Consider the following 113,796-nt stretch of genomic DNA (forward strand, 5'->3'; position numbering starts at 1 on the left):
TGTGGAGCATCCCGTGTACTCAGGCTGCTGGCACAGAAATGTTCCCTTTACACACACCAGTAAGATGACTCCACGCACAGAAAAGACTTGGGCAGTGGCTGAAATCTCCTGTTATCATCCTCCTCAGTCTGCTGCCTCATGCCTCTGGACCCTAGCTGCTTTGCTTTTTGTCTCAGTGCATCAGAGAGCAGCGTGTTCTTCCTGTTTTGCAGGGAGAGCAGTGCTCTCGGGCCATGGAGCTGCCGTTCCCTGTGCCAACATAAATGGTAAAGGGAACAGGAGCACCCAGCTGGAGCTCCATTGGGCAATGGACAAAGATAAGAGGTGTGTTGGTTCATGCAATCTGATGCTCTGTCAGAAAAAGAGCTTTCCACATCCACTGGAAAAGAATGGAATATATCACAAAGATGAAATGTGCTAATCACATCAAGACATTTACTGAAAGAACTAAATCTGATTTGAGTAATTCATGCTGGATTGAGAGCCTGTGGAGAATCATTGAAGTTTAGCTTGAGTGATAGCGCAAATGGAACAATACTCAGCACTAAAGTTTGGCAAACCTGAACCCTCCAGACACCAGTTTTCAACGTGTCTTCTCTCCATGTCCAATATCCTCACATGGTGTTATCACCAGTTACCCAACCTTTGCCAACCTCACCATCAGCTGCACAACAAATGGTTGACTTGAAGGAATTCATTTGGTTTCCAGAGAATGAGCTGTATCAGCATGAACCAGAAAAAAAGATGTTTTCAATGGGTTTGAAACAATACAATCTGCCCACCGGCAGATTTAAAGTAAATATGTAGAACAATTACATCAGGAACTAAGGACAACTCGAATAGCTGTGCTGTTATAAGGTTACTCCCTGTGCAGATGTTAGGTATGTTTGACTAGTTTCTGCAACCCATCCAAAATGAATCTATACATTTATGTGGTTTTTGGATTTGGGATTTGTTAAGAATGTACCTAGTATACTGAGTGTGTAATTCATGTGGAGGATACAGATAAAAAAAAATGTCACCAGAATTATAAAAGCATATTATTTATGCACAGACTCAACTTCTAAACTTAATAGGAACACCTTAAGATTAGCATCTTGTATCGAACCCATAGCTTTCCAATCTTAGCAAGCACTGGATATTACTGCAGGGACAATTACCCATATGTTAATATGGGTAATTGTCCCTGCAGGATACTGTACTGGATTGCATTAGCGTTTGTGATAATGTGTCCTTTTTCTGTAAATGTTCCCATCCTTATGTCTGTCCCCTGGGCTTTGTCCACAGTGCATTCTTGTATGCATTCATAGCTTTAGCTTCTTTGTCAGCACAAAAGGTAGAATGTAGACCTTTATGAGTGTCAGGCAGGTCAAGGGCAGCTCATGCTATGACTTGATATTTAACTTTCTATTCACTCGTCTTTACTGCTGTACTGTTTGAAAACTAATAAAATACCAGCAGAGCTTGAACTTCCTTGAAGAAACAAATAAAATACACACGAGCCCAGAGGACTGCTACAGTTTCTACACAGCTGACAGCAAACTTGGCATTACCAAACATTTTCTTTTTGGCCCGATCACCTTTCATTTCAGGCGACTGATGAGATAAAGCAGGCCTAACAGAAACACTATTTCACTATTTTGTTATGGAACAATAGAAAGCAAGGTGGTGTTCATTCACAGGCACTTTACGAACAGCTTATGAGAATTTTCAGACTCTGCATGCTCACTCGCTATCTTTTGTGCTACATGATGGGCCCCTGTTACTCAATTACTAAGGGGTCCAAAATGAAAATGCCAATGAACAAAAGCACCATGCTTCCAAGTTAATAATCCAGCATAAAACAACCTCAGGGAGTCGGTGATGGGTCCTGGGCGGATTGAAATGCAGGTGGTAATATGAATTCTTTGGCAATAGCAAACGTTCACCCAGTGGATCACTGAATAAGAGCGGGAGAGCTCTCAGAGCTGCAGTAAAACAAATTAAGAAATTGATATTTCTCTGAGGGAAAGGCATTCTGGATATACTCAGACCATGGCAGCTTAGAAAATGAGCACTGGGTGGCATATAAAAGCAATCACTGGAAAGAAAAGGGTTGAAAATTAAACGTCCCACCTTTTACCATAAATGCCAGCACTCCCTTATTAACAAGCTCTGATATGCTCCCCGGTGAGGGGTTACAATATAACACGTTAGTTTTTATTCTGTACAGTGAATCAGTTTGAGTCAGTTTCTCAACCAGATGCCGTGATCAGATTATCTCTGTTTGAAATACACACACACACACTCCATTGGCATCTTTGCGCAATAGAGGGTCTAATTAGCTGAACTGTACATGATGTTTTGCGTCTGCTCAGTCTCATCAGACAGCCTTGCTAATACAAGCTCAGTGTTCCTGCCAGCTCCAAGAAACACAGATAAGAGTCCAGCAACAACAAACACCTTCCTCAGTCAATCACAGGGCAAACAATAGCCAGAGAGGACGCAGAGAGCGGCCTGTCATCGGCCAGTGGCCACCAGCAGCAACAAAGCTTGTTGTTGTCTAGATTCCTAAACTGTAAAGGAATGTCTGGCTTCATTGCCAACCATGTACCCTGTCAATGGACTTGGTTTTCCCTGTTTTCTGTACCACAGGTATTTTCCTGGTCTTGTCCTTTTTCGCCTCCTTTTGCCCTTTCAATGATGCTAAACCCTAACACTGTAGAACACCATTTCTTATGGTATCCAAATAGAATTAAGAACTTGCTGTAGTTCTGTAATGTAATTAAACCTGCAAGAACCGATTTTTGGTAAATTGCAAGAAACGCTGACAAATTATCACGTTTTTCAGTTGTCCACCTAGTGAATGTAGGTAAGTCCAATATGAACTCTCTTTTAGCTCCATTTTTGGTCTCCACCAGCTCCTTGGGGAAATATGTGGCTCTTAAGCAGCTATATGCTCCCCTATGTTCACAAGCTAGTTGTTAATTTTGATGTTAACTTTGCCGTTTAGACCTTTCTGCACTGGAAATGGCTGCCTGTGGCTGTAAATGTCACTATGAGAGCAGTGAGAGTGAACCAAAACATTAACATTGCGAGCAACAAAACAAAACCAATGATGGTAAAAAGCTTCGTAGAGCTGATGGAAGCAGCAAAGATGGGCAATAACTCTCTGCGAGTTTGTAGCTACGAGTGATCCCTTTCACATACAAGTAGTTATGTGGTGCACTGTAAACAGAAAAATATTTATTATAGCCTCTATACAGTAGCTCACTGGAGGTAGAAGAAGCTCAAGAGATTCAGCTTGAGTCAATTTACCTGACATTACTGAACTTCCTGCCAACTCATTTCACTGTAGATTTACATCGTCTTCCCTTGAAATGTCCCTGTTTTGACATTGTGAAATAAAGGGTATGATTTAAATCAAATCCTCTGGTCATGAGAAAACCATTCACTCCGAGCCTTTTTGATCATGTTATTTATAACTCATTGTCTGGGTATTGATTTAAGGAAATAAGTCCTGGAACAGAGAGGAGAGAGGTAGGCAATATAAAGGATGATTCAAGGCCTTGGTGATTGAAGTAACAGAGATGTTGCAGAATACAGTATGTAAAGAGAAAAAAAATTAGAAAACTGAAAATGAAACACTCAAACTTTCCATGTTGTTCATCAGTTCTGCGTTCAGTGTACGTTCCTGAATGTGACTTTGTGAGAACATACCCACAGGGCTTTTCCAAAGGAATGTTTTCAGTGTGTGCATTGTTAGGAACCCTATAAAATAAAACTGATATAGCTGTAAAAGTTTAAGTAGTCAATAAAATCAGATACCATTCTCAGTGAAAAGGCACAGAAGGTGGTTTCCAGATCTGGACAAGATGTTTGCAACTGCAATTTCTCACTGATCAGCCCTAGTTAACCTTCAGTTTGCTTGGGTTTGTAGAAATAAATGCCAAGAAATAATCTTTCAATGCAAACTTTGTCATGTTCATTGTCTTTTTTTTGTTAGCTGCTCTGGGAGCTTTCAAGATACTTTTTGCTGTGATGAAGTTTGTAGCAGGATACCCTTCAAATCTCATTACACGCATCATAGATTGTAAAATCATGATGGCTGAATTGGCTCAAAATAACGATGACTGTAGGATTCTCCTTCCTTCCAGAAGCTTTTTGGATGCCCCTCAGCTCCTGATAAATGACAGGCATCTTAAAAACAGGATTATCCCCAAACATTTTTTGGAGGCTAAACCAAGTGTAATGGAAGAAAAAGACAAACTCCCCAAGCGATGAACATTTCACAAAGCTAACAAAGCATAACGCTTCTTAAAAAAAGACTTTTGTCCCATTGTCAGTTGGATCCAAGAAAGTGGAATTTCTCCCCTGTTGTTCTCAGAGCAAGCCCTTTGCACTCACTGAATGATCTCATGATGAGATCTCAGAGGAGCATCTAATATCCCACCTACTTCAGCCCCTGAAACCCAATAAATCAATCAGTTGTGCTTTACAAGCCTGTGTGTGTTAGCCATTTAGGAACTCGAGAATCCCTGCTGCGGATCACAGCTAAAAACCATCCTGACTGACAGAACAATGAGGGAGACAGGACTTAGAGTAACAAGGTGCATGCATGGATGTGTGTGAATGCATGCTTGTTTGTGCCTCTGCGTAGATGTGATTTTTGTGTGTGTTTGTAGCAGCTCCGTCCCATGAAACCCCTCTGCATGTGAGTCAGCCTCTCATCCCGGCTTTCTCCAGGGAGGCCTGGGCTCTTGGCAGAGGAATGCATGGGAGTGGGCTCCCTCAATAAAGGCAACTCTCTTTCAGGGCCCGGGAACGGCCCTGGGCTTTACTTTCATGGTTTCCCTCCTCTGTCTGTCTGAACCCAAGTGGGCTGCTGCTTTTGCTACTGCTGCTGCTTCCTTTCAAGCGTAATGGTTTTACCTTGAGGCTGAAAGAGAAAGACACAGAGGAAGGGAGGAGTCCAGACCTAAAATTATGACTCACCTACTGCATATCCATGTTAAGCTCTGGGTGTCATGGCATCTTTTTAGGGCTCAATGTGGTTTGGTCTGCCTTTCGGCTGATAATCATGCATTTAACCAGATATTTGAGAACAGCCTGGATCAGACATTATCTTAAATGCATAGAATGACATTTTGAGAAATATGCTTATTTGCTTTATTGCTGAGTTAGCTGAAAAAACCTGGGCCCGCTCTCACGTCTGTGAGCTAAATATGAAGCTCCAGCCAGCAGCGTGTTAGCTTAGCTGTTAATGAGTGAGCTTTAGAAGCGCTGTGAGGTGGATTTTGTTACTTACAGACAGTTTCCAGTTTTTATGGTAAGCTAAGCCACAGGGATGCTGGCTTTAGCTTCATATTCAACCCAATAAGCGAATCAAATTTCCCAAAATGTCCAGCAATTCCTTTTAAAGGTGAGGAAAGACAATTGTTTTACACCTATTGTCAGACTGTTCAGTCTGAAGGAACTGTCTGCATAATAAATCAGAAAGATGCCCACATTAGTAACTTAAAGCCCTCTCTACCTCAGCGATGCACTGAATGCATAAATTAAAACTTGCATAAATTTACAGGTGCACTCATTGCTCTGCACACAGTAGTGTCGTTGAGGCCTAGCAGATGTGTGGCTGTGGACAACTAAGCTCTTTGACAGCTATATGGGGAGAGGAGAATGTGGAAAGGGACATCTGAAGAAGGAAAACCTGAGAAAAGGTGGGGAAGGAAAATCAAGACAGAAAAAAAATGAAGGTGAAAAGGGCAACAGATAAAGCACAGGAGCACTACTGCAGACAGAGACAGACTAAGCAAATGGACGCAGTAGTAAGACAAACTGGGTGAGTAGAGGGAGGAAGAGAGGAACAAAGACAAGGAAAGAGGAAGAAGAGGATGGGAGGGAAAGACACAGAGAAGGGAAGACTGGACCCTGGCTTGCAGATCAAAGCAGGCAGTGAGCAGCAGCTCCAGGCCGGTCCTCCCAGCACCTGCTGCTGCCCCACCGCCAAGTCAAACACATTATTCCAACAGACGCACTGCTTAATGGCTTCTGTGGAGAGACCTTTACCGGGCCCATGACTGCCTCTGCAGATGCTCAGAGCGAGCAGGCTGCACTGACACACACACACACACACACAGAAACACACAAAGGCTGCCTCAAATTCGTCCATACTCACTGCTTACACAGGGTGACACATCCAGGAGAGCACACGCACGCAGGCCCCACTTTCCTATGTTTGATCCATCAGATCATTTTATTGCACATCTGCTTGAGAACGGACATATCCAGACACCTGTCAGAATCATGAACTCACTTGAAATACCCACGTACTGATGAAGCATGCGCACAATAAAAGATTTTTTACAATAAAACACAAACGCCTGGTTCGAGCATTGTGCCCCAGTCTGCCCACTCGAGTGCAGCACTCTGTTAAAGGGACCTGGGTTATGTTTGGAACCAATTCAATATTGAGCAGAGAACAAATCATCCTAAGAAAAACAGTAAACATCTGTTTTGTGACTTGGCCACCTCTCACTGGCAATGTCAGCCTGACCTCAACAAGGCTGGGCCCCTTTTACATTTTCCATGAGAGCAAGCGGGAGTACCAGTAAGTGGGTGACAGCATCTGTAATTTCTTTTTTCTTCAAAAAGCAGAGAAAAATAAAAACAAACCTTGACGCAATGAAGGCAGGTACTGGGGCACTCTTAACGTGTCTTGCAGTATGTCCAAAAAGAATAAAACCACGGACAGTCTTTATATACGGCCTTAGCTCAGGCAAAGTGAAGCCTCATTGGTTATTGGTGACGTTTATGGCTCGCCTCATATGAAATAGTGTCTGCTGAAACATCACTTTAGAGGCTGACTTTCCTCGTAGCTTCGAGCCTTCATGGCAGCCACTTGATTTGTAGGTTGTCAATGATATTTGGAAGGGGCGCACATGTAAGAGCAACCTCGCGTGTTCTTTTCTTGGACACAAGCAGCATGTCATCCTCCATTGATCTTTATAGGGAAATTCTGTGTCCTAATTCAGAGGCTGGGCCCGGCTACAAAGCGGCAGCCGTGGAGCTGGTAGCATTTCATTTCATGACTTGCTCAAGGACACTTAAGCAGAGTGGATGCTTTCCAATGTGGGGGCTTCAAGGAAGTCTCTGTTATTATTTATAACACGATATTAATTTCTGTGGCATATACCATTTGATAATGCTACGGGGGTAGATTAATACTCCACTAAACCTCTTTAAAAACTGGATTTAAGCAACATTTCACACATCCATCCATACATAATTCCCTTTAATGAAGATCAGAAATATCAAAACTGTAACATGATGAGTTTCCAAGGCCACTAAATTAGAACAACTCATTTGCAAAGACGGTTATATTTCGCTGAGCTAAAAACTTTCCCACTGAGGCACCAACGGTCGTATATGTTATGTAATATAAACATGGTATATATGGTCAGGATATCATGTGTTTTCTCCTCTGTTCTCCTTATTCTCTACCTCCTTCTCACTCTCTCTGCCCTACCTCAGCCCCCCTCACGATCTGGCCAGTTTATCCTGATGGCTTTCCCAGCAGGAAGTGGGGCTTTTACAGTGAAGGCTCTGGACCAAGACGCGTCTGTGCAAGGCAAAGTCCAAGTCGAAGTGGGTCCTGTCACCACCTGTGATGTCTCACCCCAGGCGACATGTTTGAATGTTCAACAAGTTGCAGTGCTGTGCAACTTCTTTTATTTTTGAGACACTTGCTGACATGGATCAAGAAAATAAATGGAAAGTGATAAAGCTTTACACTGATCAGCATACACGCTATTAGCAGTGTGTGCACAGGAAAGGCTAATGTCAGCACGCTAACATGGTTAAAGTGTCAATGTCAACATGATGATGTATGTTTAACATGTTATTATCCAGATTTTGACCTGATGATGGCACTGTATGAAAAGTTCAGGATCAACAAAATCATTATCACTTATTTTGTATTGAACTGTATTGAACTGTGCTTTGTTTGACACGTATTCCTCCATCTTATCCACCGAACAGCAGGTCCTGTGATCATGTATTGCTGCTGTTGTCAGGAAAATGTGTCTTGTATAAAAAATTTTATCGTTTGCCAATACTTGCATCATTTAAAACTTTATGTCGCAATTTAGGTAAGGTGTCAATTCAATTTCATGATGGCTGATGCCAAAGGTTATTTTCGCAGGAGCATGTTTTATCTCAAACAGCGGCAATTTCCATCCGCACCTGTCAATATCCAACCTGTTTACAGCTTCTGTGTGGACTTTCCAGCACTGGGAAAACAGCAAGACCCTGTAAGTACACAGGCCTTGTGGAAAATGGTAGTAATTCCAATACTGTAGATACCTCAGGAGACTTGGCACGGCTTTAGTCATCCGCCTGGAACCAGCAGAGAGCAGTAGAACATAAAAACACTTGGGATACAGAGGGAGTAGTCATGGTAATCCACAACCACCATAACAATTTCTCATATCCCTCCTCCCTCGTTTACCCAATTTCTCTCTCTAACCACCCCTTTCTTTATTTTTCTATATATATTTACAATTACCATTTCGTCTTTCTTTCTTTCTGTTTCTTTACTTCTTTCTTCCCTCTTTCTCTTTCTTTCCCCTTTTCTCCCCTCTCACACTCCCTCATTTCCTCTCTCCCTCTTTTAGCCACCCAGATGAAAAGACAAGGCGCTTTCCGACTTCCATCCCTTGACGTTTGTTTCTGGAGTTGGTCCAATCATGTGGGAGGGCCCTTTCCCCGCTGTCTTTTCCCAGCACAGGTGCCTGCTGCAGTGGCTCGATGAGCTGTCTGCAAATGACATTGGTTCCCCTCCGTTGGTCACATCCTGTGTCCCGGATATGATACTGCCATGAGTCTCTGGGTTCCTAATGGAAACACGTCTCGCTTTGGATTGCATGATGGGAAGTGCTAAAAGCATTTCTACAGAAAGACTGCGTGTCCAACAAGGTGATTCCCATATGTTTACATGACAGAATTAGATTTAGTCAGAAATAGCCTTTGAAATACTCCAGAAAGTCCTCTTAAAGGATTTCTCAGCGTGCTCCTTGGCAGTGTTGAGAAGCAGACCCCAATTTGAAACAGATACTGTTTGTGAGAGCCAGTCTACAGCTGTTACAGAACCTGGTTGGTATTATTGCTGCTATTTAGTTAAATTTGACGATGATCACATTACCTTATGAAGATTTTTATGTTTACTTGTGACAGTAGTGTGAGAGTGATCTGTCAGAGCAGGATTTAAAACACAAGTGTGACATTTTGGGAAATAGGCTTATTCGTCTTCTTGCTGACAGTTAGCGAAGAAGAAAGAAAAAAGAGTAGAAATGTTAACTGATTTCTTCAGGAAGTGACTGCTTCAGACCAGGAAAATAGTCCAGCACACAACCTTTTTACACTTCACTTTTTGAATGGATAAAACAAACAATGCCATGTTAATTAATACAATTAAGAAGTGCAAGTAGGTGGATTTTTTTAACTTTTGGACAGAGCCTGGCTCACTGTTTCTCCTGCAGTTTTGTATGCTAAGCTAAGCTAAAGGCAGCTGGCTGTAGCCTTATATTTAACCAACAGGTATGACAGTGGTATCAATCTCTCTCCTAACTTTTGAAGAAAAAAAAATATGAATAGGTAGTTGTCCCAAAATGTCAAACTTTTGCTATGATTATTACTAAACATGTGGGGAAGGTATCCAGTAAAAAGTCACATTGCTTGCTTTAAACAGCAAGCCCAAGACAATCTAGACAATCAAAGAAATGCCTGGTCTTTGTATATCTTCCAGCTTGCCAGCCTTAAAGATTTACTTGTACAGATTAAATCATAGAGACACGTCATGAAGAAAGTCTTACCACCCTGCTTTGAGTTATTGCTGACTTTCTGAACTTAGTGGCCGAGAACAATATCTAACTATAGCACGGGCTGTTTTTAAATCCACACACACTCCTCCTCTCTGCTATTTGCTGTCTCTCATTTCTCACTTTCACCCTGTTTGCCACCTGCCGACTCTTGCACTCTCAGCCACTAACTTTAGGCAATTAAGAAAATAAACAGAATGTTCTCAGGTCCCCGGGGTCCATTAATCTTTCTTTTTCCTATTACAGCATGCTGTAGCTGACCTGGCAAGGTGCCTGGCCATCAACAATGGGTAACCAGTAGACACCCACAACTATGCAGCCTCCACTTCACCAGGCAAAATGTAAAATGTGTCAGCAGCAATTTGGTCATATTTACCACAGCTATATGACATGTTGAGATTAAATAGTGATGTGTGGTTATTGGCTTGCCATGGTAACAATAGAGCCCCTTTGGGAGAGTTGGGCCTGTGTGTAGATGTTATTTATAGTGCGCAAAAGTCAAGGAAAATAATCTCATATATCATTTTTCACCTCCAATTAACTATGAAGGCATTTCTGTTTCACTGAGTGAGCAACGGCAGGAATGTGAGAGCATAGCGAGGACTATGGGGCACGAGTGGATGTCGAGGCCATTTTTTGAAATAATAGCTCAAATAAACTTTAGTGGGTGGGAGTTCCTGGACTGCCGACACCTTCATGTCAGCACGATGGGTTAAATCAGAGCAGGAATATGATCACAGCAGCCATAACAGTTAAGACAAAAAAAACCTTTGATGTCAAATGGAAAGAGTTCATGAAGGCAGTGCTCTGTGTGCTCTTTCACTTAGTGGCACATACACGTGTTAAACCTCTTTAAAGGAATAGAAATTTTAGGAAGTCCGCCTAATGGTGCTGTGAGAATATCAATCTGTCAGGCTAAAATTCACAGCAATGGTCTGACATTTTCTGAAATATTCTTTGAGAATTAAATGACATGATTGATACCACCATCGTGTTTGTCTGTTAAAAATAAGACTGCAGCCAGAAACCCATTAGCTTTCCTTAGCAGAACAGAGGGAAACTGAACATCTTAAATTGTACAAAATTGTACGAAAACTGAAGTGTACCAATGGAAATTTGCTGTTTTGCTGCACTGTCTTTTTCTTGGAATAGTTCTGACTCCTTTAAAATGGCAAATTGTCATTTCTAAACATGGTTTTTTGTACAGATTGAACAAACAAGATAAAACTGTTGATTAATAAGCTTTAGACATGCTTTATACGGATTTTGCTACCTTTTGACAGGTTAGCTGTTTTCCCCTCATGTCCCCAAGTTAAGTGAGAGTAACCAGTTGCTGGCTAGCTTTGTATTTAGGATACACATTATGTGACATAAGACATAAATATGAGGCAGCCGTTTATCTTATCTTAGTGTAAAGACTTGAAATGTGGAAGCAGCTCAGACTCGGTCTGTGAAGTCTATCCACCAGCACCCTCTAAAGCTACGTAATTAACAGCTGAGCTTGGTAAGAAAGGATTTTTGCCATTAATAGCCACTGTTATTGGGGAAGTCGGAAAGGATTAAGATGGTGCTGGATGCTCCCAGGAGATTCTTGAAAGTAATGGACATATTTGGAAAAGATAAAGATGTTACACTGAGGGAAGGATTTGCACCAACTCTGGCTGGCTTTTACAGAATGGACAGTGTTATGAATGGGATCACTTTCAGTGGACACTTTAATTTTCACTGTGAAGCTGCTACAGTCTAACAGGTGGCGGTAAGACACATCATATGGGTGCAATAATAAACCTCTGCCATAACACTCAACAGAAGAAGATCTATAGAGGGAGGCAATGCACATTTACTGTGTCTAGTCTGCTGCAGATTCACCATAAGAGCAACATTTAAGTTGACTTGCTGCTGGCTGTATTCAGCTTATACACATGAGAGTGCTATACATCTTATTATCTAACTTTTAGAAAGAAAATGAGAATGCAAACTATTCATTAACCCTTTGGCTATCATGAGTAAATGGGTCTTTCTCATGCCCACACACATCAAAATGCTGTATTTCTGAGGTGGACCTATATAGCATACCTGCTATGATGGGGCCACAAAAATCAGTTTGGCACCCATTGCACAATTCAAATAGCGTTCAGGCATCTGCAAAGTGCTGACCCTTTAGCTTTGTCTGTTGTTTTTTTTCCGAGTTCGTTCTCTGCCAGCGAGGTCACGGCCAAAGGGTGAAGACATTTCAAGTTCTTCAAAGAGAAAACACATGTGAGTTTTTACGCCCGAAGGTTAAAGATCGCGTCTTGTAAGGCTTGAGGTCAATGTAGCATCATCCATCTCTGTGAGGGAGTCTCTACAAGTATATTGCTTCTCCATTGAATGTCTGTACTCCCTGTGGACAGATTGTGCGTGTGCGTGCCTGCATGTGTGTTTAACAGTGGAATTTCAATGGTTGTCTAGGGAACAGAAGGACAGTCTCCTGACAGAAGTTGCCTCCAAAGTACTGACACACAGACAGGACTTCATAAACACCTTAGTCTGGAACATATATATCTAACTTCAGACGCTGACTGTGTATGGTAGGATCATTTTCACCCGCTTTAAGCATATAGACACTCAAAAAGGCCTGGTTTTATGAAAGAGCTGCAACAATCTGGAATAGTGTTATATACAGTAGTGCCGCTCTGGGCGCCACCTCTGTCTGTTTCCATGCTGTAACCTCTTCCTCTCCTCTTCCCACTCTTCCTGTTGTCCAGATGAAAGGAAAAAGGGGGATGATTAAAGAGAAATACTGTGCATATGAAGGCTGTCTCCATTTGGTTTCATGAAATCACAACTCTATTAAAAGTGAAGAGGAGAGGGGAGGAGACGACTCGCCAAAGAGCTGTCAATCCATGAGGCCAGCAGGTACTTGCTACTCTGGGAACAGACACACAAACACACTCCGTCGTGGGAATTGATGCATGATTTATGTACACTGTCTCCATTACGCTAGACTACAGCCCCCACGAGAGAGGCACTATTTATCCAATGTAATAAATTGGATTAATTATATTTGCCTAAAATGTTCTCACTCCCAGGCATCGTTTCCATTATTGAGGGGGCAAGTCTGACTCATATCTGACCATCGGTGTAGAAATCCAACATCTGTCATCTAAAACATTATTTTTACAGTTTGAGCAACATGCTAACTTTGCATTCTCTTAATCCTCAGTCTATTTTCATAATATATCATCTTTTCATGGGTGTCTTAATAGATTTATACCATTAGATATTCTAAGAAGGGCCAATTTGTTCTAGAAAGAAAGCCTTTAGGTGTGAAGGAAACTTCGACTGCCTGCCAAAGTGGCGCGGTCAACCAGAACTTACCAGACCATTTATATTCAACCAGTTTGGCTTTTCCTCACTCTAACAGAGGTGACCGAACTCTCCTGAATGTCTCTTAAGTTATATCCCAGTGACATTTTTGTCACTGAGCTTCCTGGTATGACTTCATTGGATTTCCTAAAGGTTTAAAATCATATTTCACGTTTGAAATTGTGCAAACCTTGTATTCATCATCTTAAATATGGTGCTAAATCCCCCTGTCTATAAAGGGTTACATTCACCTGTAATTTAAAAGGGGATGTAAGGATGTGGCATAGCTATAATTTTGTTTTAACTGCAAAATGGAAATAAATTAGATTCTACTGACATTACAACAAATTAAAAGTTAGGTATTCTACTGCTTTTTGGATGTTGGTACAGTCTGTCTTTCTATGTAGTCCATAGCAATCTGACTAAATGTCTATATTCCGTGGTTGGCATTAATAAAGCAGATTTACCTAACGTTTAAATAATTGGAAACTATCAGCTACTTCTGTAGACCTATGTCATCCCAATCTCCAGCATGCAGCAGCCAAGGATGCTGATTTACTGATGCTGAAGGCTTTAGTGATGAACATTATAGTATTGGTATGTTTTCTGCAGTGAAATCTTTGACCACTTAACTTTCCCAGAGGAGTGTGACACTGACTGGGCCACAGATAATCAACACAACACCAAAATCAACATCATTGTCAATGAAGACCCTTGAATAAATATTTTAGTAGTTTTCTATCATGCAGCTGTAAAAACTACGGGTCCATTGCACACACTATACACCATCCTCTTAAAGTAAGACAAGTTTTTATGTATGATGCGCCCTCCGGTAAAATCGATCTAACCAAACAGGCTTCCATACTTCGGAATGTCACTTGCTTGAACCTGTCAGGCTGGATAGAGTCGCAAAGCGCTCGCGGGCTGCCACAGATCTACAGAACATCCTGTTAGCGCGCACAGCTGCGCCAACAGGAATCCCCATATGCATGTGTCCCATCCACAGCTCACATTCCCTGCTGAAGCTGCTGAAGGGGCGTGCACGTTCAGAGTCTTTTCACACCATCAGGGAGACTATTCAGCCACCGAGAGAGTGATTCACCATGGCCTCAGCACTGAATTGCACACCTTTCATGTTGTGTTTTATTTATTTTTCGTTACTGTTTGCTGTTGTGTTTTGCGACGCCGATGCAGAAGAAGATGAGCATGCCAAGCATTCGTACACGGTGGAGATGTTCAATGAGGCGGTGCCCACTGCACCCCACTTTGTAATGTTTTACGCCCCATGGTAAGTGGACTGTTTTCACAGACGACGCTGAATAAATTGATTGGCACTAACATCTGTGTGTCTTATCACCTCTGTGTACACCAAAAGTAGACAAAACATGGCTGTTAGAGAGGAATTTGAGCTAACCGGCAAGTTAGCAAACAAGCTAGCTAGCATGCAAGCTAGTTGGCTACCTAGCCCCCTCCTTTTGGTGAACCGGTGTGGTTAGCTTAGCGGCTAACTAGCATAGCCAAACAGTTAGCTGAGTGCAGTTTAGTGGAACACTTTTCACAAGGGCCTCGGTGCTTACAATGCTAGTAGTTCGATAGCGGTCGAAATTCATTTGAAAACTTTGAAGTGGACGTTGAACGGGTACTTCGAACAATTAAACACAGCGTTAAACGCTATTTCAGAGCTGGTGCAGATATACTAAAGCACAGTTCAAAGTTGTACTTTAGTTTGTGGGGCTGCGCTTACGTGGCACGCACTGATTGACTGGTGTTATGTCAGCGGTTACAAAATTGGGGTCCGCGGACCTCCGGAGGTCTTTGAGAAGGTTACAAGAATTTGCAACATCAGAAGTAATTTAATTCGAAGTAATTAACTTCTGAGTTTCATGCATGCTTTTCTGTCCCCAACATTTGGCCTTAATATCCTATTACTGCAGTAAAGCAGCATTACCAGTTGGTTTCAACTCAAATTTCAGACTGTCATTCAGACTTCACTTTGCTTTTCCATTGGCATGGATTCACATTATTCGCAGGGCTGATCATTTTCATTGTCAGTCAATCTGTCGATTATTTCCTTGATTAATCGATTAGTTGTTTGGTCTGTAAAATGCTGAAAATGTCTTGTTTTGTCCACAACCCAAATATCTTCAGTTTACTGTTAAAGAGGAATTAAGAAACCATAAAATATCCACATATAAAAAGCTGTAATCAGAGTATTTTTTCTTTAAAAATTACTTAAAAACCAATGAAGTGATTAACAAAATAGTTCCCAATTAATTCATCGTTGATGACAAGTCGATAAATTGTTGCAGCTCTAATTTTTTGCCTGTCTTCTGTTGAGGACAGCATGCACAACAGTGAGGTGAAGCTTCACATGGCTGTCTGTACCAGAAATAACCAAGAGCCTTTTCATTATTCTTGTTGATCATTCAGAGGAGAGTGGAGATATCAAATGCTTCAGTAGTAGAATCAAGAATTGCTTATGTTGTGCATTGATAGTATTTGTACCACTGTTGTCTCCAGGTGCGGCCATTGTCAGAGGTTACAGCCTACATGGAATCAGCTGGCAGACAAATACAACAGCATGGACGAGCCCCCAGTGTATGTGGTGAAAGTAGATTGCGTCAAGGACACCAAGTTCTGCTCCAGTGTCCATGGGGTTAGGGGCTACCCCACGTAAGTTGCTGTCACACTAATCCTTCAATTCAGTTCATTTTATGTAGATGGTATGCATGAGATCAGCAGAGATATTTCAGATTTTCAACAAAAAAATCATCAACTGAAACAAATTGGTTGAAAAAATATTGCACTGGCTGCATGCAGGATAAAAACAATTCTTACAACAGAGAAGTAAACATTCTCTTTCATTACTGATTGACAGAGAAGTGACACATTGACCTGTATTTAGTTGAATATTCTGCCCTTATCTTAATGACATCCCCCCAGATGTTGCTGACTGCATACGGTACCTGCAAACACAGCAGTCACTGGATAACCATTGACAGAAGATTTATAGCAATGACATAGTAAATTACGGGGTCCTGGTGCTTGTAATGATGATTGAATTGGCTAGTTAGAAAACTGTGTGCTCATGCGTGGGTCATTGGGTTTTAGTGCATGGTCTTGTGTAAGCTTGAATCATCCATCTGTCATGCAACAACTCACTCAATTAAAAAAAAAAAAATGTGTTCCTGTACATCTAGGTTGAAGTTGTTTAAGCCAGAACAGGAGGCAATTAAGTACCAGGGGCCCAGAGATCTTCAGTCTCTGGAGACCTGGATGCTGAAGACGCTCCAGGAGGAGCCTTCAGTGAGTTGCGCTCACTCAGTCAACACCTCACATTTATAAACTGGTGACCCTTACAGTGCAACAACAGTGGTGTTCATTGGTGCCTGTTCTTGTGTGTCCTAAAGGAACCAGAGGCTGAACTGGAGCCTCCTAAAGCTCCAGAGCCCAAACAGGGCATGTATGAGCTCACTGCCCTCAACTTTAAGGCCCACATAGCTAAAGGTAAAGAGCGACCAGAACATTTCTAATGCTTCATCAAAGTGTTGTTGTACCACATCGGCAAATGAATGGTTAACTTCATCTTGTGTATTTATGCAGCTGCATCCTGCCCGCAGCAGATAAATTGTCTGTTTTACTTTCAGTTGTACTTTCAGTTTTCGACCACACTCTGTTTCTAGATCCCTCATTAGAGAATGGAAACACCTCATTGCCTTGATTGACACGACTGACATTTCAGCACGAGTGGTGGAGCTATAATCCACAACGTCAGTCAACCAACACAACACTTGTCTCCCCTCACCTCACGTTTCTGGATTTTTCGACAACGACTGCAAAAATAAACAGCGCTCACGATAATTGTCTCGCTGAAGTTGTGGCTCTTATGCCGCGCTGAAGTTGAAATGTTTTGGTTTTGAAGAAAAATAAACGATTTCTTGTTTGGAGACCAAAAAAAAGGCAGGATATGACATACTAGGCATTTTTAAAACGGTGTTTATAGGTCCCACCTTCACATCCTGGCAACAGAGCCGCAATAAACGTTGTGTAATTGGTTGCGTGTAACCTCTGTGTGAGAGGTGTATATTTTCATTTACGGCAGGCTGTGTTGAGTTTGTAGCGCAGTCAACTTTTTACGTTGCCATCAAATCATAAATCTGAACACATAAACTTGCTCAGCCTCCATTTAGCACAGAAAGTCCACATAGAAATTGGTATTTACTTACTATATGTATTATCTTCCTTTTTCTTTTTCATGTGTGTGTCATGTTCTTGGTTGTTGTCTGCATCTTCCTTTTCTAATTTGCCTTTTCTCCTTTTGCTTCAGGTGCCCATTTTGTGAAGTTCTTCGCTCCATGGTGCGGTCACTGCAAAGCCATGGCCCCGACCTGGGAGCAGCTGGCCACCACCTTTGAGCACTCTGATGACGTCAAGATAGGAAAGGTGGGTCCCTCAGATTGCCTACAGGTTCACAGTTCACCGTACAAATTCTCATAAATAATTAATCACGTATTAAAATCATAAAGTGCCACATACTGTGACATGGGTGAAAACACGGCAACATCAAAGGCGTACTGCAGTGCTCCATCTGCTCTCCTCATTGCAAGTCACTTTACATGACCAGTGTGCAGGTCAAAAATATTGTAAAAAAGCAGCCCTGCCGTGGCTGTTCTCATCTGCGCAGCTGCACTGGATGCACTGCATGATGGACAGGAGTCACGCAACAGAGTTTCCATTTTATGGTAATTGCCAGTTATTACAGGGAAAGTCCAACATATTTAAATCTCTCTGGTCATAATGTCCAGTGAAAGTAATTGTCGAGTTAGATGTGAACGTGTTCTGGCGCCACATGCAGTTTCCTCTGCTGCTTCTCATCTTCTTTCTCGCTCCTCTCCTGATATTTTCCCATCCGACCTGGTGAATCAAAGGTTGGCGTCAACCAAACCAAAGTTGGAGGTGATTGTTGAAACAGTGACAGACAAACCAAAAAGGTTTCAGTGAGTTTTATTCTTGTTTTGGTGAATGAAGTGTGTTTTACGATGATAAAATTACTGTTTCTGTAAATGGAGTCTGGTGGCTTTGGTGAGAGCCGTATAGCAGCTGTTTCTGGTTCAACAAAAAGGATCTTACGCTTTAACAAAGAGTCCATCTCTGTAGGGATCCTTTCCATGATGTTGTCAGACACTTATTATAACAATCTGAGCCTGTCGGTGGTAAACACAAACACTTTTAGTGAACGAACACTGACAAAGTCAGCGCCGGGTCAGTGTTTGCTACGGCATTTCACTGTAGTTTAATAACGCATGTCCATGTATTTCTGACCCAGGTGGACTGCACACAGCACTATGAGGTGTGCTCTGAGAACGGCGTTCGAGGATATCCCACTCTGCTCTTCTTCTACAACGGACAGAAGGTACAGAAAAAGTTCTGGACTGCTTCAGCCTGCCTGCATCTGACCTGCTGCCACTGTGGCTGTCACGTTGTATTCAATGCATTCATTTGTGTGTATCTTTTTGTAGACAGACCAGTACAAAGGAAAAAGAGACCTGGACTCTTTCAAAGACTTTGTGGACAACCAGCTGAAGGCTGCCGCCGCTGAGGAGAAAGAAGAAGAGCCAATCGAGGAACAAAAGGCAAACGAGATCCCCACTGAGGAGCCCGCCAAAGAGGAGGTAAAGGTGGGTGTGAACAAGAAGAAGACAGCATTCAGAAACGGTCTCAACATTTGAACAGTTGCTCCAGTGTGTAGAAATGATTCTGCCATGACTTGAAAGACTTAATGGTGCAGTAAAACCGCTGATGGTTCACTAGGGTGGACCAAACATATGGCAGCCATCTTTACCTGCATATAAGTAAAGCTCTCTGAGCTTAGCACCCACTCAACGATATGCCTCTCAACCAGCAATTATGGTTAGGCTGGCCATTTCCTGCTTTTACATGTCACATTTTTGTGTCACAACTAAATGTCTTTTAATGAGACAATGTGGTCATGAATGTGGACCAGATAGTTGGCATGACGTCCAGACTCTCAGCTGCTCAGTATTTCGGTTGGTCAGATAAAAATTATCACAATTCAGCACAGTTAAATATCAGTTTGTTTCCTGTCTGCAGTCCAACGTGTTGACACTGACCGAGAGCAACTTCGACGAGACTGTGGCCAAAGGCTTCACCTTCATCAAGTTCTACGCTCCATGGTAAGATTGGCGTTTTTGGAACATCTTGCATATCAAGTAACCTCTGCTTGAATGTAACTTTATGTATGACGTCACTGCATTAGTTGAGTCTTTTGTAAAAGTACAAGCAATATAATATATAAAACCACTAATTCATAAGGTGACTCAAATCACTTTTGTCCAGTTCTTTAAGCACCTGCACAAGACACTCACAAACACTTGTTTTCAATTGTATAAATGGATGCTAACATTAGTTCTCAGTCACTGTGAGTGATGTCATTCCTGTTCTCTGCTGTAGGTGTGGCCACTGCAAGAACCTCGCTCCAACATGGGAGGATCTCTCCAAGAAGGAGTTTGCCGGCCTCACTGACGTCAAGATAGCCAAAGTGGACTGCACTGTGGAGCGCACGCTCTGCAACAAGTACTCTGTGAGTATCTGGTTATCATCCACAAGTTACACCATCGACACTGAACATGGAGCTCTGCGTCTCTCTGTCTCACATACACTTTATGGTTTTAAGATTAAGTGTGTTGTACAGGATGTAATGAAACAAAGATGGTGGTTTTTATCACTGAACCATAAAACAATATGACTGCCATGTAATCAAATTAGATGCTCCAGACTGTAATCCTGAAGGAGATTTAACACATGGGTGAAGGACTGTAGAGACACACACACACACACACACACACACACACACACACACACACACAGCTTGCTGAGTCAGAGTTCAAGATCCACAGTTCAGTCGTCTTTCTGAACAGTGATGAATCACTATGATGTGCGTTCTGTTTGTATATTTAAGATACCTCCTCATTTGAGTCTTCACATCTCAAAATCTAGCTGGTTTTCTCTCTGTCACTGGAATTTTGGTTTGAACAAAGTTACTTCTGCAAAGAGGGTAATGATCCTGTCTGTAAACCCCTGATGTTTTTGTCGTTCTCTTGTCATTCAGGTCCGAGGCTACCCCACCTTGATCATCTTCAGGGCGGGGGTGCAGGGTGATGAGCATCATGGCGGGCGGGACCTGGAGAGCCTGCACAGCTTCGTGATGAGGCAGGCGAGAGACGAGCTGTAGAACCAGTCAAGCGTGCGCTCAACTCTCCACCACTCTGCTCGCCCACACTGCATACCTGGCCAGTAGGACCCCACTCTCTCTCCTACAGTAGCCAAACCTCTCTCTATCTATCTCTCTCTCTCTCCACTCGGGTTCTCTTCAGAAAGGAGTCGGCCAACGACAGACCGACGTAGTCCGTTCTCTCTCTCTCTCTCTCTCTCTCTCTCCAGTGTTCAAGGACAGAATGATTCAGTCGAGTGTTTTGGATGTGAATGTATTTCTCATTGCTGTCACCCAAACTTAAATCCTACCTTAAACTATCATTGGCTGGGTGTAAAATGAAGTAATATGTTTGACAGCCACTTTGCAAGCACTGCTCAGTCAATCAGAAACAGAATTCCTTGCACAAATTCAAGCTGACGTTTATTAAAAGGGTAGCACTGAAGGTTTCTGCCTGTTGGAAAAATAGTTTCTATTCACTTGTTTCTGATGAACTTCTGTAACCATTTTTTTTAAGTGCTAAATTTTATACATGGGATCTGTTGTTAAATCATAAGCCATTAATATTGCGGTACTGTCATTCAGAAGTTTGCCCAAAATGCCCAAATGTGAAGTGGAGTGTTAAGTTGAGGGTACTTTCTATCCATGCCATTGACGGCCTATCTGACTTAACTCTCAGGGAAACGCCCACGCAGGCTAGAAGAAGTTGTGATGGAGGCATCGCTGTGAGCACAGGGGTCTGATAATGGCACATGGGATGTGGTTATTTCCTGTTAATAATGATGTACATATGAACATTTTCTGACTCCTTCGCTCTCGGTCAGCCGTCCCTCTCCACTCCTCCTGGCTTTCAGGGTCTGGACCATGTTGCATCACCATCACTGAACATATTCAGAGTCACTACTGCTTCAGTTTCATTGTTTCCTGTTTGTTCAGAACCACCCATCAGATGCAGCACATTCGCTACGGCTGAGTGTGAAAGTTTTCTATAAAAGTCTCTTTATCCTCAAACATAGTACGAACAGTGTGAATGTAGCGTTTGTGCTATATCTCTCAGGCCTGGATCAGGCTCAGAGGATGTGGGAACCTTAAAGTGGAGGAGGAGAGGACACGGAGGCAGTGTTGAGGGTGAAACATTAGTTTCGGATCTCATTAATGAGAAGTTGAGCTCTGCTCTCTGGAGCTGTTCTCCTGGTCGTCTTTTGGAGGAAAGATTAGGTTTTATCAAAGCTTTTCTACGCTTCCCTGTGTGGTTGGACATGTTAGTCATAATACTTGTGAGGTTGGAACTGAGTTGAGTATTCACTGCAGCTCAGGGTCATGTGGGCTCGCTTGCATCTTATCACCTCTCTCACTATGATTGTGATCTGTTCTTACTTCAGTGATGGAAGCAGCTACATCCAAGGTCTGTGTCACTTTCCTGGTCCCAAATGCTGTGAAGTGAACATCTTTAGGCACCAAAAACAATGGACCGAATAGATGTAGTTGTTTCATGGGTAGAGAAAGAGGAAGTCTCATTCACTTTTTTCATTTCCAACTTTGATGATAACCACTGGTGAGATGTCTTTTTTTAGTCTGCTGTATACTGTATCACAAAAACCATCAAACTCACAAATCCACCAGTCAAAGGCCAAGAAAATGTCATCCGTCACAGACCCGGTTCTCACGGCATTTGCAGTTTTGTCAGAAAAAGTTGGTCTTTTCTGTTACTTCACTCACCTGCAAATGCTCTTTGAGCCAGGATGTGTGAAAAGTTTGTGCTGCATGATGCAGGGCACCGTTTGTCAACCCAGGTACACAAGCAGTCACAGACACAGCAGTTTTTTTCTCAGTAAAAGTTTTTATGGATAGCACATGGTCTAAGGAACTCCAGTGACAGAAGTATTTTTTTCCTTGTGAGTCACGGGCTGTGACTACCCGTGGATTTTGTACAAAAAAAGAGTGAATAATGGCAAGTTGTAACATGAGATTTCATAATAAAATTTTTTTCAAAAATAAGTTTGTATTTGCATTTTGTTTTTTGCATCTGTCTCTGTTAATAAGGTATGTGATTTCATTTTTTAATAAAAGGTGCAATAAATAAGCGGAGAATGTACAAGTATTTACAAAAAAAACAGTCGAAACATGATCACAAATGTAAACAGCAGCTTACCAGAGGTATATTTTGTAATTTATGATTGGTTAGGCACGTAAGGTATTTTGATTCTTGTTGGTATTAGTTTTTCATTAAAATATATCTTCTCTAACAAAAAAAAAAAAATACTCCACGTCATTCAAAGCTCACAGTAACATGTTCAATCGGTAAGACGTTTGCCACTGGACACATATCTGAACGCAAATTTCACCCTCAGGGTTGAAAAAGCAAAGGGCTAATTTCAGAGCGCTGGCACAGAAACCGTTCTGCCGGCTGTTTTTGACTCATTAAATGTTTTTCCACAATCTCTTGATGGGTTGTCAGGGTGGAAGCGTTTGTTAACTTTGTGAGTGCAGCAACATGGAAACAGCCATTTGCGGTATGTCGGAGGGATAAGGCTGTATTCTTCGGTTCTTTGGAGAAAAACATCAGTTTAGCCACAACATGCATCATGTTGAACCAGCCTGGTGAATCGCAGCTCAGCGTGAGCCTGGCAAATATTGACATGGAGGGGATATTTGGAGCAGCGTGCTACTAAAATAGCCTGCGGTCACTTTGGTTCAGTCCATATTATATTTTAGGAGGGCAAATATGGCTTGAGAAGAAAATACATTAGGAAAGAGGAAGGAAATATGAATCTACTGACTCCAATGTATCATTTAGTAGTAGACTGAGTTAACATTTGCACTGAAAAGGAAACTAGGTTTGTATTTTCCCATCTCACTCAGACCATTTATACACATTTCCTGTCATTTGACCAGGTGTCATCACTGACTCCCGCTGGTTTTCCGGGCTGAGTCAGCTCCCCGGGGTCGCGCACGGTTGGGAAGTTGCTCATCGGTAAATGTTCGAGCCTCTTCTGAGAACTGACCCGCCGCGTGTTTCTGTCGCAGAGGAGACGGGAGGGAAAGCAGCGCTCGGACTGGTCCCGCGACAGTTCAGTTTTGCCCTCGGCCTCTCAGTGAGGGAGAGGGTGCAGTAGCCTCTTAGGCGTTCATACACACACATAATATACAAACAAACACACACACACAGTCATTCACTCGGTTGCAGACCCATGAAGTGACGACTCCACAGCTAATAGAGAAGACAACTCTGTGGCTCAACACTGGAGGAGGGTGAAGTTGCCTGTAGACGACACCCATATGGCGCCATTTCTGCAATGGTCCCCTTTGAGTTTGATGAAGACGAATGTTCTTGTTAGACGGTTGTTTTGAATGGTCATGATCTTTCAGGGTGCACTTTCCTTGCAGGCTGAGGATCTGGGCAGGAAGCTGGTGTCTAATTGGCGTCACTGGCACACTTTCAGCCCTTTGCCAACCTTTCAATGGAGCATCATCAGCCCGCGACGACGGCGTCAGTGGCAGCCGCAGGCCCGCACCACCATGTTCTTGTACTTCTTCAGTATGACGTTGGAGTTGTCGTCGAAGTAGAGCACGGAGATGGCGTGGAGCTTGGTGGGGGCGCAGCACGGCTTCGGTACGTTTTCGGGGTTCATCAGGTGCACCTGGAATAATTAGGCATAATCTAAATCAACAGATTGATAAAAACCATCCAAGGAAAACCTACAATCAAGTCTCTGAACTGTCCTGAAGTCATTTCAAATCCCTCAGAGGAACTGTATGAGCACTATCATCAAAACCTGGCAGGGAGGAGTGACTTCAACTTAAAATACTTTCTCCTCCACCGTGTTAAGAATATACTGAGCATGGCGAGCTCCCGCAGCTTGGTCTTACCAGTGTCTGTACAATGGCGTGGTTGGTGGCGTTCATGTGGGCATTAAGGGGGAAGGAACACTCTCCGTCACAGTAGTTGGCCGCGTAGCCTTCAGGAGCAATGATCCAGTCCTTAGAGAAACACATGGCAGTAAACGTGAGCAGCACAGTCAGAGCAGAGAGGGAGACAGTCAATGCAGCATCTCAATATATCCATAACTAGTCGATCAGAAAGGTAAGACTGGATGTCTTTGTTCTGAAGCAGCAGAGAGGTCGTATCTGGTTTCAGCCCACTTGACTCCTGTTGGTAAACTCACCGTTAACCTCGTCTCCGAGGACAAATCCCTGCTCAAGCACTCCTGCCTGCAGAATCGCTCAGGGAAGCAATACTTCTCTCCTCCTTCCTTCCTTCCTCTCTCGTTGGACTGTTTCGCTCTGACAAATTCTCAGCATGTTTTACCTCTTTCGGACTTGTTTTGGTGTTTTTATCTAGTGTTGCCTTCCTGTCTGTGTTAATCGTCTCACTGTCTCTCTTCTCACTTCTCTGTCTGTCCCTCTCCTTATGTCCTGCTCCCTTTCCCCTGTGTGTTTGTGCGTGGGTGTGTATTACTCGCATTGTGGGGACTCGCCTTCTTTATGGGGACAAAATGCAAGTCCCCTTAATGCAAATCAGGGTGAAGACTTGACTTAAGGTTCGGGTAAGGGTTAGGCAAGTAGTGGTTATGGTTATTATTCAGGTAAGTCTCCAAGAAATGAATGCAAGTCTATGTAATGTCCCCAAAAGCGATGGAAACACAACACTGTGTGTGAGAGAGACGGAGAGAGTGCTGGCAGTCTCCCTCTAGATGTCAGTGCTGTGTTAACAGCTCACAGCTTGTTTGGAAGGGATGTATGTAGCTTTGCTCTTTTATATCTTCAACAGTCTGTCTCCTTATAAACACACGCATGCACGCACGCACGCATGCACTCATAGAGTCACTGTGAGGATTCAGTACTTCCTTACCCGTTCACCACATGTGTATCAGGACTTGTTTTGCATTGCGTAAGAAAATGGTCACTACCTGCCAGCCCAGCTCTCTGAAGCTGACGTAGAGCTCGTGTCTTCTGCATGCCGTCTTCTGATCGCTGCTGTTGTAATCTGAAACAGACAAACAAGACGGTCATGGTAGCACACAGTCAGCAAAAACCCTTCCCTGGGTAAATGATTTTGTTAAAATGTCCCAATTAAACCCCCTGAAAGTGACGCATTGCACTCAGAATCTGCGAGCAGAAGAATAACACAATCGGCCTCGTGTCACGCACTGGGTGGAGACGTGAGGGTGTAGACCAGAGCGCTGTACGTGCTTCACATTCATCTGCTGTCTAATGCATCTGAACACACGCCTGCTTGGATCCTTCAGTGTTCAAATACTGTTTGGCGTGAATGCTTAAGTGTTTTACGGACTCTCCTGCCCTCCAGGTTGCACTTAATTATCTCTGCTCCACTCTGCAGAAGGGGGGTGGCCGGCCGGCTGCAGACAGTCCCAGGTACAGGTTTGGTTTTCACAGTCGAGGAGGTCATTGCTGGCATCGGTCACCACGCTGAAGTCGAGACGGTGACACTGACTTTCCACTGACGCATGGACGGCTCCCGCGCTCTCACTTTCTCTGTCTTGCTTCGCTGACTTTATTGTTGAGACAATAAGTGGTTGCACTTGCTGGAGTCCTGTGTTGTTGTCCCTTAACTGCCACCTGAAGACAGGAGCCAAATAAGACTGGCTTCTTGGTGGCCCCACGATGCTTTGGGCAATACTTCAGCCTGAAGCCTTAAAGTGATTTAATTGTAGTTTGTTGTTGGCCTGCACAGTCTCACATTGCAAAGTTAATTATAAAACTGCTAAACTGTTTTGGCAGAAGACCTTCTTCTTCTTCTTCTTTTTTTTTTTTTAATCACTTGTCATTAAGGCTACGATGCTGGTTTCTGAGTCCGCGCTCAGCCAACGAGAGTTTGTGCTTAAGATATCTAGGCTGCAATAACTTTACACATAGAGCGACAAAAATAACATTTACAGCTTTGAGTCTATGTGCAACTGGCTCTCGCATCCAAAACTGTCATTTTTCAGGTTTGCTCACTGCGTCGTCGGCCTGTTTGGTGTTGCCACTTATCCTGTCAAGCCATGCAAACATGGTTGTTTGTGTCTCACAAGCAATGACCACAGAGGATCTGTCTGCTTACAGACATGGTCAGCACATGACTGCAGTCTGCAACATGTACAAGACATAATTACCATATGATGTATGGACAAGCATATAATAAATGTACACATTTATGTCCATGCATGCATATCACATCATCTGATTTTTTTATGTGCGTGCGTGTGTGTGTGTGTGTGTGCGTCAGAGAAAAAGAGAGCCAGTGAGTCAGACTGCAGACGGGGATTTGTCACTCAGTCACAGCCACCACCCAGCCACTCACCTCAGTCCCTCGCCAACAGCAGCCATGGTTAGTCAGCTGGAGTTGGAGGGACACACACACACACACACACACACACACGCACACACAGTATATACAAACAATTATGTAAGGGTCATTCATGTCCTTGCATCTCTACGTCAATCATTCATTACCATTCATTACATTACACAAACAAATACACACACACAGACACACACACACAAATGAGCTGATGTTTATCTGTTTAACAGCCAAATCCACTTAGCCACTCATTAAAAGGGAGAGTTGTAATTTAAATTCTCCAGCGCCGGTTGCATTAAGATTTCATCATCAAATCAAATTTCATTTTGAACAGACGCGCTGACCGCACTGCCCAGACCCGTGTGTTTTAGCTGGACTCCTCTCAAGTGTAAGAGAGAGAGACAGACAGCGGGAGGGAGGGAGGGAGGGAGAGTGAGCGAGCGAGCTGGATTTGTCACTTGGACTCATCTCAGCTTGAAGTAAATGAGGAGAGAAAATAGACAGAGAGGACTCAGACAGAGGGAGCAAAGAGTCAGGGCTGAGTGGAGCAAGGTGCTAACGCCGGTCCAGTTTGGGCTGCAGTTAGCTTTGCTAAAAATGTGCAGGTGCTGCACAATAATAAGGCGTTTTGTGTAAGAGCGTCCACCAGACAGCATGTAAAATAATACAAGTCTACAGGTTATACAGACTCAGAAGGATTACTAATAACTCGCTATAATGCCAAATATCACATTATCTAATTACAGAAAGGTTAATGGAAGTTACAGCCAGAGTTTCTTTTTCTTGCAGCAGAACATGAATATCATCATCTGAATGGACGGCTTAATTCTGCCAGAGACGGGAAATGAAAGGTGAGGCTGGTCACGGCAGTCGATTGCGCAGTGAGGTCAAAAGGTCATCCGTAACCATCCAATATGGTCAGGTGTTTCCCCCGTTTAGGGTTGCTTCCTTTCCAATAGGAAGGCCGGCTCACTGGGTGTCTGCTCATGTGGAAATACACTGTTTATATGCGTGTGTGTGTGTTTGCTGATGTGTACATTTTACGGATGCACGTGGACTCTGTGCATTGAGGCACGCGTCTTTAGCTCCATGTACATCTGTCCAAATGCGTGCGTGTGCTGCAGATGATACCGGGTCACATGTGCTCGTCCTGCCTCCCTGTGGACGGGCTGACCTGCCGTAGCAGAGAGCATGCGGATTTAACAGATTTACTGTATGGAGACCTTCACAAATGAGAAAACAGGCTGGTTCTAGATCAGCTGCTGCAGGATTCTGCTGATTTTTTCCTATAATTTTTACAGTAAATCCACATTGTGAGGCACATTCGCGGTTTGTGCAGTGTTTATATACAGGAAACATCCAAGGCCGGAGGAAAAGTGCCATTGAAAGAAGTAAGCTGATTGGCTGAGTGACTTGGCTGACCTGATATGAACTTGAGGTGATGTTTATAGAAAGAGGAACTGACACATTACAGTACTAAAGGATGGCAAGGCTTTCACACAGTTAATATGTGGACATTTATGAGTCTGTATTGGAATATATAATAACTTTGTTGCCAGTCAACATGTCTCATAAGTAACTAAAGTACACACTGGCCCAATCTGCACACACCCATATTACATACACACCCTCACAGAGACCCCCCTCCTCCTTCATTCAGGTCTAGTTTATGGCGCGTGACACTCAGCTTTGGGTCAAATCACAGCTCAGGGTGGAGGGTGAGTGAAGCTGCCTGCACACTAGTCAGGCTTGTGCACCAGCAGCCATTAATATACTTCACCGTGAGGCATCAGTGGTTGCAGGTGGGGTGGCAAAATCTGAACCTCATTTGATTCATTTCTTTAGACTGCACACAGCTTCTTGTTTGATTTGCATGTCGAGACAGAAAAACAGCAAAGCTCTAGTGCCTCTAAATTAACAGCGGATTCTGGATTCTTCTTCTTAAATGCAGCACATTTTCCAAGTGCAGCAACAGATGGTGTGAATGGGGCAGTGAATGGGGGGACTTGAACACATTTGGACAACATATGCATGTTGTCATGTGATCAGATGATGTAACTCCTGCAGTTGTCAAAATATTCTTAAACTCATTATATTGAGTGAAATGTGGATACCGACACACAGTATCTTGCTGTGCTGTACACTGTGCAGCACAACGTATAGTATTTAGCAACATATTCCCTTTTCCTCTTTCTCTCACTGTTACACACACACACACACACACGCCCATCTACACACAACTCATTTTCCTTGCACCTCTCGGCCTTCAAAGCCACCAGCATTTACAGTCTGTGGCGCTCTTTAAGAGGAATAAAGCTGATATTTACTGTGGGCTTTCATTGAGTGTAAAAGCACAGATTTGTGGTGCCCATAAACCACATCTCCCCTTCCTGCCTGTAAAAATTTAATGCCACACAGCTACCGCTGAGCTCCGGCTCCCATGAGGCTTCCATTCATTTCTTTTTCCTTCCCTCGACAGTGAGCAGAGGTGGGAAGGAGAACGTGAAAACAAATGACACCGCATATTATGACTAATTTGTGTACTACTACTGACTACTACACTATTTAAAAGTCAGTGCTTACTACATTTCAGTGTTTGTTTTTCTTTAGATTATTATTTTGGCATTTCTGCTGCATTTTCAACTACTGGAGAGAGACAGGAAGGGTGGGGGGGGGTTGTACATTCTACATTGTTAGATGGTAACATTAGTTTTATATTGGAGAAGTAGGTTTGCACAAAAATAAATAATTAACATAATTCAGATGGTTTTATGACACTCATTCATTGAAGAAATATCCAATCCAATATCAAGTTATGACTAGCAGGCTGTTAGCTTAGCTTAGCATAAAGACAGGAAAGAAAAGCACGAAGCATATTTCCTAAAATGTCAAACAATGCCTTGAAGCGTCAGCAGCACCTAAAGTCACACAGCTGTCAGGACCAAATTTTTGATCATTTAAGATTTGTCTTATTGACGTGCTAATGTGAATGGAGTCAGTGGCACTGAGTTACATTCCCGTATTACAGTGTTTAACTGTGTTTAACCTGGAAACGTTTCTCCATGAGTAGACAAGCACCCATTTGACCATGTGACACTGAAACTGACTTCACGCTGAAGTGAGTGAGGTGGGCAGCGGCTGCCGGTTCCCCACCCCGTCTATTCAATAGCAGGGGAAGCACTGCTGGACCTCACTGACCTTAATACTGTACAGTATGAGTCCTGGGCTCATATTAACCCTTCACTACACTACCTGCCATTCATTAAGCCCCCGAAACACTTTCACAAGCACCTGTCAGGAGGAAAAGGCTGTAAATTCTATTTATCACATGCTGTTCCAAAAATACAAGAATTAAATGGTGCCAATTCAGACTTTATAGCCTGGGTGCTTGGTGTATGAAGTATTTGTGCATGTGTGTATGAGTGTGTGAGTGACATTAGAAACACTACAATTCAAGGGAAGAAGAAGAAGACTGCAGATTTTACAGTAGGAATTACACAAACTCCCATAGAGGTGGTGATGACAGAAAGCGTGGGTTATACAGGCCTGATGTTTAAAATTAAACCTGCGTCTTTAACTCAGCGGCCATGAGGACATGAAAGAAGGACGTTACTGTCGTCCCTGACGTTTCTCCTCTCTTTTCCCTCCCACCAACCACTACTACCAAAGTTTATCTTTCTTCCTGTCTTTCATCACAGGGGTTATTAAACCCTGCGAGGGAGCTCCGCCACGTCTAATTACTCCAACGGTAAACAAAAGGAGGTCGGGTGGGGAGGGAGCGAGGAGAATGAGGAGGTGGAGGGAGGAGAGGAGAGACAGATGAAAAAACACAGTTGGCCAAGTGCCGTGTTATTATAATTCTTTAAGCGATACTGTTAGCGTGGTCAGTCTTTTAGCCGTGCAGCTAATGACTGGCTAGGTCTAATTACAGGCCGCCTGTGCTGTGCAGGGACGTGATATTCCTTCCCCGGATGGTTGTTAACTTCCCCCCACAGCCAAAGCCCAACCCGACTCCCATTACCTCCCCGGCCCTCTTCGCCCACAAAACCCCAAATTACCTTTAAAGGTGTTGTATTGTTCTTTTGGCAAGGTATACACAGCAGCATTTTCCACTGTGCTCACATCAGGCACACCCAGAGGGGGTGGACGCATCACACTAACAAAAATATTCATGCGTCCAACTCATAAGTCAGAATTTATGAAAAAATGTAAACGAAAAAGACTGATTTGCCCAAGACACTAGTCTGCGCGGTCAGTCTGCTTTTGTGAGTGCAATGTTGGAAAACAAAGATGATTTATTACACATATAATCTCACCATTATCTCCAATCTAATGCTGCAGAAATTTATTTGGCTGAATTTGTCCTCTTTTGTCATCTGGAAGACATTTAATATCACATGTCGTTTTAAATCCAGCTCGCTAAAATTGTGAAAATGAGAAAATAACAAGGCCCAAGGCCTCGCAGGGAATACAGTGGGGAAAATAAAGTTTCAGAGTTAAAAGGTTGTTTTATATCCTGAGCAGACTGAGAGAGGTGTTTTAGTGCTTTATGACAAAGCAAAGCACTAGAGCCCAATTTATGAAATGTGAAAGAAAAGTGACAAAAATAGCTCTTAACTAAGCGTTGTACTTCAAATCAGGACAAAATGGTGTCAAACTGATAAAAAAGGGTGCAGTCAAATCAGTGCAGTGCTTAATCACACAGGTCAGGAGTGGGCAATTCGGGCAGAGGAAGGAAGCTATTTTTAGAAAACACACAGAGCAAAGTAACTCATGCTGAAAAAAGTTTTTTAAAAAGCCTCTGTGTGGAAGCTCGCGCGCACTAGAGCAATTAAAAACAAACACATTGCTGCTTTCCAGCCTTAGATCTCATGTTTGTTCTGAAAAAAAAAAAAAAAATTCAGGGTGAATTATCGGTGAAATACTCCTTTTAGCTGGAGCCGCGGTGGCCTGAGCTGATGTACTGTAGCTCTGCGCCAGATAGAAACCGGGGGACAACGTCCACATTTTGTTTCTCCCCATGAGCGCTCCACAAGACGGATGCTCTCCCCATCCATCCTGTCCTCCTCCCTGTCTCCGGAGTGAGTGATGCGGTATTGAAACCATATGCCCTCCTGAATTCCTCACGGATCCTCCCATCCCGTCCAATCCCAGCAGTCCTCCGCTGGCCGCGGACACTCGGCTGTCGCGAGGGGGGCCTCCCCGCTTCCTGTGTAGGATCTAAATATTTACACTCCCTGTCGTCCCGAGTGGCGAGGCGGAGAGGTCTTGATGTTTTGGGTTATGTAAAGTCCAGTCCTCCAGGACACATATTTAACAGATTGTCCTTGTTAGAGCAGATTTCTGAGCAGATTCACCTCAGAGAAAGTTCTCTCACTCTCCTGATAAAGACTGGGACACAAAAGCAGACAACCTGCCATGTTCACAAATACAGTCTATTAGCATTTAACTATCCAACTTTAAGGTCTGCACCTTCTGATTCGCTGGTGTACCCCAGAGTCACAGCGTCTTCAAGACATCTTTACTTGAAGTCTTAAGACATCTTGGGACATCTCAAGCCAAAGACAGCTGGGCAGAAGAGAGTACAGGTCTGAGCCAAAACTGAACATGTGGTACATTCTCACTCTCCTGTAGCAAAACAAATGATGAGTCTTTGTTCTCTGTTATGTCAGCCTTTCATCTATTGCAATTACTGAGAAAAAGCCCTGCAGGAATTCAACTGACAACCTCTTGTGCTAACAGCAGCACACTGTAACCTACTGAGAAAGTGAGACAGATGCACTGAGCAAACAGGAAATACGGCCGACCAAGCTCAGCGAGGGCTTTTCAGAGTAGTAGTGAGAACAAACCCAACTTGTCCCACAAATACTTCTGTATACCATGCAGATGGTAGAGCCATTAAATGGGGCGGCAGCAGAAGCAGAGCGGAGGTAAATCGCTTGCCAGGTAGCCAGCCAAGGCGGGTCATTTGCAGCTGTGTGTCTAAGTGCACTAAGCTGTGTCCTGGCACCCGAGAACCTGATGTGAGCTGACTCTGGCCCAGATTTGCTGGGTTTTTGGGGTGCAGACCTGAGCCGTTTTGCGGCTGAGAATCAGCTCCAGTTAGCGGCGCTCACGCTCGCTTTGGGCCCATCTCAGCCCCTGGAATCAGCACAAGTATACTTGGGCTGATTTTTGCAAGTCATTTATCACAAGTCTGACATGAGTCCAGCACGCAGGTGTGCTGAGCTCAGGCCACTGTTGGGCCAAACAATTTTGGCTACCTGAAGCTCACCAGATAGGCAGCCCTTTGAGATATCTAAATACAGAGAAACCATGTGCGTTGTAGAGTATGCTACAGCACGTAAACACTACTATACTCAGGTTTACATATCTTGATCTTAACCAGGTATTAGGCTGATATCTCTGACATGAACTCATGATCCAGTGGACTATAAAAGTTAAGTATTTTCTGGCTGATTTAAGTGATTTAAGTTTAGAAATGTTGGAATACATTAACTCTAAACATACAGAAGTGGTTTGCTTGCGGAGGCGTTTTATTTGCTGCATACAGGGCTCTCCTTTGAATCAAAGCTTTGAGCCATGCGGGCTTAATATCACCGTGATGCTTCATCTGTCAAATTAGCCAAGGATCAGACTGATATTAACACTCACTGAGCGCTAGCTTTACGCACCGCACTACTCACACAATGAAGCCTCAGAGGAGCAGCTCAGCTTTAAATGCTATAAAGTCTGGCCAGAATTACACGGCAGGTGAAAGTTGGGCGGATTAGGGTTTGATTTAATTTGAAAAGCTTGCGGAGCTCATAACATCAGGCTTATACCTGCTCATTACATCATCTGTTGAGTAAGAGGAGAAGCGGCGAGGACCTGATGAGGAGGTTGAGGATGAGGTCACCTGTCAAGACGGATTGGCCGTCTGTGTGCTAAATCACTGAATATTCACAAGGCCACTATTTTGTGTCTCCCATCGTGAAGTACTGTCTAAAATCTCTGGTACAAATTATTACATAATTTACAGCGTACTATTAATATTAATATTCTCTTTGTTCGATACACATATTCCAGTCTCCTCTATACTCTCTCCTTAACACCACTCACTTATCTCATTCTCTAGGCTTCGCTTTTTAGTTCAAATCCGTAGCCAAACCCACCATTCAGCTCTCCAGCTCGACCTGTCTGGAGAGGTGCCACAGAAATCCCCTTCATAAATAAAACATCTTATACATTGCTCTGAAAAACACTGTATTTCCTGCTCAAGATCCACTTCACTGCCTTAAATCCATACAGAGAAACTGCAGTAAAAACAGATTTTGGACACCATCCCTGAGCGAGGATTTTCATCTGAAGGGCTGATTAGAGAGAGATCCGGATGAAGTCAGCTCCAATTTCTCAAGTGTCTCAAAGAGGAACACTTCAAACGCACGCTACCCATCCACTGATCTCCACAGGTTAGACGTCAGTTACAGATGTATTGAGGTCGGGTTGAGGTCAGTTTTGTGTCTGATTGTGTTCATGGTTGTACGGCTTGATGAGGTCATTTGAGGTGCAGTGTTTGTGTAGCTGACATCAGACTGACCTGCAGGGCTCAAGCCTTTGGATCCATCCTGCGGTTGCGTGGATCGGTTGCGGTTCTGCTGGCGTCGTTTTCCGCCAGTGGAGCGGGCGGTGCGGATGTGCACTTCGCTGACTTTGAAGAAGGCCACCATGAAAGGCTGCCTCTCCAGCGCGCCGTCCCGTCCTACGAGCCCCGCCTCCTTGGAGCTGATACTCTGCCCTGTTTCAGAAGACACAGACACATTTACCATAAAGGTCGAGCTGGTTTGCACAATTCATGCTTATGTTGTACAGCAGAGGAAATCACTGACTTATCCTACTGAAAGGTAAACTAAAAACAGGTAAAACTCCAGATTTATGTTTTGAAACTGTGTGAATTTTGTGCTTTAAAACAAACAAAAAAAAAACCCATGTATGTGATGTAATCTCTTACCGCTGCTGGTCTCCACGCTGACCTGCAGGCCCAGGTTGTGCATCGGGCTCATCACCCACAGGTTGCTGGTGGCAGTGATGTCAAACTCCAGCCAGCCCTCCTCAGCCGCCCACAGCCTGCGAGACTCCAGCAGGAACAGGTCTGCCTCTCTGGGAGAACATTGGAGATGATGCAAAAGGAAAACAGTTTTGATACTTGATTGGTGGAGCTACTAATTGCCTGCAAAACATTGTGAAATTTTAAAAGAGACTAAAGAAACAGAATCCAAGGGGAACACTAGAGCCATTGGTTTGTATGAGGGTAACATGCCTGAAGAGTCTCAGTCATCCAGGTCATGCTTATCCAATTAGAGTTGAATCAAGGGCAATTGGACTTGGTTGTGGAAACTTGAAAATGTTTCGCCTCTCATCTGAGGGGCTTCTTCAGTTCTAACTAAGTGGTGGGGATTCCCAGGTATTCAACCTCTGTGGGGTCGTTACCACTGTCACTGAAAGCTCTCGGGTCGTTTGTGCTCCTGGCTCCTTCCCGAAGAAGAATGCTTTTAAGTTACTACAACCAAGTCCGGCTGCCTTTGATTCAACCCTCCTTGGACATGAGGGTAACAGAATCATAACAGACTGACAGAAAGATGGATAGCTGCACTTAACAGAAAATGCTGGGATACACTGTATTGTACTCCACTGTAGCTTTGACCATACAGTCTACCTCTCTGAGGGACAGGAAAAAAGGAAGGAATTAAATCTTTGGTATCAGGCTACAGGCATGTTAATATCATTTACAATGTTCTGTGTGACTGAAATCAGGCTGCAAAATGGAAGGATGTGTCAAACGGGGGAAGAAAAAGGCCGACGTACGACAACTAATGAAGGAAGAGAGAGAGCAGAGGAGTTGTAAGACAAAGACAGTGTGAGTGATAAGAGGGCCTGTCCTCCCACCGTCCCATTACAGTAGTAATAACACAGCATCGGGTCTGTCGGACCCTCCTCCGGAGCAGACATCAAAGACTCACAATCATCCAGGTGTTCAGAGAATGCCCCTGCAGTCATGCATCAGCAGCCCCTCTTTATTGGTCATTAATGAGAGTGTTTCTGACAGCTTCCGCATAAGCCTCTATGCCTCGTTTTCCCTCACACACACAGGCACACACACCACCCCACTGCTGAGTTCACACGTTTGTCGCAGCATGGGCCAGTGTGCCGGTGTTTCCGCCTCGTCGTCACAGCCGCTGTCCAGCTGACGAAGGACGGCAGGGGGTCCGTCAGAAAGCCGCCTGCAGGGCGAAGGCTAGCAAGAGCCTACTGTAAAACGTCTTATTGACTCTCTGCTTAAATGAACTGGAATAATAAGGTCAAAGGTGGAAGCTGTGTTTTTTTGCTACAATAAATCTCCTTTATAAGTCTTGTCAGAGAGCGTTGTTAAAAGCGTAATGCAAGGTGGGAGAGTGTCGCTCACAGCTGGCCTGGTTATTTCATGTGCTTTCATCTTGTTAACTGCTGAAAAGGCATATTTGTAAAATTGTAAAAGAAATATTTAAGACACCTGCAGGCAAAGGATGCAGAGGCTCTCACTACAGGAAGTAGATCTAAAGGCTAGTATATCTCACAGCATTTCAAGAACCCTTATGAAGCCAATATTACTGTTATCAATAACACATATAAGGAAAAACAACAATGAAATCATCTGGTTTGGTACAGTATAATAGCTGGTAAATGTTGCTGAATGGGTTCTGATCAGTAAAAACTGCCCTCTCAGCAACCTGCCCTTCCTCAATACGACGTCAGGCCTGCCACATTCCGGCATTGTAATCTCTCACATTCCTTGCCCGCTGTTAGCGAAATCACCCCAATCAAATGAAAAGTACAAAGGGTGTCAGGCTAATTAAGCACCCCATCATTACAGCTTAGAGTCAAAATAGGAGTCGGGTTTTTACGGGAAGGAGGGACACGAGAAAGTTAATAGGCTCCCCGCTGATTGGCCGATTACAGAGGTACAGTTTTGCAAAAGGCAGAAAATGGGCAAAAACAACAACAAAGACTTAACGGAATTTTCTCATATAAACCGTCAAACTTCAGACGTCACTGCCAGCACTGAGGAGAGTGAAGGTGAGGGCGTAAGATCAAAGAAGTTCCAAATTTACTGCCGTAGAGACGGTCCTGATTTTGCCAGCGGATGCACGTTGCACCTTGAATTCACCCCCACAAAGCACAAACGCAGCAGATTCTCTCCACCTGAGAGCACGCCATCCAGGCTGTAATTTTCTTCAAGGTAAAAAACCTGTCCTACAATAACACAGAAATTGGAGATATTTGGGCCCTTTAATCTCCAAATATCTCCCAAAATAAAAGGCTTTACCACCAGGCTGGAGAGCACAAACCACCCATTGTAGGGATGAAGGAATGCAGCAAATAAGTAGCTCTTGATGCCCTTACAAACCATTTGACAGACAGAAAAATATACTTTGCCAACATCTACAGCTGATGGTCTTATACTTTCCAATCCGTGGACCTCAGAGCTGATCCAGCTTTAGCCTGGGACTGCAGTCTGAGAACATTTGATGTTACAGACCTCACCTGAAGGCGTTCTGCTTCTTCAAAATCAATGCAAAACATCATATTAATGACTGTTACTTTAATGTGCATTCATAGGGAAGCAAAATATACTGGGCGATGTTAGAGGTTGGCTTAAAAATGTTAGAGCTGGTTCTCACTGGGCGGGCTAGATAAAACACAAATATCATTCAGAAATCTGACTGGATGTTTATCTGCCCCTGCAGACGTAATGTAAATGTTTGGCATGTATTAGCTGCGCACATTTGGGGGATGGGAGGATTTTGAAGCTGTGCTATATCTGAAAGACGTGGTTTTGCTTGATTTTACAATCTAAACATTTCAGGGCCCAGAGGCTGTGTAACACACAGGGAGAAAGACTGAGAGAAACACACAAGCAGAGGCAAGTTTTTTAGAATCTTTACCTTTTTATATCAACTGAGTTTGCGTGCTGCTTTCAGGAACACCCTATCTCTTGTTGAATTGCTGATTCCCAGTGCAGCCTCAGTGCAACCTCCTCTGCAAACTTACCAGATCCACCCAAGGGTGGATTAATGCACAGACATGCTGCATGTGTAAGCGCTGTACAAATCCTCACAACTTTATTTCATCTTCTACTCAATATGCCAAAGCTTTGTCAGATACCAAACAAGCCAGGGTGAATTACGGGGAAATCTGTATAAAACAAACATGAAAAACTGATGCATTCGGCCAGGACGGGCTTGCTGTTGCTGTGGTTTGTGATTCATAAACGTATTTAGTTGGCTCTCCGAACACGTTGTTGGAAAATGAGGTCGTGTCCAGGCATGTTCATCACTTTTTAGCGTCCCCTGGAAACAGTTTTGGTTGTCGTACTTGCAGTTTTCTGCATGTGGATGTTTTCTCACTTTTCAGCATTTTTCAAAGTGCTGTGCATGTGCTTAACTGAGCTTGTTTGTGTGGTTTCTTAAGCTGCAGTGTGTTGAGATCTCACACTTATTTGCCCCTTTATCAGGCTAAACATTAAGCTGGTAGTATTTTTTATGCTATTTGGTGTGAAATTAATTTGAAATGTAGCACAATCTATGCTATTTGAAAGTATATAGAAGTACATATAATGCTGTAATTGCTGATTTTGTATATGTGTTACTGGAAGACATCTTTGGTGTCACATGTATCATCTTGAGGGTGAGTGAAATGCTGAAATGATAAAATAGTTACAACTTGTGTAGAATATTTCCATTTGATGAGAGGATTCATCCATAAATATTGTCTTAAAAAACCTTGAGAGGAAATGAGGGTTTTATCCGAGGCTGTTGAGTGAGACCCACCCTGCACTTCTCAGTCGCTGCAGGGATTCAAACTTGTTATCTTCCAGCTTATCAGTATGTGTGTGTGTGTGTTACCTGTCAGGGTGCTCCTTGACCACCTGGTAGACTTTGAGTAGGAAGGTGTCGTTGCGGAAGGCGCGGCTCACACACTCCTTGTAGAGGCGAAACTCCGCTGCGGTGACGGCCTCACCCTCTGGGATCTGTGAGAGGTTGAACTTAAACTCCTTGTGGTGACGCCGCTGCGGAGAGAGCTCTCTGTCGTACTCCACTGCGGGATGGAAACACACACGTGGGATCAGAGTGTTAGGAGACAGGGAACAATGAATGAAAAATGAACTCTTTGTATAAAGTCAATACTGATATGCATGTTTTCTAGTCCTGGTCATTGAAAGTTTGTACTCCAGCAGATCAGTGAAGTATCACCTACATTATTTTCTTAAGGCAAGCATTGTCATTTTTGACCTTTCAGTGTCTTTTCTGCGGCTTGTCTCACGTTCATGATGCCTACTCTACAAATAGGTTCAAATTGCATATTCACAAACCGGGTTTCAGTGTAAATATACAGTAGTGAACGATGAGCGGATATCCTGTTCACAGACACTGTGCAGAGGTCGACCATAGAAGCTTTTAAAACCATCACATGTGATTTATACTTAAGGTCTAATAGGTTTCGTGGCCTCCAGTTTCCCTAAATAAACCCCTGTTATCTTCAGTCCGAAGCAAAAGCCCATGATTTTTTTAAGCGGCAGCAAAGTTAGAGAGCTTCTGCAACCACTTCTGACGGCGTGAAATGACAAAAACCAACAAATGCGCTCCCTCCTATGCTTTTAAGTGCAATATGCGCCATAATGATAATGTGCTCTCTGGGGATTCAGTTCCTGTCTCAGCTGGAGGTTTTTCTCCCACAGCACAGAGCCTGCAGAGTTTGTCCACGGTCACACAGAGTGAGAAGAGGAAAATGAATAAAGAGGGGCACGTCGTGTGCAATTAGAAGGTCGCGTACAGAAATATCCATGCAGACATAAGCACTAAATGCTAAGCCTCAAATATGTGCTACATTCTGCAAAACACACAAAAAATGAGTGGCATAATTGCTTGAGAAACACACTCTTACTATTCTTCAGCTATCATACTCTTACTGATTTAAATACTTGTCGCATGCTGCACATATACAGGCACTATATAATCATCTCCACTCCATTTTCCATGAAGCGCAGTGAGGTTCAACACGATGTGGTGGTGCCACCACGGCTGCAAGTGCAGACTCACTGGGAACCAGAGCTGGATGGTTACTTTCACCTGCAGTGGAACCAAACATAGAGTAGATGTCCATCAACATCATGCATTTGCCTCCTTCTGTCCTCCAACACTACAATACACAGGGTTTAGTCTGACATTTTGGGAAATACACTTAAGAAACTAGAGCCAGCAGTCGCTTATCTTAACTAAAAGTGAGGATTAATATGAGGACACTTCTCACTTGATAAATGACAGTGGGCTGTCCAGATCATGGAGTCTTCCTCCTTCCAACATTAATCCAATACATGGCTTCAAAGCAGTGTGTGTACGGCAGTTTCAAACATATTTAAGACATTAATGCATATTTGAGGTAGTCATAAAAGTAAAGACCCCCTTTTTTATGGCAGTATTTTACTTCACTCAAACAAATACTTCAGTTGGATACTTTTATAGCCCAAAGCTTAGGTAAGAAGAATTTAATTTTGTACATGAGCCAAGCTTGTTAAAACTTTGGTAATTTTATGATGTGGAGACCCACCCAAAGTGGACCAATGACACATTTTGTTCCCCGAGTCACCGCCGAAGAGAAAATTGTGTTGATGTGAGAACACTGGAACCAATCAGACTCTCCCAAAAGTGCCAGCCCCACCTTGTACCCACACCCAGGAAGGTCAAAGCTCCCCTCATCCCCAGACATTCCCAACTTACATAAATGCTGAATTTGAGTAACAAACTGAGCAGAAAAGGCAGGCAGGGAAGGCCGTCTTTCTAGCTTCAATGCATTTCTGAGGAAAAAGTCCAACCCTGAAGCACGCTGCTGTGACTTGGTCAAAACAAATTACAATAATTGAAGCCTTTCGGTTCAAGCCTGAGCCAGATCTGCCTCTCCTCAGTTCCAACACGTTCCATCGCAGCAAAGGAAACCACCTATACAGAACGAGATGTTATTCACATCAGCGTCGCTGTGACTTCTATCACATGTGACAGTGACCATTTCATCATCGCACTCCTTAAGCTGCCTACACACAACACACACACAGATGTCGCAGCAACTGTGTGTGATAACAGGTCTGGTCTTGTGTTGTAGGGTAGATAGATCAGCCGGGCTTGTGTGTCTGTGTGTGGAGGACTTAAGCAGAGGTCATGGTACTCTAAATGACTTTACAACACTCCCTTCAAGAGCCCTGGGCTTAAAGACCAACAGCTTGAAATTGTATATTCCCTATTTCAGAATCAACTGACTTTCTGGCAAGAAACCTCTTTGATAAACTGTCTGTAGGTGGTGAGAAGGTCAGGAAGAGTTTCATATGTATCAAATATTTATTACATCTGCGGCAATGCGCTGCATGTTAACTGTGTAAAGCATCAGGCACCTGACGGTACAGAATGGCTCGACTCCAACGTGTTTGCGAGCTGAGCGTCACACCAAACAAAGGTAAATCTTCAGCAGATTTCTCTTTGTGTGGGTTGTTTTGGAAGGGGTGTTTTTCAAACTGTATTGGACATTGACACACTATGAGCAGAATGGGAGGACTGGGAAAACCGCCTGTTTCTCTGACTTTGGGAGGGTTCACGCAGGATTCCAAGATGGTTGTCCTTTTGCTAACCTGCTACATATTTGCAGCTGGTCATCAGCAAATGACAGTAGACACAAACAGACAGTGTATATCTTCTTTTCAATTGATTACTTTGCTAAATTACAAATAAAGGTCAGTTTGCTTGTTATCAGGCGTTCTACTCAGCCTGTGAAAACAGTTGGATGATATCTCCTGTAGCTCTGGATGAGCTTTGTTAGTCTGAGAAAATGATATCATAGTGGTGGTGATATCATTGGGGTTATCTCAGCGTGGGCTTGAAGATTTCAAGCTTTTAATGAGAAAACCAGCGTTACAGACTGGAGGTGTAGGCTTTGAAAGATTTACCAAGCAGGGAGGGTCTAATGAAAAGATGCTATTGGCTGCATTATGGGAAAAGTTATGGAAGAAGAAATACTAAATTGCTGGAACGTCCCTTTAACATCTGATTTTACTCGCAAAGTTAGAGCTAGCAATAGTTGCTTTGCATTGAGCGTGTGTTTGTTGACATTTTTATTGTTCTTTTTGCCAAATGGGAGATAAAGTAGTTGCAGTACAGTACGACAGTAGCTGTGGAAAATTCCCCATTTTTCTGATTTGGAATTTCCACTAGTAAATGATTGATGATGATGATTAGGCTGTTTTGTATGATGTGATCTGAATGCAGCATTAGTAATGACTTCTTAACAGCCACTCTTAAGCTTTGTGTAGCCAGTTTAGGAGTCATCCAGTACAGCCGCGGTCTTCAAGGAAGCAACGGTGTTAACATCCTGCTCCAAGAATGCAACTGCCAACTTCTTATACTTTGTATTTCCTGAAAAATGCTACAAGATCTTCGACAATCACCCAAGGGAAGTGAAAGGGATTCTGGCCAAGGAGAAAATCGTTTTCAGCAACGTGAAAAATGCTTCCACTGATTTCATTAGGCTTTAATGAAATTTGCAGGACACGTTTCTTGTAACATTTATTTTCCTGACATCCGAAGAGAAATCTCAAGGCACTCCTGAGCTCACTCAACAACTCACCAGCCTGTTCATGTTCAAATCAATTCGCAGAGAGGGGAGTCGTTCTGAACGGCGTCCAGGCGACGGCAAACAATTAAAACGATGAAATACGAAGACAGCCACAGATCACATTATCGTGTAAGCTTTATCACCGTAGTCCTCTGCGTTAGTGACCTTGGAGCCACGGCATTAGCAGCTGAGTAGCATTCCAGCTGCTTCTCCACCTTCTCGGCTTGAAATTCAATTGAAACCCACCGAGGTTTCGCATCTCGAATCAAAGGGAAGTCTTCACACGGCGCGTACAGGGAGCGTAACCTCTTTGCTAATCTACCATGACGTGAGCTTTGAGACAGGAACACACAGAAGGGAAAAGGGATTTAGATTTGGATGATTCAGAGAGGAATACATTTAGAGTGATTCTAAAGATGGGAAATTATATATTACATTAGCGATATGGTGCAAACAGTGCTCGATGGTAACCGCAGGAGGAGAGTGTTTATGTGTCGCATGTGTGTCATTACAAATCTGTAGGTGTATTTTATGGTTTTATTTTATGACCAGTCCACCATCGCCGGTCACCAGTTCATGAGAAAATATGAACAAACATAAAAAAAAGTTCGTTTAAATCAGCTATTTTCTCTTTCAATTTCACTGAAGACACACACACACACACACACACAGAGGAGGCCAAGGTTAACCACAAAACCTGGCAATAACGGGAAATTTGTGTGATGATTCACCAAAACGCTGTGGGTGATTTCATCAGCTACGAGAAACAGAAAGACACCAGAGACAGAAAGAGAAAGAAAAGGGTGACGGTGAGTAAGGAGAGAAGAGAATAGAGTAAGGTAGAGAAGACAGAGAGCAGGAATTAATGTTTTGAGAAAGACAGACGGTAGACAAAGACAGAGAGTAAGAGGAAAAGCAGTGAAAGAGAAGAAATGATAAAGAAATGATCAAAGAGAGGTAAATGGGAGTTTATATGAATGATGTATCAAATTGGATAACCTGCATGGAAACAGCAATACAGCAAAAGATTTTAAAAAAAAGCAGAATTTGTATGTCATTAGATAAATTTATGTCCTAATGTCCTCAACACAGGTGAAAGAATAACTGTGGGAGAGGTGGATCAGATGACAAGACCAGATGAAGTAAGACAAAGTCAGTCGTCACAGAGATGATGGAGAGACCAAAGGGACAGAAACAGAGGGAGTGAGGGAAAGAGACCGAGTCTGGGATGCAATGAGAGGAGGGGAGACGGAGACGGTCAGTGACAGAAAGAGAGTGAGACGGACGATTTGCAGATTCACTTGGACGCTTTGATAGAAGCTGTTCTCTCGTTTCCACCTGCGCAACATCTGGCGCTGCTGTCCTCTCCCTGCTGCTGTAGGTACTATGGCAACCCACACACACGCACACACATACACACACGCACACACATACACACACGCACACACCTTGACCCTGCAAATCTTTTGCTATCACGTGTATACATATGGTCCTTATATTCACAGCTTGCACATGATGAGTGGTTATCCGTATAAATGTCATAAATCACGGTTTGAAACTGCTTCATATCCTTGTTTTGTGCCAGTGACTTAAAATTCAGCACTCAATATTTTAAAATGTAGAACATTATGAGTTCAATGTCATTATGTGACAGAAATGAGTTGAAAAGCGGCTGTGAGTCCATGTTAGAACATGTAATATTTTCTCATTTGATAAGAGAATACCTCATCAAATTCTATGTATCCTGATCTAATTTGACCGTAACGGTCAATCAATAGTCTGATGATGCTTTAGTGCTGGACTGAGGACATTATTTGACAAAGAAAAACCCCAAATCCTCTACAAACCGGCTTTGGAAGCAGTGAAAACCCACAGACAGGAGCTGCAGTGTGACAGGTTGGCTTTTTATAAACTGCATGCCCCTTTAAGAAGCGAAGGAAGGAAAAAGGGAAAAGGTGCTGAAAGAAAGACAAGCGAGTGAAACTTCGAGCCAGAAGGCTGTCTGTGCCGGGGGAGGCGGGCGGATGAACGCACAAACAGGCGAACAACATAGTCGAAGAGACAAAAATGAATGTGACGGTGATTGATAACCACAACCTCTGGAGTAAAAATAAAGAAGAGCAACTGCCAGCAAGATGTTAAAACATGCTGAAAGTTTGCGAGGATGCGATCAGCAACTTGATACGATGGAAAAGTACCTGAAAAAAAGAGAGCAGACGGTGGATTGAAATCTATAAGTAGAAGACGGAAGATAAATTTAAAAGATTAATCTGGAAATAAACTTGTTTCGAGGAGAAGAAGCAGTGTTCTTCGATGCAAAGCAGAAAAAGCAGGAGTGTGCAGGAAAGGCCCTGGGGTGGTTGACAGGCTGAGTTGTCTGTGGTCAGTGGTCAGCGCTTTTGCTCACACTCCTAACGCCGTCCAGCCAATCCCTCGGAGGGACAGCTGGCGAACAGCCGCCTGCATCAAATCCCTCCTGCTTTCTCTCACACGTCCCACAACCACAGAGCAAAACAACCAACAACCGCCGTCCCTCACCAAAATACTTTTTCGCCCTTCATCAACACTCAGCTGGTAAAATTAACTAAAGGGAACATTATGGATGGTTTTCTCAAAGGTACTTATGTTGTCAGATATTTTAAAGAGGGGATTATGGAAAGGTTTTAGCCTCAAAGCTGGATGAGCAATTAACTTTTCCATTGTGTGCTTGAGGCTTGTGCAAGGAACCACTGCAATAGGTCTGTGACACAGATTTGGCCACAATATTTACAAATTGAGATTCCTAATGACGAATCGAGCGCATCTTCTGAATCTATCTTAACGCTAAATAATTCTTCAAGAGTTAATGTTGTAGACGTTCCTGTAGCATCCAGTGCTGCAGTGTGGATGACAGAGAACAGAGCACCTGTGACCCAGATAATGGAGACTTAAGGGAACTCTTATAAGATCTGTCAGTGAAATTGTATGACTAAGTGCCAGTCTGATGACAGAAAGAGATTTGGTTCATACTGCCAATTTAGACAGGGTTTTTTGTTTTTTTTTTCATCCTCCTACAGTTTATGACATGCAGAATACACAATGCAAAGCCCTCCACCTCAGACAGGAGTAGCAGATTTGTGACACTAGAAGTTCGAGCAAGATTATGTCACTTTTTCTGAACAGGGGTCACTGCAGTGACTTTTACAGGACATTGGTACATCAAGTTTCCCTTCATTACTGATTAGTTTTCTGTGACATGCGAAACATAGTGCAACTTTAGCACAAGTAGATATCAGCTTCATTGATTTTTTTGCAACTAAAGACTGGGAAAGTCGTGGAATGCTCCAAAAACACCTGTTTGGAACATTCCACAGGTAAACAGGTTCATTGGCGACAGGTGATAGTATCATGATTGGGTATGAAAGGAGCATCCTGGAAGGGCTCAGTCGTTCACAAGCAAGGATGGAGAGAGGTTTACCACTTTGTGAACATATGGTTGGATAAAAGTTTTTGTGCTACTGTCCTCATTGCAACATAAAGCTGCTCGGATGGATCCATAAAGGTGCACAGATCTATTATGTACCAGGTTATGTAGCAGGCTACTTTCTGAATTCGGCAGCATTGAATGACATTCAGAGAACAACAACAGCACTGGAGAAACCCAGAATTACCTTCAATGCCAACATTTTTAAAGTTCTCGCTTTCTACAATATCTGCACATTACACTGTGGTTAAGGTCAGGGAAAGATTGAGGTTGTGCCTAATAAAACTCGAACCTTTTAATTGCAGGTTTGTGACCGGAGGTGAACTCCAATATCCTGCAGGAAAGTCAGACACGCTACAAGCCCTCCACAACCTTATGTTTCAAGAAGACTTCGTGCGTTGCATTGAATGTAAATTTCAAGTTGCAGAATCATCTAATAAGGATGGAACTCCTGGGACTGACTTTTCTCACAGCTCTATCCCAAAACGCATCACACAACCCAGGGTTTACTCTGCCTCTTCCTCTTCATCCCAACAGGAAAGAGTGGATGTTGACTCTTAGCTTGTGAGACAGGTACAGTTTAAGTATGATTTAACAGACATCTTCATGCTCTGCTTTACTGTCCTTGCAGCAGGCGATGTTTGGTTTTAGGCTTTCCACTCAGTGTCTCTTGGAAGAAATAGGATGATTGCAGGCAGAACCACTGAGCTTGCTGAACCAACATGGGAACAAGAAGCCAGTGTAGCCTTAAAACAAGTGTCGCTTTTCTCTGCAGCCCAGCAAAGATTCCAGTATCTTCTCAATAACCAGGCTTTGTGGGAGTTTTATGCGCGGACCATGCCAAAACTGGATCCCGAAGACCCTCATAAAAATCCCTGCTTTCTAATTAAATCTGTAATTTACTATTTCCTCTGACCCATGCTACATCACACTAAAGGAGAGGCTATGAGGGAGAGACACAAATGAAAGTGAATGAGGGAGAGGAACGAATAAAAAGACATTTTCACAAAACACCCTTCAATTAAATTTTCGCACACCAAGAACCTGTCAACACTGTTAAAGACTTTGCGGATGGTTAGACCAATGAAAGAATGCTCTGGATGTCCAAGGCATGAGAAGAATCCATCTGTGTTTATGTAATTACAGCCCATAATCTGCCTGGTTTTTCTCTCAGACTTGATGGTTTCTGAGGATAGGTCAGATACGTCCATGTCTTCCATCAATCGTTAATTCCTCCAAAGTCCCATCTAATTAAAAGGTTTGGCCTGTCACATTGACTTTCACGGGAAACTTTTCGCAGTTGATACGATCGCAACTCTTTGGCCTCGTTGCCGCTGCTTCGTTCAAAAAGAAAAACATCTCATTAAGTGGAAATCTCTATGCTGTAAACACTAGTCTTTGTGAAGAGGCTCAAGCCAGATTTTATGCTTCAAACTCTTTAACCTCTGGCATCGATGCAGCGCGGAAAGATAAAACACGGGGATCGCTGTTGATTTTTAGCAGAGCAGATGAACACTGCTGGTGTGAACTGTCTAAGGTGTGTCACCATGCTTGGCTGCCACCAGGAGCTGCTTCCACCGTCTGCTGGGTGTTTTGGCTCATTGTAATCAGGCAGCTGGCAGGGCAGCTCCTGAGGTCGAGGTACAAACGAAGGGGCTGGGGGTCTGCTGGGAGTCATCATTAACTTTGAGCAAGGATATGTGTGTGTGTGTGTCTTTGGAGACTCATCCTGTGCTCTGATCTTCTCCCCTGACCCAGCATCAAAGCCGACACACTGAGCGCCACAGGACCAGCCACGGGCCACTGGCAAGAGCGAGAGTTTATGTCGGATGCATGTCGGCACACACACACACACATTTCATAAAAGGGCTTACACACATGCACGCAGGGTAATTACACACACGAGCACCGAAACACGCACAGGCACAGATGTAAGTGTTGAAGCAAAGAGCTAACACACACACACACACACACACACACACATGTTTTGCGTTCTCACACAAGTGAGAAAAAAAGAGCTTATGCTAACATTCCCACACACACTTTGTGATGCGCACACAGTCCCAGAGGTCAGCAGTGTGAGGCAGGAGCATCAATCCATAGCGAGGATATGAGGCAGTAAGACCGGCCCTTTTGACTGTCAAGCCCCATTAGCAAACACAGAGCAGCAGCCGACAGCTTTTACTCTCAGTGTCCAGCAGAAATCAGTGCAGTGATTTTAACACTTTACTAATGACTGTAACGTGTTCCTGACAGACACACGAGAAGAGCCAAGGACTGTGTCGAAATGCTCGGCAGGCCAGGCACTTGTAAAGTCAGTCATAATTCAAGTAATAATGTGCAAGTCAAATCAAAATCGAATCCCCTCTGCCACAGAACAGTGATTCAACCCACAGCTGGTTCATGAAACCCTCATCATAATGATCAGATCTGGCCTCTTCGGCCCTTTTCATGGAAGACATTTTGATGTGCACACTTTTAAATAATAACATTAGAATAAAATGAATGATGGCTGAATTCTGCCTGGGTTTCAGGGTCCTTGCTTTGTGCATCCTGGCTCACAGTCACACTGTCATGGCTTCCGAGGACCAGGCCATCACTAATGTTTGCTTTTCCTGCTATGACAAGTGAAAACGTCTGCTGTGAAAAAGTATGTAGTAAATAAAGATGGACGACAGCTGTGCTGTGCTCAATCTTTTGCTGTTTGTACTAGTCTTGGCTCACACACTATCTTTTACAAAGAAAGGCACAGATGACAAAGTATGGGATTAGCTACAGGAGCCTTGATTTCATTTAACTGTTTTAGCTGGTTGGATGTGACATTTTTGTGACCTACTAAAACACGGCAATAAATCAAAATGAGTACTAAGATTTGGAGCCTTTTATTAGCTTTATAAAGCTTTAATGTGATGTCTATTTTTAGCCAAACCAATAGACATTTGCACCCAGTTAAACACCTTTAAATTCAATTGCTCAGCTAATGTATTTCCTTTCACTTTACACTCCTGCAAAGCATTAATACCACTGTCAAAGCAGCATTTTATATTATATGGAGCACTTCCTGAGAGCTTGACAATTTTCTCCTCTTTCACACACACACAGACAAACACACATTCATCAATGGCCTGGATATCCAGCCTGCTCTTCTTCCATTACCTCCCACAGGTTACAGTACATAATGACCTCACTGGACAGGCATCCCCAAGAACAAAGGCCCCATTTGAACCATATAATCACATTTTTCTACAGCCATCATCCTCCATATAATCCTTGAAAAACCATTTGGGTTTGTCTACCCATCCAAAACCATGACACACAATGTCAGGCGTACTGTTCCAGGACACACACAAACTCACACATGAGGAAGAGTATTTGATTCTTGTTCCCACCGTCCCGAGCTCTATCACCACTGTGCTGCATTCCGCACAAGATGATAAAATGAAGTCTGGACAGACATCTATCTTTTGACATTTTGAGATTTTTAGCTAGTGTCCAACATGTGTGGGTTTGTGTGTGTGTGTGTGCGTCTAACCCAGGGGGTAGGCGGTCGGATAATTTGCTGTAATTGCCCCTCCGCTAACAGATAGATATCCGAAGTATGGCTGCTGGACTGGGCAGTATCAGTGTTTTCAATCAATAGACTGACAGCTGAGTGGTAGCAGTCATCAGCTCTCTGCTGAGTCTCCAGTTGGCCTCCAGGTAGTTGGATGTGTCATACCTGTGTGTCAATAGGAGATTTTATTCCATCTCTTCAAGCGCTATTACTTAGGATTAAGATGTGGATCCACTGCAGGGGGCATTTAAGCAAGCTGGAGGTTTTCTGTTTCTGTTATGGCCCGTTTCCAACACAGCAGTGTACTGTACCACGAGAAAACATCAAGTACCATAAGGTTAGGTAAGGTAAGGTGTAGAGTAACTGACTAGTGTTACGTAGCGTAGCATAACGTGGTGTAATATCGTAGCATAACGTAGCTTAACGTGTTCCCACTGTGTGAAGACTGGCTTTTCCCAGTGCAGCTGCCGTCTGCACAGGTTGGCAAGAAGCTGATGTGACTAAGTTTTGGCTCTGCTCAGTCTAAATCACAGGCAGTAAGTTAGGTATGTCATCAACAAAGTCTACTACAACAAACACAAAGAATGAACAAAACCATCGAAATGTGCAAACAACAGCATTCAGGCCCTGTCAAGCATCTCAGGGAGAAGAAAATGCGTAAAACATGAAAAGGTGTATCAAAGCATTTAGCAGAATCAGGGAAACGCCGCATAACAAATCAGTACAAGGAAAATACTTCAAAAGTGAAATAAGATTATACAGACATCAAGGTCCATAACAAGCACTGCAGAGAAAACCCACAGAGAAAAGTGATCTGATGCAATGTTTTGGCTACAGTCGTCTTGTATTTACGAAGTGTCCCGGTTTATGAAAAACAATGGAAACGCAAAAAGCACCAAATGCTGAAAAATCACAAACTTTTAAAGTTTAGGCTTTGGAACGTCTCTGCTCATGAACTGCTACATTTTTCCAACTGGAGGCTTTGTTTTTGTAAGAAATGCTATTCGGGCTTAGTGGTTTAAATAAAGATTGAAATTAAGATAAGGTTTGAGTTGAGGTTCAGTGCTTGAGTTATGAGTCAGGGACGCAGTTCACAAAAGCGATTTTGCAAGCATTGCTGCCACATCATCACGGCAGCGTCATGTTTCACAAAAGACTGTTTCCTGCAAGTTGCAAGTCCTGCAGGGCTCTTGCATATTAATGCTTGAGCTGCATATATGGCATTAGTTTCATGTTTTAATTAGGTGAGACCCAAGTTTGGAGGTAAGGATGAGGGACCTCACTGGATTAACAAGACAGATGTGTGGGTGTCGGGGATGAGCCTTGTGAGTGCAAATAGACATTCAACCTTTACACCCATGTCTACAATCAATCTCTCTGCATCATTTGTGTCTGTTCGAACACTTCCAGCTCGAAATGGCCACAGAAAAAAAGCTCATTGACATTAATAGCCAGTTGCAATTTCCCCTAAAGCCCCTGTAAAAACAAGCGCTTGTTTCATTGGACATCACCTCGAGCCAGTGGGCTGTCAACAAAAGACGGTGCAACATCTTTTTCACATTTACAAGGAAATTCCACAAAATCAGGAAACAAATGACTTGGAAAAGGAGTGCAGAAAATATTTCTTTGCACTTTATGGGGATGTGAATAAAAATGTAATCCTACAGCAGCTGTCACAACAGCCGCTGGTCAGACCGACGGCGGCCCACACCTCAGATCAGAGGTCCTCACACAAGACTCGAGTCTCGGGGATGGAGGATCCAGGTGACTTCTCAAATCCTCGAGCACGACACAAGATGGCACGAATCAAAGTTCAGTAAGTAAATTACAGTGAGAGGAGTTCATGTAATTTGTTACTTCTTTCACAATCCTTCCGCCATTTTGGTCACAACATGACTTTAACTTTGGAAAATCAAACACCTGAATGGACTCGTGCTGCTTGTTGGGGTAAAAGTGCAAGATTCCTGCTGCTGGTTTGGTGCGTGAGTCCATCTTGTTCCTTCTCCAACATCTTGTTCTCTTTGGAGGCCGATTTGGCAGAAACACTTCTGGCTGTTTCGTTTAGACACCAGCAAGAAAATAAACGCAACCGAGCGCTGCAGTCGTAAATAAAAGCCGTGACACAAACACTTCACTTTCTAACGTATGTGACTAACAACAATAACAACAAGCCTAAACCAGGATCATTAATCTGGCACACTAAAAGATGCGTTGTTTAGAGTTGGTCAGAGCGTCAGGGTTTGCTGGCCCTCGGCTGCCACGGGATACGGGGGAAAAACACTTGCGTGGCCGGCAGAGGAGGGTTCATCACGAAACAGAAGCTGATGCAAATCTATCAGCGACGTTTGACAATAAAAGGGGTTTTTGACTGTTGCTTGGTCACAACATGAAATCCCCAAATGCAGGATGACAGGCGGGCCTGTGATGGTTTTCGAAGAAGCCATTAAAGTCAGTATTTATTGGGGAAGTCGGTGACCACAGCATACAGGGGTCTGATCATTTCAAAAAGGAAACTTCCTGCGTGACTCTCTTGGTGTTCGGCTCCATTTCTTCTGCGATTTATACGACGGAGGACGGCGACTTGCTGCTTTCCTCTCGGGTCGTGACCGCAGAGCCTCTCAGGAACGGCTCCCTCGGCAGCTTTTAGGGATTCGCCACCGTTCAGAGCTAAGTGAATATTCCGTAAACAGAGATGTACTCCCATGGTTTTTGAGCAAAACAAAACATTTCTGTGGGTTCAGGCCTCATTTTATTTATGCTGTGTCAATACTGGGATGATGGTTGTTGAGAATTGGCTTTGCCTGTCAGGCATTGTGGGAAACCATCTGAAGGCTGATCACACAGGCATGTGTCTGTGTGTGTGGTAGCATTAGTAGTTACTCTATGTCGGCTGCTTATTCATTATGTTCAGGTTGCTTTATGGGTAGTTGTTTGCCTGTGTGTGTGTGCCTGTGTTCGATGGCACGTATTTGTGTGTCTCCTCTGTCTGTGTGCTTCTACTGCACAGGCAGTAAAGAGGCCTGCTATAGTGATCTGGGGTTAATGTCTGCTTTTGGGCAGCAGGTGTGCATGTGTGCATGTGTGCATGTGTGCAAGTGTGCGCGTATGCGTGTGTGTCTGAGCTGAGGCCGGTCTGGTCCCAGATTTAGAGGAGGAAGCCGGTGTCAGGGCCAGGAGATGGATCTCTCCTGAGGGATCCGATAAATAAGGAAAAAATATCTTTGAAAAAGGGAAACGCAGCTGTTTCCAAAGGAGAAGTCAAAATATTGGTGGCGTTGCATTCCAGAGCCACAAGGTAGAAGGCCGGCTCACTCTGTGATGCTGTTTGGTACTCCATTTTCCCTCCCTCTCACTACAAACACTTTCTCTTCGCTCTCCTCCTCTCCACACATCTTTTCTCCCCCCTCCACCACTATATCTCCCTATCCTCACCTCTCTGTCTGCCTTTATTTCCCCTCCCCTCACTCCGTCATGAAGACAGTCGAGCCTCGGTGCGATTCCCTTTGGAAAGTCCATGGTGACCACAAGGCATTTCAGCGGCTTAGAGGCAGAGCATATGATCCACTGATAAATCAGTCTGGGCCAGCTTCAATCTCCCCCCTGGGCTGACTTACATGTAAGACCTACTGCTTGTTTTACACGCAGGCACAGCTCCAAAAACAGCGACAGTAACCCGATACCTGTATATTCAAAAAGCAGGTGGGCTTTGAGGCAAATCAGGAGAAAAATAATCAGTGTTTCTAATAATACATCTGTCACAGTGTCAACACTTTATCGGTGAGATGAAAGTGTGGAGAACTTTGGCTTTCTCTCTGCTATTTGATTTTTTGCTGAAAGCCAGAAATGCTCATCCAGACTGCCTTTCAGAATTACGTGTTACCCCAGATTGGGGGCCCCAGCTGTTTTTTAAACACTTTTCTCTAAATGTACAATGCAGTGCGCTCAACATGAGGTCAGCCCAGCATATTTTTAAAGCCTACTGTAAAAAAATTCTTAAAAAATAGATGGGAAAAGTTGCAGCAATGGTAAAAACCACATTCATTAAAGTGCGTTAATCTACTTGATTATGTTTTGCTACTTGATTGTAATTTTTTGTTTGTATTTTGGGGCATAATTATAGATTTGATCCTGTTTACATCTTGTGTTAATACACTCATCTGTCATAAACAAACAGTGAACAGTGACTGATGTTAGCGGATAATCCTGGTTCCTTTCAATTTGACTCGGATCCAGATGATCAGTAAACAGGCTGGCAGCTTAGCCAGATGTTCTAAATCACACAATTTGGAGGTGAAGCAGAAATTGGGCACATCCAAAATATCGTTGATGATCCTTCAGTGCACATGCAACTACAGTAAGCATGGTGGAACAAAATGAAACCACAAAGAAGGTTTGGTTAACATGACGGTTACTTCCAAAGTTATGAAGTTCTGATCACCTGTCACGTCTTTTTAGCGATGTTCCCTGATCTCAGAAATCAACTCAGTGAGTGCAGACTTATTATTCCAGACTGAAATTCTGGCCAAAACTCTAAAAATAAGATCCAACTTGTAATAAACTGGCATTAACATGAACCAAGAATCTGAACTTTTAAACACTCAGTCTGATAAGGTATCCGGGAGACTGGCTGCTCGGAGGTGTGGAAAGTGTCCGTGCAGGAGGAAGGACTGGGCAGAGTTTCCCCTGCACATCCTTAGTGATAAGATCCTTTTATCCAGAAGGCCTCACGGCACTGGGAGTGGATACATTTTTCTTATGGGTGGCCTCATTGGGAGTCAAACCCTTAACCTCTGGACATGTTAGTGTGCCGCTGCACCCGCTGAGATAAAAATAAGACCATCTTTCTTCTTGTTTCTTCCTCACCTCTTGTCTGCCTTTCTTTTCTATATTTGCAGTTTCTCTCAAAGCTCTGTTTTCAAGTGAAAAAAAATTGAGCAAGTAAAAAAAAAAAAAAAGGTGATAAAAGTGATGAAACTCCACGTGTTTGCTTAACCATAGCATCTTATGATTTTAACATTACACGCTCATTATCCGCTGATGAAACCACGGCATATACATGTCTTGCCTCACTTCCTCCTCTGTTCTCTTATTCTCATCTCTCTCTCTCTTCCTCCCTCCATCCCTCCCGTCTCCGACTGTTTTCCTGTCAGTATCATGTTTGGAAAGTCAGCCCGCGGGTCAGCGTAGGGCTCGTAAATTTGTCAGCGGCAGCGCGGTTGAAAGGGAGGCTACTTGCTCTGGAGGGTAAGGAGCATCTGCACTCGCATGGGGCCTTTTTCTCACTGTGGACCCACGGTTGTTGTTTCAGGCACGTCCTCTTTAGAGAGACGACCAGCCTGGGAAAATGCGAGGGGCCGCGGGGTGCAGCTTTCTCTGTGGCACTAATGTTTGATGAGGACTTCTTGTATAACAAAGTCTTGTTGTCTAACAAGTACAGGCACAGTAAATATGCTCCAATTATGAGCGCAGACACATACAAGCCAGGTCACACGTCTGTGTACTTGTGAGGACTTCATGTGAGTGAGTGACGACATTCATTCTCTAACCCTTGACCCTGACCTTTGAGGAAAACTCCACCTGAATACACTCATCACTGTCAAATAAATATCCGTTGCCGATCTACCTTAAGTTTCAGGGTCCATTGTCTTTTTATTGTGGTGTATTTTGTAATTTGTAAGACTAACTGGCCAAAGACACTTCAGTTCCAGCACAGGTGCAATAGATTTAGATATTTGCTGACAGCTAAAATAGTCTGGAAAAAAACACTGGACCAGAGTGCAGTGCAGCCACAAGACACCTCGCATTTGACACCCACAGAAAATACTTTTGCTCTCTTTTTCTAACCAACATCCAAACATCTGACTCAGTGCAACAGATTCACATCTGTGCAAAAGGCTGTCGCGAGACATTTGGAAAATGGAGGAGATAACCACATAGACGAAAACAAGCTGGTTCTCGGGAAATGTGTTCATCAACAAAACTCATTTACAAGAGTTCAACCCAAGGTAACTCCTGGAAGGAATGGATCACCGCTGACAGGTGACATGCAACAGCATCCACAGGTTACATTTTCCCCTGCACATATCTATTACGTGTCTAAACTTAAAGCCATGTCCTAATGCAAAAGACAGCAAAAGATCAAACCATGCCATGCCAGCAACTCTGTGAGGCAGCAGTGCTTTGAATGAAATGCTAAAGTCAACATGCTAACATGCTACTGTGAAACACCCAAAGCGCTGAGCAAATATTAATCCTTACCTGATCCTGGCACTAGATGAAATAATGAAAGTTGATTAATTCTGAGGAAAGGATCCTTCAAACAGTAGACATTTCACTAAAAGCTGAACATGTCTACTTCACGGTGGCGCAAAGAGTCAGCAGTCAAAATCGACAGGATTCAACCTCTGGGAACCACAAATGTCTCAGTAAAATGTCTTGGCAATCCATCCAATAGTTGGATTGCCTAGAGATTCTTCAGTCTGGTGGACAGATCAACCGGCGTGCTCTAAAAGGGCTAAAAAAAAAGATTTCCATCACGTTCTTACTTGTTCTTGCACCATAAAATATCTTCACGTCGCACTCATATAAACACAAAGACATTTGTGTCCACATAAATGTGTGTATGCAGCTCCTAGAGCAAACACGCACTCACACCCTCCTTCCTCTGCTCCTTCAAGGTCAGCAAAGGCTTTAAATCACCTTTCATATGTCCCAGAGTTTCTCAGCCCTCCAGCATCCTCTGGGTGTGCCTTTTTTCTTTCCTTTCTTCCCCTCCTTTCTCTCTCTTCCTCTGCTCTTTTTAGTTACTAGTAATAAATCCCTGCAGGTTTCCCGGTGGCTTCACAGAAGAATGTGACAGCAGGAATGTTTACCGTGACATTTACGCCATTCCTGTCGGCCGCGGTCATCTCCATTACCAGAACGAGCCTCTCCGGCAGAGCAAACGAAGGGCTCATTATGATAATGGATGGAGTTTACTGGGCACACAAGGACACGCCGATTCGGAGTTCAGCGGTTCACAGGTTCACAACCTTTTTGAACACCGGGTGGACCAGAAATTCCAAGACAAGACACGTAAGTTTGTTTACTGAAAAAGCTCGAGTCCTGTGCTGTAATGTAGGATCAAACGCATTACGATACAGATTTATACATCAATGATCGAGTCCTTTGAAGAGGGACAATGTGCCCAAGCTGATAGAACTCCTAAAACTGCTAAGATAACAGTAGTGAAGCAAGTACCTAGAAATCGGAGAAACAAAAGGTCAGAAAAGGAAGCGATAAGTGTTCCTGTTTAAAGCATTGAAGCACGTGGTGGTTCCCAAACAGTTTTCAGCCAGGGCCCAAGGAAACAAGGTCTTTTTACTTACTATAACAACTGGCAAGTATGAGCCATCATGTCACTAATTTAAATTCTCAGCTATGCGTCATTCATATTTGCTTTAAAAACAGTAGATGAATGTCAGCTTCGAGCAGATGTGTGTGGCGATTTCCATCTGTTTCGCATCAAAATAACAGCTGCACGCTGATGCAGTTTGCACTATTGCCACCTACGGCATCCACACGCTCCTCTGTCCTGGAGCATTGTCTGTTTCACTCTTACACGCCAAACTTCATCGCATCCACCGAAACACAAAACACAGGCAGCAGGTGTTTGGAACTTGCAACAGAATGGATTTTTGTGGTTTTGGTTGCATTTGTAGGCAGAAACGGAGGGGAAATACAGGAATCAAAACAAAGACGCACATTTGTTTGCATCTTTGCTTATTTCACATATACAAACGTCATATATACAAACCGAGCTTTCCACAAGCGCACACACACTAATTCCAGGTTAATGATCTCCTCTGCATGGCCTCCTCATAGACAGTTAAACACGAGACAAAGGCTGACAGTTTTATAGCACTTTTAGCAGGAAAGAGGGATGCAGCAGTAAAAAAACACACACACATACGCACACACTCGTTCTTTGTTTTCAGCACATACCCACACCCTCAGACTGATAGAAGGGGTTACAACAATAACTTAACATGCGAGATATAACTGCTCACAAGTTCACACAAGGAGAGAACAGAGAAAAGTCATAATATATATGAATATTTTTGGATTTTTTACATTTTGTGCCAGATTCAATATCTTAAAATGTTGCTTTTTCGTGCCAGAATTCTTTTCTTTTGCGGCTGAAAAAGCCTTTAAAACTGCATTTGGACCACCAGACTCTCCAGTGAAACCCCTGCTACAATCAATATGTTTAATACATGGCCAATAGCTTAATATATCATGTGCTGTCTGTTTATATGAGTTCCTGAAGGAGGCCATCATGTGAACCTGTTTCTGATTAGGTGCTTGTTGCACAGCATGTGGTCAGGGCCCCCTCTGAGGTCTGATTTGAGAAATCAAATATGAAATACAGTGATAATTTGAAACGTGGCAAAGACACAAAGAAAGATAAATGTAGAGATGGACAGATATGGAGCAAACAACAGATGAGTGAGAGGACAGTGATGCATGGCAGAACAAACAGTGCAAATTCCTCCATGCCTGCACCCAGAGGTGATAAATGGGAGCAGCAGGCCCTAATCAGATGCTCCGCCAGGGTTATCGGCTTTGTTCGATAGATCGTTACCAGCCGCGAGTGTGCCTCACTTCACCCCCTTATCTCGTCACACTCCTCCATCCCACGGCACTATCACTCTGAACTGGAATGTCCGATGAAGACATGAGACTGGACGGGAGATGAAATGAAGACGGAGAGAGAAAATAAGGCAAGAGGCGTAATCTCTTCACTTCGCCCCGATCTCTGCTGCCATCTCGTCAAGTCAGAGAGTTATGGCGTGAGGGGGAGAGATATCATCAGGGTGGGTGGGCGTGGGGGGAGAGGGGTGTTAAGAGCAGGGTGTGTGTGACAGGGATGACTTCAAGTGTAAATGGAATGCTCTCTTATAAATGGTTATCTGCTGAACTTAGGGTCGACCAGCTCTGTGTGTGTGTGCACACCTCCATCTATGTATCCACCCACAGTAAGAGGTTATCTGCATCAGTTCCTCCACCGACTGAAGACAATACTGTCAGGAGACACGCACGCACTCATGCACACTGTACGGTCTGTGGTGAAAACTTAGATGGACAATAGAGCTGTCCTGCAACACCTCGTCTTTTACGACAGACATGAAGCTGGACTGGAAAAGACATAATCTGGTTAACCGGAGATGTTTCCCCCATCAACCCTGTTTGTTTCTTGAGGCAGCTGCGTGTTTTGCCAAAGAGCTTGACAACCAATACAATCCAAACATGAGAAAAGGGAAGCATTTTAAAACACTGTAACTCAATAAGCAGAATTATTTGTATATCTTGGGCCATTCTTGAACATCACTGCAAGTTCAAGCGAGCTTGTAGCGGCAGTGAAATATCTGATACTGTAAACAAATGAAAACAAACACAGAGGTTTGCAGTTTGTTAATGTAACTTTTCTCACCATTGCAGGAAGGTTTCAACTGCCAAGTTTATATCTCAGAAAATATCCTTTATTCCGCTGCAGCATATCTTGAATTCCTTGCTTAACTTCTGGCTAATACTGTTTACGGTACGCTCAAAGTTGAGGTGAAGTGACGGGTGGTCTTGTGTTCTGTTCTGGTCTCTGCGGCTTTGCAGGAAGTGTTTCAAGACGGTTTAGTGAAAAATTTCCAAAGCTCCCTTCTGCATCAAACAATTGACTCTTTGATCGAAGCCAACTAATGATTTGATCATGCTGGGGCTTTGGGACACGTTTCACTGCAAGGGAAGTGGCTTACCTGAGCTTAGGCACTGAGAAATGCAGCCAGGCATCATAAGACAAGGAAAACAGCCGTTTAATAAGGGCAGTTCATTTCAGAATAAGCCCAGGGCTGTCTGGACCCGGCTAATCTCCTGAAAACCCACTTCTTAAGGCTTCTGGCTTGTTTGCCTTTAAAGTGTGGGAGGTAGGCTGGTAGAAAGCTTGGCTGTTGACTTAGGTAAGAGAGGTAGTGACAGCTCAGCTACAGCCAAGCAACGAGATGTGCAGAGACGGAGAGGAGAAAGGAGAAGAGAAGGAGGGCAGTCATGACAGACAAGTGCACAAAAGCATTAAATCATGTTAGAATAGTGGTGTGATTCAACTTTCCAGGAACTGGGAAGGCCTTAAAAGCGGCCACAAAAACTTAAGACTGCATCTACATGAAGCCACCACGCATCTTGAGCTGACTGCTGTCCAATATCAGCCAACAACTGAAGTGACCCTGAAACTACACTGAAATTAGCTGCTGTTCTCCCTGTCACATAAAGCATCTCTCATCTCTGATCAGTCCAACAACTGAATGACCCACATGGCTGACAGAACAGTGTGAGAGGCCGAACCTCAATCCAGCCAAGTTAAACAGTTTGGGTGCAATAAAAGGTGCAATAAAACCATCACCTGGACTGGAGTCGCACCAACCCTAATTTTAGCATGTAGCCACGGAAAACCAGGACACATGCAAACAGATTTGTGATCTGGTGAGAGATACATACAGCACGTGTAGCTCAGTGGGAACAAACGTTTGGAAAAAGACATCTGGATTTTACCTGATAATGAAACACTTGGAATAGAAAACTGCTCACCAACTAAAAGGAAGGCAGAGTCAAGCTCACCTGTCAATCACTGTGTTTAAAACTGCAGGAAAAGAAAAACAAGATTGACTCTAAAGTCTTGGATGGATTTTCCTGGATTATTATGGGACCTTCCCTCTGGTGAGACCCAACAGACAAACAGTGAAGGATGGGAGAGCAAACAAGCATTGGGAGCTTTGGGCTGTGCTCTGAGCCAAGCCAAGCTTAGTGAGGCCTCCACACCTGTCCGTCTGGCTGGCACGGGAGAGCAACGGTGAGGCAAGCTCATCACAGCTAAATGCAGATGACACAGGAACAACATTTGGAGTTCATGTTCCGTGACCCATGAAACCAAAGCCATTTCTGTGCATCCCTGACTCACAATATCCACGAGGTAGCGGCTCGACCACGAAAACCAAACCTGATCGGAATAGCAAATTTTCCCCCGCTGGCTATTATAGCCCTCACGTGGTGGCTGCGGATATTTGTTCAACAATATGTCACTCGTCATTAAATGAGAATTGACCTCTTGTATTTGTTTTCCACTGGGATGCACCTTACCAAGAGCGGTCAGTGTCTTCCCACTCACTCCACAATATATTACCTTGTGAGGGATTTATAGAGGAGCTGTGACCAGAGACCAGCATCTGAAAAGGGTAGGTCATCCTTTTTCCACTAAACGCATCGCAACTGTACTTTAAAACCTCACATAGGGTCTTCTCAGGGGAACATATACTACGGCTAAGTACATAGATGTGTCTGCTAATGTAAGATTATCTGTTACCTCTTACAAATAAAAAGGTAAAATCATTTGAATTCATGTTCAAAAGTCAGTCTGCACGTTTAAGCCACAAAGAAAAAACATCTGTTATCTTTATGTGCTTGTGCACGAGACAAACAAGACGGGAACCCGCTCGTAAACAAGTGCATGGCTCTACTAGAGGTCTAACACCCCTTTAACTATGAATGTTACCATTAGGAGGACCCTGCTGGGCATTAGGACAGGTTAGGAGCTGCAGCGTGTCACACAGCATGAGTCATTCCGCACACAGTGTCACTTCACTAGACCTCAGTGGAAAGCAGGACGTCCGCAAGGCAAACAGTGATGAACGTGCTATTCTAGGAATGAAGATGAAAAGGGAGCTGGAAAATATGCTTCTGGTCCACCAGTTTGAAGTTTTCCACCACTTGGTTGGCTTTTTTTTTTTTTTTTTTTTTTTTTTAATGGGTCATTCTGAACAAGTGATGAAAGCTAAGGAGAATGGATGACTGAACAAGAGGTGTACATGAATCACGCGGGGGGAGAGGCATATGGTTTGCACTTGAGACTGGATGTAACACAGGGGCTCTTAAATCTACCCGAGCCCCAAGAGAGTGCCCTCAGAAAATGAGCTCTCTATCTGCTACTGCCGCAGCTGGCTGTGAAAGACATCAGCTCAGGACAACGCTTAAATCTCTGTCATCTTCTTATTTGGTCGCTTTAAAGTCCGAGGTTCTTACATCCACACACGGAGAAGATCTGCTGAGGCAAAAAGGTGAATCCAGTTTTAAATCAGTGTTCTTTGCCTTGATTTGGTTTCACACACACGGATTACGTGGTGAAGGTGCCTTTTAATGAGCGAGTCTGCTTTGGCCTCTGTCTGTTAATCCTGCTCTATATTTTTCAAATCGTTCCTGACAGATTGTTTGGCTTCCCCTCTTTTCTTCCTTTCATTTATCTTGATTCTAATTTGTAGTTTTACTTTGGCCACACGTGATATCCAGATTTTTAGGCCGGTTTTGAAACAAGAAGGACCACCCAGAAGAGCTTCAGCCCACTTTCTACTATAGTTTTCTAAGTCACTCCATACAAACCGCTCCAATCGAGCAAAGAGACACATTAAAAACCAATCGGATGGCGATGACACACGGTAGTCGTGCAAGGCCTTATTTGCAAAGCAGATGGAAAGCCTTGGCCTGTCCAACATTAATTACAATCACATTCAGGGAGGAAGCTGTCCCTCCTCCAGGGCGGTTAGGACTCTGTGTACGGCTGGAGGAGATGGCAACCTAATCCCCCGGTCACCGCAGAAATCTGAGGGAATCGTCAAAAGATGCACAGGACGCGATTAATCAAAGTGGAGAGCCAGATGTGCAACAACACAGGAGTATAAACCCAAACTTACACAGCACAGGGATACCAAAACCACAGACACACAAACACCACGCCGCCACCATCACACTCCCACACAGAAGCCAAGTGAGGGGCTTCGATATATGATACCAAAACGACGGCCTCCTCCTGTCTGAAGATCTGGTTTTCATCACTGCATGTTGCAACACCCAGACTCACAGGACCAATAAGTAGAGAAACATTTGCTTTTTCCAACTCCGACCTTAATTCTCCTCTTCATGTGTGGCACTGGGTGACTGCTAAATGCTTTACAAAAGGTGAGGGCTGAAATATTTGAAGGACTTCCTGTTTCATGAGAAGCTAAAAAACACGAGACTGCATTCTTCAGCAGTGATACATTCCCACTGCTCTCCCGGCTGGATCACGACAATGCCCTTCGCTCCCAAGGAGGATGACAATCAGCCTGGATTTAAGCCTCCTCGTCCACCAGCGTCTGACTGTGGCAGCGCCTGTTTATCTTCAGCCGCTCTGTTTAGAGTCTCCCAGTAAACACTGGAGCTGCTAATGGAAGGAAGGCCTTTTCGCTTTTATGTTCCAAACTCGTTATGATTAAAGTGTCCCTCTTTATCGCCACCGGAGCTAATTAAAGGCAAATCCGCTTGGGTAACACAAACAATGCGACGCAATTTACGCACAGAAACCGCAAATCGCTGCTCTGGAGGTCAACGGCAGGAATAGCCCTTTATATACAAATACCAGCGGTAGTGGTTGATGGTTTGTAAGTCTATTTTTCCCGCGAAGACATAAATCATGCAGGAGATTGCACTGCAGGACTGACCACAGAATTTCGGTCCTACAAATGAGCGGAGGAGGGCCAATCTACCCGGAGAGGGGACGCGTAACAATAAATTACGCCGAAACAATACATACCTCATCAGCTTTCCTAAACCAGAGGAGGCGAGGGACTATCGGGCCTCTGTGTGGTTCACACAGTGCAATAGTTCATGATCCCTTAGTGACTACCTCTACTACTACTTCGTGCGTAATTGTGCTGGTGTCCTGTGCACTGTGGAAATAAAAATGTGGGTCAACCATAAGCTCCAGGTTTCCAATGTGAAAAACAATAAAAAAGCATTTTAAGATGAGCCCAATTCCTGCTTCATCTATAAACATCATGCGGATCCCCACACATTTGCATGTTCTTCCCAGCTTAAACCTTGCTTGTGCCAAACACCTGTTTCACCCTTAATTCAATCTCGCAATGAGAGATTTGACTCGTCGAGCCAACAAAACCATTTCACAAGAGCGCAATTACGCACAAAACAATCACCGATCAAATTAACCAATTTCAAATCTTACCTAGATTAACGAAGCTCATCACCATGTCTGCGTCATTTAGAAAGGCAGTTTCTTGGTATGTGGCCAGAGGCGGACTCTGGGTCGTCCGCATGGTCTGATAGCGGTCCAGCATGCCCTCCACTTGGCTTTTCTCCTCGCTCGATATGGTGTTGTATAAGTCCAACATGAAAAGAGGAGCGGAGTTGTACTTTCCGTGCGACAGATGCGGTCTCGGTCTGTGCGGCAGCCCGAGGATGGTCAGAATCTCCTTCTGCATCTCCCTCTTCTCGTGCGTCCGCAGCCGCCGGTGGATGAAACCCGGGTGCACTTCGTTGTTTCCATCCAGTGAATAATTACTCCCCGCGACCAGGAACATGCAATAATAAGCGCTCCACCACAATCCGACTAAGGCAAGCCAGCAGCTGGTCATGGTGTTGTCCCGCTGTGCTCTCCGGAGTCCCAAGTGTGTCTGGCTTGGAGCTTTAGTCGCCTATCCCAATGTAAAATGTGCGTAATGGTAACCAAAGTCCGTCCGAGCGCGCTGTTATCTGTCGCAGCCGCAGATCAAAAGCGAGGAAAGGCTCGTGTATCAAGCCATATGAAATACTTCCTAAACAGAAATGCGCAAAATAGTGTCGGCCCTGCTTTCATTTCTGATTCCCGTAGCGCGCTGTGCTGCTTCAGGATAAAGTGCACCATGTGAAACTTTATTCTGAGCGCTCCGGTAAATCGGTCAAAAGACGCCGTTTGATACGAAGTCCACCAATATAAGAGCAACAAGTCCCCTGAAAGAAGCCATTTTACCTAAGCGGATGTGTTTGCTCTCCAAAATATAAGATTTTCCAACGATGCGCACTGACAAAAGCCGCCCTTCAACGGTAGAAGTGGGCTCAGTGACGGTCACCTACTTCTTACAGGCTGTGTGTGTGAGTCTAACAGGAATCCGCAGGTTGCAGTCCATAATATGCGTGCGCGTGTGTGTACGTGTGTGAGAGAGAGTCTGTGTGTGTATGCGTGTTCTGAAACCGCCCACTCCGTGCGCACTTCGCCAGAGGTGGAGCTCTTCAGGCTACAAGGACAACTCTAACATCATATTTCCATATTTTGTTCGCTGCAGAGTAACAGCCTGTCCATTCTCATAAAAACGCAAAGATAGTCTACTTTACATTTATGTTCCTCATAATGTTCCTGTGGCGTTTTTACAGCCTCTGTGATACAATGACTTCATCATAATCCTACTTTTTGATATTTTTGTTGAACTTTTGTATGTCACTGCTCGTGCTGGGGTGTAGCCTCAGACCGGCCAGTTTTGTGCAGCAGTTTCAGTTGCAACAGCTTCTGTTTTAGACGGTTTGGATAGCTGCGCTTTCCATGTAGCGTCTTCCATCCACTTACGCCTCGAAGCCGAAAAAGTGCGCACTTTCATGAAATGGTCAGATCTGTTCGAATGAAGCACGCGCTCCATCTTGACCCATACAGACTCAAGGTGCGTGTCCACTCCGCTTGAGCGGAATGAATGTTGCCCAGTTGAGGCACGACCCCTGACGATGGAGTGAGAAACAGCAGCATTGACGCGCAACACCCGCGGAGAAGCGATCTGCTCTCCTTCAAACACCGGGGAAACAAACGCACTTCAGTGCTCCAATCAACTGAAGAAACATTTAAACTTGAAACCGTCTTCATGATGGGGCTGCACCGGCCACTCACCACCCTCCCTGTCCAGTGGAAACCACGCACCTCTAAATGTGGTGATTTTGAATATTTTGAATGATTATTATTATTTTGTTTTTTATATATATAAACTTGGAGATTTAAGTGTTAAATGAAGATGCTGCATTGCTGTAGATTAAACTACCCAAAAGTACACAAAGTAGTTAAAATGCGCGCAACTTTAACCATCTACAGCAGTGAAATACTACGTACACATGAACGCAGCTGTAATATTAATATTAATATTAATATTAATACAAAAACATCAGATATTATAGCAAAACGCTGACAGGGAACATTTTATTGCAGAATTAAAACTTTAAATTTTCATATTTAAAGTAAATTTTGCTGATAAAACTTCAACCCCTTTACTTAATGCAGGGCTTTTGCTTTTAATCAAGTATTTTCACAGCATGGTATTAGTACTTCTACTAAGGATCTGAATACTTCTTTCACCACTGATGCCATGCTGTCGCAGAGCGCAGCTGATTATGTCCCAGAAGCCTCTGACACCAGAAAAGGAATTCTCAAAAAATCTTCATTTCCTTCTCTCCCTCCCATGATTCCTTTCACTCTAACCTGTGTTATGTCTCCGTGGTCCCTTCAGTCTGTGATGGTCCTGGTGATAAGGCCCAAAGGTGTCCATATCTCTGCGTCTCTGCTACTGCTGCTGCTGCCAGAGCCTATCTTATCTGCATGTGAAGAGTGAGAACCAGCATCAAAGCAACACATACCACCACCAACACACACACACTTTAACGCAGGGTAGCTTTAATACTAAATACAACATCTCACTCTAATACAGATAAAATGAAATGTCATATTCGTAAGTCCTTTTCCAGCATGTTAAAGAACCATGCTGGTCCCTCTTGCATGTTATTGCCCGTTCACTAAAACTTAATTTCATATTACTAGCACATCACACCAGAGGAGATTTCTAGATTTTAAAACTGTTTTTCCTGTCATCCAAGCAGAAATCCAGTCGGTACAGTATGAAAAGGACATGCAAAGACTTCAAACTGAATAAAATTACATGTGTATCTGTGTGCCTGTGTGTGTGTGTGTGTGTGTGTGCGTGTGTTGGAGAGGAAACCGACTGATCAAGCTCTAAAATAACAGAACCAGGGCTGAAGACACCATACTGGGCTGACAGGGAACCAATGCTCTCCAGGATGTCATTTATCAGCTTTTTTCTTTTTCATTTTCCTTGGACTCAAAAGTCCCATTTGCTTAAATCCCTGATTTATAATACAGATTCAGTGGCTAAGCTTAGTTTGAGCAACAAAAAATGAAAAAGAAAAAACCTCCTTTCACTGGCAATGATCCAGCGAATGGTGAGTTTTCTCAAGATGCTTTATTTGCTCTAAACACAGAAACAGGGGAACAGTCCTTTTGAGTTTAAAACTATGAAAGGAAATGGGTGATTTCACACAAGTCAGCTGGTGGAATTCACGTTTTAAACACTTCACGGGCCATTAACCTCGGGCATGTGTCATATTAAACAAACAAGTCAGCACAAAAACTTTCACAACTTCTTCCTCGTTGGTGCTTTCCAGTCCTGTCACAGCGACCCGGTGATTAACAAGCTGCTCGCTGTGGGCTGACAATGATTTAAAAAAGCACTTAAATACTTCTATATGTTCTCAACATTTTGCTTGAGATTAAGCAAGAGTGCGTATGTGTGTGTGTGTGTGTGTGTGTGTGTGTGTGTGTCCCCGCAGGGAGAGCAGGTGATGTGTGTGTGTGTGTGTGTATGCTGGGTGAATTGGAAGCAGAGGGAGGAGGAGGAAACATTAAACAGAGGTTCTGTGTCCTGTCATCACACTGTCTAGACAGGACACCTCCTAGACCTAATGAGGTCGTTGTCTGTATCTATCTCCTCGACTCACATGTGCAAACACACACGCGTCACCATACATCTTGGTTTTAGTTCATCTTCAGTCTTTCTGGGAGACATTTTTATTAAAGAGCATTAAAAGGTCACCGAAGAGAACTCAACGCACATACAGAGAACCCTGTATGTGTGTTGTGCTCTCAAGTATGACACACACACGTCGCTCCAACACGCAAAATTAAGGGGAAGTGTGCTCCAAAACCATAGGAATGCTTACACCTGGCACAGATCTGACAAAAAGTGCTGAATCCTCTGCAATAATTACAGTATATTGCTAAGGGTACTGGGTCACACTCACACACATACCCGAACACAGGTCTTATCCCAGTCATCAAGTGTTTTTCAAGTCAGAGGAACAATGGCGAGCTGCTGCAGGTTTTCGTGCTTTTGATGCCTTTTTAGGCTTTTGTGTCGGATTAGTTTTGTGGTCGCAGCCTTCCTACGGCTTTGCGTCGCCCAGCGCATAAGTATAGCTCAGCGGTTCTCCTCAGTGATTAAAAAATAAAGGTGCAAGATCACTGATTTACACAAGACATATATTTATGATTCACAAACAAGAAAATCTGACTAATGGCTGAGGTTCAAATGAAAAACAAAACAGCACTTTGGTTTGGTTTAATCAGCTTGGGTTGAACCTAGTTTTGGAGAAGATGACTAGAGCTTTGTGTGCGTGTGTGTGCGTGTGTGTTTTGCATCATGAAAATGAAAGTTAAAGCCCCAGTCTATACTTTGAGCAGCATTCCCTCCCAACCATCAGAGTCCAAACGGCCTTCATTTGAAAACAGCTGTGTACACGCCGCTACATGAAATGTGGAGCTCGGGGACTGAGCGTCGGGAGGGAAACGGCTCAGGGCAGCAACGGCAAATTGTGACTCTAAAATATACATTAGGCTAACTTTACTTTTGTCTTAATCTTCCTGGTATTTTCTCCAAAATTTGGATGTGAAAAAAAGTGTGTTGCTCGCAGTTGTAACCCCCACCAAACCTAAACAATGATAACTAAACCTAAAGTTACAACAGGGTGGATAAAGTGAACATTCTCAACCTTGTATAAATTTAGTGCAGAATAAAGGCTTTGCAGCTGCCCTACTTTACAAAAGTCAACTTAGTTCTTGTATTTTATGCAACTACAAGTCATTATTATCTACTTCTGAAATGTGGGAAGTGATGCGAATGAATATAAAACAGATGCAACATATTCTAAAACAGCAGAAAAACTGCCGAGGTTCGTTCAGCACTGTTGAAGCGTCTGAAATCGGCCGTACGTTTGAAAATGTAACTGTTGTCCTCCGACATGGATGTAGCGAGATGCGACAGATCACCTGAAAATCACATTTCATGAGGCCTCTGCAAACTAAATCCTAGGAGAATTTTCCTCCTCTTCCCGTTCCAGCTGTGAACCTGGTTGCCCCGGGAACAGCTTCTGATTGGATGACAGGAAGTCCGTGGTCCGTCTCATACTGCATGGCCTGGACACAGGAAGACCGGTTAGAAGCGTTAATGACTTTTTTTTTGTATATATGTAGATGTGCTACGTCAGGTGTACCTGTGTGAAGGAGGGAGCGTCGTAGCAGCTGTATATGGCTGAGGATCGGTCGGCCCGCAGACACTGCTGAGGGAAGGCGCTGATCTGCTCCGCTAACTGCAGAGCTTCCTGCAAAGCTGTGGCAGCACCATGGAGTCAGTGCAACACAGTGACACAGACGAACACAAACAGAACACAGAGCAGGACGAACAGCAAATTCTAAACAAAGGAAATGTGTACAGGTTAATGCGTTAATGACAGGAAACAAGAAATATGACAGTGAGAAAAGTAAACTTTATATTCAGAATGAAGACATGACCTTTCATCAACATGTTTTTAGGTATTATGACTGATGATAAACTCTATTGGAGAAAACAGGTTGGATTTGTCTGCAGTAAAGTCACTAAATGTCTTGTCATTCTGAGAAAAATAAGTTTTGTACATAATGAAGGTTTCTTCACATATTACAGTTTAATTCAGTTTAATTCATCTATATTTAACATACTGTTATAAGTACTTTTCCAATGTATCTGTATAAGTGAGATATGAGAACAGAGATTTACCTTCAGGTTTTTAGATATTGTCATGCTAATAATTTAAAGTCACATTTAGCTAACTCGACATCCCACGGTCTGTTTTCTATCAAACGTCACAGCAGCTCTGTTGTGGAATGAAAATGTAGATTTAATGGATTCTGCGCTGTCACTGTCTATACACAAAAAGAGACTTTAAAATGGCCTGCTGTCAAATATGTTTGATTTGGAACGATGATGATCACTATGAAACCGTTCATCATGTAAATACAGCAATCGCTCGTTGTCCTTGAATCCTATACTTATTTTCCACGTGGGGTTCTGATATTTAATATGGATTGGTTTGTATCTTACCTTTTGTACGTCTTTTGGGTGTGGTTTCGACCACTCCCTCACTCATAATTTTACATTTCCTTCATGCGTTTTGTGTTTATGTACGTGAAACAAATAAATAAAACCCTTTCTCTTATTACAAAGCCCTTCCACGCTGCCTTTCCCTGCTGCTGTGTCTCCATGAGCTGTACCCATGCCACTCTGCCTCCTCGCCCACATGAAAGCGCTGGACCACATCCAGATCAGTCCTATGGAAAGAACTACGCCTCATGATGCCAAACTTTGATGCCCCGTGTGCGTGTACGTGTTGGTGCGTTGCTACTTCTTCGCTTTCCTCTGATGTTAAACCCTCGCTAAGTGATCATCCCTCAGAGAGGCCAATTAGGCCGAGGCTTGACTGTGGGAAGAGGAACTTCCTAAAAGAATTAAGCTAATCTTCTTCTAACGTCTAAAGGAGAGAGGGGAGGGAGTCTGAGATTTGCACATGGAACGGCTTTTTTGGGATTTAAGGATACGGAGTGTTCATGCATTAATATAATACAGGAAATGCCATATTGAAATGCGTGCATAGCTTAATCCTCAGACTGCTGCTTGAATGAGTGAGGAGAGGACGGTGCTAATGTTGAGTTATGGCTCCAGCGTGGTGTTGGAGCCAAATAAAGAAAACAGATCGACTGGAACAAATTTAGATTATATACGATTTTTGTCTGATCTTACCTACAAGACAGTCTCTTAAAAACGACATTTCCTGAATGAAACTGGGTCACCGGCCTGTTTCTCTGTGGTGTCTACAGGACTGGTCTTCACAGTGAATAACGATTTTTACTTCCCCCCAACAGACACAGCGCTCACAGCCTCCCCCACACCTGCTCTTTATATCTCTACCATGTGCTATCAAATGTCCTATCATGCTAACTACAACACGCTGTAAACCCACCATTAATCACATACTTATTTATTAATCACACCATCATTTCCTGAATTCCTTTTGTCAATACCAACGTTTTAGAAAAATCTGGCTACTATTTATGTCACAGCACTGATAAAGACCGACAATACCTTGGCCATCAGGAACAACTCTGTTAGCTACTCCGTAGGCAAGGGCCTCCTGAGCTCCGATTGGCCGTCCAGTCAGAATCAGGTCAAGGGCTCGTGACAGACCAATGAGGTGAGGGAGCCGCACTGTGCCTCCGTCAATGAGGGGAACTCCTGAAAGAAGAGATGTTCAGTATAAGATGTGTGTCTGCTTGTATGACTGTGATACGGGTACCAAGATGAGTAGTCAAGTTTTCAAAATGGTCCACGCCACATCAGACCAACACATTTATACTCACTAATCACAAGAACCCAAAACAATTAAATTAGTTGATTGATCTATTATTTGACTGGTCAGTCAGTATTAGTCTTTTATCAAGAAAAAATGCCAAATGATCTCTTGTTTGAATTTCTCAAATGTGATCATTGCCTATATTTTTCTGTTTTACCTTATTGGACATGTAATACCTTTGGCTTTTGGACAAAACAAGTCCTTTAAAGATGTCAGCTTGGGCAGTCTTCTTAATTTTGTCACGTTGTCTCACTGACAAATCGAATAAACTGACAGACTGAAAATAATTATCAGCTGCAGCCCTATCTTACACACTTACACGCAGTCTGTGTTACAGACTGGTTGAAAATATCTACACCTTCCTACTGCACTGCTGATCTATCACATTTGGAGATTCCTGAGCCAGCAAAAAAAAAAAAGGTGAAAGGAAATGTAAGTCAGTGTGCCAGTGTATTGGCTTCGGCTCATCTGTGTGAAAGCAGGCCCAGAAACACTTAGAAACACATACTCTTCTGCTGGCATTAATCTAGGTTACAGCTGTCAGGGGAACAAAGTTTTTAAACAATTTTACTCCTTAACTGTAACTCTGTTTTCTTTCCGCCAGTGCGTGAAAGCTCAAACTCCTCCTTACTCTCAGTCTCACCGGACACATTTGCATTATTTCTGAGCCTTCCAGAGAGAACGAGGGATGGGAGGGAGGAGAGAAACTAGAGGAGAGAGAGAGAGCCTACTGCAAGGTACAGTAAGCTTCTGGCATCTGTCCTAATTTCTAAAGAGCACCAGCTGGAACTGGCATACTTTCTACCGTTCAGCGCTCCCAAGTTCCACGCCACAATCCCAACTCCCTAATTCCTCCAAGTCCCTGATTCTATTTGACCGCCCCTTATTGGGAGCACATGTGTCGGACATGTTTTCATAACCCCAAATCATCATGCTAGCTCTCGTTTTTTTTTCCTCCCTCCTCTGCCATTCTTTTTGGGGAGTCGCGGAAATACTGTGATTCTATTCATACTCTGCAAGTTACTCTCTTTCCCCATGTCAGTCAAATGAATGAAGGTGGAATACACGGAATACCGGCATTAATACATGTGCCACCAATCCAGGGGCCTGGTTTGGGTTCAGTCACCACATGTGGCGCTGTGATTAGGTGGGGGGAGGAGGATGTTACAAATACTAGATTTGACTCAAATTTTCAGTCATCTCTCATTACAGGAACATACTCCGCCGAAATGTGAATTACAGTGCTCGGCTGAGCACCCCGAGCCGATGAAATGCAACATACGTGATGCCTGAATTCCTTTCTCGGGAGCTCAACGATAAGAATAGCACAGATTCTTGCAGTGCAGGTGTGTGTGAGGTTCAAGGTCTTTTCAATATTGACTGAGACAACAACCGAGAGTGTCTGAGCTAAGGATTTGCTCCGTGGAGATTTGTCCTACGCCACATGTAACTTCACACACTTACATGCATAAGCGCATTCCTATACAAGTACGTCTGTACAGCAGGTTCACACACACGGAAACACACACGCACCAGCCTATAGTGCAGTGGCTCCCAAACTGTATGTCTGATATATACCCACAGCCGTATAAGATGAACTCAAACACCCATCATGTTCCAAACATGTTCATTTAAATTGAGACTTATCTGTCTGACAGTATTCATAACCAAGTGTTACAGCTGACTCAATATTTGATAATAAGTTTTCACCAAATCCTAATATATGTACCCCTGTTTAGGAATCATAGTGCTCAGTGGCAGAAGGTTGAATGGTGCAAAGACCTTCCCTTGGTTGTGTACATCAACCTTTTTAATTATAGCAAAGGACAGAAAGATGAATAAAAATGAATGACAGAGAGATACGAGAGGCTGGCTAGAAAACAGGAAGAGGCGCGCAGAGGTGGAATGAGGCAGAGGAAGACAGAGCCTCACTCTAAGAAGGACAGATAAAGAGCCAGGTTGACCTCCAGTCTGTCTGTCTTTGGTGCTGCTGTTGGCACCATTGCTATCAGCAACCGGAAGGATCTCCCTCCTTATCCACAGCACTCGTCTCCAGCACCTCCAACCCTCACCCATCTCTCTCTGTCTGATAGTCCCGTCTCTGATGTGTCCTGTTTGCAGGAATTTACACAGATCTGTGCTTTGTCCCACATGAATGGGAGCCTGGAGGTTGGGAGAACCTCCTTGAAGTAGCTTTAACTCAAAAGGCATGTTTGGCTTTAAAGGAGACGGCTGAGGTGGAGAGCGGTGGCTTCTGATCCCTTATTCCAAGTTTCATAGAGGAAAATGTTTGGCAGTGATCCTGATACGAGATAATCAGTCAGCGTCCGCAGCACTGAAGTGTGGATTTGTCATCGCTGGCATTCCATAATGAGCCAAACATTTGCAAAGGAGCCCTCTGCCTTCTTGTTCAAAGCAGATAAGCCCATTGTCAAGACTGCAGCTTGTTATTAACAAGGTTGAACATGAGTCAGCAAAGCCTATTGTTTAATAACTAGATAGGTGGTTCTCTTCCTGCATCACGGCTTATCTGACTGGCGTGTCGGAGGAGTATGGAGGAAAAAAAGAAATCTATTTTATCTCCTTGCTGCAGAGTTCGGTGTGATGTGTTGGCCTGTGGTATCAGCACAGTTCAGCTTTTCCCGAATCCTATTTGAGTCATCGCAAAAAGCTGCATTTCAAAACGTATCTTTGGTGTTTTGATTTTTAGGACTCTCAATCAGCACTCATTGCTAAAAAAAAAAAAAAAACGAGCATTTAAAAGTATTTCATTATATTTTTCAGCATTTTACCTTGAGTAATGTTTGAAAGAAATTCTGTCACATACTGAGCTCTTGCCTCCTGTAACTTGTATTGATCAACTTTGTATTGATCAGAAAAGTGGAGCTGGGTTCAAGCCCACCTGTCACCCTGCTGAAATGTCAGATGAAGCCATTTAATCCCTACCAGCTACACGACCGCTGATCTATAGCTGACCCCTGAACTCCTTGTGGACAGAAAAGCCATCATTTTTGTCCCTGATAGAGGGACCGAGTCTGACAAGAGGAGACCACACTCCATGGGACATCACATCCACCGTCTACAGCTGCTAATAACCTGTGAACAGAGTGTGAAGCACCACACACTGCAGTGTTCTGGTTTGCTGCTGGTGCTGCTGGCATCCTCGCCACATCAAAGTAAGACCCAGCACAATGGCCTCCCATGAGGGTAATGCGATTAAGTTTGATGTGGATTAACAATTTCCGGACAACGGTAGCCTAAATGGACAGAGGGAAAAGAGCAAGCCTTCAATTGGAGGCTCAGTCTGAAATACTCGCTGGGAATGGAGGAAAATAGCTCCCATTGGGCTGGGTCAAAGATGGGTGCCACGCAGGGAACTTGATTTCAAGTATTTCGGGCACAGAGTTAATACCAGGGCTGCGTCTTCTTTAGTTGCTGGGGCACCATTATGAGAGACCACCAAGGCTGCAAACAGGGCCTTCAACAATGAAAACAGCAGAGGAAGCGCAAGATCACATGAAAGTATGAACGTGATTAGATCCTATTACAAAGCCCATCTGCGCCAAAGTCACTGAATGCTTCACATTATAAAGACAGGGCCATTGTCTTTAATCTGAAGCTGTTTGTAACTGTGCAAAGTGATGCCCACTGTTTTCCATCAATTCATCCACTTAAATCGATTTCTGTCTCTGCACACGACTGCTGCGTCCATTCACTCTTTATGGAAAAGAAACCTGAAGTTTCGAAAGCAGTGCCGGTTTTGAGGCGAGATGATGTAATCACTGGACTATGTCACTCAGTTTCAAGCTCGCCGAACGGGTGTTTGAATTGGCCGATGTTATGTCAGCTTTGGACCGAGGTTTGACTTCGATTCAACATGTGGCTTCTTCTTCTCTGGCACTCTTTGTCGGTCCCTCGTCCAGGTATGAGAGAGGACTTAAAACTGGGAAGAAGAGAAAGGGACAGACAGACCTGGCTGACTGGTGTGTGTGTGTGTGTGTCTGAGGGGTCTCCACTCAGCGCTCTCCATTTTCAACAGGAAAATCAGGAGCACTGTCCTAACAACCTCCATGCCTGCCTGATTGAGCCTCACCATTTAAAGAAAACTCCTTGAATGAAGCACTACTGAACTATTTTAAGTTTCCTTTTCCGGTGCCAACTTTTTTTTTTTTTTTTTTTTGCTTTGTGATGTTCCTCTGGTTTAAGAAACCAAAATAACATCAGGGAATTAAGTAAGCATGGTGGTTTTTCATTCAGGTCTCTCAACATTCAATGAGCAGTAGACACTAATACCAGACCCCTGTGACGCAACCATCTCCTCCTTCTCATTTCCTCCTCGGCGGGGCAGAGGGGCCCCAGACAGGAAGCCACAGGTTCGGCAGCCAATCACGTGCCAGAAAGCTGTCAGATCCTTATGGTTGCCATTGGCCCACATCAGAGTGGTGCAGCAAGCCTCTGAGGGTTTTTCGACTCCAAAGCCACCAGGGATTCCCTCCGGCTGCTGCTGCCATCTGCGCCCGACCCCAAAACGGTTACAGAATTCAACCATTAAAAGGAAATAATCGGTAAGAAACACAGAATCTTTAAATAAACTGTGCGTCCCACAGAGCTGCGCTGCGTTTGATGTCAATGGGCAGGGAAGTTTGGTTCTCAATTGTTTAATGCTGGTAATATAACTTAAGTTTAAACGCATACTGCTGTGTCTTTATCCGCAGTCACGTCTGTTTTTTCGAAACTTAACTCTCATGTGGAATGCAACCCCATTAAATGTTGTTAATGTCCCCTCGCCCACACCAGGATTTCAACTACACTAACTACAGGCCTAAAAGGGTGAAGATGTTGGTTGTGCAGCATTCAACTACGCCGAGTACGGGTACAAAAATGCTGAAAACCAGCAGTCAAAGTAATAATCGCTCTGCTAAATGCACAACTGAATGAAAAACCGCAGTGGTTTCAATTAAGCTGGGGGAAACAGGCAAATGTGTTGACAAACAAGCCTTGAAGATATGTGGCAATCAAGAGGCAGAGAATTAAGTGCTGGGAGGAAATGTGCAACTTAATGTGTCAAAACCGCAGTAATGCTCATTTCTGCCTCCCAAACATAGTTGTGAGCTGATGGAAGAGGTTTGAGTGCAGGCGTTACATTAATATCATCCTCCAGATGGAGAGCTCTGAATCTGTTGAAAGCAGTTTGTGTTCCAGACATGCACTGATAATCCATTATTAAAATTATAACCCTGGCATTACTTTCTCCTGTGTCTCCCCTAATCTGAACCTCTGTCTTCAGCTGTTTTCCTACGTTTCCTCTTTGCAATGCCTGTGCTTGAATTTGAATGCTAACAGTGGATAACACTGAACTGACACTAAACTGTGGTGTTTTTTAAATAATAGTCATTAATTACGTTTAGCTATCAGATAAATGATTATCTGCAATAATGATGTTAAAATGGCTCTTTAAGTGAAAAGTAACAGTGTAGAGAGACTGGAGTGTGGCTTGGCACTGCAGACTCGCCACCAGACAGTCTGGGAGGACGGACAGTCGGACAGACACAAAGACAAGGGCACTGCCAGGATGCTCTCCTGTTAAATTACAGGCCTGAGATGATAAGCCCTGCATGTTTACACTCTAAATCTAGTACTGCCAGTAAATTATAGTACAACAGTTGTATTTATAAACATCATGGTCGTATTTTAAACCCTCCAGCAGCATGGCTAAAGCAATGACAGCTATATGAGGGATGCTGCAACGGTCCAACACGAGCCACTTTTACATAGTAAAGCCAACCGTGACTTGCTGGGATCAGGATTAGCTTAAAGTGTTTACAGCAGAAGATCCAAAGTACTACTTGTTCTTTTAAAACTATAGCTGAGTCAGCGGGCAAACTGTGCCAGTGAGCTACAAGACGCCAAAAAAGGAAAATGTTGTTTATGAGGAAACTGTGTGACATAAATAATATGTAAGCCCTGTTTGGCCCCGCAGTGGAAACCTGGCAGTCGGTTGCTTCCTCTCCTACTTATCAACACTGCCCAGCAGACTCTGGCTGTGATGCCAAAAGGTCACCGTCAGTGGTGTTATCGCACCATGACTCCACCGTCGCACACAAACAAGAGGAGGCTGGGGTGATAACAGAGGACAGAGTAACAGAGTTGAAAAATAGAAAACGGCGTTGACTTCCTGGCATTAGGAGACAAATGATGCATGCTTGGATGCAAAGAAAAACAAGGATACTTTCATGGACAGACAGAAGGACAGTAAAAGAGGGAAGAGAGATGGTCTGCTGCATATAAGACCCCTGGCTCTTCAAACATCAGGAACATCAAAAAGCAGCAGTCACAGTATCTGGAGCTATACTTATAGAGGATGAGTCAAATGGAAGCGACGACATGAGCACTAGCTGAGATTATACTGGGTAGCAGGGAGGGGTGATCGCTGTAGGGGGGCTGCCGATCAGCCTATTATGTCAAAACCCCAACAGTTTGAAAAACGTCCAAAAAGACCCTCCCAATGTCTCTGACTGGCTAGCGGTCGCTGCTTGGTTACAGCTAGGCTGAGAAAAAAAATGTCAGGGTCAGAGCAGAGGAGGGTCATTGTGTCATACGGATGGGAAAGAATAATGCAGTGAACCAGAATAATGAGCCGTTGTACTATGGCATGGCACCAGGTGTAGTGGAAGTAGTGATGGTAACACTACTGCTTGGACAAGTAAAGAGAATTGTCTCAAGCCCAGCAAGTGCTCAGAGGTAGCACTGCTGCTGCTGCTACTACTACTACTACTACTACTACTACTACTACTACTACTACTGCTAAAGTATTACTGTGACAACCACTGGTGACAGCTGCAGGGGTAAAAGATGTACATGAAGTGGCAACAGTAGTTAAGTAACTCTTGTTATTTGTCACAGTAGTACTTTGGAGTAGCTATCATAGTTTCACTACTAACAGCATTACAACGATATTAGCTGAAATAAAAGCTTCACAAAACATATTAGTGCTACTAGTAGAAGAAGAGCCTGTAGGGCATTTTTTGTGAAGCTGTGTGAAGGACGCTGGTTCAATCTCTGGACCCGCAGGATAAACTCAAGTAGAGAAAGTGAATGAGAAGTACTCCCACCTCCCTCATTACCACCACTGGCCTTAAGGCTCTAAACCCCCAGAGTCTCAGTAAAGCTACCTTGAATAAAGGTTAAAAAGCTCCGGCAGCAGTAACATTAGTGGCATTTTTAAACAGAAGCAGAAGCACTGTCCTCACACCACCACTGCTGGTAGAAGTGCAGTGCAACGTAGCACAGTAGTAGCTGCAGTAGCAGTAATGACAGCTGTAGCATGAGGTGTCAGACGTACCAAACCTGCGACAGAACACCCCCATGATGGCGCTCTCCTCCACCACTCTCAGATCTGCCAGCAGAGCCAGCTCCAGCCCTCCCGCCACAGCGAACCCACTGACTGCTGCTATCAGCGGCTTCGACAGCTCCAAGCGGGACGGACCCTGGGGGGGCACAACCGGATTAGTACATCAAAACCCACACGGAACATAAACACAGTGAAATCAACAGAGAAGGAATAAAAGGCAGCAACAATGCTTCCTGCAGAACATATTTACTGTACGGTATATTTGAAGCATGTCTGCGTGAATGCATATTTCCACTATCCATTTCGGGCTTTTTCGCCTCTCTGATTGCCGTGGTTTATCTCCTAACAGTGTTCTAGACGATATTTCCACATTTCTTTCTAAAACTGGTCAAACAAAGGAGAAACAAATGATCCAGGTTCTGGCTTCTGCAGAACAAATGAAGCCCTGCCTATTCTGTAAGAGATGCAGTGCTATAATTTTCTTCACAGGAGGTCCACTCAATCCCAAAGAGTTAACATGCAATCCAAACACATTCTATGCAGGCTGCAGTTTTTAGAGCTTACAATGCTTCATTTCTGTTATGATCCTTATTCTTTGTGAAGTATTTTTTGTTTTTGTTTCTATTCTGGGTTCCTTTTGTTTGTTGTTTTCCCTGTAGAGTTATTTCGTTTGATTTCTTGATCTTTGTGCTTGGCTTTCTTGCCCCAGGACGACTAGCAACCACTTGGCGGAGACTAATGGGGATCCATTAAAGAATAAAGAATAAACAAGTGATAGCAGGGTGCCAGAGGACACACAACTGTAGTTACTGAGGCATTTCTGTGATTCAACACCCTTCCCTAAATCTTCACCACTACCTGTCTTCCCAAATCCTTAAAAAATACTCACAATCACTACAGACCACATCTTCTGGTTTTATATTTTGGTGGAAACCTTTAGCCTTCCATTAAGATCATGAGGAAACATAGATATAACCCCTCACCAGCACACACACACACATACATACATAAACACACACACACACACACACACACACACACACACCCCAAACAGAGCTCACCATCGGACCGGGACCCTTGGTGACATCTTGCTCCAATTTGAGGGAGGCTGTGTGATTGGCCAGCTCTTTCAGATCATAACCAGCGCAGAAATTCCCTCCTGGAGGAGACCACAAAATTACAAAGTATGGCAGCTGGAAAGTCAGAGAGGAAGGGAAAATGATGAGGATGAAAAAAACAACAAGTTGAGCTGGAGTCCGAGGGCTGCAATTTGGATAGCAGCTTGCTTTGGGCTGGCTGGCACACAAATGCTTCTCTTCCCTAAAGAGCCCAAATCCAATACATAGTCACAGATCATGCATGACACAATATCCTCATTAATGGAAGACTAACATACTCCGACCACAGCCCCTTCCGTTGGATTCATGTGGTAATTACAACATTGCCCAAGAGGCCTACAAACACTATGTCACAGGCTCAGGCAGGGACTCATAAAATCCTCCTCTCTCCTTAATGTAACTGTAATGAAAATGATTATAACAAACACATGTGCCAGCAACACCCATCAACTGGGAGCTTTGATTACAGCTGTGGGTCAGCGCAGGGCAATTATAGAAAAACAGTGCGTCATGCTGTTTATGGGAGCAGCGATGTGACGGAGCTCCCTAAAATCTTTTGTCCTTGCAGGAGAAAAAAAGTTATGCAGAGCTGGTCCATTCCTGGAGGAGGGTAAAACATTATCGAGACTCTCAGAGGAGGTTTAGGTGGTGAGCCGAGAGGTCGAACAGACAGAGCGATATTCTATTTACTTATCGTTTGAGAGATAAACAGTTAGACGTGAACTCATTCCAGGAGTTGAAAATAAGCGGTGCAGTGATACCACAGACGCTGCTACGAGAGAAGAGCGATGATTGGGAGACTAAGCTGAGGCCTTAAGGGATAATTTCACCCAAATCATGAAAAGAAAACCACATTTCCTCCATGCTGAGCACACTGTAAATAGTTTTCTTCGGCAGAAAGTATACGACTTGATTAAAAGTATGTGGACGGTCATGTCAGGCCTGCTGGGGTCACAAGATGAATCTGAGTCGTGGCGAAATGATTAATAAGCAGAAACAAATATGACGTGGTGCACAAAATAACTTGACATTTAGTTGTTCCTCTAATTTTTGCATTTTTTTTTTCTTGTGAATTACTAGAAAATTTTACCACATTTGCATCAATTAAAGGGGATACACCAAAAACGTTGGGGACCACTGTTCAAACAAACAAACAAACAAGCAAGCATGCATTTAAAGACCCTTCACTGGTTCAATATGATAACGGGGCTTTTTCCACCGGAGAGATTCTGACATATTATGGTTGGAAAACCACAAATGTAATTTGCTAAATTAATGACAGCTGAAGTCCATTCAGCTGCTTCATTTTCAGGGTCCTGTTATTTTGCATGCTGTCTCAATGTCATGTGAACACAATGAACTGACTGTAAACAAAGTTTGTCACACGATGATAACTCCAAAAGCCCACATTTTAGGACTGTACGATGTGTTTTAATGGGACTTGTGAGGCTTTACAGACATTAAAAATGGCTTCATCTCAGTTCAGATGTGCCTGTAGTGACACAGCTGGGTTGACATCTAGATTGTACCTGACCACAAACGCCTGAAGAAACCCGAATCCCAAACACTCCAAATATGTGCCAGCTTACTCAAAACCTGCGGAAAGCAATTACTCTTAATTTTACAAGTGAAAAAAAAAAAAAAAAAAAAAAAACCTGTCGACACTGAAAAGTGAGAGCTGAGAGAGTGATCGTGTTGGCGCTAATTTGAGCAAAATGGATTCCTTATGTTTTCAGAAATACTACATCCAAGGTAGAACCACCCTGCTCGTCATCTCATAACACAGACAGGCGGCTGATCACCACTGAAGGTCAGTCATCCTGTCACAGTGGAGCAGCAATGCAGGACAACCTGCTGACAGGAATGTGTGGTGGGACGATTAAAAGCACATTACAGACATTGTGGGAATCACAGAAGAGCCACTTTAGCTGGAACGACCTACTGTGCTGCTCCTAGCTAACCCATTTACCACAAGCTAATTACTCTCTAACACACACCGTTTTCTTTCACAGCTGAGACTAGTGGCACTCAGCAGCCGTCATCTGGAGAGGCTCCAACCTCTCAAGTACCAAACAAAGTATATACTTGTGTCTCTTGAGGCCACAGCGCACTTTATACAGCAGACAGGTTGATCCAGGTTGAAGACATTATTTCCACAGAGGGAAGGAGTTCATTCAGTAAGTGTGATGATTATTTTTAGAGGTATTAGGAGCAATGGCATGATTCTGGCTTTGGGCGCCTGACACAGTGCAGGCCACCTCACAGGTGTGTGTGTGTGTGTGTGTTTTTTCTGTGTGTGCACTAGTCTGGTCACCTCAGCATGTCAGCTACATCTAAGGACTCCATGGAGCAAAGGCTGGGGAAAAAAGATGCAGAGGAAGAAGGTGAAGGAGAGAAGGTAGGTTGAGCGCTGAGGACGAGGAGAGGAAGACGTGAAGGGCGGAGGAAGGATGAAAAGAATGTTCTCCCTTTCTGGTTTTTCAATATTGTATACAAATTAATAATAAAGGGGTAAAGACTTAGGAAGTTGTAAAATAGATTTTGACATATAAAATTAGCATTTTGTAAAAGTGCCAAAATGTCTCTAACTTGCCAAGAGAATGTCTCAAATTCCCTCATTTTCCCTTTAAAAGGAAAAGTTTGGTTTTGTGAATGTATTTAATGGCTTTCTTACCAAAGAGTTAAATGAAAATATCCATAATTTGTGTATGTATGTACATGAAAATTGATAGTCTGCATTGTAAGCGCATTAGGGCTGTTATAGGAGAAGCTGGCCTTCACGGCTTTCTGTTAGAAAGACTTCAGGAAGTCAGGCATGATCGTGTAAAGAAGGACAAAGTCCATGTAGCTGTAGGGACTAGATGGTGGTGGATGAACGAGTCAAACACAGAACTTTCACCTGAGACTGGGGTTTGAGTCCTGTGTGAAACCACAAGTCAGTTTTTATAGAGATTAAATAATGAGTGGAGCATAAATAATAATAATAAAGGAAGCACAGAGGAAAATAACTGATGCATAGGACAGCTGGTAGGCCTGTTAGTTGAGATAAAATCCCTCAGCAAGATTGAAAATCAGGCTCACACTCTGTAGTATGTCGGCCTGTCTCTGTATCTGCACGAATGAAGGACCTACGAGCAACACACTGAACTGAAAACAGATTTTCATCCATCCACTTTATCTCCTTACAGCTCTCTTACCTTTCCCATGCAGCACAGCCACGTTCAAGTCCGGGTCACTGTCGAAGGCCTCCAGCTCTTCGAGCAGACGCCTCGCCGTCTCCTGGTTCACCGCATTGCGCACCTCAGGGCGGTTTATCCCCACGGTAACCACAGACCCCCTGCGCACTGTGACCACAGTCTGTCCCGCAGCTAATGACAGAGAATGATCAAGACGCACAGACAGAAACCAACACGGACCACAACACTTAGCGAGAGGCCGACTCAGAGACATTAAGTTTAAACCCCACAATAGGAGGGACGGAGATGGAATGCAAATCGTTTTATGTGGACAGACTTGATAACAGAAACAGCGACAGACAGCGAAACAATGAAAGAGATGGCGTGGGCTGAGGTGAGGGCCTTGGCTCTCGCTCTGTCTCAGTGTGTGTTTATAAGTGTGTGTGTGTGCGCCAGTGATTGTGGCTTGAGGTTGCAGCAGGCAGTTGACCTGACATTGTTGGGGTCATCTCCAGCTGTCAACCGCAGCCAGAGGCGACTGCATCCAAGGGAAGAGTAAAGAAAACAGAGCTACTGGATGCATTTACCTCGTTCACACAGGCTATTCTAAGGAGAAGGGACTGCTTAGCAAAACCCAGTGAAGAGAGGAGCGGCAGCACGGGGAAGAAAAAGGCAATTTGTCTCAGGCAGCCCTTTCTACTTTGCTACACCCCAAACAAATTATCACAGAGTGTAGTATGTGCAAGGAACCACATAAGGATAAGGATCACATTTTAGTGGTGTAACTGTTTCTGAGAGGGGTTTTGTTTCATTTCAGTGCGTTAACAATACATTTCTATGCTCTCACAAACTAGACTGACAATTTGCTATATTCATTTATTAAGTAAAGGGCAAAAACAATGCATCAAACATGATCATGTTTTGCTTATGATTAATCAATTGATCATAAAATGGAAATAATAGGAGCAGCCTTCATTAGGGAAAACAACTACATCCACAGCACACATTTAAATCTACAGACGGGTCTCAAAACATTAACTATGGCCGCGTACCATTCAAGTTTACCACTTTCAAAGCCTTGCTGTTGCGCATGCTGGCTCACTAGGTTACTTAATGATGACTGAATACACACGTGCTTCTTCTGTTATGACCTGTCAACATACATGCTGTGAAAAAGGTCCATTCATCACATAACGAGTGAAACTGAGCCGTGAAAAGCGTTTATGTTGTGATGGGGCTGGAAAGTTAACCTTCCATATGTGTTTATTATACTATAGTGGGAAGTTTTATGAGCGTGTTTAGTTAGCTTTTAAACCTTTTATGTTCTGCGTTGACTCTAAATTATGTTATTGATGATACCTCGCTTTGAGGACGTGCAGTGGTATGTTGTCGTACAGGTGTGCTGGTCCCTGCGGACAGTATGGCGGCCTCTGCTGCCTCCTACAGTCATTATTAAGTTACTGAATGTTTCCACACATACCTGTTCCTGTGTCCTCGCCTCCCTTCATAGTGCTGTAGGAGTTTGCTGGTAAAGAAAGACTCGTCTTTATCGCCTGTCCGAAGGTTTTACGTTGATAGGAAGCCGTTAAAATTGGTGTCAACGTCCGAAAATGTTTCAGCGCCATTGCTAACACTCACTCAAGAAACACTCGAAGCTCTAACTCATAAAACAGTCGCCAAAGAAAGTCCTATCGCATTTTTAAATGACACTGAAAGGTCTTGAAACAAAAATTATCATTACAGACTGTAGTTCTTAAGAAGTATGCTAGGCTACCCAACAACAACAGAACTTTGACACGAAGGTGCAACCTTTTTATACTCCCCCACTGAAACAAAAACAACACACACGGTTCTGGGACACATGTTGGTGCATTGCAGTGGTAAAAACTACCACCGTACAGCAGAGGGCGACATTGAGCCACTTTGCAGGTCGACCGTTTCCCCTGCAATGCAACGTGGCTCAGTGGTCTTGAAAATGATGAAAGCAAACTCCACAGAAGATTTTCAGTATTTTTTTAATAAAAGATTTCTCTTTTTGTGTTGTTTTTACACATTTTAAGGCATCATGCACAAAAAATAAGCCATACTAAAGGCATTATGCTTACCCTCTACCAAAAATTATAGGTTCTAACATTTGAAGATTTGCTGTTAAAAATAAGTTTGTACAAATATGGCATGTAAGCTGGCATGTCAGTGAATCTTGAAGCAGATCATTCTCTGCTTTCACCGTTTTTGTAAACATGGCTTTGAGCAAAATAGGGCTGAGGAAAAGACAAGAGAAAGGGAAAGCATGCTTCAACGTGGGGCTAAATTTCCCTGAAAAGCATGCAATGCATTTTAAATCATATTTACAATGCATCATTTTGACTCTCCACAGAGTTATTTTTTAAGTGTATCAATTAAAGTTAAGACATTGAAAACTTTGTCGACAAGAACAGACTGACGGACAGACGGACAGACGGACAGACAGACAGACAGACAGACACGGTGTGTTCATAATATTCCCCAACCCCAACGCAGATGTAGCTCAGATTGGTCCATGAACAAAACACTACAAGATTTTTTTTTTTTTTTTTTTAAATACATCAAGCATTGCAGTTGCACCTCCACACAATTACTGTCATATGGAGGGTCATTCAACCTCAAAAAAACAAAGGTTACTTTACATTTTCATCAATTAATATTTAGAAATTTGTGTGAAACAGCCCAACTGGGACTGAAAATTCGGTTTTGAAAAAAAATCTTGTAGTGTCCACCATGGCAGACATCCGGGAGGTGCCGGTAGCTTTGGCACAGTTGTGTCCAGTTGTGCTCTTCTGTAGTGATCTGTGTGCGTTATACTATGTTGAAGACCATGGATAGATACTGTTCATATGAAACCTGGATCCAGCCATCCTGGTCTGTGTCGTACCGCCTGAACACATCAGTCAACCTCTGTGGATCGGAGGGAAAAACAGTGAATATAACTTTTCAAGCACAGTAATACCAAACACTGATTTCTCATTGCTCCAAAGTCTCTAATGCAAAGTGGATATATATTTGTGCATACACATATTGAAAAATCATTGTTTTAATCCCGCTTTTACATCATCATCATATCACACTTCATGCATTTACTACCATGCTCAACAGATATTCATTACTGGGTCACTGAATAATGTGAGTGTTTGAATTCTTTACCCTATACTTCTGAAGACGCAGATATTATATCAACACAAGGTCGCTCATTCAAATCTCTGTCTGAAGTGGAGCCAGAGCTATTGTGATACCTTGAGCGAGGCACTTCAACATCGACTGTTACATTACTCTCTGAGTGTAATGAAAGGTTACAGTCACACTTTGCGCCTACAGTTGTATGTGTGTGAAATTACTGAAACAGAACACGAAGGCTCAAGTGGAACCTCAACAGGACATAAATAATGTAATAGCGAAGACTGTAATGCGTTTGCATAATTAAAACTCCCCTTTGAATCTTATGAATACAAGAGTAGCCTTGCTGTGATTCAAGCGCTAAACCAAAGGACAACCCGTATGTGCATACTTGAGGAGAAAATAAATCATCCTATATGCAGTTCGCGTTGATGTCGTGTGAATCTGTTACCTGTAGTACAATACAGCATTGGATGAAGTCATCAAAGGCAACCTGTCCCTTCCTCTGGCGGTCGAACTTATCTATCAGCGTGCCGTAGAACTGATCTGATAGACGATAGCCTGCACGCACAGACAATGTGGCATCAGTGATGTAGTAGATATACTGCAGCTCCTGAGGATCCTCAGTAGCGGGAGGAAACAACTCTTCAGTACAAAAAAGCCTGATCGTCTCTTTATAGTGATGGATAACATTTTGAAAGTGAGTGATGAAGCTGTGGCCTACTTTGAGCTGAGCTAGCGCAGACTGGCTGCGGCAGATGAGCAAGTTGTGACAGTAGTTGAGATACGATGCGGTCGAATGAAAGGTATTCTTCACAGGACTGCCACCATCAGTGTGATACATACTTTTCACTGAGCCATCAAACAGATACGTCCAGCGACTCATTCAACAATATATTGATTGTGGCTCTTCAGGCATTTACTCAGCTTCAGTGAAAGCCTTTAGGGATTATGACCCAGAGAAAGGACCCTCTGACAGACAGCTATGGAGCCCTCCACCACGATCATCAAATGTAAACACACAAGCATACTTTGCTGCTCACCGAATCCAGTCAGCGCCTGTCTGAGCTCGTTCTTGTCGATGAAACCAGAGTTGTCTCTGTCGTAGGTCCTGAAGATGTTCTGCCAGTCTGTGATGTACTTCCACACGCCGGCAAACTCATTGAAGTTCACCCCACCTTTATTTTCCCTGTCGAACATGGCTGAGGGGAGAGCAGGAGGAGGTAAGAGACATGGCTCACTCGCTGTTTCATACACCTGATTTACACCTAGAATTAAAATCAAACTATCCGGATCGTAAATGTTTGTTTTTCATGAGTTCACATTAAACATCATCATTAATTTCCCACCAACACTGCTTTAATTTTTCACACAGTTCCGTTGAATAGAAACGTCTTTTGCCGCATTCATGGCACAGAATAGATGTGCGATCAGTAATTAGAGGCCTGTCTCTCACACACAACTCCAGACATGTTGGACTCCAGTACGCAGTTGGGATCAATCCTGTGACATGAAAGCCAAAATTGTACCGCACATAAGGGCTGTCAGAGACCAGAGAAGTGTAAACTGTGAGTCTCACACTTGACTAACTCCTGCCTCATAAGACTGCGTTATAACAGAACAGGAAAACTGCTTCATCCTCCCCATCAATACCCCGCTCCTCACCCCCGTGCGGTTCAATCCAATTACCTCCCAACAAAGGGAGTGTTATCACAGGATATGCTTCTTGCTGGGGGACTATTAAACAATGGAATTACTGAGTGTGGTACAGTGGGAAGCGGAGGCGATGGAATTATAAGGATTTACTCTGCAAGTCGCACAACAAAAATGGGACAAAGTACATATGAGACCTGGGGAAAGATATTTTTAACATAATCTAAACTGGAAGCAACAGAGTAAAACGTGGCAGGAGTTTGGAGTTAAAACAAAGAAATTGGAAAGGAGAGATACATTAAAGTACAAAAACTCATTCAGCTGACCTACAGTAGTACAGCTGAGAGGCTGCCAAACTAGTCCTTAACCACACAGCAGAGTTTAAGGTTTTTAACCCAGCTGCATATTGCAACCCGAGCATAAACAGATCGATATTTGGAGTCTGAGGCGATGGGCAGCAGCCTTTTGAGACAAGCTTTCCCATTTCCTCCAGATTTCCTCCTTTTATTGATGGCTGCAGGTTTCCACTCGAGCAGCAGCAGCAGCAGCAGCAGCGACTGAAGCCAAAGATAAGTTTGTTTCTGCACTCAGATTGCTCAAAACGTAATGAATTTATCTGGTTGTCAAGGAGAGGAGGAAAAATAAACACCTTGCGTAGTCTGAGAACAACGGGCGGCTGTGTAAAAATGAGCTGGCATGTCTTTATCAGCAGCTACTTACATATGATGGAGCGCACCGTCACTGGGTTGAAAGGAGTCCATGTGCCTGCGAGACAGAACAGCACCAGTTAGAAACATACCGGCCCAGTGAGATTAGTGGGCTGGTTTAGGACAACAAAACTAAAAACACTTACAATAACTGTACTTGTATAGCGCTTAATAAACACAGAAGATACTATGATACAACATCACAAAGATAATCCAGCTAACACAGGTGACAATTATGAGGGATTTAAAGCTCATATAGTAAGTTTTAAGTACAGGTTGGTACGAGTGCAGAGATATGGAAGCTGGGAGCAGCTGCAGTTGCAAATACTTTTTAGAACCACTATTATATTATTTATTATGTCATTATCTCATGCAAAATAAACTGATCAATATATTTTGCTGCTTTTGGATCTTTTACAAACTCATGATTTAATCACTTCGTTATCTTCACAAATGATATTATGTGGGGGGACGAATCTCTTTATTCTATTAGATGTTGGCTATGTCGGCTTGAAGTCAACGATCTGTGTGGAGACAAATGATGGGCAGGGGTCATGTTCCCACAGTCACCACCCACACTGATAATGCACTCAGAAGAGGAGGAGAAATGCATCCACCAAATGGCAGAAATCACATTAAAGGAGGAGTTGATGACGTATGAATGCATCATAATATTTCATCACAGCAGCTACTTAAAAAAAAGATTAGAAAGCAGTTGAGATTTTATGGCCTTCCCATGGTTATTTTTCATTTGCAGGACAAACTCTTCTATTATAAGTGAATCTACCTGTCACTTATATGGCCAGGAAAAGACTGACTGGGCTTTAGTTGAGCAGGGTGTTCATACTTTACGGCCTACTTCACACTCTCAACTCTCAAGACGCTGAGATTTATCGGGGTATCTAAATCTTTGCTGACTCACCACCTCACTTTATTACGGAGAGGCCCGACAGTTCAGGACCAGAAATAAAGAGGAGTGAGCGTGGGAGGATGCAGAGAGGAGCGGCCAAGAGGGCGCATCAAAGAGGAGACGAGCGATAACCAGATGAGCAAAGGCAACGAAGGAGACAAGAGCGAAGGAGGCGATAAGGAGCAGAAAACATTTGCAGTTTCGTTTTTGTTGCAGTAACCTGAACTCTCGCCTACTTTTGCTGACCTAAGATCCCTCCCTGAAACTCTATCTGCAGACCTTAAAACAGCATCTGCAGGATTTTAACATCTTGTCGGTGTGGTGGGGAGCTTTTTTTCCACGCTGTGCTGTTCCTGCTTGCTTCTGATTTCCCTCCGCAGTTCAGCTATGCCAGCGGTAAGCAGGTTTGCTGTGAAAGCCATAAGAGCTTAGATAGCAGCTCTTTGAAATAGAGAAACTCATTTAAATAAAAAGGTTGCAAGAAAAAAAACGGCATGGTAATATTGTTTCACATTTGATTTCTTTACACCTCGAGTTCACCTTTGAAAACGTCCATAAAACTGTCCAAAAAACTGAGAAATACATGAGTTTAGGACTTGAGATGCCAAATATGTACTTCAGTGTTCAAAGAAGGCACTCGACATTTCTTTCCTCTTCTTTGGTTTGTTTTATTGATGGGTGAGGCTGTCTGGGACTGTGCGTGGAGCTGTTCTGGGACCAGGCCTGAGGCTCTTACTGGAGCTGGGGTTTGGGCCAGAATCTATATTCTTACATTTTATCTAATGGAGTCCTGCAAAAAGTATCATAAGTGTACTGATGGTGGATCAATTTGTAGAACCAAGTCAGAGAAACAGCTGTTTTTGTCTGCTGCGGTGTGGCCTGATGACAACCTCAAAACGAAAACAAAACTATTCCCTTAACTGATTTTGGAAACAATACAGTTGCTGGATGGAATGTTTTTCACTAACTGTGGATGTTGCATGTCGACTCAATGAGATCACACCAGGATGCACCAGCAGTCAGGACTGTAAACACTTACTAACTGGCATAAACCCTGCAGACGCTTGCACCAGTGCAGCCCTCCTGAGCCCACATCCCCCTCACAACAGGAGCCATGACAGAACTAATGAGTTATACAACAATCCACTTGTTTGGTTTGTTCTCTCCACAGTGAAATTTACCTGGAAAAAAGAATAAAAAGCAGGGCTCCTCTTTAATTTTTCAGCTATTCTGGGGGTGTTGCTCTTGGGATGGCAATGTCAGCCTATCACTTGGTCAATCACTTTGGTCCAGACTGAAATATAACAACTACTTAATGGATAGCTGTGAAATGTTGTTCGTGTTTCCCAGAGGATGAATCCCACCGTCTTTGGAGATTTCATGACTCTTCCTATACACCCCAAAAGGTTGACATGTTAGATTTTTAGTGAAATGTCTGGACTTTATGTTTTCATCCAGCACTTTGGTCTGACAGTCCATTCAACATCTGCTGTAGATTGTGTTTAGTGCTAATAAGCAAAGTGAACATGGTAAACATTACACCTGCTAAACATCAGCAGATTATGACTGTGACCACGTTAGCTCAAAGCAGTGCTGTTCCTATGTAAAGCCTCTCATCACAAAAATCAGTAAAAAGTCACATGTATTGACAGCTATTGTCTTTAAGATCATGAGACTTGCTTTCCACATAACTTCTAAAAGGACCACTGTATGACCAGCCAATCAGACAAAGACACAGAGACATCAGAGATCCCTTGGTAATGTCTCTACAAATGATGCTCCAGCATTAGAGTCATCACAGAAATGACCAAAGGCAGAGAAAAGAACAAGATGTGACCTTTACAGCCTCACTGATTCCTCTACACACACACACACACACACACACACACACACACACACACACACACACACACACACACACACACACACGCACACACACTTTTCGCACCAGTAGCTAGCTGTGAGGTCACCAATGTATGCCAGACAGACTGCGGCTGCCCAGTGTGAGGCGGTCAGTATGGTTGAGATGTTTGTGTGCGTCTGTGTGTGCGTCCGACGGCCAACTGGCACAATACACCCTCTGTCCGGTCCACACACTGGGCTCTCACACTGGTGAGCCCAACTGCCAGTCGTGAGGCGGAGAGAGGGAGGCAGGCTGGTGGAAAAACAGAGTGAAACGACTGCAGTGTACAGGCATAACGGCTGCGTTGGAGCTCAGTGAGACGCTTCAACATATGCAAGCACACGTGGACGTGAACTTTTACACACAAACCCAGAATTTTCATAGACTTGAACCAAAGCACCAATCTCTACAAACAGCAGGACTCAGCCGAATCATGCCTCAATGTGTAATGAAACATCAGAAATAGTCACTAGCCAACGGGTCAGTCAGCAAATCATTCTCAGTTTCTGTTTGTTTTTGTGCTTTATGCCAGACAAAACTCATGACGAGTGAGACACACAGCAGCAGGCCAAGATCAAGGAATCTAGTTACTCATGAACAGCACTAGTGCCTCAGAGCATTAGCTCAGGGTTACAGGGTGTAAAACAGTCACAGTGAGTGCAGCAGTCACCTCGCGCACTATTCAGCTAGAACAGAAAAGGCAGTACTGAAGATTGATAACAGGGGAAAGATTTTAAAAAGCTTAAAAGTGCCAGACAGAAGTCAATACTCGCTGCCCTCCAACTCAACTCCAGTGGAGCTTTACAAACTGCAGTAAACGTAAGAGTTGTTGAAGGAGCTCCTTCAGCAATCTGCACAGCAAGCATGTGATCCCACAATCCTATCGGCAATATCAGGGCTATTACTGCTCCGACAGACTTCAATAAATAACTCAAGGAGTATGTGTGCGCAGGAGAGTGAGGGAACATGATGGCAAGTGGGTATGATGTCTACTCACTGCTGAGCGAACGGATGCCAAAAACTCCATATTTATAGCAAATGGCGCAGCTACAAGGCGCACACACACAACACAGACATGCACATACACTTCAGCGGCACAGAGCCAAGCGGTGTCTCATCAGGGATGATACATTGTCACACCCAGGACTGATGGAGGGATGGACAGAGGGGGGGCAAACCGAGACGGAGGAAAGAAACAGTGGAGAGAAACACAGAGAGAAAGTTAGAGCGAGAGAGGACAAACAGTCAGAGGACACAGCAGGCACTGAGCTGGTGCCACATCCTCCTGAGGAATGTAGGGAGATGAAATAGGAGAGGAGAGGAGAGGAGAGGAGAGGAGAGGAGAGGAGAGGAGAGGAGAGGAGAGGAGAGGAGAGGAGAGATGCTGCAGAACAGTCTCCGTCTCTAATTTTTTTAATGTCTAATTAACGCAAACACAAGGATAATCTGCCAGTAGGAGGAAGCAATGTCATGCTTGTAATGGAGTTTGTAACACCAGAATATGTGACATCACCTCCACAGTGAGCACAGAGCCTCACAAGCATCAAAACACTCCTTTCACTTTGAAAAACAAACAGACACGTTGAACAGGAGGCGGACGGATTTCAGAAATGCAAAAAGCCAGGTATTGAAGGCAGAGTACTGAAAGAGGAGATGGGAGGAGGAGAGAGCGTGTGGTGCAGAAACAGCAGTGGATGGAGGAGTGTAAACAGCAACGGCAAAGCCCCGAACAAGCCCTGCCTCGCCTCGCCAGCCCCCAAGGGCCTCGATACTCTCTGCACTCTGCTCCTCTGAGGGAGGAGGAGTAAAAGAAAGCAGAGAGGACAAAACAAGAGGTAGATAGAAAGAGGTCAAGAGGACAACAGCAGCATGGCAGACAAAGCTCGGTAGGGCTGCGCGGGATAATCTAAAGCTTCATTCATAACATCGACATTCAAATTCAAAATCAACTTCCAAATGCAGCACATTTTACATGTCTGTTCATTCTGCTTAAATCCAGCGCTTCTGCACAACTGCAGATAAAGATTAAGCTACATTAAAATTACAACTATTATATTATTTGTTGAATTAGATTCCACGTGGCTATGCAGGGTTGGGATCAGTCATACATGTTACATGTAATTACCTATGTTGGTGAAAATTATGAGTTACATTCATTGACGAATGCTGAGGTTTATGACATCATAAACTATGACAAATCCTCAGTACAGTGTCATGCATTGCAGTCCTAAAGCTTTGTTGATGATGTGAAACTGTATGAACACACATGCAATGTACATAACAGCAGAATTTGCAGGGTCAGAAGAACCACGACAGACAGACAGACAGACAGACAGACAGACAGACAGACAGAGGTAGGGTTGCCGGCTTTAACTTTAACTGCAGGACAGGAAGCAGTGCATTGCGTGTTGAGCCTCACTGGCTCTGTTTCATATCACAGTGAGCCTAATGAACTGTCGGGGGTTGGACCGGGAAAACCTGCCGCTCACCGCACGCACGCACACGCACGCACGACGCCGAAGAAAAGGAACGCATGCATGCCAAGTCTGCAAAAACAAAAAGGTTACTTTCTGACCCTTTGAATGAATGCAGATGAAATGAACAATATTCACACACACTGTAGATAACCGCCAGTTTTCATGCATGCACACACACTCATTCACACAAGCTAATCGGTATGCTGAGCCAGAGCCGCTGCGCAGCCTGATAACAGCTTCTTTCACTGCTGCTGGCTTCAATGCTTCTTTTTTTTCCTCCCTTGGAAGTGCCCAGAAAAATGGGTTTCTGAGGCGAGTAATCTGTTCAAAAGTCTTTGAAAAGCGGCCTGAGCGATTCAGGCATTAATTTGATTTTAATGAGAAGACAAACATCAACCTGTGAGACAGTTTCTGAGCAACCTGTGCTCCGAAATACAAGCTCGTTGATCACTGCTGTATTTCAACCACGCGATCTCATTGTGAGCAAGGTCAAGAAGAAGTGCTGGTGCAGTGTTGTGTGTGTGGGCATGAAAACAGACATTTTACCAGCCGACTGCTGCTCTCAGTCCAAGCTAGAGCGAAACTGACTTCGCTTGCCAGCATCTAGAGAGGAGAAGGTGACCTGTATCATTTATTCAACACCGCTCCCAAAGCTGCCTTGCACAATCACAAGTTTGTTGTTGTTGTTGTTGTTGTTTAGAAGTCCCGGTGGGAACTGAACCCTTAATCCTGTTTGAATCCTCCTCCTCCTCCTCCTGAGCTACAAAGGACCAAGAGTGACTACATCTCCATCACTAGCAGCTCTAATCCTCACGCTCCATCCTGGGCTCTTTTCATGCAGACTTACTCTTTCTCAGATGGACTCCCATTCTGCAGCACAGAAAACACTCCTCGCTGGGTAACAGCTTCACTATGGCCCGCTACCTTAGTCACTGTTACTATGGCTGTTAAGCTTTCACACAGTGCATGTGCAGTACACAAGGAAAACGGGGGCAGATTTACTTGAAATTCTTCTTTTTTTGAACCTGAGGATTGAAATCAGGGCAGATCAGGGCATCCGTTTCTGAACTCTACTGTGTTTTGTGCTGTCAGGTTTGTGTGCTCTCTGTGAGCCGGTGTCTGAACTCTGCCAACAGCAGTGCGTGAGGGAGGAACCTCGACTCTGCAACACAGCTGCACATTCAGAGCAGAGGGAGTGTTTCTAAGAACTGCAACAGGAGGAGACGTCTTCAAATCAAATAATGTAAGCTTATAAACCCAATAGATTTAAATCAGGACCCTCAGTATTTAGATCAAGTTGCTTGTGAAAAATAAGGTGTGTTGGATTTAGAAGGCTACAGCTGTTGTGCAGTGAATCGAATAGGTTTATTTAATCAACATTTAAGATAATGCAAGTATGGGATTAAACTTAGTATCAGCAGATATCCAATATTTAAAGATCCAAATGGGATTAGGAGAAATGTAAGACTTCAACAAGCAAACAGAGGTTAGATTTACTGTTCCAGTTTTCAAACAGTGCGTTTGATTACAGGAAAAAAGGGCTTTTAGAATGAGGACAAACCAACGTGTTCAGGAGACATAATCTTATCTCAGAATACAGGTTTGAGCAGGACAGAGCTGCTAACGTTAGCCATATACTCTGATATAGCAGCATCCAGGCTTGCATACACCACACAGTCGAAGTCTTACACATGAACAGGACATTTTTTTAACACTGACCCACAAAACAATGTAGTATGAAATACCCCTGGCTTTGGAAGTCATGCTGGATTACAACTGCAGGTCATAAGATAGTTAATTACTGTGTATAATGAGCTAGTTAGGCGGGAATGCTAATGTTTGTAGGTCTCTGACACTTTGGACACTTTGGTGCAGACTGTGAAAATCAATCTCAAACACCAGCTGTTTCAGTGTTGAGCGGGCTGTCATCACGGGGACGCTCAGGCACATTGAAGCATTCTCTTTGAAGCTTCGCTGCTAAACTTTTCACCTAGCTCTCTGTTGCACTGGGACAAAAATAAAACTCCATTCATTTTTCATTCAGTTCACCTGCCACTCCGGGATAAAAATAAAACGACGATCCATTTCCTGCTGAGGCTCGGTAGTCGCTTAAATCAAAGAGCGATGGTGTGCAACGAGGAGATGGGAGGGAGATTAAAAACGAGGCAGAGGGAGTAAAGAAAACATGACAAAGGCAGAAGAAAAGGTGGAGACGCGGGGAGATGGGAAGGGAGCACACATGGTTAAAAAGAAACAAAAAAAGTGGAGTGGAAACAGTGAAACGCTGATACATACCGTTCGATAAGGCCTGCTGGAGCTCTGAGTCTGATATCACTCCACTACGGTCCTTGTCAACCCTGGGGAGGAAAACACAGATTAGATACCGCCTGCATTAAGCGCTTCACACGCCCACACACTCGACACACAATGGAAGCGGGCATCAACACTTGCCATCTGAAACTTTATCCTCCTGAGCGCGTGTTAGTATTTCAACAGTTCAACAAGAATGAATGGAGCTCTATGATCAGGACACACAAGGCAGCGTGTATGCTCCCAGCTCCCCTGAGACTGCCCCGACAAGCTCCGAGTGTGTTTGTGTGTGTGTGTGTGTGTGTGTGTGTGTGTGTGTGTGTGTGTGAGCTGATCCTGAGACAGCGAAGTGAAACTGAATGCTGGCAATGTGTAAAAGTAACCAGTAGTGCAACCAGCATAGTTTCAGACAATCAGTCTCCTTTATCACTATCAAATTAAAGCAAAATCTAAATAAATGCAGCTTCCAAGGCGTCAACAAAAGGAGAAATTCACTAGCATTTTGCATGATGATAAAATAAACTAAACTCTTTACAGTGTCCTTCACTTTGTCCAGGCCTGAGGTTTAGATCTGAAACAATAAATCAATTATTAGAAACTAATCTACAACCATTTTGATCAAAGCAAAAATACCAAACATTAAATGGTTCCTGGCTAAAATGTCACTTCAGGCTGCTGGAAAGTCTGATTTTTCATTACTATGTGACATTTTATGAGCCACACGATCAATCTATGAATGAAGAAAATACATGGCAGTTTAATCAATAACAGGGCTGCAACTGAAGATCATTTTCACTATTGATTAATCGATTTTAATTTGGTTTTAGGTAAGGTCTTCAAATTTAATTTACTGTCAGACTAACAGTCAAAAACTCAAAAGATATTCATCTTACACTGATAAAAATAAATAGTTAGCAGAACAAATATTTTTACTTGAGTAATATAAAGGGACTAGAGCTTGCATTTCATTGTGTAACCCTGTGGTGCAGAGTGACAAATAAACGAATGTTGATATAAAACAGAAACACGTTGGAGAAGCTGGAACCAGAGGATGCTTGGCGTTTCTGCTTGGTAAATTATTCAAATGATTAATCGCGTCTCAAATAATGAAAAGAATTACAGTCATCCTCATGGGATTGATGGTGTGATAATGGTTTGAGCTGTCCTTCTTTAAGTGAGGAGTTTAGTTTTAATTCTGTGTCAGTATTTTAAGTTACGACTGTGTGTAGACCCTTTCTGAAGAGGTGATGGCTCGCTGGCTGACATAAAAAAATGAAGTGTGTTGAGGTGAGAAGACAGGAGTAGGCTGTCAAGATATTATGGAATAAATACCGAGGGGTTTACTCTCAAAAGGATCTTTAAACACCTCCTGTATTAATAGCTTGAATACATGCCAACTCGTGTAGTGAGATGTTTTTACACTGCCTAGAAGTTATGTTTTTCTTCTTGATCAGAGTCAAAGTAGAGCTTAAAAATACTTTCTGGGCATGTCATCATCTAATGTCCGTCATCAGGAGGTTTGGGGTCATGAAAAAAAAACATACTGGCAGTCTGGAATGAGCAAGCATGATGGAAACCCCCCTCCCATAAAAAGGGATTACATAACAAAAATATCTGAACGCTCTAAGGGGATTCTTTTGATTGTTAAACTATCCCTGAATACAAGGCGACCGACAATCTAACTGTTAAGATGCATTCACAGGCCGAACTCCAAGCCAAGAGCCGTCACTCTCTGAGGTGCAGAGACCTGAACAGGCTTGACGATGACACATGTGACGGACCTCGCGCTTTCAAATGTGGCTTAGTCAACATCCAGTGACTCAGTTGTTCCTTAGCAATCTGCCTGATCCAACCTGTTGACACAGATCATGTCTGAATACCAGCAGAGTGGAGGAGGGAGGGGAGGAGACCGGGGAACCCCCCCCCACAGGACCGTCCCAGTGCTGACTTTGTGGGCTGGGTTTCCGCTCCCAGCTGTGGCACTTAATGTGCGGTCACATCTCCACGTCTGCAGTCCTGCTTTCTACACGGTGATCAGCTATATGTCTGTGTGCCTTCCCCGCACCTAAATAAAGAAAAACAAACAGACGGAGACCTGCCTGGTCCCCCTGGGGAGAAAATCAGCTCTTAGTAAGCCTCCATAAATGAGAGCTTTGTCACAGTGAAGGTGAGGAGTGGTTGGGTTGGGGCAGGCAGCGGGGGTACCCAACCTTCACCAAACACTGACACATTAACTCAAATTAGTATGTGTGCACACTGTGAGACCCCTTTTCTCCCTCAGTCCTCCTCTTACTAACTAACTCACCCAGCCTCAGGTAAAGTTACCTCTCCAGGCTTTCACATAAAGCGAAAGCATCATTAAAACTCCCTCTCGCCTTCAGCGCAAACAGTCAAACATCTGGCATTTCCATCTTTCACGCTGTCAAATACAGAACTTGTACATAAAAACAGCCGGACGGCATAAAACAGCATGGCTGAGTCGATCATCCTGCTCAGACTTTCCCATGTTTCACTGTTTCCTATTAAGCAATGGGGTTGTAATACAGCTTGTGGAACAAAGGCCTCCCTACTTTCCACATAAACGGCCCAAAAGTAAGACGATGTCACCGTGGCTCTCATGGCGGAAAAGAGAAACCTTCAAATGAAAGCTGCATTCACAAAACCTCCCAAGGAAATACTGATGTCCAGCGGTCAGTTTCCATTGCTACGTCTTGTATTTGTATGTTTTTTTTGTTGCCATGTTTCAGTGATCATCAACTTTTACTGTATGTACAAAGAATCATGTGTAAAAAGCTCACTCACTCCTTTGTTCATACATCGTAAATGAGCCAAATTCCCTTCCTGCAAGCTCTAATTGGTTACTAACGAGTTTGACTATGCTGTCATTCTGAAATGATCAGTGCTCATCCAGCGGTAGCAGTCAGTCAGCGAGCTTGTTGTTGTGCTTGCTTAGCAACAAATCTGCATTGTTGAACTTAATCCAACTCAGAGCCTGACACTCTTCTTGACTCCTGAAGGGCTGGGCGCAAACATTTTTCTCATGCTAGCGTCATTCTTTAGAAAGCAGGCAAAACACGAGTGACTTCCTCGTGATTCATTCAATGCCAAGACATGGAAATGAATATATCTAAAGAACCGAACAGATCAAATGGGATTGCGGTCTACCGTCACCATTCACCGTGGAACACCTTTAGAACGAGTGACTTCATTACTTCCCCTGCTGTTATCAAACAGGATAAAGAGAGTTTAACAGCAGGATGGTGAGTCACAGCGTGCAAGTCACTTAGATGAGAGGCCTCCCGCGTCAGCTACGCTCTATTGACTCAGATCACATGACCGAGGGAATTCCAGCACTGCTGTGCCAGATATCCACCAAGAGGCTGCAGATGAGGCAGCACAACGTTCATGAGAGCGATGTCTGAGTGTGTGCTCATGACAGCCATATTCCTGTATTTGTATGACCTTAAGATATATGTGCACACAGCTGTAATGGCCATGATGATGAATGAAAGGTTATGAATGTGTGAGAGATTTATAGAGAAAGATATACGAGAGAAAATGTGTGCGTCCAACCTTATTTCTAAGGGGGTTTTGCGCCATACATAAATAATTTGTTATGGGTGTTTCAAGCCTTGAAATGTGTGCAGCATCTCAATGTTGTGAGAAAGCAAAGCAGCAGGAAAAAAATCCTCTGCAGTATTACATAACTCTATAGCTTACTACTACCAGGGGCCAAAACATATCAAGTATTTCCTTCTCTGTCTACTACTGTGACCTTCTTAGCTGCTGACACACTTTTGACTCAGGCTATGGTGAAACTGATGACTGTCAGCGTTTGACACTGTAACGTCAGATAATGACAAAGTAAGTAAGGACAGAGCTTTCCAATGCACTCATGTCAGAGTCCCATAACTAGATACACGCTGCGTCACATAGACTCACAACTGCCAGACTTTTTCAGGAAACCCCACCTTGAGAGGATTTTTCACTGCTGACTTGGTGCAGAAACAGTCAGCAGAAAGACTCAATTCATGATTTCCTCTCAAATCTGTCTCTAAAATGAAAAGCTTGAATTGAAGTGTCTCTCTTCTGCAGGGAGAACCAAGAACAAAAGCCTTCAAGGACTCCTGGAGGTCCTTGGACCCCAGTTTGTAAACTCTCATTGGTGTTGCAGGCAGTTCACTGGTTGAGTTAGCTGATTGCCTGCGACTCATTTCAAGACAATTTCACGCCAGCCATAAAGCTGTGAGACACTGCTGGGGAGTAGTAATCTAATGTATTGTAATGTGAACGGCTCAGTGACGTGTAAAAGCCATTGGCTGTTTGTTGTTTAGTGTTTCCAGGAAGCACCACAACTGACAGACAGAACTGACGAATCATGCATTTCACTGCGGGGCTCAACCGTAAACCAAAAACAGTTTCGGGACGCAAAAACGAGCTGTAAGGAAACATTGAGAGTCACCACCACCCAGCTCTCCCCACTCGCTTCCTCTCCGCGCCACACACAGCAGTTTTCACTGCGGAGCGGAGTGAGAGACAGGCAGGCAGCAGCGAAACAAACCGCCTCTTTCCACTCACCTCTGAAAGATATTCCACAGAAAACCTTGATCTGGAGGAGCGTTGATATGCGGAGGAGCTTTGTACGGACTGTGGTACGCCATTTTAAAGGGAATGCTCTGTCAGAAATGAGCAAGACACACCGACAGACTGTTTTTCCTCTTGCTGTAGTTCCCTTCACTGAACGGCTTCAATCAGATTCAACCACCCGACGTTCACGTTACTGCCTTCCTGCCCCCTCGCGCACAGAGGCGTGGCCAATCATTCACCACTTCCCATAAGGGTGTGACGTCACGCCCTGCTTTCCTCTCAACAGCGTAAAAATAGAAACTATAATACTTAGTGTACTCAAATCTATTTTAAAATTAGGAGATAAATATCGAACATGTCATGTTCACCCTCAAGCAGAAGTAGAGTATTTTAAGAATTGTTTCCATGAAATGAATTCCCTCACCAGAGTTTGTTTTATGAAAATGTTTTAGAAATACTCAAGCGAATAACAAGTACCTCAACAATGTACTTAAGTAAACAGTAGTGCTTGAGTAAACGTATTCCATGAATAAGAATAAATGATACCTCCACTCATAGATGTCACTGTAAAAAAGAAAATCTAGAACAAAGCTGTATTTTTATTTATTTATTTATTTATTTATTTATTTATTCATTTATGTTACATTAGTCACAGGTCTGTTGTTAAACCCCAACTTCCTGACGTACTGTAACCATTAAACATACAGCTTCTAACTTTTTCATGGTACATGAATGCATCACGAGTGTTGATTTTCTAATGGAATGAATCTCGCAACCTGATTGGTGCAGTGTGTTTCGATGCGGGAAGCCTTGGCGCGTCTTACAGTTTACCATTAGCCACATAAGTTCCCAAGCATTGAGCTTTTCCCTCAGACTATTTGCCAGTTTTCTAGAGACACAGTAAAAATGTTTTACTATCCAAACGTCCTCCGCCGCCATACTGGATGTTTTTCCACAGTTTGGTGAGTGTAAAAAAGCTAGCTCACTAGCTCGGACCTAATTTGCAAAGCTAGCAAGCCTCAGTGTAAACTTTGCTAACCTACAAATGGTACACCAAGAAGTCTTTAGTTACAGGACAGATTCGCCCAATAGCTAATTTTAATCTCTAAATTTGAATAAAATAGTGTTTTGTTATGCAGGTTGGCAGCTACCAGAGGTATCAGGGTCACTCGCAGAGAGCTTCTCAAAGTCAACGTCAAGCTAACATGGTAAGAATAATCCACAGGTGAATAGCTATCTTATCTGTCTGGTTTCATTGTTAGCAAGACTGATGAGTTTGATTAAAGCCAGATAATTTTAAACTTGATAAAAGATGTGGTTAATTTTTGTATTTGTATTTTTTAGTAGTTTTTGTGACCATCAGCTACCCATATAGCTCAGCCAACCTGATATTACTTAATATAATGTTAGAACATTTTTAATTTTATTATTGTGCTGGTAACCTTACGCATCTTCAGCAGCTTGCTCTCAAGCAGTCTGTAATGTTAGTGTAATGTTAGCATGATGTAAAGTGAGCTCAGCTGCAAGAGTTTGAAGCTAATAGACAAGATAAAGAGGTGATATAGACATTTGATCTCTTGCATTACCATCTAAAATATTTTAGTATTACTACCTTATTTAGTACCTTAGTGTGATGGCCTATTTGAATTTTGTACGTTTTTAGGTAACCTGTGTGACTTGATGAAGACGAAGTATAATGTACATGTTTATAATTCATTTCCTTAAATGTTTAACATACAGTGTGGACATTATGGACTATGTGACAGCTCAGGTTCCTCCACCTCAACCCAACCTACCAAAGCCCCTCTTCTCTCTCTACTTGTCGTCCCAGCTGCAGTATGGAGTGGTTGTAGTCTACCACAGGCAGTGTGGCTTCCTGCTCGGTAAGGGAAAAGACAAAATGGAATAAGCACAAGCAGGAACAGAAAATTACCATCAGTCATACCTCTCCTTCAAGCTACATTGTCCACACACAATACTGTAACATCCTGTTGGACATGAGGGAAGAAAAGGGGAATAAAATGAGGGGAGAAGATACAAAATAGAGACTTTCACATGCTGTATGTTCAGTTAGTGTGACAGCAGTCTCATTTTATAGCATATACCAGAAATCTGGGTGTTCATTGTATTAAAACAAAGGAATAATTTTCCAGCTGCTTACACAGGATTTGCAGAAAATGCAGTCAGTCAGTAGGATTTTCAGTTCAACGAGAAACATTATTTTCTGTTGGGCAGCCAAGGTAAGCTCAGGTGAAATGTGAAAATGCAGTTTGTTCAAATGCAAAACACAGCAAATAAGTAAATCTCTGTCAGTTGCAGAATGCGGTGATCTCAGGAATGTGGTTTTGGTGTAAAACATCACACATCCAATCACCCTGCAAGTCTGATATAGAAGCCAATATAGTGCTGATGAATGCATTATCATCAAACACAGCTCAACAGTCTCTATTCATCTGGTCTTAAATTACACCCTGACACCGATATTGCATCTGACAGATTCACAATCATGCTGTCGTCATAGTTGATGAAAACGGTGAAATACAATGCAGGGTGATAAGCAGAAGGAGAAGCCAAGAAAGCAACGACTGTCTGTCGTCTGCAGTGGCTCTTGGATTTAGCAATGGCATTTATTTCATCTACCAGTAGAATAGATTAGAATCCCAAAGCGGTCGCATACCATTGAGAGCACATAATGTTTATGCTGTGTTTCGTAAGCATGACGTGGTGGAATTTGTCTTTTTGGTTTCAAAATATGGTACGATAAGACCCACAGTGAAAACACCATGTAATTACTATGATGCTTTGTTCCCTTCATTGCCTTCTCTTCTTACGTAGAGAGGTGGTACAGTGGTCATATGGTCACGTTCATTTCATTTGTCACGTCAGATTTTATCGACCTTGACTTAAATGTGACATCTCTGCTCCTGTTTCTACAGGAAATAACTGCACTGCTAAGAGTGGTGTGTGAAAGCTTTTCACTCCTTTGTTTTCCAGAGGAGGTTCAACAGACCATTGACCGCTTGCTGCGCTGTAAAAGATGCATACATATTGACATGGCTGAGTGTGACAGGTCTGCACACACACACGCACACGCAATTTGATCATGCGCAGTGGAAGAGTGTTTTGTATCCTGGGGCGCCTCAGATGTTAAGCTGAACTGTGCAGAGGTTGTATGTGTTGGAGGAAGTCTGAGCTCAAAAACATCCAGTGGAATATTTATGAAGGAGATTGTCTGTGAGAGTGAAGACTGTGAGGAGGAGATAGAGTGTTTTATTGAGTGAGTGATGGACAAATTGAGCTACTTTCATGTGAAGCCCTTCATAAATTTTTAATAAGCCTTGTTATGGAACAACATTAATGTATGAGCTCTTATTTCTGCAGATGAAATACATCTTTACACACTCGGTACTCTGAAGATAATGCACATTAATCTTACTCCACTAATATTCTATTTTATAAATCCATCTACACAGACAACATTGCATTATCCAATACAACACTGAACATGCGCGTGATGCTTTAATATTTTGGATCGGAACATTTTGTGTCTGGCTCTGTATTCATCTGGCAGGTTGGCCTTGGATGTGCCTGACAACCTGTGCATGATGGCAGAGACTGAGGGAGCTCAGGACCCTTTCTTTGGTCTCATGGAATCATGCCAACTGCCCAGCCCCTATAGCACACAGCAGGTACATTAACAATACATGCACCAGCTGTGCACTGTCTGTGCTGCTGTGAGCATGCTGAGAAATCTACACAGGATTGTAATCTAATGTCTGTCTGTAGTGTCAAACAACAAAACTCAGCTAACATCAGCTTTATCTGTACACAGTCACCATCCCCAGGCAGCCTGCACTCAAATATCCACTGAGTAAACATGAGCAGGCTGGATGAATGGAGCAGCAGTAGACACTCAAGTGTTAAATACTACTGTTATAATAGTAGTTGTATTTGCCATGACCGAACACTCAGCATTAAGTATACAAGATGTGTAACCCGCACCCATAATATAATACATCTATAACTATAGATATCTCAGATAAACTGTAATTTCCAGAGGAAACAGGTAATGAATGAGAACTTATGTCAAAACCATTTGTGACTTAAACTCTTCACTTTCAGAAATGCTTTAGCTTTTGACATTCAATACAGCAATACATTGACCAAAGATTGAAATTACATAACAATAAGTAGGTTTATTTATCCACATTCAGCACAAATGCTTAGCTGCTACAAGTGACTACAAGAGTGTTTCTAACCGCAGATAGAGCTAACACACGCCCACATACAGTATATGCCCCACCTGTCTTATGGAAACAGACAGTATGTAGGCTTTGCACATACTGTGCATACTTTGCTTTTCCCACATGGTGGATTTTTTGATAAACCTCATGAATTCCTAGTTTTTAAGTATCCCAGCTTTTTATCATCACTGTCGAACATATGCAAGTGAATATTGTTTTGCGGCTGTACGTATGCAAGTGCAGGTCACTCCCATTCTAACATAGCATATGAGCGCTGTCCCTCCATACAGTCCATGAGTATTCTCAGATGGAGTAAACCAGTCGGTAACTCTTGCTCAGTCTGCGTGCTGTAAATCTGGCAGGCACAGTTGGACCTTGTCCTCCTTGTAGTGTCTCCCTGTGGAAATACAACGTGTGACGTAGATCAAGAACAGAGCAAACATGTCGGACGACATAACATGGAGACAATAATGTAAAAATATTTTATTGGAATTTAAAGAATCCCAAAACTAGATTGTGGCTTTCTGAGTGAAGTATACAGTATACAGTTGACCACAGGTCCACATGAAACCAAACCAAAAAAAGAAAACACATTATTTCTGAATCAGTCTGGTCTTCAGGCTCTTGATTAAACACACTTTACTCATGAAAATGTAGTTTTTTTGTGGGGTTCAGTTCAGTCATCCGAGGAAAGGAAATGGAAATGAAATGTAAATCTGTTTCAGTCTTCTGTCGTGTTACATAATATTTGTATCGTGTATTTCAAGCCTGTGCTGGTGATCGAAGAGGCAGGTTCACAGCACTCCCTGGTGCCCAGTCCCCACACCACACTTGACGAAGAGGGTGAGATTGATATTTTAACATTTGAAAGACTACCTGTGTCCCATTTCAGGGACAGCTGCCTTTTTTGGTCCACATCTCAAGAGCAAACATGTCATAATGGGTTAGCAAGGTTGTCCCATTTCAAAGGCTCCAAGAAACTTTGAAGTTCATGGTTTGTTTTTGTGTTTATGATCCCAAAATCCATTTCCCTCCTCTTGCTTGCCTCTGTGAGACATCCTTTTAAAGAGGCCTCACATGAACACAGCTTACTGTGTAACATGTTTAGAACTGAAATGAAAGATTTTTCATTGCCCTGGCAGTTTTTCTTCCCAAAGCTCATTCAAGTGCCACAAACACAGATGAATCTCAGCTCATATCACATCCTCCTTGTGCCACAAACATGCTTGCCTCCTAATCTCCCCTGCTTTGTTAAACCAGGTTTCAGGTCACCTCCAGCTGCCATCACCCTGACAGAGAAGGAGCAGTTGCTCATCCCCACTGCTGAGGTAAACTCTGTCAGAGTCCAGGCACAGTCATCATTTTTAGGCACGGTCGGTGTCCTGGTGAATCATTGAGCTGGGATGTGGACTGTGTGCCCCCGACAGCCTTAGTGAAGGCTTTTATCACAATTTAGCTGCTCGCTTGTTGGTCTTTCCTGTCACACTTTGCAGCACAATATGTGATGAGGAAGCAGCATTAAAGCCAGTGCAGAGTCTTTGTCCAGTCCATTTGGGACATTTCTGGGGGGTTTTTTTAACTCTAAACTAAAGTTTTGTGGGAGGTGTGTGGTTTTCATCCTTGAAAAAAAAGAGCAGATATTTTAAAATGTCATTCATTTGCTCAGTGGTGTGTACAGTGCAGTGAAGTTAATGGTGTTGGGGAATGTGCACGTAAAATACCTGATGCCTAACTGACTGCCCTGAAGTCACTTCTCAGTGTCCACAGTGCTTAAAAGAAGGCAAAGCCATATTATGTCAGTCATAAAGCGCAGCCATGTTTCACTACAGTAAGCCTGAGTCCAGCAGCACCTCCTCATTCTGTCACTTAGGGACTGATAATGCTCCTCCTAAAGCACCATCAGCTGATGAAGTCCATTTTGCCTTGATAAGATCCGACTTAATTACATCATCCTGCACTCACAGTTTGTTTACAGAGATGTGTGGCTCACATTTCTGTTGTCCTCCGCCCCCGCTCTTCTGGCCCTTGGTTATTTTTGCTTCGCATGCAAACATTTAGTCATTTCTTTTTTTACTCCTTCTGTTTGTGTTGTTGCTGTGTTTTACTGCTGTGTTTTGGATCGCTTTCCTTAAATTATTCATCACCGTGGACACCAAACAGAGCAAACCTCATTGCTTCTGGTTGTTTCTTATCAACTCTTTATTCTTTAATTTTGCCCTCTTCTGACTTCAGTCTCCCTCTAATTGTCATCCTCTTTCTGTATCAGTATTTTGAAGGAGATGACCTCCCTGAAGCCACAACCAGGGAGTTAGACTTACTGATGGACCAGCCAGACCAGTTCCGGGGTGGTGTGTGCTTCTTTCCTTTAACGTTTGTCCTTGTGTATGATAAGCTTTGTGCTTTAGTCGTCTGATATCGTACTGCGGGTTTGTAGGAAATGTAAGGATGTAGGAAGTGTAGTTTTTCAGTCCCACAGTGAGTTCCTCTCTTGAAATGTGCCTGCGCCAGTCAACCGGGTCAAATCCTTTGTGCCGTCACTATAATTGGGGAAAAAAGCAATTCTGACTCTGTGGGTGCTTTTGCTGTTGCCAGAGAGAAAAGGTTTATTTTCAGGAGAGCGTTTCATTTCAGGGGAGAATAGAGAGGGAACATGTCTTCAGTTTAGGAAAGCCAGCCTGGCTTCAACAAAGATGAAGAAAGAACACAACTGCCCACTGTTCTTAGCAAAGACGGACAATACATTAAAACAACAGTGAGAGTGAGAAGAGTAGAAATGTGTCAAGGTAGCAAGAGAATTTGTTTATTTACTAATGGAAGCCACGTGATTGTTAATAAGCTTCTCAGAGTATGTGTTCACTTTAACGTCTGTCTATTTGTCTCTGTGTTGAACAGAAGTGGAGGAGCGGCAGGCAGAGGACAGGAGCGGGGAACTGGAAGGAGCCATGTCTTCCATTGACCAGTGAGTCCTGACTGACAACCGAGGCTCATAGAGCGCCTTCAGGGCTGTGTGAACGTCACAGTGATACGACCAGCCTGCTTTCTGTACGTTACAGCATGTTAACAAACAAAAGAGCTGTCACATCCTGTAGGTTCAACACCGACTTAAAACATACCGCAGAGGCTGAATACCGTGTCATCAGTAGGTCTGTACATTTAGCTCAGACAAACTGTGACGTCACAGATGTATTTGGTGGAGGTGAAGTATTTTCTATTGTTTCCAGACTGAAGGAGACAGTGCTGGGAGCAGAGCGGGACAGCATGTGGCTGCTAGACGAGGAGTCGGGTCAGCCTGTGGAGGTTCCTCTGGCAGCTGTTGCCCAAGAGATGACCCCACTGCAGGTTGCCATGCCAACTCCACCCTCCAGGGCATCTGGGAAAGAGGGCGACGGAGCAACAGAGAGTCCCTATGATGAGGTGAGGCGGAGGTGATGCTGTCTGTTCATTAGTTTGTACGATTATTCTTAATTCCACTAATTGCTGCACTCGCAACAAGAACCTAAGAGACACTGAGCTTGTTTGGAGACACCCTGTTATTACCAGAGGCACATCTCTCTGACTTCAGTTGACTAATTAAATCTCTGGGTTTTTTTTATAAAGTGCCTTAATTGAAAGAAACAGACTATTAAACCCAAGTTTATTTTTGCACCCTTTGTGAACCAAAAACCAAACTTCCCTCTACCTTCTTATTTACCTGCTGTCCAAAGTCTAATGGAGACGACAGTGACGAAGCATTTTCCAGTGACAGCTGTGATCAGCTTAAAGTTACATTCCACAAAGTGACTCACGAGCAGCAAGTCATGGAAAGCGCGGGTGTGTCAGCACATAGATTCATAATTTCCAGTTCGCGGTGGAGTGTGAAGTCCTTTTTATAGTACTGTAAACATTAAAGCAGTGCGCTCCTCACTCCGCCATCAGGTGGTTGTTGCTCCTCTCAGAAAGCCCGGTGGAGGTCGCAGGCGTCAGCTGGTGTTTGCAGACCCTGAGGTCCAAATATCTGACAGAGAAATGAAGGAGCAGATCGGAAACCCGCTGACTGAGACGCTGAACCTGGTACAGAAACACACTGACACACAGTTTATATGTTAAGGTGGATTCACTGAATTAAAGTGCAATATGTACATGAACTTTGGTGCCCTGGTTCCGCTGCTTTCTGGAGTTTTTTAAGCCTTTTCTGTGCCAGCACATTAAAAACAGCTCTCCCTCTCAGTCACACGCATCACACCAAAGGCTGTCTTGCTGACCAACTGAATTTTCAGTCTTCGCCGTTCTGTAATCAAAGTCCTACCATCAAAGTGTCTATTCACCAGGGTGTCTGTTAATTATACTGCCCTCTAAGCCAACCGGGAGAGTGTTCATTGATTTTATTTTCTTCCTTCTCTCTTTCCTTCTTCCCTCCTTCCTTCCTTCCTTACTCCAGTGAGAGGCTGTCACTGGCTTTTACCCATTCTTTCCTAAAAGCCAAAAATCCTATTTGAAACTGAAGCATCAAGCTAACATTTTGTTCTTCCTCTCAGGCCGAGGTGTTGCTGGACCTCTTGGCTAAGCGTGCCGCCCCTGCTCAGCTCTTCAGCGCCCCCTGTGGATGTCAGTGTCAAGTACTTCACCTCTGGCTCTACTGACTCATCATTTACATTTATTTCTTAGCTTGTCTTAAGGATACAAAACTTCATGCACAAGTGTTTCAGTGTCATGGCCAAGGAAGCCACACCTTTTCATTTACTGACAACGAAAGCAAACCCTAAATCAGCAGCAATGATCATTTCAAAGTTGTGGGTAATAACACAGACTATAAAAAAACTTCTTAAGAGTTTTATCCTTGGATCATTTGATATTTTACAAGCTGTATCTGGCAAGCGGTGGAGTAGAAAACCAATTCCATGTTTAAGCGAGTGAAATTGATCCCAGTGGCCTCCAGTTTTACTACTGAAAACTCGTAGACAACAGACCAACTTGCTGCACAGTACAGAAAGTATCGTGCTCAAGGACGCATGCCTGGTGTCTGCAAACTCTTGTTAGAGCCCCACGAGTATAAATCATCACAAACTTAGTGCATGTTTTCTTATCAGCAACAACCTTGAAGGGCCTCTGAAACATTTGATTAGTATTGATCACAGCTCTTCACAGCAGCCTGTGAGTTGTACTAGCTTTCATCAAACTCTTAACATCAGCTGTGGTGAAGAAAGATCCTGACTGAAACCTGGCCTTTGAACCCTCCACAGCCCTCCTCCATGCCGACCTCCAGTCACTATGGAAACAGTGTGCCTCTCTCACTGCCCTGCCTGGACATGGGGAGAAACAGAGAGGGGAGGAGGAAGAGGAAGAGGAGGAGGCGAGAGGGGAGTCAGAGCAGGATAGAGAAATACTGAGGACAGAGAGGAAGAGGAGACACTCAAGCATGAGGGAGGTGGGTCTGCGCCGCCTTCTCCCAGCTCTTTGCCTGGTCCCATATCGTGATCTAAAGTCAAATAATACCATCTATGCGGGGAACGTGATTAATATTGTTACCAGACTCCAGTTTCAAGTCGTGCTAAAATGTGAAAAATATTCATCCTGTAATAATAAAGGTTATCCATTAGCCAGCTAGCCTGCAGCTGTAGCCTGCCAACTCCGTGTTCAGTTCAGTGGTGAGACAAATTAGATTATAAAGCTCGTTTCTATTTCATGAGACTCTGCCTCTCTCTCAGATATCCAGTGAGTCAGGACTGCAGCCCACAGAGGGCTCGTGTAAGAATCCTTCCTCCCTTTCTCACACGTTAGATTCACCTCATGTTTCAGCAGCACAATAAACACGTGATTTACATAGATCAGCCAGCCATTCATGGTGTTTCTGTGTGTGTGTGTGTGTGTGTGTGTGTGTGTGTGTGTGTGTGTGAGCAGCTGCATTAGATGTGTTCCTGGACATGTCCAAAGAAGACAAGTCTGTAAGCGATGTGATCACCCCCATCAGCAGATGGTGAGTTTCAGGTAGATAGACTGACCGACAGCAAGATGGATAAAGAAATGGATCACTGTGTGTGTGTGTGTGTGTAGGTCTCCACAAGAGGAGGCCCAGCTAACAATGGAGCCTATAGCAGAGGAGAACATCGAGATGCCCGAGGCTCAGACCGACGCAGAGAGCAGGGACATGCTGAGGTACTACACACACCACACACATTCAGGACACACACCAAGGCTGGCCGTGACTTTTCACACTCTGGATATGGACGTGAAAAAGTTGATTGAAGAATAAGCTGGAGGTTTTGAGGTTTTTGTCCATCATGAATCCTCAAGTTTCATTTTACTGCACTGCTGCTGCTGCTGCTGCTGCCCATGTCAAGGCTCCAGATTCCAGCACTGTTAGACTCCTCCTGAGGTGATGAGTGTTTTGTCACCCTGCACACAGAGTCCATTTGAATAAAGGTAGACTGTGGTTGTTTTTAGTGATCCTGTGCTCTTAATGGCCGTGTTTTCTTCTTCTGCTGCTTCATCCCCTTCAGGTGTTGACAAGTTGCAGATTCAGACTTGCCCTTCTGCACAACACTGAGCTCTCATTTGCATATTTGTGACCTGCCTGTTTGTCTTATCAGAGATGTTCACTGTCACTTATATCTAATATATACTGTGCATCAATTAGGTGGCGAATTCTAATGTTGACTCAGATCAGTGCCTGAGACTTTCAACCCTGTGTAAATGCATATAAGATGCAGCCACAGCATACCATATATAAAGTTTTCATTGGGTTTCATGGCGATGCCTCCAGCGTCACAGGTTGTTCCACATCCAAGGCCGTCTGACATCTTCTTTGAAATTCAAAATAGAAAGCAAGCAGTAAGCCTGAAGGCTGAACCTGAGCCACTACTCGACTCCTCCGCCAGCGTCAGCCACTGAAACTACTGAAACAATCAGACTTTGTAAATCTCACATACCAGCCGCTCAGTATTAGTAGACGTGAAATGGTTTGTAATGCACCAGCTTCTTGCCATCATCACTTTAATTCAGGAAAAAATTTCAATGAACGTTCAGTTTCAGAAGTTTTTGACATGAAAAGTCAAAACAGGCTTAATATCAGTCTTCAAGTTGAATCGTACCGTGCCCTGCTCACACTGCTCGTCTTTTCCAGCTGGGTCTCCTCCAGCCTGCACAGGTTTGGAGAAGTCACCTTTGGCTCTCTGGTGCCCCCAGAGGCAGACCGCACCACTGCAGCTCGCACACTCTACACACTGCTGGGTGAGGAAACCAAACACTGCTGCTCTCTTAAGACTGAACACACAATGTTCCTGTTCTTCACTGACAAGCACTGACGAGCTGGAACTTGACCTCAAATGGAGATGAAACTCTGCGATGGTATCAATCAGTGATGCTTCTCTTCCTCAGAGCTGCTGTCTGCTGGGCAGGTGACGGTACAACAGACTGCGTCCTACAGTGACTTCACCATACAGCCTGCAGCCCTCAGGATGACTGCCTGAACACACACCCACACACACACTGCCGCTATAGTCCTGTAGATTTTCAGTCAATAGTAACTTTTCTATTGCTGACTGTAACGTGAATTTGATCCTGTGACTGATGACAGATGACACAGGCTAAAGGTTTTTATATAATTGTTCAGTTACTCAGAGCATTGAACTGCATTACTTTGCTTTTATCCAGTGTTTTAAAAGATTTTCAACATGTCTAACCACTTTAATCTGGTTCAAATTTGTTCATGTGTTTGTATTTTTAAATATTTTTACCCACCGAGTTTATTAGTATTACATACTTTCACAGATTGCTGTTGAAGTTTTAAACATGTCGACCGAGTAGTTTACTATACAGCAGTTGTTACAGTTTTTATGTTCTATATGACATTTTATCCTTTGTAATCATTTTAAATTCAGCTTTTTATACCGTTTGTATCAGCTGTGTGCATTTATATCTTTTTAATTATTTTAACTGAAACTTTTAATAAAATGTTTTTTGCTCAGTAGAATTGCTTATGACCTTCAATTATTCCTCCAAACTCTAAACACATTCAGGTCTAATAAATGGTGACTTCTGTAGAGACTTAGGTTTGTGATTTTATATTTTAAGACAAGCTTCGTTCTTATCTGACACTGAACATCCTGAGCAAGCCTGTTCTTTAACATTACTGACCCTCTCAGATGAATCCCAGAATAACTGAACGTGTTCTGCTCTAAAAAGCATCGGAGAAAAGAAATCCAGCAGCCAACAAATCCAGAGGTTTAACTTAAATATTCTGATGTGAGCTTACGTTGCAGAAAGAGGTATAGAATCACTGAAATGTGACTTGAAGGCACATCAGCAGTTCGCTCCCTCCAACAGGACCATATTGTGCCTCGCTGGCAGAAAACTCCTGTCTGACCTCATGCCTCAATAACTCCACACAATTAAAGTGTTTGCTCATTAAATGCACTGCTGTGTGTGTGTGTGTGTGTGTGTTTACATAAGAGTAAGACCGTACCCATGTGGCACCTCATTGTGACAGAGAGGCCTGAGCTGAGGTCAGTGCTGCAGTCACAGAACAGAAATCCTCCTTCACGTCGACACAGCAGAATGGAAACTTTGTTGATACGACCTGTGATACATTCAGGTTGCGGCGCTGTGCCAGGAAATATCCACTCCACTGCCATGCAATGTTTTCATAGAAAAACACAGCATCTAAAGCTGGTTGACCTTTTCTCTTGTGCTCCCCAGCTATGACCTCCTTCACACAGGTACAAACCCTCCTAGTCTGGGGCTAAATGCCTTGCTCAAAGGCAGCTTGTTGTTTGGAAAGCAGAGGTCACGGTGGGCGTCCACCTCCACTGCTGCTGCATCACTGGCACCTGAGGAGCCAATGTGAGTGTGACTTCACTGTGTTTACAGACACACAGCGGCACACTGCTGTGAAAGCAGGGTCACCGGCTGATCGTTGAGGCCAAATCATCGACTTGTGTTCTTGGTAATCAACACAACTCCTTTGATTTAAATGTTATTTTTTGTAAAAAAAAAATTGCCAGTTAGCTAAAAGATGATATAAATCTGACGGAAACTGAAGAATCGGGTGACATCTCTCAAAGGGTTCATCACCCCTTTCATAGACAAGTAAGCACATTTTAATTGTTAATGTTTAAAAATCATCTTAAAACCACTTTAATGAGCAGAAAGGCCAACATGTGCTACCGTAACCTGCTGAACATACAGTCAGCCTCCCTCTGGCTCTATACATTCCCAGGCCTTCACATCATCTGTGTCCCTGCACAGTGCTGACATCAGGCTGCTATCTGTGTGAGAGGATTCATCGTCGCTGCCCATGGAATGTGACATGCTGAGTCCAGAGTGCTGCTTTGGTGGGAAAAGATCGCTGCTGTGCAGGACGACACACGTGTCCCCTGTTTGTGTCCCGCTGGTAGACGGAGCGAGAACACATTTTTCAAAAGCTGAACATG

General features: G+C 43.5%; 5 protein-coding genes across 6 annotated transcripts; 2 read left to right on the forward strand and 3 right to left on the reverse strand.

Annotated features, from left to right (window-relative positions):
* The first annotated feature begins 14,134 nt into the window (after positions 1–14,134).
* txndc5 (thioredoxin domain containing 5) lies at positions 14,135–22,434 on the forward strand. 2 transcript variants are annotated; one of them, XM_076761458.1, is made up of 10 exons: positions 14,135–14,493; positions 15,726–15,878; positions 16,406–16,511; positions 16,616–16,712; positions 17,533–17,648; positions 18,532–18,618; positions 18,725–18,883; positions 19,317–19,399; positions 19,677–19,806; positions 20,335–22,434. In XM_076761458.1, the coding sequence occupies exons 1-10, from the start codon at positions 14,309–14,311 to the stop codon at positions 20,455–20,457; spliced, it is 1,239 nt and encodes a 412-aa protein (XP_076617573.1). In that variant the 5' UTR covers positions 14,135–14,308; the 3' UTR covers positions 20,458–22,434. The 2 variants fall into 2 exon arrangements, with proteins under 2 accessions (XP_076617573.1, XP_076617572.1); XM_076761457.1 differs by having other exon boundaries at positions 14,224–14,493; positions 18,725–18,877.
* On the reverse strand, positions 22,421–64,392 carry bmp6 (bone morphogenetic protein 6). Its single transcript, XM_076761456.1, has 7 exons — positions 63,503–64,392; positions 38,662–38,854; positions 34,731–34,879; positions 34,320–34,517; positions 25,347–25,423; positions 24,307–24,417; positions 22,421–24,077 (listed from the first exon to the last, which is right to left on the reverse strand). The coding sequence occupies exons 1-7, from the start codon at positions 63,909–63,911 to the stop codon at positions 23,928–23,930; spliced, it is 1,287 nt and encodes a 428-aa protein (XP_076617571.1). The 5' UTR covers positions 63,912–64,392; the 3' UTR covers positions 22,421–23,927.
* A 1,550-nt stretch (positions 64,393–65,942) lies between these two features.
* LOC143339992 (enoyl-CoA hydratase EchA19) lies at positions 65,943–84,265 on the reverse strand. Its single transcript, XM_076761565.1, has 7 exons — positions 83,929–84,265; positions 82,470–82,640; positions 79,216–79,313; positions 78,146–78,290; positions 70,536–70,685; positions 68,632–68,747; positions 65,943–68,554 (listed from the first exon to the last, which is right to left on the reverse strand). The coding sequence occupies exons 1-7, from the start codon at positions 84,071–84,073 to the stop codon at positions 68,447–68,449; spliced, it is 933 nt and encodes a 310-aa protein (XP_076617680.1). The 5' UTR covers positions 84,074–84,265; the 3' UTR covers positions 65,943–68,446.
* Positions 84,266–84,444: 179 nt separating this feature from the next.
* On the reverse strand, positions 84,445–100,400 carry pdcd6 (programmed cell death 6). Its single transcript, XM_076761566.1, has 6 exons — positions 100,137–100,400; positions 95,544–95,605; positions 87,972–88,016; positions 86,642–86,800; positions 86,050–86,159; positions 84,445–85,382 (listed from the first exon to the last, which is right to left on the reverse strand). The coding sequence occupies exons 1-6, from the start codon at positions 100,217–100,219 to the stop codon at positions 85,284–85,286; spliced, it is 558 nt and encodes a 185-aa protein (XP_076617681.1). The 5' UTR covers positions 100,220–100,400; the 3' UTR covers positions 84,445–85,283.
* Positions 100,401–101,051: 651 nt separating this feature from the next.
* rec8b (REC8 meiotic recombination protein b) lies at positions 101,052–111,834 on the forward strand. Its single transcript, XM_076721549.1, has 18 exons — positions 101,052–101,107; positions 101,285–101,353; positions 101,886–102,028; positions 103,140–103,215; positions 103,717–103,834; positions 105,157–105,232; positions 105,650–105,717; positions 106,656–106,737; positions 107,282–107,348; positions 107,611–107,803; positions 108,305–108,439; positions 108,904–108,973; positions 109,609–109,793; positions 110,074–110,113; positions 110,267–110,342; positions 110,420–110,521; positions 111,489–111,595; positions 111,743–111,834. The coding sequence occupies exons 1-18, from the start codon at positions 101,052–101,054 to the stop codon at positions 111,832–111,834; spliced, it is 1,755 nt and encodes a 584-aa protein (XP_076577664.1).
* The last annotated feature ends 1,962 nt before the right edge of the window (positions 111,835–113,796 follow it).

Source organism: Chaetodon auriga, chromosome 21 (assembly GCF_051107435.1).
Source record: "Chaetodon auriga isolate fChaAug3 chromosome 21, fChaAug3.hap1, whole genome shotgun sequence".
NCBI lineage: Eukaryota > Metazoa > Chordata > Actinopteri > Chaetodontiformes > Chaetodontidae > Chaetodon > Chaetodon auriga.

What these genes read in the sequence shown, in the direction of transcription:
- rec8b (XM_076721549.1), top strand. Translation starts at nt 101,052, where the DNA reads ATGTTTTACTATCCAAACGTCCTCCGCCGCCATACTGGATGTTTTTCC. An exon ending in GACATGGCTGAGTGTGACAG is followed by an intron (nt 103,216 to 103,716) that starts GTCTGCACACAC and finishes TTCATCTGGCAG; the next exon opens with GTTGGCCTTGGATGTGCCTG. An exon ending in GCCCCTATAGCACACAGCAG is followed by an intron (nt 103,835 to 105,156) that starts GTACATTAACAA and finishes GTGTATTTCAAG; the next exon opens with CCTGTGCTGGTGATCGAAGA.
- pdcd6 (XM_076761566.1), bottom strand. Translation starts at nt 100,219, where the DNA reads ATGGCGTACCACAGTCCGTACAAAGCTCCTCCGCATATCAACGCTCCT. An exon ending in CCAGCAGGCCTTATCGAACG is followed by an intron (nt 88,017 to 95,543) that starts GTATGTATCAGC and finishes TCTGTCTCGCAG; the next exon opens with GCACATGGACTCCTTTCAAC. An exon ending in GACGGTGCGCTCCATCATAT is followed by an intron (nt 86,801 to 87,971) that starts GTAAGTAGCTGC and finishes CTCTCCCCTCAG; the next exon opens with CCATGTTCGACAGGGAAAAT.
- bmp6 (XM_076761456.1), bottom strand. Translation starts at nt 63,911, where the DNA reads ATGACCAGCTGCTGGCTTGCCTTAGTCGGATTGTGGTGGAGCGCTTAT. An exon ending in GATGAGCTTCGTTAATCTAG is followed by an intron (nt 38,855 to 63,502) that starts GTAAGATTTGAA and finishes TCCATCCCGCAG; the next exon opens with TGGAGTACGACAGAGAGCTC. An exon ending in GTCAAGGAGCACCCTGACAG is followed by an intron (nt 34,880 to 38,661) that starts GTAACACACACA and finishes ATGTTCTCCCAG; the next exon opens with AGAGGCAGACCTGTTCCTGC.
- LOC143339992 (XM_076761565.1), bottom strand. Translation starts at nt 84,073, where the DNA reads ATGGCGCTGAAACATTTTCGGACGTTGACACCAATTTTAACGGCTTCC. An exon ending in GGTGTTCTGTCGCAGGTTTG is followed by an intron (nt 70,686 to 78,145) that starts GTACGTCTGACA and finishes CTCTTCTTTCAG; the next exon opens with GAGTTCCCCTCATTGACGGA. An exon ending in ACGCTCCCTCCTTCACACAG is followed by an intron (nt 68,555 to 68,631) that starts GTACACCTGACG and finishes TCCTGTGTCCAG; the next exon opens with GCCATGCAGTATGAGACGGA.
- txndc5 (XM_076761458.1), top strand. Translation starts at nt 14,309, where the DNA reads ATGGCCTCAGCACTGAATTGCACACCTTTCATGTTGTGTTTTATTTAT. An exon ending in CGCTCCAGGAGGAGCCTTCA is followed by an intron (nt 16,512 to 16,615) that starts GTGAGTTGCGCT and finishes TGTGTCCTAAAG; the next exon opens with GAACCAGAGGCTGAACTGGA. An exon ending in CGCTCTGCAACAAGTACTCT is followed by an intron (nt 19,807 to 20,334) that starts GTGAGTATCTGG and finishes CTTGTCATTCAG; the next exon opens with GTCCGAGGCTACCCCACCTT.